The sequence below is a fragment of the Scyliorhinus canicula genome, chromosome 4, assembly GCF_902713615.1.
Source record: "Scyliorhinus canicula chromosome 4, sScyCan1.1, whole genome shotgun sequence".
Classification (NCBI taxonomy): domain Eukaryota; kingdom Metazoa; phylum Chordata; class Chondrichthyes; order Carcharhiniformes; family Scyliorhinidae; genus Scyliorhinus; species Scyliorhinus canicula.
Window position 1 is genome coordinate 127219198 of NC_052149.1, and position 144179 is coordinate 127363376.

Genomic DNA, 144179 nt, shown 5'->3' on the forward strand with positions numbered 1-144179 from the left:
GCGCATGCAAACGGCAGCGGCCTGCAGCAGTCGCGCATGCAACATGGCACCGGCCCCACGTGGACCCGGCCTGCCAAATATTGCTCAACCTTTGGCCAGGCTTGCGACACCTGGACAGTGTCCCCAGCCGCTGCCAAAGTGCCCCCTGCCGCGGATCGTCTCTCCTACGACTGTAGCGGCCCTGGATTGAGTCCGCAACCACAGAGACCCACGCCGTCGGGAACCCGGCCAGTCGGGGTCGGAGCATTCGGGGGCGGGCCTCAGGTAACGTCGATACGCCACGCGGCGTACTCCTAGAGTGCACCGCTTTGGAGGGGGCAGGACATCGCGAAAACGGAGCCACTCCCAATTTCGGCGCAAACGGGGATTTTCCGGCCAATCGCTAAACGCGATTTTGATGTCGGAGACCGGAGAATCCCGCCCCAGATTCCCCCGACACGAATTCCAATACCATGCTCCAGTCCCTCGCTGGTAGCGAAATCCTCTTCACAAAAGTCACGCGGGCGTGAATTGTGCAAGTATTTACCGGCGGGGCCTGGGCGCCATGGCTGCTGAGGGGGAACGAGAAGGTGAGGAAATTTTTAAAAACTCTCCAAAATTGTCAGGCTTGTTGAGGGGGGTGTCTGCCAGGGCCCGGGGGGGGGGGGGGGGGGGGGGGGGGGGGGGAGTAGCGGGAGTGACTTGGTGACAGGTCCATGCACTCGGAGTGTCCCCTCGAGATCAGGGTGGCCAAGCTCAGACCCCCATTGCTGCAGTCAGTGTTTTAAACACACCCCTTTGCTGCTACTTACAGGCCCCTGACTTCACTCTGCTGACTGCTCATTGTGTTCTGTAAATGTTCACAGAGCCTCTGGTCATCTGGGAACCCACCCAGGCCGTCCCTCTGGAAACCCTCAGACCCCAGCTGGCCCATCAACAGGGTGGACGTGGCCAAGCTCACTCAGGGGCCCACCAGGTGCTGTCACTCCTCAGTGAACTCACCAGAAGCCCAGCCCCACTGCAGGGGAAGCAGGGGAATAGCAGAACTCACCCCAGACAAAGGACACATGCACTGTGGCCTTTAACACCCTCCCTGGCACAGTGCCCCTCTCAGGGCAGGGGCCTCACCAGCCCACCCCTCAGGACCACCAGCTGTCTCCAAGCCCTGCCTGCCCACCGTGCCCCTGCTCCCATCCATCCTGCCCCCGGTCAGGTTGCCACCACCTGTGTGTCACACCCAGGACCCACATCACACTGCAGCTACACTCCCAGCAGACGCACACTTCCCTCACTCACCCCCATCTGTAGGGCCTTCCCACACACAAATCTCCAGTGTGGACGCGATTGGTGGCACATGGTGACCTCCACCACTGCACAACCAGGTGCCACCCTGCTGGCAGGATAACACGCGACCCAGCCAGTGAGGGGAAACAGAACCAGTACCCCTGTTGACAGTGACAGGTGGTGAAGACAGAGGATCCCCACATCACAGGCCCAGTGCCACTCACTGATGGGGACAGGGCTGCAGTAAGGACAGCATCATATTTGGTGAGGGATGGGAGTGGGGTTGGGGGGGGGGGGGGGGGGGGGGGGGGGGGGGGGAGACGTGTTGAGGCTGGTGCTGCAGTATATCTAAGGGCTAGCATGTAACCTGTTGCCATTGGATGGGTGAGGGGATGCTCATCTTGCTAACATGTCTTCCCTTTCCCCCCCTGCGGAGAATGAAGTTCGGAGTATAGACAACAGCAATGCTGACTATCTACCTGGCCACAGCTGGCACTGCAGGTGCACAGAGACTGGGGGAATAGTGCCTGCTCGAGGAGGACCCGGCACAAGTGGAGCCTGCCCAAGGGGCCAGATGGTGAGGCTCAAGTGTCGGCTGTTCAACAGGCTGAGCAGCAGGTGTGAAGGAGGCGCTGATTCAGGGCACGTGTATATCATTGGCGCCTGTCCTTCGAGGAGCTGCTGGACCCCTTGTGCCACCACAGACTTCGGCTAACCAGTGAGATGATGGGCCACCTGGGCCAGATGGTGGTACACCTGGCACCCTGGGGTTTTGGAGGAGGGCACCTGCTTCTGGTGGCCGTCATAAAGCTCTGGATTTTTCCAGGGCATGAGCGGGAACTTGTGCAAACATCCATACACAGGTGTTTCTGCAATGTAATGGATGCCCTATGTGCCCGGGTATCAGGTTATTGTGGTAGCCACCACTGTTGTATATATTAGGTGATTTGTGGTAAGGCCCTGTGCTACAGATACGGGGGTAGTTTCCTGCCTGCTGGCTCCGCCCAGTAGGCGGAGGATAAATATGTGTGCTCCCTGTACAGCAGCCATTTCGCCAGCTGCTGTAGGAGGCCACACATCTTAGTATAATAAAGCCTCGATTACATTCAACTCTTGTCTTTATGTAATTGATCGTGCATCAATTTATTATACTAAAGTTTTCAGAAGATGGACCTCCGCATCAAACGGGATTGCCTGCAGCTGTATCCGCAAGCAGACAATGCCGAAAAGGACTTTGAACATTGGCTAGCCTGTTTTGAAGCTTACATCGGGTCTGTGCCAGACCCAATTCCGGAAGCTCAGAAGATTCAGATCCTCCACACGCGGCTGAGCTCAAACGTCTTTCCGCTTATCCAGGATCCGCCGACCAACGAAGACGCCATGGTGCTACTGAAAGAAAGCTACGCTCAGCGGACGAACATGCTTTACGCCAGACACATTCTCTCCACGTGTAGTCAACTCCCTGGTGAGTCAGTAGAAGATTTCTGGCGTGCTCTAATTCCCCTAGTCAGAGACTGTGACTGTCAGGCCGTCACGGCCACGGGACACTCGAACTTACTGATGAGAGACGCTTTTGTTAGGGGGATAGGGTCAGATTACATCCGGCAGCACGTCTTAGAAGGGGCCACACTCGACCTCGCGGCTATCAAAAAGCTTGCGCTCTCGCTGAAAGTCGCCTCGTGCAACATCCAGGCCTACACCCCCGGCCGCGCAGCCCACCCCTCCTACGCATCGTGGACTCCGCAGACGGCCACCCCATCGGGGACCCCACTCAGCCAACCCCATGCCTGTGCCTCGCGCCCACCAACCAACCCCGGGGCCCCAAATGTTACTTCTGTGGGCAGCCAAAACATCCCCGACAATGCAGCCCGGCCCTGAGCACCCTTTGCAAGGCCTGCGGCAAGAAGGGGCACTTCGCAGCGGTGTGCCAGGCTCGCTCAGTCGCCACTATTGTTCCGACCTCCCCCACATATGGCCAGTGGGGGCCGCCATCTTCCCCTCCTCGGACCACGTGCGGCCCGTGGCACCGCCATCGTACCAGGACCCATGTCCCCCGGCATCCCATCATCAGCCACCATCGACGATCAGCCACGTCTCGCCTCGGTCACGATTGACCAGTCTTGCCCACGCAACCTAGCAACTGTCTCCACCAACGTGAAAATCGATGGGCACGCGATCCCGTGCCTGCTGGACTCCGGGAGCACCGAGAGCTTGATCCATCTCGATACAGTAAGGCACTGCTACCTCGCGGTACACCCCGCTAACCAGAGAATCTCCCTGACCTCCGGATCCCACTCCGTGGCGATCGGGGGTACTGCATGATGCTTGTTCAATGACTACAGAAGCGAGATTGGATGGCAATTGAAGGCTTTATTGGACTAGATGTTTCCCCCAGCAGCGCAGGTACAGAATGCAGCAGCTGGGGAGACACAGGCTCTTATACTCCACCTTACTGGGGTGAACCAGCAGGCAAGCTTCACCAATGATATTGCTGCCTCAGGTACCTCCCACACCAATGGCCTTACAGCATCAACCTGGGAACCTGGGTACTGTCATACCCCTAATACCAACTACCACATTCACCCCCTGTTAAAAAAAGAGTCCGGCGGGGGGGGGGGGGGGGGGGGGGGGGGTGGTTCGCGTTATACAGTGGTAGAGGTTGAGGTTATGGTGGTACCCGTTATACAGTGGTACAGTGTTTTGCCTTGTTACATGTCACAACTATTTACAGTATTTATTTACATGTACATCTCAAAATGAAGCAATTAGTCGATTGGGGGCCCTGGTCGTCCTCTGTGACCGTCGCAGTTTCAGCGGTGATGCAGGTGCCAGCTCGGGCATCCGTGGCTCCGGGAGCGTGGCTTTGGCTTCTTCGGTAGCTTCATCACCCCTGGGTGGGACCAGTGGGAGAACCGATCCACCTGGGAGCGGCTGTGGGGTGCGCCAGAATGAGGGAGGGTGGGTAGGTCGGGGGGGGGGGGGGGGGTGTGGGTGGGCATCCAGCAGTCGGCAGGTCCCGTAGGGAGACCCTATCCTGCCGGCCGTCGGGGTACGCCACGTAGGCGTACTGAGGGTTAGCGTGAAGGAGGTGGACCCTCCTGGCCAATGGGTCCGACTTGTGTGCCCGCACATGTTTGCGGAGCAGAATGGGTCCAGGAGCTGCCAGCCAGGTTGGGAGCGAGGTCCCGGAGGAGGACTTCCTAGGGAAGACAAGGAGACGTTCGTGAGGTGTTTGGTTGGTTGTGGTACACAGCAGTGATCGGATGGAGTGGAGTGCATCGGGAAGGACCTCCTGCCAGCAGGAGAATGGGAGATTCCTGGACCATAGGGCCAGGGGGACAGTCTTCCAGGCCGTTCCATTCTCCCTCTCTACCTGTCCATTTCCCCAGGGGTTAGAACTGGCCTTCCTGCTCGAGGCAATGCCCTTGCTGAGCAGGAATTAACGCAGTTCATCACTCATGAAGGAGGACCCCCTATCGCTATGAATGTAGGCAGGGAATCCGAACAGGGAGAAAATGCTTTGGAAGGCTTTATGACGGTGGCTGCGGTCATGTCGGGGCAGGGGATGGCAAATGGGAACCGGGAGTACTCGTCAATCACATTCAGGAAGTACGTGCTGCGGTCGGTGGAGGGGAGGGGCCCTTTGAAGTCCATACTGAGGAGTTCAAAGGAACCTTTCAAAGCCATGGATTGGATTAGTGGACGGGCCTTGTCCGCATAATTGGGGACCCACTGGGCGTAATATGAAAAAAATCCCAGGCAGCGTTTCAGGGCCTTGGAGCAGTGGGGGAGGGGAAACTCCATGAGGGGGCGCATGCGTTCGGGGTCTGGGCCTGTAACTCCATCATGCATTATGTAGCCGAGGATGGCTGGACGGTCTGTGCGGAACACACATTTGTCCTTGTTGTCGGTGAGATTAAGGATTTTTACGGTATGGAGGAATTTGCGGAGGTTGGTTTCGTGGTCCTGCTGGTCGTGGCCGCAGATGGTGACATTATTGAGATACAGAAACGTGGCCCGCAAACCGTACCGGTCAACCATTCAGTCCATCTCCCGTTGGAAGACCGAGACTCCGTTTGTGACACCGAAGGGAAACCTTAGAAAGTGGTAGAGCCGCCCATCTGCTTCGAATGCAGTGTATTTACGGTCGCTAGGGCAGATGGGGAGCTGATGGTAGGCGGGCTTGAGGTAAACCGTGGAAAAGACCTTGTATTGTGCAATCTGATTGACCAGATCAGATATGCGGGGGAGAGGGTATGCGTTGAGCTGCGTATACCTGTTGATGGTCTGACTATAATTGATGACCATCCTGTGCTTCTCCCCGGTCTTTCCAACCACTACTTGAGCTCTCCAGGGGCTGTTGCTGGCCTCGATAATACCTTCCTTCAGTAACCGCTGGACATCCAACCTAATGAAGGTCCGGTCCTGGGCACTGTACCGTCTGCTCCTGGTGGCGACGGGTTTGCAATCCGAGGTGAGGTTCGCAAAAAGGGATGGCGGCTCGACCTTGAGGGTCGCGAGGCTGCAGACAGTGAGGGGGGAGGGGCGGCCGAATTTAAAGGTTAAGCTCTGGAGGTTGCATTGGAAGTCTAACCCTAGGAGCGTGGCAGCGCAGAGGTGAGGGAGGACGTAGAGTCGGAAATTTTTAATTCTCTTCCCTGGACTGTGAGGTTAGCTACGCAGAACACTTTGATCTCTACAGAGTGAGAGCCGGAGGCCAGGGAAATTCTTTGGTTAACTGGGTGTATGGGAAGAGAACAGCGCCATACCGTGTTGGGGTGTATGAAGCTCTCTGTGCTCCTGGAGTCAATCAGGCAGGATGTTTTGCGCCCGTTGATGAGCACGGTCGTCGTCACGGTCAAGAGCGTTCGGGGCCAAGACTGGTCCAGGGTCGCTGACGCGAGTCCTGGTAAAAGTTGAAGATTTTCCTCGGAGGGTGTGTGGTCATCCGAGTTGATCCGGGTTGCACATGGCTGGGGGTGGGCAAGGTGGCGGTGCCCACGCATCGCATATGGTCCCTGGGGAACAAGATTGCGGCACCTGGGGCCCGCACGTGGCTCGGGAAAGCGAAGATGGCGGCGCCCGCTGCCCGCACGTGGCCCATGGATAGAGTTGTGGTGGCGGCCGTGGTTCGCCCCCGGAGACAGCAGCGACCGCCCGGGCCTGGAATACAACCATGAAATGGCCCTTTATGCCGCACCCTTTGCAGGTGGAGGAGCGGGTCGGGCAGATCTGCCGGGGGTGCTTAGCCTGCCCGCAAAACTAACAGCGGGGCACCCCGGGGTTGCGTGGTAGCCATGCGGCACAAGCTTGTGGGGGGATGGGGGATGCATCGGAGTCGGCCGCGGGGGGTTCCACTCTGCCCAAGGGGCTGCCGTGCAGTCGGTGACATTCGCACAGGCGTTTCGGGCAGCCATATCCAGGGAGCTAGCAAGGGCCTGTGCCTACTTGAGGCCTAGTGTCTCTTTCTCCAGCAACCACTGATGGATTTGGGAGGACAGCATACCTACAACGAATGCGTCCCGGATTAAAAGTTCTGTGTGGTCGCTGGCTGAAACTTGCGGACAGTCACAGTTCCTACCTAACACCACGAGCGCACGGTAGAATTCACCCAGCGATTCCCTGGGGATTTGCCGCCTCGTCGCTAGCAGATGTCGGGCGTAGACCTGGTTTACTGGGCGAATATAGTGTCCTTTCAACAGGGCCATCGCGGCCTTGAAATTGTCCGCATCCTCGGTGAGGGTGTAGATCTCTGGGCTCACCATCGAGTGAAGAACTTGCATCTTCTGGTCCTCCGTGGGTGTAGTTGTGGCCATTCTGCGGTACCCGTTGAAGCACGCCAGCCAGTGTTTGAAGGTTGCCGCTGAGTTTGCCGCGTGGGGGTTGAGTTGCAGACACTCCGGCTTGATTCGGAGCTCCATTCTTTAAAATCTAGTCCAATAAATTGATGCTTGACCAATGACTCCAGAAGTGAGATTGGACGACAATTGAAGGCTTTATTGGACTAGATGTTTCCCCAGCAGCGCAGGTACAGAATGCAGCTGCTGGGGAGACACAGGCTATTATACTCTGCCTTACTGGCGGAACCAGCAGACAGGCTTCACCAATGATCTTGCTGTCTCAGGTACCTCCCACACCAATGGTCTTACAGCATCAATCTGGGTACCGTAATACCTCTAATACTGACTACCACACTACATACCACTCTCACTGTCCAGGGCGTAGAATTCAGCGGCTCCCGCCTCTACGTCCTCCCTAATCTCTGCGCTGCCCTGCTACTCGGCCTGGACTTCCAGTGTAACCTCCAGAGCCTAACATTGAAATTCGGCGGGCCCCTACCACCCCTTACTGTGTGCGGCCTTGCGCCCTCAAGGTCGACCCACCTTCCCTATTTGCAAACTTAACCCCAGATTGCAAACCCGGCGCCACCAGGAGCAGACGGTACAGCACCCAGGACAGGACCTTCAACAGGTCTGAAATCCAGCGGCTGCTTCGGGAAGGCATCATTGAGGCCAGCAACAGCCCCTGGAGGGCCCAAGTGGTAGTTGTAAAAACCTGGGAGAAACATAGAATGGTCGTGGACTACAGCCAGACCATCAATCGGTACACGCAACTCGACGCTCCCACGCATATCTGATATGGTCAATCAGATTGCTCAGTACTGGGTCTTCTCAACTGTAGACCATAAATCCACCTACCACCAGCTCCCCATCCGTAAGGCGGACCGCCCACACACTGCCTTCAAGGCAGACGGCCGCCTTTATCACTTTGTTAGGGTTCCCTTTGGCGTCACCAACGGGGTCTCGGTTTTCCAACGGGAAACGGACCGAATGGTTGACCGGTACGGGCTGAGGGCCAGTTTTCCATACCTAGACAATGTCACTATCTGCGGCCACGATCAGCAGGACCATGATGCCAACCTTGCCAAATTTCTCCACACCGCCACTCTCCTCAACCTAACTTATAACAAAGAGAAGTGCGTGTTCAGCACGACTCGCTTAGCCATCCTCGGCTATGTGGTCCAGAACGGAGTTCTAGGGCCTGATCCCGACCGCATGCGCCCCCTCATGGAACTCCCCCTCCCCGACTGCCCCAAGGCCCTCAAACGTTGCCTGGGGTTCTTTTCTTACTACGCCCAGTAGGTCCCCAATTATGCAGACAAGGCCTGCCCACTCATCCAATCCACTCTTTTTCCCAGAACGGCCGAGGCTCACCAGGCCTTCAACCGGATTAAGGATGACATCGCCAAGGCCGCGATGCATGCAGTCAACGAGACGTTACCATTTCAAGTCGAGAGCGATGCATCAGACGTCGCTCTAGCCGCCACTCTCAACCAGGCAGGCAGGCCCGTGGCATTCTTTTCACGAACCCTTCATGCCTCTGAAATTCAGCATTCTTCCGTCGAAAAAGAGGCCCAAGCCATCGTTGAAGCTGTCGGCATTGGAGGCATTACCTGGCCGGCAGGAGATTCACTCTGCTCAGTGACCAACGGTCAGTAGCCTTCATGTTCAACAACACACAGCGGGGCAAGATCAAAATTGATAAAATCTTGAGGTGGAGGATCGAGCTGTTCACCCACAACTACGAGATTTTGTATCGCCCCGGTAAGCTCAACGAGCCCCCCGACACCCTATCCCGAGGTACATGTGCCAGCGCACACGTGGACCGACTCTGGACTCTACACGACAACCTTTGTCACCCGGGAGTCACACATTTGTACCACTTCATCAAGGCCCGCAACCTGCCCTCCTCTGTCGACCCGTTGGTTGAGAGGGTACAGGTACTCCACGCCAACCCACAGTACGCCTGTGTAGCGTACCCCGATGGCCGCCAAGATACTGTCTCCCTCAGGGACCTGGCACCAGCTGATTCCACACACACACACACCCCTCCGTTCCGGCGCCATCCTCCCCTCACCCGGCGCACCCAGCTGCAACCCCTGCCCACGCCCGAGGATGACGAGGATTTCGGCATGCTCCCGGAGTCACCAAGGACCAGACCGACACCGGAATCGCTGCCACCACTGCGGCGCTCCCAACGGCAGATCAAGGCTCCGGACCGACTGAACCTGTAACTTGTTCAGGATTCGTAAATCACCATATATATATATTCTGTATAATTCTCCTCCACCCCGCTGGACTCAATTTTTTTCCCTGTACGTTAAAACTTCTACTTGTATATAGTTCTCCACCACCTCCCCCGGACTCAATTTTAACAGGGGGTAGTCACCACTGTTGTATATATTAGGTGATTTGTGGTAAGGCCCTGTACTACAGGTACAGGGGTAGTACCCTGCCTGCTGGCTCCGCCCAGTAGGCAGAGTATAAATATGGGTGCTCTCCGTACAGCAGCCATTTCGCCAGCTGCTGTAGGAGGCCACACATCTTAGAGTAATAAAGCCTCGATTGCATCCAACTCTCATCTTTGTGTAATTGATCGTGCATCAGTTATATAACCTCTAACCTGGACTACACTACCAGGATGCCCGGACGTGGGATTTGTTGCCTCCTCTGACATTCCCCAGGTCCAGGAGGTGAGCTATGGCACACATGTCCCCAACAAACACCAGGGGGTGCCCTTCATCAATAGGCAGGGGCTCTACTCCCCGAATGTGCAGTTGGCCCCAAACCGACACCGAGGCCTGTTATAACAATGCCGATGCATCCACCAGGAGCCTCATTGAGCGGTGGATCAGCATTCTGAAGATGTGCTTCCGATGCCTGGATCGGTCAGGTTAGTCCCAGGAGGGTCTCTAACATCGTGCTGGCCGCCTGCTGTGTCCTGCACAACATCACGCAGCAGAGGGCGGACATGCTGGAGGAGGAGGAAGGATGCCAACCTCATCTGATGAGGAGGGCGAGGAGGGTGTCCAGGAAACACCAGGCATGGAGCCCGGGTTGGGGGGCAGGCCACCCAAAGTGTGATCCAGGGTCACCGCACACGGGACAACCTCATCACCGCCAGATTTGTCACTAAGAGGCCCTGCCACCAGGATCTGTGTCACCCTGTCTCACCTCTCCATCCCCCCCCCCACACCCCTTCAAAATGGAACCCCCATTCCAATCACCGCTCACACCTTCCCCGTCACTCAGCCCCTCCCTCCAGCTTCCCCATCCCTGCTCCCTTCACTCCACCATCCCCGTCCCTCAGCCCCTCCCTCCATCTTCCCCGTCCCTCCTCTCTTCACCCCACCTTCCCCGTTCTCCTCCCTTCACCCCACCTTCCCCATCCCTCCTCCCCTCACTCCACCTTCCCCGTCCCTCCTCTCTTCACTCCACCTTCCCCTTCCCTCCACCTTCCCCATCCCTCCTCTCTTCACTCCACCTTCCCCGTCCCTCCCCCTTCACTCCACCTTCCCCATCCCTCCTCCCCTCACTCCACCTTCCCCTTAGTAACAAGTATACCACTTTGGATACTGTTGGGGGGGGACTTACCAGGGGTAAGCCATGGGGTGAAGGTCTCTGGCCCAGAGTCTGTCCCTGTTGCTCAGAAGGGAAGGGGGGAAAGGAGTAGAACATTAGTCATTGGAGACTCCATAGTTAGGGGGATAGATAGAAGATTCTGTGGGAACGAGAGAGATTCGCGGTTGGTGTGTTGCCTCCCAGGTGCCAGGTTCCGTGATGTTTCGGATCGTGTTTTCGGGATCCTTAAGGGGGAGGGGGAGCAGCCCCAAGTCGTGGTCCACATAGGCACCAACGACATAGGTCAGAAAAGGGATGGGGATATAAGGCAGATAGTCAGGGAGCTAGGGTGGAATCTTAGAGCTGGAACAAACAGAGTTATTATCTCTGAGTTGTTACCTGTGCCACGTGCTAGCAAGTCGAGGAATAGGGAGAGAGCAGTTCAACACGTGGCTACAGGGATGGTGCAGGAGGGAGGGATTCAGATACCTGGATAATTGGGGCTCATTCTGGGGTAGGTGGGATCCCTACAAATGGGATGGTCTACACCTGAACCAGAGGGGTACCAATATCCTGGGGGGGAGATTTGCTAATGCTCTTCAGGAGGGTTTAAACTAATTCAGCAGGGTGATGGGAACCTGAATTGTAACTCCAGTGTACAGGAGGTTGAGAGTAGTAGGTCATGAGTAAAGTTTCAAGGTCGCAGGAGTGTACCGGCAGGCAGGAAGGTGGTTTGAAGTGTGTCTTCGTCAATGCCAGGAGCATCCGGAATAAGGTGGGTGAACTTGCAGCATGGGTTGGTACCTGGGACTTCGATGTTGTGGCCATTTCGGAGACATGGATAGAGCAGGGACAGGAATGGTTGTTGCAGGTGCCGGGGTTTAGATGTTTCAATAAGCTCAGGGAAGGTAGTAAAAGAGAGGGAGGGGTGGCATTGTTAGTCAAGGACAGTATTACGGTGGCAGACAGGACGTTTGATGAGGACTCGTCTACTGAGGTAGTATCAGCTGAGGTTAGACATAGGAAAGGAGAGGTCACCCTGTTGGGAGGTTTCTATAGGCCTCTGAAAAGTTCTACAGATGTTGAAGAAAGGATTGTAAAGATTATTCTGGATAGGAACGAATGTAACAGGGTAGTTGTTATGGGGGACTTTAACTTTCCAAATATTGACTGGAAATACTATAGTTTGAGTACTTTAGATGGGTCCGTTTTTGTGCAGTGTGTGCAGGAGGGTTTTCTGACACAGTATGTAGATCGACCAAAAAGAGGCGAGGCCACATTGGATTTGGTACTGGGTAATGAACCAGGCCAGGTGTTAGATTTGGAGGTAGGTGAGCACTTTGGTGATAGTGACCACAATTCAGTTATGTTTAAATTTGTGATGCAAAGGGTTAGGTATATACCACAGGGCAAGTGTTATAGCTGGGGGAAAGGCAATTATGATGCGATTAGGCAAGATTTAGGATGCACAGGATGGGGAAGGAAACTGCAGGGGATGGGCACAATGGAAATGTGGAGCATGTTCAAGGAACAGCTACTGCGTGTCCTTGATAAGTATGTACCTGTCAGGCAGGGAGGACATCATCGAGCGAAGGAACCGTGGTTTATTAAAGTAGTTGAATCACTTGTCAAGAATAAGAAGGAGGCTTATGAAAAGGTGAGACGTGATGGTTCAGTTAGGGCGCTTGAGAGTTACAAGTTAGCCAGGAAGGACCTAAAGAGAGAGCTAAGAAGAGCCAGGAGAGGACATGAGAAGTCTTTGGCAGGTAGGATCAAGGAAAACCCTAAAGCTTTCTATAGATATGTCAGGAATAAAAGAATGACTGGGGTAAGAGTAGGGCCAGTCAAGGACAGTAGTGGGAAGTTGTACGTGGAGTCCGAGGAGAAAGGAGAGGTGCTAAATGAATATTTTTTGTCAGTATTCACACAGGAAAAAGATAATATTGTTGCGGCGAATACTCAGATACAGGCTACTAGACTAGACAGGATTGAGGAATTCTGGAAAGTGTGAAAATAGATAAGTCCCCTGGGCCAGATGGGATTTATCTTAGGATTCTCTGGGAAGCTAGGGCGGAGATTGCTGAGCCTTTGGCTTTGATCTTTATGTCGTCATTGTCTACAGGAATAGTGCCAGAAGACTGGAGGATAGCAAATGTTGTCCCCTTGTTCAAGAAGGGGAGTAGAGACAACCCCGGTAACTATAGACCAATGAGTCTTACTTCTGTTGCGGGCAAAGTCTTGCAAAGGATTATAAGAGATAGGATTTATAATATTCTAGAAAGGAATAATTTGATTAGGGATAGTCAACACGGTTTTGCGAAGGGTAGGTCGTGCCTCACAAACCTTATTGAGTTCCTTGAGAAGGTGACCAAACAGGTGGACGAGGGTAAAGCAGTTGATGTGGTGTATATGGATTTCAGTAAAGCGTTTGCTAAGGTTCCCCCATGGTAGGCTATTGCAGAAAATACGGAGGCATGGGTTTGAGGGTGATTTAGCGGTTTGGATCAGAAATTGGCTCGCTGTAAGAAGACAGAGGGTGGTGGTTGATGGGGAATGTTCAGACTGGAATCCAGTTACTAGTGGTGTACCACAAGGATCTGTTTTGGGGCCTCTGCTGTTTGTCATTTTTATAAATGACCTGAAGGAGAGCTTAGAAAGATGGGTGAGTAAATTGGCAGATGACACTAAAGTCGGTGGAGTTGTGGACAGTGCGGAAGGATGTTACAAGTTACAGAGGGACATAGATAAGCTGCAGAGCTGGGCTGAGAAGTGGAAAATGGAGTTTAATGCAGAAAAGTGTGAGCTGATTCATCTTGGAAGGAGTAACAGGAATACAGAGTACTGGGCTAATGATAAGATTCTTGGTAGTGTGGATGAGCAGAGAGATCTCGGTGTCCATGTATATGGATCCCTGAAAGTTGCCACCCAGGTTGATAGGGTTGTTAAGAAGGCATACGGTTTGTTAGCTTTTATTGGTAGAGGGATTGAGTTTCGGAGCCATGAGGTCATGTTGCAGCTGTACAAAACTCTGCTGCGGCTGCATAATGTGCAGTTCTGGTCGCCGCATTATAGGATGTGGAAGCATTGGAAAGGGTGCAGAGGAGATTTACCAGGATGTTGCCTGGTATGGAGGGAGGATCTCATGAGGAAAGGCTGAAGGACTTGAGGCTGTTTTCGTCAGAGAGAAGGTTAAGAGGTGACTTAATTGAGGCATACAAGATGATCAGAGGATTAGATAGGGTGGACAGTGAGAGCCTTTTTCCTTGGATGGTGATGGCTAGCACGAGGGGGCATAGCTTTAAATTGAGGGGAGATAGATATAGGACAGATGTCAGAGGTAGGTTCTTTACTCAGAGAGTAGTAAGGGCGTGGAATGCCCTGCCTGCAACAGTAGTGGACTCGCCAACACTAAGGGCATTTAAACGATCATTGGATAAACATATGGATGATAAGGGAATAGTGTAGATGGGCTTTATATTGGTTTACTGATCGGCGCAACATTGAGGGCCGAAGGGCCTGTATTGCGCTGTAATGTTCTATTCTATTCTATTCTAATTGGAAGAAGCACTGGGGGTGGAAAAGGGACAAATTGTATTCTGGGTGGTGACCTTCAATGTCCATCATGAACAGTATCTCATTGCTCTTATGTGTTGGGCACTGTGGACTTGTGAAGCAGACATATGCCACCAACACTGAAGAAGGTTCAACACTATTTTATTAACTGTTATAAAATAATAGACATACTATAACTGTGGGTTTAAACAATGCTAGTTTAACTAGAGACCTGTGCCTGTCCGAACCAGTTGAATCTCTCAGCACGTGGTGAGAGTCCGTACTGTAACTGATGAGCTCTTGTGCTTCTGAGAGGCAGCATCCAGAATGAGCGGGAAAAGTGATGCCATCTGCCTTTATAGTGCATGTGTTCTAACTGGTGATTGGCTGCAGTGTTTGTGCATGTTGATTGGTCCAAGTGTATGTCCATCAGTGTGTGTGTCTGCACCATGATATGCTGGTGTATATTATGACATCCCCCCCTTTTTAAAAAAAATTGATGTGAATGTGTGACAATAAATAGTGTGGATGTGTGAAGAATGTTCCTCACTACATGTGAGGTGCAAAGACATATGGACAAATCTATGTACAGGAAAACAAAACTATATACAAGGGAAGGTGCCTGGTGCAGATAATTAGTGTGCAACAAATTGAACAAGAACAGTGCTCTATACAAGCCACTAGAAAATTAGTTAACAGGGAAGGAAACATCTCAGAGAGTCCATAAATTTGCAAAGTTCATAAATTCAATCTCTGAGGTGGGCAACGAACTCTGGTTGACCGCCTCAAGGGTAGGTCGATAGCCGCCAGGTCAGGAGCTGGGCGGGCTGCAGCACAGTCAGGGGGAGGCAGAGTGACCGGAAGCTCTGCACAGTCCATGGCAGGGTCAGCGGAGGGGCTGGGTGGGCTGCAGCACAGTCAGGGGGAGGCAGAGTGACCGGAAGCTCTGCACAGTCCATGGCAGGGTCAGCAGAGGGAGGCAGAGTGACCGGAAGCTCTGCACAGTCCATGGCAGGGTCAGCAGAGGAGCTGGGTGGGCTACAGCACAGTCAGGGGGAGGCAGAGTGACCGGAAGCTCTGCACAGTCCATGGCAGGGTCAGCAGAGGGGCTGGGTGGGCTGCAACACAGTCAGGGGGAGGCAGAGTGACCGGAAGCTCTGCACAGTCCATGGCAGGGTCAGCAGGGGGAGGCAGAGTGACCGGAAGCTCTGCACAGTCCATGGCAGGGTCAGCAGAGGAGCTGGGTGGGCAGCAACACAGTCAGGAGGCAGAGTGACCGGAAGCTCTGCACAGTCCATGGCAGGGTCAGCAGAGGGGCTGGGTGGGCAGCAACACAGTCAGGGGGAGGCAGAGTGACCGGAAGCTCTGCACAGTCCATGGCAGGGTCAGCAGAGGAGCTGGGTGGGCAGCAACACAGTCAGGAGGCAGAGTGACCGGAAGCTCTGCACAGTCCATGGCAGGGTCAGCAGAGGGGCTGGGTGGGCTGCAACACAGTCAGGGGGAGGCAGAGTGACCGGAAGCTCTGCACAGTCCATGGCAGGGTCAGCAGAGGGGCTGGGTGGGCTGCAACACAGTCAGGGGGAGGCAGAGTGACCGGAAGCTCTGCACAGTCCATGGCAGGGTCAGCAGAGGGGCTGGGTGGGCTGCAACACAGTCAGGGGGAGGCAGAGTGACCGGAAGCTCTGCACAGTCCATGGCAGGGTCAACAGAGGGGCTGGGTGGGCTGCAACACAGTCAGGGGGAGGCAGAGTGATCGGAAGCGCTGCACAGTCCATGGCAGGGTCAGCAGGGGGAGGCAGAGTGACCGGAAGCTCTGCACAGTCCATGGCAGGGTCAGCAGATGAGCTGTTCGGAGGATCCCGTGACGACTGTGGAACAAGGCGAAGGGCACGCCGATTGCAGCGCCGAATGGACCCGTCTGGTAACCGAACCAGGAAGGAATGGGGGGCCACCTGCCTAAGGACAACAGCAGGTGCAGACCAGCCACCATCCGGTAGATGGATGCGAACCGTCATTCAGCTGGATGTCGGGGAGATCAGCAGCACTTGAGTCGTGTGTCACCTTTTGCTATGCCTGAGATGCCTGTATCTTGTGGAGCACGGGAACATGATCAAGATTCGGGGTGTGAATCGACGGCACCGTCGTCCTGAGGGTGCGGTTCATCAGCAACTCTGCAGGTGACAGCCCAGTGGAGAGCGGGGCGGAGCGATAGGCCAACAAAGCTAGATAGAAGTCAGATCCGCATCGGCAGCCTTGCAGAGTAGCCTCTTGACTATGTGAACCCCCTTTTCTGCTTTGCCATTGGACTGAGGGTACAGGGGACTGAATGTGACGTGTGCGAAGTTGTACTGCCGGGCAAAGCTGGCCCATTCCTGGCTGGTGAAGCAGGTGCCATTGTCCGACATCACTGTGAGCGGGATGCCATGCCGGGCAAATGTTTCTTTGCAAGCCCGAATGACAGTAGAAGAAGTGAGGTCGTGCAACCTGATGACCTCCGGGTAGTTAGAGAAGGAATCAATGATTAACACATAGTCCCTGCTCAATGCGTGGAACAGGTCAATGCCCACCTTGGTCCAGGGCGATGTGACCAACTCATGGGGCATCAGGGTCTCCCGTGGTTGGGCGGGTTGAAACCGCTGGCAGCTGGGGCAGTTGAGTACCGCATTGGCGATGTCATCGTTAATGCCCGGCCAATAGGCAGCTTCCCTGGCCCTGCGGTGACATTTTTCAACACCTAGATGGCCTTCGTGCAGCTGCTGTAGGACCAGCTGGTGAATGCTGTGCGGGATCATGATGCGGTCTAGCTTCAGGAGAACCCCATCAACGACTGCCAGATCGTCACAAACATTGTAAAACTGTGGGCATTGGCCCTTGAGCCACCCGTCCGTCATTAGGGGCATGACACGCTGTAGTAGGGGATCAGCCGCTGTGTCACAGCGAATTTGTACCAGGCATTCAACCGATGCTGGCTAGTGGGAAGCTGCGAACTGAACTTGAGCATCGACCTGGCAAATGGACCCTTCGTGATCGCTTGGAGTGGTGACCGGTGCTATGTCTTTTCGTCCGACGTCATTTCGTCCAACGACACTTCGTCCACGTCTTTTGGTCCAACGTCTTTTTGTCCACCCGTCTTTTGGTCCAACGTCACTTCGTCCAATTATCCAATTACAAATAGTTTTATTTAGTTTTTCAATGTTACTGCTCAAGGATCCTCTCCACCTATTTCGCATCTTGAGGTTGAGTTCTGCATTTGTGCTGCTTGATCTCCAGACATTATTAAAATCGCTTATTGTCACGAGTAGGCTTCAATGAAGTTACTGTGAAAAGCCCCTAGTCGCCACATTCCGCTGCCTGTCCGAGGAGGCTGGTACGGGAATCGAACCGTGCTGCTGGCCTGCTTGGTCTGCTTTAAAAGCCAGCGATTTAGCCTGGTGAGCTAAACCAGCCCTCTCCAGACATTATTAAGATAAGCTGCAGGATATTCACCCATGTATGCTCCAGCGTGATGAGAGCCATTGTATCTGATGGAATATTTGATCATTTCAGACCTGTAATGTCAGAACCCACTGCCAACCAGAGGTTTTAATCACTCGACGAAAATCGAGTTTAAACCTGCTTCTTTCAGAACTGCACTCATTGTCTAAATCCAATTAGACTCCCACTTATATCTGTGTCTGTCGGAATTGTAGAATATCAAATCATCTTGTCCTCTCCCCATTATTCTCTCTCGGGTACAGTTCTGGAAATCTAACTTTTAGGGAATTTCGGGAATTTACAATTTACATCAATTTTAAGTAATTTCGGGAATTTTAAGTAATTAGTCAACTTTTAGATTTTTTAACTGCATTTTTAGATTTTTTAACTTTTTAACTGCATTTTTCAACTTGCATTTTACTTGCATTTTATCAATTACTTGCATTTTAGCAATTAAATTCACTTGCTGTATTGTACTTGCATTTTATCAATTAAATGGTTTTATACGGAGTTAATTTGTTTCGGATAATTGGACGAAGTGACGTTGGACCAAAAGACGGGCGGACAAAAGGACGTTGGACCAAAAGACGTGGACGAAGTGTCGTTGGACGAAGTGACGTCGGACGAAAAGACGCGACACGGTGGTGACCGACCTAGAGAGGCCATCGGCAATGACAAGGTCTTTGCCAGGGGTATAAACAAGTTGGAAATCATACCTCCGGAGCTTGAGCAGGATGCGCTGGAGGCGAGGCGTCATATCATTCAAGGCCTTTTGTATTATGTTGATGAGCGGACGATGGTCGGTCTCGACAGTAAACTGAGGAAGTCCATAAACATAGTCGTGGAACCTCACGACACCGGTCAGAAGGCTGAGGCACTCCTTCTCTATTTGCGCGTAGCGCTGTTCCGTGGGGGTCATTGCCCACGACACATACGCAACAGGGACCCATGACGAGGCCTCATCATGCTGAAGAAGCACGGCTCCAATGCCAGACTGACTGGCCTCCGTATAGATTTTCGTTTCCTTGGTTGGATTGAAAAAAGCCAGCACTGGGGCTGTGGATAGCTGTGTTCCCTCCACTCGAGCTCGTGGGCAGGGAGCCACTGGAAGTCCGTTGTCTTTCGAACCAGGTTCCTGAGAGCCGTGGTATGCGAGGCGAGATTGGGAATAAACTTTCGTAGGAAGTTTACCATGCCCAGGAACCGGAGGACCGCTTTCTTGTCCTCGGGCGTTTTCATGGATGTGATGGCAGCAATCTTGTCCTAATCCAGCCGCACACCCAAATGGGAAATATGATCACCCAGGAATTTAATGTCCGATTGGCCGAAAGAGCATTTGGCCCTATTGAGGCGGAGGCCATGTTCGTGAATGCGCTTGAAGACGCACATGAAGGTGGCTGATGTGCTCCTGCGGGATAGTGGACCAGATTATTATGTCGTCGACGTAGACACGGACGCCTTCGATTCCCTCCATCATCTGTTCCATTATTCTGTGGAATACTTTGGACACCGAGATGATGCCAAATGGCATTCGGTTGTAGCAGTATCTGCCAAAGGGCGTATTGAATGTACACAGCTTTCTGCTCGATTCATCCAGCTGGATTTGCCAGAAGCCTTTTGAGGCATTGAGTTTTGTGACGATTTTGGCAAGGGCCATTTCACACGTGAGTTCCTCACGCTTGGGAATCGGGTAGTGCTCCCTCATGATATTCCGATGAAGATCCTTAGGATCTATGCAAATTCTCAGCTCACCGGACGGTTTCTTCACACAGACCATGGAACTCACCCAGTTGGTCGGTTCCGTGACTCTGGAGGTGACCCCTTGGTCCTGGAGGTGCTGGAGGTCCTGGAGCTGTTGCTTGAGGCGGTCCTTAAGGGGCGCTGGGACCCTGCGAGGTGCGTGTACCACAGGCGTTGGGCTTGAGTAGAATCTTGTATGTATACGGGAACGTGCCCATGCCCTCGAAGATGTTGAGGTAGTGTTGGATGATGGTGTCGAGTTGTGCCCTGAAGTCGGTGTCAGGAGAGGCAGACGCGTCGCTGGGAGAGAGAGAGTGAACCCTCTGCACCAACTTCAGCAGCTTATATGCCTGCGCACCAAGCAAGGAGGCTTTCGAGGCGGCAACGATCTCAAAGGATAGTACAGCTGTGTGAGCACAGTGCGTCACCTCGAGTTGGCAGGAGCCACTGGCAGCGACGGCATTTCCGTTATAATCAAGCAGTTGGCATGCAGAAGGCAGGGTGGCAGGCTGGACACGGAGGCTGCGAAGGTCAGACGACGCAATGAGATTAGCGGAGGCGCCAGTGTCCAGGCGGAACCTCACTGGGGACCGATTGACCGTAAGGGTGGCACACCACTCATCACCTGGATCAATTGTATTGGAATGGGTTTGGTGCTGCGCTTTGGAGACATCCTGTACTTGGTTATGATGCCGACTTGGAAAGGGGCTTGCAGGTCATCGCTGTCAAAGTTGGCAGACAGGTCTGGGACAGGCTCATTCAGTGTGGGCTGAATGGCCCGGACATCCCTGCGGGTCTGGCTGGATCTCCTGAAACTAGCAGGCTGAGTCGACCTGCATAAAGCAGCATAGTGGCCAAGTTTGCCACACTGCAGACTGCGTCGGGTCTTCACGGGACATTGTCGCTTTAAGTGGGCGGAGCCATAGTTGACGCACGCCATTGCGTCGGCGCGTTCGTTACGCCACAGCGCATGCGTGGTACGATCCAGCGTGGTGCTTGCCTGCCCAGTACGTTCCTCGATGTCACCACGTTTGTTGCGTCCCAGCGCGGGAGCCCGCGAAAAGCGCGCAAAATGGCCGCCTTCGTCCAGACTTAGGCCCTGGAGAGACTTAATAACCTGGACCCGTTCTGCCTCATGGGGAGTTTGCCGTGCCGTTTCAGCAGCCTGGATGCGGGAATATCGCGTGGAGGCGTACTCATGGAACACGCAGGTCTCTATGTCAGTGGACAGGGTGAGCTGCTTGACTTTAAGAAGCTGCTGGCGAAGGGGCTCCGACTGCACACCAAAAACTATCTGGCCACGTATCATGGAGTCAGAGGTGGACCCGTAGTTGCAGGACTGCGCAAGGACACGGAGGTGGGTGATAAACGACTGGAAAGGTTTGTCCTTACCCTGTAAGCGCTGCTGAAATATATATCGCTCGAAGCTCTCGTTTACCTCGACCTCGCAGTGGCTGTCGAACTTTAGGAGGACCGTCTTGAACTTCGATTTATCCTCCCCGTCAGCGAAGGTGAGCGAGTTAAAGATGTGGAGGGCATGGTCCCCAGCTGTGGAGAGGAAGAGAGCAATCGTCCGTGCATCCGAGGCAGCTTCCAGGTCCATGGCCTCGAGGTACAGCTGGAAGCGCTGTTTAAAAATCTTACTGTTGGAGGCCAGGTTGCCGGCAATGCGGAGGGGCGGCGGCAGGCGAACGCTGTCCATATTGCAGGATGGCTGAAGACTGGTGGAAGGCTGATCACTGGAAGGTAGGTCTCAGAAGTACTAACATCCCTCAACTACTGGTACCATGAAGTGTTGGGCACTGTGGACTTATGAAGCAGACATATGCCACCAGCACTGAAGAAGAGTCAACACTATTTTATTAACTCTTATAAAATAGTAGACATACTATAACTGTGGGTTTACACAATGTTAGTTTAACTGGAGACCTGTGCCTGTCTGAACCAGTTGAATCTCTCAGCCCGTGGTGTGAGTCTGTACTAAACTTGAAGAGCTCTTGTGCTTCTGAAAGGCAGCATCCAGAATGAGCGGGAAAAGTGATGCCCTCTGCCTTTATAGTGTGTGTGTTCTAACTGGTGAATGGCTGCGGTGTTTGTGCATGTTGATTGGTCCCTGTGTATGTCCATCAGTGTGTGTGTCTGCACCATGATATACTGGTGTATATTATGACATGCTCCACCATTGACTGAGCTGGCCGTCTCCTAAAGGACATAACTGTTAGACTGGGTCGGCGACAGGTTCCGAGGGAACCAACAAGAGGGGAAAACATATTGAACCTCATCCTCATCAACCTGTCTTCCACAGCTGCATCTGTCCATGCCAGTATTGGTAGGAGTGATCACAACAAAGTCCTTTTGGAGACAAAGTCCCATCTTCACATTGAAGAAAATCTCCATTGTGCATGGCACTGCCACCATGATAAATGGAATAGACTTTGAATAGATCTAGCAGCTCAAGGCAGGGTATCCATGAGGCGCTTTGGGTCATCAGCAGCAACAGAATTTTATTCAACCACAATCCATAACCTCATGGCCTGGCATATCTCCCACTCTACCATTACCACCAAACCAGGGGATCAACCCTGCTTCAATGTAGAGTGCACGAGGGCATGTCAGGAACAACACCAGGCATAGCTATAAATGAATGAAATGAAAATGAAATAAAAATCGCTGATTGTCACAAGTAGGCTTCAAATGAAGTTACTGTGAAAAGCCCCTACTCACCACATTCTGGCGCCTGTTCAGGGAGGCCGGTACGGGAATTGAACCGTGCTGCTGGCCTGCCTTGGTCTGCTTTAAAAGCCAGCTATTTAGCCCAGTGTGCTAAACCAGCCCCCATGAGGGGCTGGATTCTCTGTTCCCCGATACCGATTTCATAATCGGCGATCGGGCAGACAATCCTTTTTACGACCGAATTGAGGGGGAGCCTATTTTTGGATTCTCTGCCTTGTCCAAAACGGCGTCATCGGGGAGTACGCCGCAAGCCGTTCGGAGGGGGTGGTTTGGCGAGGGCTGGGGGGACTGTTGGGGGGTGGTCCAGGCGTGGCGAGGTGGTGTCCGGGGGGGCACAATCTGGCAGGATGGGTCCTCACGCATGTTGTACGGCGTGACCGCTGTAGGTCAGCATTATGCGCATGCGCGGCCACGAACCCGGCAATTCTCCAGCAGTTTATTTCGTAAAGGCCGTGTGTTATACATGGTGCAGCTGCTAGCCCCTCACCAGTCAGAGGGTCGGTGCTAGGGCCTCGGCTAATTTTTCATCACAGAACTAAACACTTCCGACGGACATAGCCTCAAAATCAGAGTACCCGCCGAGGTGTCAACCTGGTGAAGCCACAGGACTACTTGAGTGTCAAACAGAATAAGCCGCAAGTGACAGACAGAATGAAACGATCCCACAACCAATGGATCAGATCTAAGCTCTGTAGTCCTGTCACATCCAACTGTGAATGGTTGTGGACAATGAAACAACTCACTGGAGGAGGAGGCTCCACAAATATCCCCATCCTCAATGATGGAGGAGCCCAGGTACATCTGTACAACAGACAAGGAGCCTGATTCTCCGATTCTCCGATCTCCCAGCTGTGTGTTCCTCAGCAGCGCGACTTTCACTGGACGCGGAATTCTCTTCTCCCGCCGCATGTCAATGGGATTTCCCATTGAAGCCACCCCACACCACCGGGAAACTCCTGGTCGGAGGTGCCCTGTCGGTGGGAAAAGTGAATTGCAAAGGCCGGAAAATTTCGGCCCAGGCTGAAGCTTTCGCAACAATCTACAGCCAGAAGTGCCGAGTGGATGGCCCATCTCGGTCTCCTGAGTTCCCCAGATGTCAGTCTTCACCCAATTGGATTCACTCCACGTGATATCAGGAAATGGTTGAAGACACTGGATACTGCAACGGCTATGGGCCCTGACAATATTCTGGGAAGAGTACTGAAGGCTTATGCTCCAGAACTTTCCCCTAGCCAAGCTGTTCCAGTACAGCGACAGCACTGGTAATGGGGAAAATTGCCCAGGTATGTCCTGTACACGAGAAACAAGACAAATCCTATTCAGCCATTTGCTGCCCCGTCCGTCTGCACTTGATCATCAGTAGTGATGGCAGGTCATTAACAGCGCAATCATGTGGCACTTACTCAGCAATAACCTGCTGTTTGATTCTCCGTTTCAGTCACTCAGATCCTGACCTCATTACAGCCTTGGATCAAACATGGACAAAAGAGAAGAACTCCAGGGGTGAGGTGAGAGTGGATGCCCTTGACATTGAGGTAGTATTTGAACAATGTGGCATCAAGGAACTTATGAAAACTGGAGTCAATGGGAATTGTGAGAAATCATTTTGCTCGTTGGAGTCAAAGGAAAATATTTCAGGTTTGGGCTGATAATGTAACACTCACATTCACGCCGCACAGGTACCAGGCAATGACCGGCTGCAACAAGAGAGAATCTAACCATCGCACCTTGACATCCACTGGCATTGCCATCACTGAATTCCCCCACTACCAACATCCTGGGGGTTACCATTGACCAGAAACTGAACTGGATCAGCCATATAAATACTTTGGCTACAAGAACAGGTTAGAGGCTGGGAATCCTGCGGTGAGTAACTCACCTCCTAACTCCCCAAAGCCTGTCCACCATCTACAAGGCACAAGTCAGGAGTGTGATAGAATGCTCTCCACTTCCCTGGATGAGCGCAGCTCCAACAACACTCAAGAAGCTCAACACCAGGAAAGGGGAGGCATGGAAGTGACGAATAAAGGCAGGGATGTATGGGTAGTCAGGGTTTAGGGCTGGGGGGAGTTGGGTATATTATTGTGGGGTTTTTTGCGTGTGTGTTGGATCTTTCTGTTGTTGTTCAAAATGTGAAAGTTTTGAAATTATAAATGTCTCAATAAAATATTTTCCAAAAAAAAAACTCAACACCATCCAGGACAAAGCAGCCACTTGATTAGCCACGACCACTACCATCCAGAAGGGCAAGGGCAGCAGATACCTGGGAACACCACCACCTGGAAGTTTCCCTCAAACTCATTCACCATCCTGACTTGGAAATATATCTGCCGTTCCTTCACTGCCACTGGGTCAAAGTCCTGGAACTCAATCTCTAACAGCACTGTGGGTGTCCTACACCTCAGAGACTACAGTGGTTCAAGAAGGCAGCTCATCCCCACCTTCTCAGGGGCAATTAGGGATGGGCAATAAATGATGCTCTGGCCAGCGAAACACAGATCCCAGAAATCGATACATTTTAAAAATCCAACCTCATCTACTTCCCTGTTCTCTGTGTGGAAATCGGACCCACTCAGCAGGATATTTGACTGCAGGAGCTATCACCATTTGTCCAATTCTGTCACCACCTGAAATCCCCACACAACCTGAATTTATCTTGGGCCTTAATGTATTGTTGGAAACCAGCTATTTCTGATAGGTAAAAGGATCATTGATTTAGCCATTTTGTTTTAAATACAACCCAGTTTAAAAAACATTTTAAAATTGTTTCTGTACTAAACCACACAGTTTAGTCAGTTTCATTACAATTTTTAAAAAAACACATAGCTTACAGAGAAATCTGCAAAGCATACAGGATTCATTTGGAACATTTGTAGTCTAATTAGAAGCAAATGCAACATTTCTACTGAAGGTCAAAATGAGCACCATAATTAACATGAATCTACCATTGTTCAAAATGTGAATAGTATAGCAGACAGCAAATACCAGACCTGGTTAAAAGTGTAAGTTTACATTCCAACACACAGAAGACACCTATAGATGCAACGTAGTCATACCAATGTTGCACATTGATGATTAACAACTAATCATCCAATCAAATGTATTGGGAATTCACCCAAACCAATCAGCATGTTACAAGGGTAGGAACAGATGGACTCAGATTGACAACATTTTCCTTAAAGATAGTGGTCCAGGCAGCCATTTTCCATTCTAGAATCACTCTATACTACTAGCTGTCTACTGTCTTCATTTCGTATTTTCATATTTCTACTCTAACTCTAAATCTGCGCAAGCTGTTTTGCTTTGAGCAAGAAACCATTACTGTATTTTGAAAGTTCAGATCGATTGTACGCTACTAAGTTTAATTATAAATCTTAAAGTCTTCTGCTGGCAGGGGCTTTATTGAGAATATTTGATTTGTAACCACAAGAAGATTTCAAACTCTGAATTATAATCAATACACACCCAATAAAGATTACATTTCACATCCGAGACATGTAGAGCAAATTTCTACTACGTTAGTGTATATGAGACTACACTTAACCGCAGGGTAGATTTCACCATGTATAAAACATCCTTGGATATATCACAGAGTGGTAGGGTTAGCGGAGTTAAATAGGTCGAGTTCTTCAGACCACATGAAACTTTAACAAAACATCTTTTAATGCTACATGCATGCGGGAGAACGAAACTCGGCAGCTTTAACTGCAGCTTGGTCCAAGTCGTTCTGCCCACACAAAGCTGTTTTACACATCTTATACTGTTTAGGTTGTACAGACTGATTCAAGGGAATACAAAGTGATTCAAAGTACTACAATACAACCGATTACTGATACCGGCAGTTTGATTAAGTTACAGTCATTCCTCTGATTAGATAATGCGGATACATTGACATACTCCACTTCTAATCGTTCGACGGACACATCTTGTCCATCTGCTTTGCAATACAAAGGAACGTCCTTTAGACAATCCAGTAATGAGGTGGTGAGCCCTATTTCCCTGATACCTGTATCTGGGTGGGTGCACAATGCCCTTTCCAGACATGCTGGAGCCAGGCTGAACGTTTTCGATTTGTAGGCTGGGAAATGTGTTACCTGAGATATGCCGGCGTGTCGTGTGCTAATTTGCGTTTGTCCACATTTTGAGTTTGTGAGATTGCCAGGTTAATCTTCTCCAGGCATTCCCTTCCAAGCTGTCCCATGTGTACCTCAGATTCTCCATTTTCCCCACTACAGGCAGTGAGAGGGATGGGGGAGGGAGTGGGGGGGATTTAGGAAGATTGATCGAAGGCTCAGGTGAAAGGATGGAGCTTGATGGAGTAGTGAGACTTGGAGAGGGGGAGGGGTGAAAGGTGAGAGTTCAGACAGCAGAGCCTAGGCATCTGAAGGCTCTGCTGTCAATGGTGGGATGCAGGAAGCAGCAATGGGCAGGAGACCAGAGTCAGAGGATGGAAGGATGAGGGAGGGAATGTGAACCTGCTGCAGGACGCAGAGCTAGGGAGGAGTGAGGTCATGGAGGGAATTGGAGGTCAGTGTGGTCAGGGGTTGTGGGTCAGTGGGGTCAGGGATAACAGATCAGTGGGACCTGGGTAACAAATCAGTGATATCAGGGGTAACAGGTCAATGAGGCCAGCATGGATGAAGGTAGCCAGTAGAGGACATTGGAATAATGGAATTAAGAGGCGGAACAAACTGGGAGAAGGGTTTCTGAGTGCAAGGGACCGATGTAGCGCTGAGACAGACAATTTTGTCGAGATGAAAGTAAGAGTCTTGATTAATAAGGGGATCAGGGGTTATGGGGAGAAGGCAGGAGAATGGGGATGAGAAACATATTAGATATGATTGAATGGCAGAGCAGACACGATGGGCCGAGTGGCCTAATTCTGCTCTCATGCCTTATGGTTTTACGGTCTTATGATTATGCTCTGTGTTGTGGCCGCAGTAGAGGTGCACACAGGGTGGGATTCTCTAACCACCCGCCGGGTCGGAGAATCGCCGGGGGGCGGCATGAATCTCGCCCCGGCCGGCTGCTGAATTCTCCGGCGCCTGGGTTTTGGCGGAGGTGGGAATCGCACCACACCCGTCAGGGGCCGTTGGCAGCGCCCCCCGCCCCCCCTCCCCGGCGATTCTCTAGCCCGCGATGGGCTGACTGGCCGTCTGTTTTCTGTCGGTCCCGCCGGCGTAAATCACAACAGGCCCTTACCGGCAGGACCTGGCTCCACGGGCGGCCTGCAGAGTCCTCGTGGGGGCGCGGGGGGTCTGGTCCCCGGGGGGTGCCCCAACCGTGGCCCCACCGATCCGCAGGCGGGCCTGTGCCGTGGAGGCACTCTTTCCCTCCGGAATGTCCGCTGTCAACCTCCACCTTGGCCGGTGCTGAGATGACGCCAGCACATGCTGGCACTCCCGCGCATGCGCCAACTCGCACTGGCCGGCGGAGGCCCTTCGGCACCGGTTGGCGTGTTGCCTAGCCCTTCCACGCCGGCTGGCGCGGTGCCAGACACTCTGCCACAGCCCTATTCCCTGAAGGTGCAGAGGATTCTGCACCTTCGGGGCGGCCCGACGCCGGAATGGTTCATGCCACTCCTATGCGCCGGAGTGGCCCGCCCCACCAGTTCGCGTAGAATCCCGCCTCTAGTTCTTTAAATAGTCGAATGATTTATTAACAAAAACGTGGAAAGATAACTAAGGAACAATAATACTTTTGATTTGATTTATTATTGTCACATGTATTAGTATACAGTGAAAAGAATTGTTTCTTGCATGCTGTACAGACAATGCATACCGTACATAGGGAAGGAAGGGGAGACGACAGAATGTAATGTTACAATTATAACGAGAGTAAAAGATAGAATTAGAGGGTCTGCTGGGCCCAGTTTGCAAGAATTTGCCTTGCTCTGGCGCCATCTTGCATTGAACAGCATTGAATACAGACAGAAACAAAACAAATGAAATCAGTGAATTCTCCTGGAGCTACTCTTAGTGTGACCTCCTCTTGTACGACTTACGACCAACTGCCTCTAACGTGAGGCACATGGTAGATCTCTATTGCCACCTGTTGTTTGGAGGTCATATCAATAACTATATATTGACAGACAACGATCTACAAGACTGTGCACAGGCATGTCACCATAGAGGCCTCCGTGACAGAGAGGATGTGGAGTTGAAGCTCAGCTCCTGAGGGCCCATTGGGACAGAGGCCCATGTTTACTGGTTCCTATTGGAGGGTCCAGTGGGAAGTGGGATGATATTTATTGGTCCCTATTGGAGCGTTCAATGGGAAGGAGGCCCATGTTTACTGGTCCCTATTGCAGAATCCAATGTGAAGAAGGCCCATGTCTGTTGGTCCCTACTGGAGGGTCCGTGGGACATGGACACCACGGTCGATGTGGAGGATGGTTCCTTTATGTTGTAAGTGTGTGGTTATCCACCTCTCATCCTAGTTAAACACTAGGACCCAGAGTCTGACCATGGAAGTGGAAGGAGAGGGAAAGGAATCTGAATGTGTTCTGAATGGACAGGATGTGTCAGTGGCTCAGTATCTGTCCCTCCAGCTCACACTGATGGGGTTGTCATGTGAGAGTACCTTTAAGAAATGGATGTTTAAGTAATGTACCTTTAAGAAATGAGGCAGCTCATATTACTGAAGGGATGTCAGAGTGTGGGTGGAGCTGGCTTTTTTAGCTCAGCCGTTTTGCAGTGTTTAGGTTTCAGTTTTGAGAGAGAGCAGCTGAAAAGTGTCTGGCTGTTTTGCTGTGAGCTGTTTGAAAGGAAAAGCCAGTTTTGAGGAAAAGCAGACTGTTAGATTTGGCAAAAACATTGCAGTTAACATTACCTGACAAAATGCAAAAAGATGAGGTAATTATGGCGGTGGCTAAGCATTTAAAGTTGCCTGAGATAGAGTCTGACTCATTGGAAATAGAAAAAGTTCAGTTACAAATTAAACAAATGGAACATGAGAAAGAATTAAAGCGGCTTGAATACGAAAGAGAGGAAAAAGAAAGAGAGAGAGCGAGAGAGGAAATAGAAAAGGAGAGAAGAAAGGAGAAAAGAAAGAATAGCCAGAGCAGAACAAACATAAAAAGAAAGGGAGATACAGATCAGGGAAAAGGAAAAAGAGAGGGAGTTTGAACTTCAGAAAATGGCCATGAAACATGAAAGTCAATTAAAATTGGCTGACTAAAAGGGAAACATACAGTTGGGTGATAGTGATGAGGATAGTGAGAAAGAGCGTCATAGTCGAAAGCTTGGTGGGAATCTATTTAAATATGTCCAAGCATTGCCAAAGTTTGACAAGAAGGAAGTGGAAGCCTTTTTCATTTAATTTGAGAAGGTAGCTAAACAAATGAAATGGCCACAGGACATGTGGGTGTTACTGATTCAAACAAAGCTGGTAGGTAGAGCTTGTGAAGTGTTTGCATCATGACCGGAGGAGGTATCTGGAACGTATGAGGAGGTGAAGAAATCCATCTTAAGTGCATATGAGCTCGTGCCTGAACCTACAGACAAAGGTTGAGAAATTTAAGGAAATAATTTGGTCAAACATACATGGAGTTTGAAAGGCTCAAACAGAGTAATTTTGATAGGTGGATAAGTGCTTTGAAAATAGATCAAACGTATGAAGCCCTCAGAGAAATTATACTTTTGGAGGAGTTTAAAAATTCAATTCCTGATGTAGTGAGAACTCATGGGGAAGAACAGAGGGTTAAAACTGTGAGATTAGTGGCAGAAATTGCAGATGATTATGAATTAGTTCATAAATCAAAGATTGGTTTCTGACATCAGTTTCAGCCGGTGAGGGATAGAAACTGGGGACATGAGAAATACTCAAGTGGTAAAGGTAAAGGTGATCTGATGGGAGACAATAAAGAGAATGTACCTCAGATTAAAATAGAAATCCAGGAGGGTGGGAAAGAAATGAAAAGTTTCAAATGTTTTCACTGTAATAAACTAGGCCATGTAAAGGCACAGTGTTGGTGGTTGAAGAAAAGCACTGGAAAGGCTGATGTGGTAAACCAGGATAAGACAGTGGGATTTGTTGGAGTGGTAAATGAAAGCCCAAGGGAAGAGAAGGAGGTGCAAATGATTGTACAGCCTGTTTAAGAAGTAATTGTTAAGGACTTCCGGTTGCGGCTATGCGGAGCTAAGCCGCACGTTCGGCAGCTCCCGCTTTAAGAGGACTTGTGGGCTCTTTTAAGGGTCCCAAACAGCGCTGATTCGACGATTCCCGTTGGATTAAGGGGTCTGGAGCAAAACCCCCTGGGATTTATGGTGCGGACTCGAAGTGGGGCAAGGAGAAAAACGGCAGCAACTCCCCTGGAAAAGCGGGGGAAGGTGGACAAAATGGCGGCCGGTGGAGCCCCTGAGGAGTGGAGGCAGTGGGCTGAGGAGCAGCAGGCGGACCTTCTGCGCTATTTCACGGAGCTGAAAGGGGAGTTGTTGGAATCCCTGAAGGTGACGACTAGTAAGCTGCTGGAGACCCAGACAACCCAGGGTGCAGCGATAATTGAGTTGCAGCAGCAGGCCTCTGAGCGCAAGGAGGAGGTTTCGGCCCTCGTGGGGAAGGTGGAGATACACGAGGCGCTTCATAAAAAGTGGCAAGATCGGTTCGAGGAAACGGAGTTTCGGTCACGGAGGAAGAACCTGTGGATCCTGGGCCTCGAGGAGGGGCTGGAGGGGTCGGTCCTGCCGGCCTATGTGGCTGTGATGTTGAACTCGCTGGTGGGGGCAGGATCCTTCCATCTGCCCCTGGAGCTGGAGGGGGCCCACAGAGTACTGGCCAGGCGGCCCAAGGCGAATGAACCCCCGCGGGCGGTGCTGGTGCAGTTCCATCGGTTCAGTGACCGGGAATGTGTTCTCCGATGGGCCAAGAAGGTGACGAGCAGCAAGTGGGAGAATTCAGTAGTGCGTATCTACCAGGACTGGAGTGTGGAGGTGGCCAAGAGGAGAGCTGGGTTTAACCGGACGAAGGCGGTGCTCCATGGAAAGCAGGTGAAGTTCGGCATGTTGCCGCCTGCGCGCCTGTGGGTCACCTACAAGGACCGACATCACTACTTTGAGTCCCCGGAGGAAGCGTGGGCCTTTGTGCAGACTGAAAAGCTGGACTCGAACTAGAGATTGGGGGCTGTGGGAGTATTTCTGTATCATTGTTTATGCTGTAGCGGGTTATTCTGTTTGTTTTTGTTTTTTCTCTCGCTTTCGGACGATGTGGGTTATGGTTTTGTGTTCTAAGGGGGGTGCTGGGGTTTGTGGTTGACCTGTGTCTTTGTTTGTATGGAGTTGGTGGTTGGGTTGGGACTGCTGTTTGGGAGCTGCGTTGGTGGGGTGGGGCAGTGTGAAAGCGCGGACTTTTCTCTGGTTTCCCGCGCCTGCGGGACGAGTGGGTGGAGCTGGTGGCGAGGGGCGTGGTTATTAGACCGGGTTTCCCGCGCTGAAGCGGTGCCAAGGAGCTGATGCAGGGGAGGAGGGGGGACCTCATATCGGGAGGGGTCGGAGTTAGAGCGGAAGCTGCCGGGGTCAGCAGAAGTCAGCTGGCTCACGGGAGTACAGTGGAGGGAGAGTCACGGCTAGGAGGGGTCCTAGCCCGGTGGGGGGGGGGGGGGGGGGGGGGGGGGAGATACCGGGTTGCTGCTGGATTCGCCAGGGAGGAGTTGCTGCGGGTCAGGGGGGTCGGGGTGAGGTTCTATCGCCGTGGGAAACGGGCCAAATGGGTGCTGGCCAGGGGCGAGCAGTCGATGGGTTGTGGCTAGTCGACGGGGGAGGGGGGGCGGGGTGCCCCCTGATCCGGCTGATTACGTGGAACGTGAGGGGGTTGAATGGCCCGGGTGTTTTCAAATCTGATGGGACTGAAGGCGGACGTGGCCATGCTTCAGCAGACCCACCTGAAGGTGGCGGACCAGGTCCGTCTGAGGAAGGGGTGGGTGGGACAGGTTTTTCACTCAGGGCTCGACTTGAAGAACCGGGGAGTGGCGATCCTGGTGGGGAAGAGGGTGGCGTTTGAGGCGTCTGAGGTTGTGGCTGATAGTGGCGGCAGATATGTGATGGTGAGCGGTAAGCTGCAGGGGGAGAGGGTGGTGTTGGTTAATGTGTACGCCCCAAATTGGGATGATGCTGGTTTCATGAGGCGTATGTTGGGCCGTATTCCTGGCCTGGAGGTGGGGGGCTTGATCGTGGGGGGGGACTTCAATACGGTGCTGGATCCCCTACTGGATCGTTCTAGTTCAAGGACAGGCAGGAGGCCGGCGGCGGCCAAGGTGTTGAGGTGGTTTATGGACCAGATGGGAGGAGTGGATCCCTGGAGGTTCGGGAGGCCGAGGGCTCGGGAGTACTCTTTTTTCTCCCATGTGCACAGGGTTTATTCCCACATTGATTTCTTTGTTTTGAGTAGGAGACTGATCCCTAGGGTGGAGGAGGCCGAGTATTCGGCTATTGCAATTTCGGACCATGCTCCGCATTGGGTGGATCTGGAGATGGGGGCGGTGCGGGACCAGCGCCCGCTTTAGCGTCTGGACGTGGGGTTGTTGGCTGATGAGGAGGTGTGTAGGAGGGTTCGGGGATGTATCGAGAGGTACCTCTAGGTTAATGATACTGGGGAGGTCCAGGTGGGGATGGTGTGGGAGGCTCTGAAGGCAGTGATTAGGGGGGAGCTGATCTCCATCCGAACCCATAGGGAGAGGGGGGAGAGGAGGGAGAGGGAGAGACTGGTGGAGGAGCTGTTGAGTGTGGATAAGAGGTACGCGGAGGCCCCGGAGGAGGTATTGCTGGGGGAGCGGCGTAGCTTGCAGGCCAAGTTTGATTTATTGACCACCAGAAAGGCGGAGACACAGTGGAGGAAGGCGCAGGGAGCGGTCTATGAGTATGGAGAGAAGGCGAGCAGGATGCTGGCGCACCAGCTTCGTAAGCGGGACGCGGCTCAGGAGATTGGTGGAGTGAAGGATAGAGATGGGAATGTGGTGCGGCAGGGGGCAGAGGTCAATGAGGTCTTTAGGGACTTCTATAGGGAACTGTACCGGTCGGAGCCGCCGGCAGTGGGAGGGGGAGTTTTTTGGACAGGCTCCGATTTCCAAGGGTGCAGGAGGAGCAGGTGGAGGGACTGGGTGCGCCGATCGAGTTGGAGGAGCTGGTCAGCTGGATTGGCCACATGCAGTCGGGGAAGGCGCCAGGACCGGATGGGTTCCCGGTTGAATTTTATAAGAAATATGCGGACCTGCTGGGCCCCCAGTTGGTCAGGACCTTTAACGAGGCATGGGAGGGGGGTGTTCTGCCCCCGACGATGTCTCGGGCACTAATCTCCCTGATCCTGAAGCGTGATAAGGACCCCTTGCAGTGCGGATCATACAGGCCGATTTCACTGCTGAATGTAGGCGACAAGTTGCTGGCGAAGATCTTGGCCACTAGAATAGAGGACTGGGTGCCGGGGTGGTACATGAAGATCAGACGGGTTTTGTGAAGGGGAGGCAGCTGAACACTAACGTGCGAAGGCTGCTAAATGTGATAATGATGCCGGCAGCAGAAGGAGAGGCGGAGATTGTGGTGGCATTGGATGCGGAGAAGGCCTTTGACAGGGTTGAGTGGGGGTACTTGTGGGAGGTGTTGGAAAGTTTTGGGTTTGGGGTGGGGTTTATTAAATGGGTGAGGTTGCTGTACGAGGCCCCGATGGCGAGTGTAGCGACAAATGGGAGGAGGTCCGAGTACTTCACGCTCTACCGTGGGACGAGGCATGGGTTCCCCCTGTCCCCCTTGCTTTTTGCGTTGGCAATTGAGCCTCTTGCCATGGCTCTCAGGGAGTCGGGGAGGTGGAGGGGTTTGGTGCGAGGTGGGGAGGAGCACCGAGTGTCGCTGTATGCAGACGACTTGCTGTTGTATGTAGCAGACCCGGTGGGGGGAATGCCGGAGGTAGAACATAGAACAGTACAGCCCTTCAGCCCTCGATGTTGTGCCGAGCAATGATCACCCTAGTCAAACCCACGTATCCACCCTATACCCGTAACCCAACAACCCCCTCCTTAACATTACTTTTTAGGACACTACGGGCAATTTAGCATGGCCAATCCACCTAACCTGCACATCTTTGGACTGTGGGAGGAAACCGGAGCACCCGGAGGAAACCCACGCACACATGGGGAGGAGGTGCAGACTCCGCACAGACAGTGGCCCAGCCGGGAATCGAACCTGGGACCCTGGAGCTGTGAAGCATTTATGCTAACCACCATGCTACCGTGCTGCCCCCTGGTGATGGAGATTCTTGCTGAGTTCGGGAGTTTCTCGGGATATAAATTGAACCTGGGCAAGAGTGAGCTGTTTGTCGTACACCCGGGAGATCAGGAGGAGGGGATCGGCAGGCTCCCGCTAAAGAGGGCAGTGAGGAGTTTTAGGTACCTGGGGGTTCAGGTGGCTAGGAGCTGGGAGACTCTGCACAAGCTCAATTTTACTAGGTTGGTGAAGCAGATGGAGGAGGAATTTAAAAGGTGGGACATGCTGCCGTTTTCGTTGGCAGGTAGAGTACAGTCCATTAAAATGACGGTGCTCCCGAGGTTTTTGTTTTTGTTTCAGTGCCTCCCCATTTTTGTTCCGAGGGCCTTTTTTAGGAGGGTGAACAGCAGCATTCTGGGATTTGTTTGGGAGCACGGGACTCCGAGGGTAAGGAGGGTCTTTTTGGAGCGGGGCAGGGATAGAGGGGGGCTGGCGCTGCCCAACCTCTCTGGGTACTATTGGGCGGCTAAGTGGGTAATGGATGGGGAGGGGGCAGCATGGAAACGGATGGAGATGGCGTCCTGTGGAGGCATGAGCCTGAAGGCACTGGTAACGGCGCCGCTGCCGCTCCCTCCAACAAGGTACACTACGAGCCCGGTGGTGGCGGCTACCCTCAAAATTTGGGGGCAGTGGAGGCGACACAGTGGGGGGCTCGGTGGAGGCCCCGCTGCAGGGGAACCACCGGTTTGTCTCAGGGAACATGGATGGCGGGTTCCTGGGGTGGCACAGGGAGGGCATTAGGAAGTTGGGAGACCTGTTTATCGACGGGAGGTTCGCGAGCCTTGGTGAACTGGAGGAGAAGTTTGAGTTCCCCCCGGGGAATATGTTCAGGTACCTTCAGGTCAAGGCGTTTGCTCGGCGTCAGGTGGAGGGGTTCCCTTTGCTGCCCCCGCGGGGGGTAAGGGATAGGGTGCTTTCGGGGGTGTGGGTCGGGTTGGGAAGGTGTCTGACATCTACCAGGTAATGCAGGAGGTGGGGGAGGTGTCGGTAGAGGAGCTGAAGGCTAAGTGGGAGGTGGAACTGGGGGAGCAGATTGAGGAGGGAACATGGGCGGATGCCCTGGAGAGGGTGAACTCCTCCTCTTCATGTGCGAGGCTTAGTCTCATCCAGTTCAAGGTGCTACACTGGGCCCACATGTCCGGATCTAGGAGGAGTAGGTTCTTTGGGGGTGAAGACAGGTGCGCCAGGTGTTCGGGGAGTCCAGCGAACCATGCCCATATGTTCTGGGCATGCCCGGCACTGGAGGAGTTCTGGAAGGGGGTGGCGAGGACGGTGTCGAGGGTGGTGGGATCCAGGGTCAAGCCAGGCTGGGGACTCGCGATATTTGGGGTTGAGGTGGAGCCGGGAGTGCAGGAGGCGAAAGAGGCCGATGTTTTGGTCTTTGCGTCCCTAGTAGCCCGGCGGAGGATCTTGCTGCAGTGGAAAGATGCGAGACCTCCAAGCATGGAGACCCAGATTAAGGACATGGCGGGATTCATTCAGCTGGAGAGGGTCAAATTCGCCCTGAGGGGGTCGGTACAAGGGTTCTTTAGGAGGTGGCAGCCTTTCCTCGACTTTCTGGCTCAACGATAAGGTACCAGTCTGCAACAGCAGCAACCCGGGGGGGAGGGGGGTAAAGGGGGGGGGGGTTTGGGGGATAGTGTTTAAGTTAATTTGCTTATTGTTAATTTATTTTGTTGTTTATTGGGGTTGGGGGTCTGGGGGGGTTTGTTATATGCGTTGTTACGGGTGCCGGGGGGGTTTATTACTATTATTGTTATTGTTATTATTGTTTTGTTGATATATATTTTTCAAAAAATTCCAATAAAAATTATTTTTTTTAAAAGAAGTAATTGTTAAGAAGGTGCCAGATGTCTTTGAAGAATTTACTTGTGTGGGTAAAGTTTACTCATGTGTATCACGAGGAGCACGTAAAGAAGTCGCAATTTTAAGAGATACAGGGGATAGTCAATCTTTAATGGTAAGAGATGAGGAAATATGTAGTTTGGGAAGAATGTTGCCAGAAAAGGTGGAATTCAGGGTGAGAGGAGTAGCATTCCATTATATAAGGTAAGGTTGGAAAGCCCAGTGAAGAGTGGTGAAGTGGTAGTAGGAGTAATAGATAAACTTTCTTGTCCAGGAATACAGTTTATCTTGGGTAATGATATAGCTGGATCGCAGGTGGGAGTGATGCCTACTGTGTTTGATAAGCCAGTGGAAAATCAGACAACTGAAGGGTTGAAGGACGAATATCCTGGGATTTTTCCGGATTGTGGAGTAACCCGGTCGCAAAGTCACAGGTTAAAACAAGAGGAGAAATCAAAGAGTGAAGATGAAGTTGAAGTGCAATTATCAGAAATGATTTTTGATCAGATGGTTGAAAAAGTACAAGAGGTGGAGGATGTGGTGGATATTTTTAGTTCAGGAAAATTGGCGGAGTTACAACAGAAAGATGTAGAAATAAAACGGATATATCAGAAAGCGTATACAGAAGAGGAATCTGACAGTATACCAGAGTGTTATTACCGTAAAAGTGATGCCTTGATGAGAAAATGGAGACCTTTACATATGCAGGCGGATGAAAAGTGGGCAGAAGTTCATCAAGTAGTATTGCCGGTAGGGTATAGAAAGGAGGTGTTGCGAGTTGCACATGAGAAAACTCAAGCTAAAATCCAGAAACATTTTTATTGGCCTGGACTACATAAAGATGTAGTTACATTTTGTCAATCATGTCACACATGTCAAGTGATAGGGAAACCTCAAACAGTGATAAAACCAGCACCCTTAATACCCATTCCAGCATTTGAGGAACCTTTTACGAGGGTCCTAATTGATTGTGTAGGACCGCTTCCTAAAACAAAAAGTGGGAATCAATATCTTTTGACTATAATGGATGTGTCTACTAGGTTTCCAGAGGCCATTCCAGTACGTAATATTACAGTTAAAAGGATTGTGGAGGAGTTACTTCAATTCTTTACTAGATATGGACTACCCACAGAAATTCAATCGGGTCAAGAATCGAATTTTCCTTCAAAGATATTCAAAGAAGTTATGGATAGCTCAGGAATAAAACAATTTAAATCAACTGCGTATCATCCAGAATCGCAGGGAGCGTTAGAAAGGTGGCATCAGATATTGTCAAGATTATACAGAGGATTGGGATAAAGAAATTCCATTCGTATTGTTTGCAATTAGGGATGCACCTAATGAATCTACCAAATTTAGTCCTTTTGAACTAATTTTTGGTCATGAGGTAAGAGGACCACTTAAATTGATTAAGGAAAAATTGGTGGGTGAGAAATCGGAAATTACACTATTGGATTACATGTCAAATTTTAGGGAATGATTAAATAGAGCAGGTGAATTGGCTAGACAACATTTGAAAGTGGAACAAAATGTGATGAAACGTGTAGCGGACAAGAAATCCAAAGTTCATAGTTTTGTCAGTGGGGTTAAAGTTTTAGTGTTGTTCCCAGTGGTAGGTGAGCCTTTAAAAGCTAGGTTTCGTGGACCGTATCAGATTGAAAGGAAATTGAGGTGAATTATGTGGTACAAACACCAGATAGAAGGAAGACTCACCGAGTGTGCCATGTGAATATGCTTAAAAGGTACTTTGAAAGGGAAGGAGAGAAAAAGGAGGTTTTAATGATTCTAACTCAAAGTGACGAACCAAATCAAGATGACTGAATTTGACATACCTCAAATTAAATCGGAAAATGAGGATGTTCTTAAAAACTGGGATGAATTGTTAAGTTACCTTCCAGAGGAAAAACAAACTGACCTGAAAGAGTTATTGATATCACATGGGCAAGTTTGTAGAGATAAATTGGGAAGTACAAAATGGCTACACATGATGTAGATGTGAGAAATGCTGTTCTTATCAAACAACATCCGTATAGACTTAACCCTTTAAAATTGGCACAGGTTAACAGAGAGATTGAGAGTATGCTGAAAAATGGCATAATTGAAGTGGGTTGCAGCCAATGGAGCTCACCCATAGTGATGGTACCGAAACCAGACGGAGCCCAACAGTTACATTCCCGGCAGCCCTCCTGGTCCACCGCTACCCAAGCCATTCGGCCTGGGGTGTCGCCGATGTTTAACACACCGTCCCTCCATGGGCTGAATACAGGACCAGTGAGGGCCCCACCCACACGATGAAAGTTCTCCATCGTAAAGGAATCAGTGATCTGTAAGCAGAAGGTGTGGTCATTCTCACTCTCTAATCCTCCGGATCGCAATCTCATCCTGTCCATGGCCTTTCACTGAAGGGTTAAAGCTCTGTTAACTGATACTTGTACTGGATAAACTGTCAATTCTCTTTCAGTGCTCATTTGTATTTGATTGTTTTTCCTGTTTCAATGTATTTTGTAATTCCTGTTGCTGTGACGTTTGCCTCTTGTCCAGGTTGTTGTTGTAAATGAGAATTGGTTCACAATTGACCCTCCTGACTAAATAAAGGTCAATAAAATCAGTGAATAAATCCATCAGAAAGCTGCCCTGTGTAGGGCAGGTTTGGACTGTCTTGAAAGCCCCTTCAAGAGGTTTAACTGGCAGCACAGTGGCAGAATCATTACTGATGTGTTTCAGGGTATTACGGGGCAGATGATGTGATGCTGAGATTCAGCACAACATTCTCATGTTGTCATTAGAAGGGGACTATTGGAGCTCAGAACCAGATATCTCCGGGATCCGACCTGGTCCCCCACCCCCACTCACTCCCACTCCCAGGAACTGGATTTATATTCACCCCCCCCCCCCCCCCCCCCCCCCCCCCCCCCCCCTCCCCACCGATATGTTCCATTATTATCTTCCTGTGGTAAACTGATCAGAAATGTTATTGTGTTTCCTGTACCTCCTGTCAAAGGGGGGTCTCTACCTCTGGATCTTTGTTTATCTCCCGCTGTCTGGTTCCAATGTCACAGCTGAGGGCCAGATTATCAAACTCAGTTCTCTTAAAAAGTTTGTGTCCTTTTTCGCAAACTCCTTCTCTGGCCCTGAATCATTTCCTCAGACCCTTTTACACCTGGAATAGTTCCCAGCTTATCTCATTCAGTTTGTCTGGAGGGACTCACCGTACAATAAAGGGTTTCCCTGTGAGGAGAGGTGAGAATCCCTTTCAGAGTCTCACTGAGGTTCGAAGCTGCACTCTGGACGTGACAGGAATGAGCGACTCTGACAAGTATTGTGTTAAAACAACAATTTTATTGTATATTGAATAAGGATAATAATATGACAATTATCACTGATAATATATTTTAAATGAATTTATAAGAATGGTAATGTGTATGAAAATGAAGAAAGGTAACTTTATTGAAAGGAGAAGCACTTTGTATATTTCTGAGGAAAAGAAGACATATTTATTTAAATACAAACAATAACCCCAATTTGGTCTGTTCCACCGCAGCTCCCCCACAATTGGTGCCCCGTTACTGTCCCCTCAGTAAACACTGAGTCACTGAGTAACCCCAGTGGGTGGGCACTATGGTCAGTCAGTCCGTTTCTGACCCTTCCTCCTGATGTCCGTGGATGACTATTCCACCCCAGCACTGAGTCTCTGAAGCAATGTCTCTTTAAACTGGATTTCTGGCTCCATTCCAGTCTTGTGAAGCCTGCCACACAATCTTTCCCCAAACAAATCTCAGCTCTTCTCAGTTCCTCTCACAGGGAGCTCAAGGTGAAGCAGACTTTGTCATATTCAGCTTGTTTACGGAGCTCTTGATGGTGTTTTCCCATCTGTCATCAATCAGGTGTTATGTCCATCAATGAAACTTCATCTTCTGATGCTTCAGGTGACCACAGCAGATAAGATTACTCAGCGACTTGCTCTGTAATCCAAGGTCACAGAATGCCGGAGAACAACAATCCTAATCAACAAAAACAACTTATTTTAATATTCCAGTTTGAGAAACTGGAAAAACAAAAATTTTAGTCTGAACAAAACTGGGTGGCCAGTACAGAGAGAAAACAAGATTGAGAAAAACAGGGCACTGCTGATTATTATTGATTAATTAATCAAAGGACAATCATAGCTGATTGTCATTTCATTTCATTTCATTTCATAGCTGGGTTAAGATCAGTGTTTATCAAGTGAGAAAATAATGACCCCCATGTCTGCATGGTCCCACAGTCCAAAGAGATGCACATTGGGTGGTTTGGCCATGATCAATAGGTGGGATTTCAGGGATAGGGCAGGGGAATGGGCTGAGGTGGGTGTTCTTTCGGAGGGTCAGTGCAGACCCGATGGGCTGATTGGCCTCTTTCTGCAGTGTAGGGATTCTATAGATGGGAGCTGGCAGCATTTGAATTAGTGTCAACTGTTGTCAAACTTTTTAAAATAAAAAACTCCAGTTGTGACTTTGTCAGGAACCAAGACTCAAATCTTTGAATTTTGTAAGAATTGTAATTTATAAAATCAACATTGAAAAAACACTTCCTCATGTGTGTGAATCTGTTTTCAGATTTAAAGTCCCAGATGTTTATCAGCACATATTCTTTATCTGAGAAAACATCATCGTATTTCAAAGGTCTCTTGTTAAACAGTCTGATTGTTGTATCTTCGGCGTCCATTCAAACTGTGCTTTCTGGACAGAAATCTCAACTCCAACCTTATAACTTCAAACTTTGGTTTGTTTAATTATATTGTACTTTAATCCAACTCAGAATACACCTTGTGAGGCTTTGAACTCAGATTGCTGAAACTTCACAAACAAATGACAATTTAGAGAAGGAAACACATTGAGCTCACACACACAAACTCTTCATTACACACAGACACACAAATATAAAGATTTGTATATTTCCATTCTTATAACATTTATCTGAACAAATTAAAACTTTCAGCTAAACAAAACTTCAAGTAGCAGTGGGGGGGAAAGGAATCTTCGAGATTTTCACCGACAGGCACAATCTAAACGACCGAAACTCCCATTTCCTCAGCCCCTGTCTGTCACTGGTCATAAACCCCCCGAGGGGTAACCCTCTCTCGCTCTCTCTCTCTTTCTTTCTCTCTCCAGTACACAAGCTTACATCAACCTACATTTTCCTGTCATTGTTGATGTTACGTTTAGAGTCCGAATGCAGTCATTGCTTTCTTTCTAGGAGATGGAGCACTCTGTGTTTCACATCTCTCACTGCACCTGACACTAGGAAACGGTCAATACCGTTTTACTGCACCGTGTCTCTCTCTGCACCTGACACTAGGAAATGGTCAGTATGTTTTACTGCACCAGGTCTCTCACTACACCTGGCACGAGGAAACGGACAATACCTTTTTACTGCACATGTCTTTCACTACACCTGACACTAGGAAATGGTCAATATGTTTTACTGCACCAGGTCTCTCACTACACCTGGCACGAGGAAACGGACAATACCATTTTACTGCACGGGGTCTGTCACTACACCTCACACTAGGAAACGGTCAATACCGTTTTACTGCACCGGGTCAGTCACTACACCTGACACTAGGAAACGGTCAATACCGTTTTACTGCACCGGGTCTCTCACTATACCTGACACTAGGAAACGGTCAATACCGTTTTACTGCACCGGGTCAGTCACTACACCTGACACTAGGAAACGGTCAATACCGTTTTACTGCACCGGGTCAGTCACTACATCTGTCACTAGGAAACGGTCAATACTGTTTTACTGCACCAGGTCTCTCACTACACCTGACACTAGGAAACGGTCAATACCGTTTTACTGTACCGGGTCAGTCACTACACCTGTCACTAGGAAACGGTCAATACCATTTTACTGCACCAGGTCTCTCACTACACCTGACACTAGGAAACGGTCAATACCGTTTTACTGCACCGGGTCTCTCACTGCACCTGACACTAGGAAACGGTCAATACCGTTTTACTGCACCGGGTCTCTCACTACACCTGACACTCGGAAACGGTCAACACCGTTTTACTGCATCGGGTCTCTCACTGCACCTGACACTAGGAAACGGTCAATACCGTTTTACTGCACCGGGTCTCTCACTACACCTGACACTCGGAAACGGTCAATACCGTTTTACTGCACCGGGTCTCTCACTGCACCTGACACTAGGAAACGGTCAATACCGTTTTACTGCACCAGGTCAGCCACTACACCTGACACTCGGAAACGGTCAACACCGTTTTACTGCATCGGGTCTCTCACTACACCTGACACTAGGAAACGGTCAATACCGTTTTACTGCACCGTGTCTCTCACTATACCTGACACTAGGAAACGGTCAATACCGTTTTACTGCACCATGTCTCTCACTACACCTGACACTAGGAAATGGTCAATAATGATTTATTGCACTGAGTCACTCAATCTGAAGCGGAATAAATGAAACAATTTTACAACGAATGACATTCATTAATAAGTTTAGAGAGCTCTTTCTTGACATGATTGAAATTGTTGCCAATATTATCGGCATGATGGAAACCTTGGCCAAGGATAGTTTCAGAGGTGACAATCCCAGCAATGATAACAGTAACAGCTTTCACAGATATTCATTGCTGAACAGGACATGGAGAGATAAGAAAACCTCAACTGATGAAATACAAAATCAGTTCATTTATCTCACGTCAAACCCATACTTGGGTCGAGCACGGTGACGCAGTGGTTAGCACTGCTGCCTACGGCACTGAGGGTCCAGGATCAATCCCGGCCCTGGGTCACTTTCCATGTGGAGTTTGCACATTCACCCCTTTTCTGCGTGTGTGTCACCCCACAACCCAAAGATCTGCAGGGTAGATGGATTGGCCACGCTAAATTGCCTTTTAATTGGAAAGAAATAATTGGGTACTCCAAATGTTTTTAAAAACCCATAATAGGTCCTTACATGTTGTAGCATTTCTCTAGACTGGTCTTAGCTCTGAGTCATGTGTCTATTCACAGCTGTATATGGTCTTTTCGATCTTTCGATACCAGTCCTGTTAACTAAACTTCCAGATTGGAACAGGCGACATGGCCAACATCTCACAGTTCACCATCTACAATGGAATCAAAGAAGTGACAGAAAAACTTCCAAGTTTCCAGAGAGGGAAACGTCATTGTCTTCCCTCTGAACAGATAGAAGCTGGCAGAGATCACACAGGGTTACCAGGATAGTGGGCATCCCCAAGGTGCAGGGTGCCATCGACTACACACATGGTGCTTTAACAGGAAAGTGGGCATCCCCATGGTGGAGTCTGCCATCGACTACACACACAGTGTGATGTCCCTGTGTACACGGAATGGATTGTGACGCATGATGTACCTGTGTACACAGACTGGATTGTGAAGAGTGTCTTCATTGGTAACGAGTCATTTTTTAAATTGTAAAAGTGTTATTTCGCTGATCGTCATGTGAAAAATTTTTTTTGCTTCTGTTGCAGCCTTGTACATTTTCATTATACTCCAGTCGGACACTCAGAGGGAGGGATGGAGCTCAGGGAGGTGTGTATCTGAGAGGAAGGTCGGACACTCAGAGGGAGGGATGGAGCTCAGGGAGGTGTGTATCTGAGAGGAAGGCCGGACACTCAGAGGGATGGAGCTCAGGGAGGTATGTATCTGAGAGGGAGGTCGGACACTCAGAGAGATGGATGGAGCTCAGGGAGGTGTGTATCTGAGAGGGAGGTCGGACACTCAGAGGGAGGGATGGAGCTCAGGGAGGTGTGTATCTGAGAGGACGGTCGGACACTCAGAGGGAGGGATGGAGCTCAGGGAGGTGTGTATCTGAGAGGAAGGTCGGACACTCAGAGGGAGGGATGGAGCTCAGGGAGGTGTGTATCTGAGAGGAAGGTCGGACACTCAGAGGGATGGAGCTCAGGGAGGTGTGTATCTGAGAGGAAAGTCAGACACTCAGAGGGAGGGATGGAGCTCAGGGAGGTGTGTATCTGAGAGGAAAGTCAGACACTCAGAGGGAGGGATGGAGCTCAGGGAGGTGTGTATCTGAGAGGGAGGTCGGACACTCAGAGGGAGGGATGGAGCTCAGGGAGGTGTGTATCTGAGAGGGAGGTCGGACACTCAGAGGGAGGGATGGAGCTCAGGGAGGTGTGTATCTGAGAGGAAGGTCAGACACTCAGAGGGAAGAATGGAGCTCAGGGAGGTGTGTATCTGAGAGGAAGTTCGGACACTTAGAGGGAAGGATGGAGCTCAGGGAGGTGTGTATCTGAGAGGAAGTTCGGACACTCAGAGGGAGGGATGGAGCTTAGGGAGTTGTGTATCTGAGAGGACGGTCGGACACTCAGAGGGAAGGATGGAGCTCAGGGGGGTGTGTATCTGAGAGGAAGGTCGGGCACTCAGAGGGAAGGATGGAGCTCAGGGAGGTGTGTATCTGAGAGGAAGGTCGGACACTCAGAGGGAGGGATGGAGCTCAGGGAGGTGTGTATCTGAGAGGAAGGTCGGACACTCAGAGGGAGGGATGGAGCTCAGGGAGGTGTGTATCTGAGAGGAAGGTCGGACACTCAGAGGGAGGAATGGAGCTCAGGGAGGTGTGTATCTGAGAGGAAGGTCGGACACTCAGAGGGAGGGAGCTCAGGGAGGTGTGTATCTGAGAGGAAGGTCGGACACTCAGAGGGAAGGTTGGAGCTCATGTACACAATGTCCATTGTCCATTACCCACTAATGACACTCCGCCTACATTCAACTCATTGTTTAAGCTCCAGCCCACCTCCTGTTCCTATCCATATGTTTCAGTCAAGGAGCCAGATAAGCCTACAGTACAGGAGGAGGCCATTCTGCCCCTCGGGTCTGTGCTAGCTGTTTAATAGAGTCATTCACAACTAACATCTTAGTTTAATGTCTGTTGTGCGGAAGTGACTGGAATCTGATTAGATACAAAATGAGTGAGAAATATGAAGTCAGACATGTTTAACTAATCTGGTTACATTTGTTAATGAGGTCACGAATGTGGTAGGTAAGGGAATGTATGTGGATGTTATTTGTATGGATTTCCAGAATACATTCCAAAAGATTCCACAGGAGTGGCTGTTAATAAAATTGGGCCGGGATTCTCCTAAATCCCGGCTAAGTGTTGCACCAGCGTCAAAACCGTCGCGAGCGACGCTGGCGTTAATGGGCCTCCAGGCCCAGTCATTCATCTCTTCCTCAGGGGTAGCACGCGGCGGAGCACTGTGTGCTGCTCTGGGGCTGAAAGCCAGCCCTACATGGCCGGTGTGGGCGCGTGCATGCACGACATGGCCGGCACGGGTCCACGCATGCACACCACGGCTGTCTCCGCGCCGGCCTCCGGGCAACATGGCGGAGCCCTACAGGGGCCCAGCGCGGAGGAAGAGCGCTCTGGAATGAGGCGCGCCCGTCAATCGATTGCCCCCGATCGCGGGCCTGGCCATCATGGAAGTCCCCCCGGAGTCGGCAACCCCCGCCCCCCACCAGGCCAGCCCCCGCAGCCAGAACGCCGATGTCACGCCGAGGAGGACCACATGTGCACTCGGCCCATCAAGCGTGGAGAATCCCTGCGGGGGCCGCTTTCAATGGCCCTCGACTGGCATAGCAGCGACCGGACCAGCGTCGGAGCGGCGTGGCGGGATTCGCACGCCCACCCTGCCGATTCTCCTGCCTGGCGCAGGCTCAGAGACTCCCGCCCATGTAATTTGAGGAAAGCTTTTGCCATGGATAAGGAATTAGTTAGGAGGTAGGAGACAGGGAGTGGGGATAATGTGTGTGACTCCAATCAGCAAGATGTGAATAGTGATGTCCCCAAGGATCTGAGCTGGAGCCTCAGCTTTTCACTGTATTTCTCAATGACTTGGATGAAGGAATAGAGAGACATATATCCAAGTTACTGACCGCACTAAGTTAGGCAGCTTGGAGGAGGTTACAGAGATAGGGAGGGTGGAGGACAGGGAGGGGTTTGAGAACAAGGATGAGAATTTAAAATCGAGGCATTGCTGGACCGGGAGTCAGTGTAGGTCAGTGAGCAGAGGGGGTGATGGGTAAACGGGATTTGGTGTGAGTTCAGATCCAGGCAGCAGAGTTTTGGATCAGCTGATGTTTACGGAGGGTGGTAGGTGTGAGGGCGGCCAGGACAGCATTGGAATAGTCACGTTTAGAGGGAACAAAGACATGGAGGAGATTCTCAGCAGCAGATGATGTGAGGCAGGACGGACTCGGGCGATGTTACCGAGGGAGAAATAGGCCGTCTTAGTGATGGAGTGGATGATGTGGTGGGAAGGTCATCTCAGGGTCATATAGGACACCATGGCTGTGAACTGTGTGGTTCAGAGTCAGACAGGCCCAGGGAGAAGGATGGAATCAGTGTCTGGGGAACAGAGATTGTGATGGGGACTGAAGACAATGGCAGATGGAGTTCAATGTGGGCCTGTGAAATCATCCACTTTGGACCAAAGAAAGAGAAATCAGAGTCATTTCTAAATGGTGGGAAGCTGGGAATTGTGGAGGAACAGAGAGATGAGGCCAATGTTGTAAAGAGTCTGGTTGAGCAGCAGACAGCTCAGGGAGAGGGATGGAGTTTGTATCGGGAGCTGAAGACGATGGCTCTGACCTTCCCAATGTGTTTCCCAGTGAGCCTGGCTCCTCAGTCCTGACTGCTCTGAGCTGCTGTTCTTTTCACTGATTGGACAGTTATTGTTAGAGATTCAGACCACAGCAGAAACCCCCAGTGTAAAAAATAACAGCAAAACTGTCAGATCGGAAGATTGAAACGTAACCAACAGAGGAAGTGAAAGAAGGGGCTCAGAGCAGCTGGATGTTTGTTACTGACACGGGAGAAAACTGTGAACTGTGTCCACTACCTCGAATCTTCCAGCACAGAAGGAGGCCATTCTGCCCATCGTGCTGTGACTTACCCAATTAGTCCCACTCCCCCTCTCTATCCCCATAACCCAGCCAATCTTTCCCTTTCAGGGATATCTCCAATTGCCTCTTGTAGACCTGGGTCCACAGCAAGAGACTGTCCCTAACCTGGCTCCAAATTGGCATCTCATTCATTCATTGGAAGACAAAATGGCTGGGCTGGGAAATGGAGCTCAGGGCTCCGAACATTCCCTCTCTCCTCCTGAGGGACACTTCATGCTGGGATACAGTTCCATGGAGCCCCACAGCACAATGTGGGGGAGGCCGTGGTGTAGTGGTAATGTCACTGGACTAGTAATCCAGAGGCCCAGGCTAATGCCCTGGTCACAGGTTCAAATCCCACCATGGCAGCTGGTGGAATTTAAATTCAATGAATAAATCTGGAATTAAAAGCTCGTCTCAGTAATGGTGACCATGAAACCATTGTCGATTGTCGTAAAAACCCATTTGGTTCACTGATGTCCTTCAGGGAAGGAAATCTGCCATCTTTACCTGGTCTGGCCTACATGTGTCAGACCCACAGCAATGTGGTTGACCCTGAAATGGCCACTCAGTTGTATCAAACCACTGCAAATCCTAAAGGGAATGAAGCCGGACAAGCCACCCGGCATCGACCTGGACCTCGGAAATAACAATGGCAAATCCAACACTATAGGCCTGCAAAGTCCTCCACACCCACAACTAGTCAGCAACAGCCTGACATAGTCACACTCACAAAATCATACCTTACAGATAATGTCCCAGACACCACCATCACCATCCTGTCTCACCGGCAGGACAGAGGTGGGGGCGCAGTGGTATACAGTCAGGAGGGAATCCTCAACATCGACTGTGGACCCCATGTAGTCTCATGGTGTCAGGTTAAACATGTGTTAAATATGTTTACCATAAACCGCATCTCCCTCAGTTTATTAGTCAGCACACCGCCATAATGAGCATGAATTGGAAAAAACGGTGAGGGAGGCAAGAGTGACAAGAGGGTGGGGAAATTCCATGTCCATCAACAGCAGAATCTCTGAACCTCCATTCCTGATGAGGCTGGTCGGGTCCTAAAGGACATAGCTGCTTGACTGGGACTATGGCAGGTGGTGAGAAAACTAACAAGACCTCATCCTCACCAACCTGCCTGCTGCAGATGCATCTGTCCAGGACAGTATCTGTATAAGTGACCACCGCATTGTCCTTGCGAAGCCAAAGACCCATCTCCACTTTGAGAATACCCTCTACCATGTTGTGTGGCACTACCACTGTGCTAAATGGGACAGACGACGAACAGATCTCACTACTCAAGACTGGGCATCCATGAGAAGCAGTGGGCCATCAGCAGCAGCAGAATTGCAATCAATCACAATCTATAACCTCATTTCCTGGCATATTTCCCACTCTCCATTATCACCAATCCAGGGTTCAATGGAGAATGTCGAAGGAACTGCCAGGAGCAACACCAGGAATACCTACAAATGAGGTGTCAACCTGGTGAAGTGACACCACAGGACTGCCTGTGTGCCAAACAGCATAAGCAGCAAGTAATAGGCAGATCTGAACTATTCCATTACCCGTGGATCAGACCTAAGTTCTGCTGTCCTGCCACATCCAGTAGTGAATGGTGGTGAACAATTAAACACCTCAATGGAGGAGGAGGCTCCACAAATATCTCCATTCAATGATGGAGAGGCCCAGCACATCAGTGCAACGGATTAGGCTGATGTATTCACAGAAATCCTCAGCCGCAAGTGCCGAATCCATCTTGGTCTCCTCCAGGGGTCCCCAGCATCACAGATGTCAGTTTTCAGCCAGATTGATTCACTCGACATGATATCAAGAAATGGCTGAAGGCACTGGATACTGCAAAGATTATGGGTCTTTACAATATTCCAGCAATAATACTGTTGACTTGCGCTCCAGAACTAATTGCACATCTAGCCAAGCTGTTCCAGAACAGCTACAACACTGGCATGTACCCGACAATGTGAAATGTTGCCCAGCTATATCCTGTACACAAAATGCAGGACAAATCCAACCCGGCCAATTACTGTCTCGTTAGTCTACCTGCAATCCTCAGTAATAATAATAATCTTTATTAGAGTCACAAGTAGGCTTACATTAACACTGCAATAAATTTACTGTGAAAATGTGATGGAAGGGATTGTCAACAGTGCCATCAAGCGGCAGTTACTCAGCAATGACCTGCTCACTGACGCTCAGTTAAGGATCTGCCAGGGTCACTCTGCTCCTGACCTCATTCCAGCCTTGGATCAAATATGGACAAAGGAGCTGTTGGTTGGAGTCATACCTGGCACGAAGGAAAATGTTTGTGATCCAACCATCATCAGCTGCTTCATCAATGACCTTCCTTCCATTATACGTTCAGAGAGGGGATGAATGATGTTTTTCAGGTTTGTCAGCTGTAACTAGTGGAGTGTTACAGGGATCAGTGCTGGGGGTGCAACTGTTCACAGTCTATATCAATGATTGGATGAAGGGAGTGAATGTAGCTCAGGTGACAATGACACACAAAAGGTGGGAAAGTAAGTTATCGAGAGGAGGGAGAGGGCGTGATTTAATGGAAAAAACCAGAGTCTCATTTTGGGTGCGAATAGCAGGTATTTCTGTGGAGCCGGCAGCGCCGAGGGCAACCCGGCTATTAAATGGGACTTTGTTTATTTGGGGACCTCCACATGCACCGCCGCCTCTGGACCCCCCAACGGCCCAACTTACTGATTAAGGGACTTTGAGCCCCCTTCACCCCACCTCATAAGGGCAGGGCTCTCCGGACCTGATCCCTGGCAAACTGGCACCTGGGCACCTTGGCCCTGCCAGCCTGGCCATGCCACTTGGGCACCCAGGTTAGCACTGCCAGGGTGAGAGGGTGGCATTGCTAGAGTGCCAGGCTGGTAGTGCCAAGGTGCCCAGGTGGCAGCAGGAGTGTCAGGGTACCACCATGCCCAGAGCAAGACCACTCGGAGGCCTCAATTCGCCTGGGAGAGCCCCAAGTTCCGTTACATCTGGTCCATGATTGTGGAAACCCGTGCTAAACGCCGCCATGGTGAACTCTCCCATGCACGGGCGTTCGATCCCGCAACTTGGTTAACTCTGCGCAGACATATTTAAGTGTTGCTAACTACTCACTTGAATATGCAAATCTGGATCCCGTCCAGGGACGTCTCGCGAAGTCTCGTTAGATCTCGGGAGGTGTCCCGGGCATTGTAAATCTCACGAAAGGCCTCTCATGAGATTTTCCTGGCATTTTCGTGTCACCCAGCCGTACAATCGCACCCAAGGAGTCTGCAAAAGGATAGAGACAGTGAGTGAGTGGGAAAACATTTGGAGTATAACGTGGGTAAATGTGAACGTGTCCACTTTCACAGGAAGAATAGAAAAGCAGTAAAATATTTAAATGGAGAGAGATTGAGGAACTGGCTGATACAGAGGGATCTGGGTGTCCTGGTACATGAATCACAAAACGTTAGTCTGCAGGTCCAGAAAGTGATCAGGAAGGGAAATGGAATGTTGGTGTTTATTACAAGAGGAACGGTTGCCCCCGATCATGGGCCTGGCCACCGTGGAGCCCCTGGAGTCGTCTCTCCCCCCCCCCCCCCCCCAACCTGGATGGCCCCCGCAGCTAGAAAGTCAAGGTCCCGCCAGGTAGGAGCATACGCAAACAACGGCAGTGGGGCTCGGCGGAACTCGGTGTGCACTCGGCCCGTCAAGCACGGACAATCGCTGGGGGCGGGGGGGCTTTCAATGGCCCCCAACTGGTGCCGCGGCGACCGCGCCGGCGCGATTGCCGCTGATTCTCCGGTCGGCGGCAATCGGCAGCCCGACGTCAGAGCGGTATTGCGCAATCCCCCCCCCCCCCCCCCCCCCCCACCTGCCGCCGATTCTCCGTCTCGGCGAAAGGATCGGAGAATTCCGGCCACGGTGTCTGGTGCTGGACACTCTCACCATTGCGACCATCTTTCTTGCATCTATCCTGTCTCGTCCTGTTAAGATTTTATAGATTTCTATGAGGTCCCGCCTCATACTTCTGAACTGCATTGAATATAATCCTATCTGACTCAATCTCTCCTCGTAAGCCTGTCCAGCCATCCCAGGAATCAGTCTGAGTAGTTTCCTTTATTCAGGACCCTCGTCTCAGAATCTAATACTTCACTCTCCATTTTGAGGAAAGATTCACTCGACTCATACCTGGGATGACGGGTTTATCTCAGGAAGAAAGTTTGGACAGGTTGGGCTGGTACCCACAGGAGCTTAGAAGAATAAGAGGTGGACCAGGATTCTCCAAAATCCCGGCCAAGTGTTGATGCCGGCGTAAACACCGGAGTGGTGTACGCCGGCATCAACGGGCCTCCTGGCCCAGCAATTCAGCAGTCTTCAGGCGGCCAGCACGGTGCTGGAGTGCTGCGCGCGACGGCCATCTCCATGACGGCACATGCGCACGGTTGCCGTCTTCGCGCCGACGCCGCGCAACATGCCGGAGACCTGCAGCGGATCCATGGGGAGGATCGCGGGCGCCCACCGATCGGAAGCGCCCGATCGTGGACCTGGACCCAAATGAGGCCTCCCCCTCCCTGCCCCCGGAGTCAGATCCCATCGTCCCTCCACCAGGACGTCCACCGCGGCTGCGGGTCCGAGCGGATTGGAACCACACCAGCGGGACTCGGAGGAACTCGGCCAGTGTTCGGCCGGTCGACCATGGAGAATCGCCGGGTAGGCCGCTTTCATCGGCCCCCCACCGGCAGCGTGGTGACCGCAAGGGCGCGATTGCTGCCGATTCTCCGGTTGCTGGAGAATCGCCTCCCGGCGTCGGAGCGGCGTGTCGGGAATTTCACGCGTCACCGCCGATTCTCCGACCCGGCGCGGGCTAAGAAAATCCCGGCTGGTGATCTCACTGAAACATAAGATCCTGAGGAGACTGAGAGAGTGGATACCAGGAGGCTGATGTCTCTTCTGGGGGTAAAGGAGAGGAGCAGAGTCCTCAAAGCTGGAGAATCAGAATCGTGGAATAACTACAGTGCAGAAGGAGGCCATTCAGCCCATTTAGTCTGCATAGGCCCTCTGAAACGGTATACTACGTAGGATCAGGGCCCTACCCTATCCTTTGAACCCAGAAATCCCACATTATCCTTTGGACACTAGGGGAAATTTAGCATGGCCAATCCACCTAACCTACACATCTTTGGACTGTGAGATGAAACCAAAGCACCCGGAGGAAACCCACGCAGACTTGGGGAGGACGTGCAGACTCCGCACAGACAGTTTCCAAAGACTGGAATTGAACCCGAGTCCCTGGAGCTATGAGAGCATGCCCCCAGATGAAAGTGAGGGAGAAAAATAGAGTAAGAAAGAAAGAGAGAGAGAGCAAACAATGAGAGTGAGACAGACAGAGAGACAGGGAAAGAGACAGAGACTGAGGGACTGAAACTGAGGGAGTGAGTGAGAAGAAGAGGAAGTGAAGGTGCTGACGTGGTGTCTCTGCCTCATACCATTTACATACTGAGGAACGGGCTGTCAGACTCTCACAGGCTGCAGCTTTATAAAGCAGAGCCCAGTGAAGGGAGAGTTTATCAGTAACCAGGCACAGGGACAGGAGCAGACACCATGATTTCAGCCATCCAGCTGATCTGGCCTCTGGCATTCTGCATCGCAGGTACAAATCTCTCTCCTTCCACCTTGAATATTTTCCTGCTCTCCATTTCAATCCAATTCTACTGACTTGTGATTGAAGGGAAAATGCTGAAAGCAGAGGAACAGTCAGTGTCTCCAACAATATCTCATTGTACAGGCTCTTTATGTGACAGTTCTTACTTCTCTATTATTACTGTTTCTCTTACTCCTCAGGTATCAGTGGAGACACCATCATGACCCAGTCTCCCCCGGTGCTGTCAGTGAGCCTGGGCCAGACCGCAACCCTCACCTGTACGGCCAGCCAATCCGCTACTACTGATGTTGAATGGTTCCAACAGCGAGACGGTCAAAAACCAGCTCTGCTGATCTATAATGCAGCGAGCCGATTCACAGGAATATCCGATCGATTCACCGGCAGAGAACTGTCCACTACACGATTCACCCTGACAATCAGCAATGTGCAGAATGAGGATGTCGCTGATTATTACTGTCAGCAAAGTAGGACCTTCCCCTACACAGTGATACAGAGCCTTACAAAAACCTCAATACATGCAGCACCACCTCCTGCACTGACACATCCCACAGTTTATATAATATATGATGGACATAAAGTCTCACCTGCTGTCCTGACACATTGCACAGTTTTATATCATATATAATAATGGACACACAATCGCTCCTCCTTTACTGACACATCCCACAGTTTTATATAATACATAATAAACAGAATAAAGGAAACTGAACAAATTATTCTCACTGTCCACTACACACTCCAGTCCCTGTCATGACCGCAGCTCACTGAAGGCCTCAGGTTTCCATCTTACTCTCCATGTCCACATATAGAACATAGAACATACAGTGCAGAAGGAGGACATTTGGCCCATCGAATCTGCACCAACTCATTTAATCCCTCACTTCCACCCTATCCCCGTCACCCAATAACCCTCCTAACCTTTTTGGTGACTAAGGGCAATTTATCATGGCCAATCGACTTAACCTGCATGTCTTTGGACTGTGGGAGGAAACCTGAGCACCCGGAGGAAACCCACATAGACACGGGGAGATCGTGCAGACTCCGCACAGACAGTGACCCAGCGGGGAATCGAACCTGGGACCCTGGTACTGTGAAGCCACAGTGCTATCCAGTTGTGCTTCCATGCTGCCCAAATGGAGAGCAGATGAAAGATTTATCATCTAAAATTAGCATACTCAACTTTCCCAACAAAACACAGACACATTGAGAGAAACAGAGAGTGAGAAACAGTAAGAGAGAAAGACAGTAGTGAGTGAGAGGTAGAGAGAGGGTGAGAGTGAGTGAGTGAAGCAGAGAGCAGAGGTTTTTGTACAGCCCCTGCACTGGAAGCTGTCAGTGTGGTTCACGTTCGGTAAAGGAACCAAGCTCAGACTGAGTAAGTAAACCCCAATCCTCCGTTATTAACCCTTTCAATACTGAAACTTTCTCAAACACAAATGCTGAATAGTTGAAGGTGTTAGTGGGGAGCTGTAGTGAATGAAATGGTTCATTGAAGAACACTGTGTAGAACAGGGTGCCCAGCTGTATTTCTTTAGTTCCATTCCCCCCTTTAAGCAGCAAGATATAAGTAAGCAGCTTTTACCCACCGTGTGGAGGAGATCTGGACGTTTGCAGACTGTGTTCACATTCCTGGACCATGGAGTGAAATCACTCACTAGACTCCTGTCAGTCTGCGTGTGACAGACACGGGCAGAGTTTGATGTGAGCTCTGGCTCCCTGTCACACTCTCTGATATAACTGATCACAGCAGCAGCAGCAGCACAGTGAGACACCGAGGTCCCACTTCCCCCAGCTTTAACTCTGCTCTCTCCACTCCCTGCTTATCTCTTAGCAAAGTTCTGATGACAAACAGGTCCAGCAGGGCTCACAATCCAGTGGCTTCAGTGTTCCAGGCTTTTGGGGAGACTCTCAGTTACTTTCTCTTTGGGTCGAGTTCAGTCTGATATTTATTCCTGATCCAATATTCCTGAAAATCCCTGGAGATATTTTTATTGTTTGATGTGATGTGTGATCTCTGGCTGGGCCAGCATTTATTGCCCATCCCTAATTGCCCTTGAACTGAGTGTCTTGCTCGGCCATTCCAGAGGACATTTCAGAATCAACACATTACTGAGGATCTGGAGTCACTTGTAGGCCGGACAAGGTCAGGATGGCAGGTTCCCACTTCAGACCCACACATCCCATAAATTAACTTTTAAAAGTGGCCCAAACTCCACTTTCCTGTCGGTCACAATAACCCTTGCCCCCCGTCAATCAGAAATCTGTCGAACTCAGCCTTGAATCTATTCAATGTCGCAGCATGCACTGCTCTCTGGGAAAGAGAATTCCAAAAACTAACGAAATTCCTCCTTACCTACGCCTTAAATGTGGATCCCTTATTTTTAAACTGTATCCACTAATTCAAGATTCCCCACGAGGGGAAACATTCTCTCAGCATCCACCCTGTCAAGCTCCCTTGGAATCTTATATATTTCAATAAGATCACCTCTCATTCTGCAATGAGTACAGACCCAACCAGCTCAACCTTTCCTCATCAGACATTCCATTCCTCAGTGGAATCAGCCCAGTGAACCTTCTCTGAACTGCTTCCAATGTCGGAATATCCGTCCATAAGTAAGGAGACCAACACTGTACCCAGTACTCACGGTGTAGTCTCCCCAATGTGCTGTATCGATGGAGCAAGACTTCCCTACTTTTATACACCATCCCGCTTGTAATAAAGGACAACATTCCATTGACCTTCCTCATCACTTGCTGTACCTGCAGGTTAACGTTCTGTGATTCATACACAAGGACACCCAGATCCCTCTGTACCACAGCTTTCTGCAGTCTCTCTCCATTTCAATAATATTCTGCTTTTTTATTCTCCCGAACAAAGTGGACAAGCTCACATTTCCCCACATTATACTCCACCTGTCAAATGTTCTCCCCACTCACTGAACCTATCAATATCCCTTTTCAGACTCTGTATCCTCCTCACAACTTGCTTTCCTAACTATCATTTTATCATCAGCAAATTTAGCTACAATACTCTCATTCCCTTCATCCAGCTCATTAATATAGATTGGAGAGTTAAACTCCCAAACAACAGCCATCTTCCTTTGTGCTGGGTATGACTCCAACCAGCGGAGAGTTTCCCTCTGATTCCCATTGACTCCAGTTTTGCTCGGGCTCCTTGATGCCAAACTTGGTCAAATGCTGCCTCGAGGTCAAAGGGCAGTTACTCTGGCCTCACCGCTGGAGTTCAGCTCTTTTGTCCATGTTTGAACCAAGGCTGTAATGAGGTCAGGAGATGAGTGACCCTGGCAGATCGCAAACTGAGCGTCAGTGAGCAGGTTACTGCTGAGTAAATGCGACTTGATAGCAGGGTCGTTAACAACACCAATCATTTTCCCGATGATTGAAAGTTGACTGACGGGCAGTAATTGTCCTGATTGGATTTGTCCAGATTTTTGTGGACAGGACACACCTAGGTAATTTTCCACATTGTTGGGTTGATGCCTTTTTTTGTAGCTAAACTTAAACAATTTCGCTAGGGGTACATCCTGAACACAAGACCATAAGAAATAGGGGCCAGAGTAAACCATTCGGCCCATCGAGCCTGCTGCACCATTCAATACGATCATGACTGATCTTGGTCTTCAACTCTATTTTCCTGCCATTCCCTGTATCCCTTAATTCCCTGAGAGACCAAAAATCTATTAATCCAAACTTGGAATATATTCAACAATGGAGCATCCAGAACCCTCGGGGTCGAGAACTCCAAAGATTCACAATCGTTTGAGTGAAGAAATTTCTCCTTCTCTCAATCCAAAATGATCGGCTCCTTACCCTGAGACTGTGACCCTGTGTTTCCGATTCCCCGACCTGCGGAGACAATCTCTCAGCGTCTACACAAGTCTGGAACACAAGTCTTCAGTACTACTGGGGGGATGATGTCAGGGCCCAGAGTATTCGCAGTATCCAGGGCCTTCAGTACTACTGGGGGGATGATGTCAGAGCCCAGAGCATTCGCAGTATCCAGGGCCTTCAGTACTACTGGGGGGATGATGTCAGAGCCCAGAGCATTCACAGTATCCTGGGCCTTCAGTACTACTGGGGGGATGATGTCAGGGCCCAGAGTATTCACAGTATCCAGGGCCTTCAGTACTACTGGGGGGATGATGTCAGGGCCCAGAGCATTCGCAGTATCCAGGGCCTTCAGTATTACTGGGGGGATGATGTCAGGGCCCGGAGCATTCACAGTATCCAGGGCCTTCAGTACTACTGGGGGGGATGATGTCAGGGTCCAGAGCATTCGCAGTATCCAGGGCCTTCAGTACTACTGGGGGGATGATGTCAGGGCCCAGAGCATTCGCAGTATCCAGGGCCTTCAGTACTACTGGGGGGATGATGTCAGGGCCCAGAGCTTTCGCAGTATCCAGGGCCTTCAGTACTACTGGGGGGATGATGTCAGGGCCCGGAGCTTTCGCAGTATCCAGGGCCTTCAGTACTACTGGGGGGATGATGTCAGGGCCCGGAGCTTTCGCAGTATCCAGGGCCTTCACTACTACTGGGGGAATGATGTCAGGGCCCGGAGCTTTCGCAGTATCCAGGGCCTTCAGTACTACTGGGGGGATGATGTCAGGGCCCGGAGCATTTGCAGTATCCAGGGTCTTCAGCGTTTCTTGATATCACGCGGAGTGAATCAAACTGGCTGAAGACTGACATCTGTGATGCTGGGATCTCAGGAGGAGACCGGGATGGATCATCCACTCGGCACTTCTGGTTGGGCTCCTCCATCATTGAGGATGGAGATATTTGTGGAGCCGCCTCCTCCAGTGAGTTATTTAATTGTCCATCAGCATTCACGTCTGGATATGTCAGGACTGCAGAGCTTCGATCTGATCCGTGGGTTGTGGGATCGTTTAGCTCTGTCTGTCACATGCTGCTTCTGCTGTTTGACACACAGTCCTGTGTTGTATCGGCACCAGGTTGACACCTCATTTTTCAGTCTGCCTGGTGCTGCTCCTGGCGTGTCCTCCTGCACTCTTCATTGAACTGAAACCAGCAGAAAATCCACACAGACAGACTCATGTGTGTCTGATTTGTTTGTGTGTTTATTAGACGTGACTGAGCAGATAGCAAGAGTTTCAGCAGCAACAAAGATGTTTCTCTAGTTCACCTCCCACTTTCCCCATCCACTTCCAAAATCCTTACGGGGAAAGGGCTCAGCTCCTGCCATTGACTGGCTAAATGTCCCCCCTCTAGACTCCAGGCCTCCCATAATCTGCTCTCCATCTCTCTCCTGAAGACACTCTCTCTGGCTGGGGAACAGCTCCACCCTCCCCAGGTAAATAAATAATCACTTATTGTCATAGGTAGGCTTCAATGAAGTTACTGTGAAAAGCCCCCAGCCGCCACATTCCTGCACCTGTTCGGGAAGGCAAGTACGGGAATTGAACCCGAGCTGCTGGTCTTGTTCTGCATTACAAGCCAGCTGTTTAGCCCACTGTACTAAATCAGCCCCTCAAGTAGCCTCATTCCTCCAAGTGTGAGGCAGGAGGGTGAACATGGCAGCCTATTGGAGCGTGAGGTGCCAGCCGTGCCTCAGTGGGTAGCACTCTGGCCTCTGAGTCACAACGTTGTGGCTTCAAATCCCACTCCAGAGATTTGAGCACATAATCCAGGCTGAGACTCCAGTGCAGTATTGAGGGAGGGCTGCACTGTCAGAGGTGCTGTCTTTCTGATTAAACAAACTGATGTCTGCCCTCTCAGGGGGTGTAAAAGATCCTATGGCTCTATTAGAGGGAGAGCAGGGGAGATCTCCCCGGTGTCCTGGTCAATATTTATCCCTCAGTCAACATTACCTGGTCATTATCACTCTGCTCTCTGTGATCTTGCTCTGCACAATTTGCTGTAAAACAGTTTGGGACATTCTGAGATTGGATCAGGTGCTATAGAAATGCAAATCTTTCTTTGAGATTGGAGATTCCTAATCCTGACCCTCACCCATTGACTGCACACTCTCAGCCTCCAGGGGTCATGGGGTCATTCAGAGCAGTGACGCTGACTGACCCCTGGACACTAAAACTAATTGTAGCCTCTCGCTTGACCTCAACCCAATGCTGGGTAGCAAGGATTGAAATTAAATCTAGAACTTTCTACACTGACAGCTGATGGAACCATCAAATCACCAGACACGTGTTTCATATGTGAATCTAGGCTTTAATCGACTTACTTCAGAGTCAGCCTGTTACCTGTCGATGAACTCGTAGTGAACTCAGGCTGACTCTGGACACGGGTATTTATACAGCTGCACTGGGGGAGGAGTTGTGGGCGGAGCCAAGGGTGGAGCCCAGTACAAGTTCCTGAGTGCTCCCAGCACTACTCCCCCTAATGGTAGGATAGCGTTACTGCGCTTACATAGTCAGTGTGAATTAACATATATACATCTATATTACATTCACCACATTCACCCCCTGCAAAAAAAATCAAGTCCGGCAGGGGTGGTGGTCTAGTCTATTAAGTCAGTCTGTCCGGCGGTCGAATTGTCCGCTGAGATCTGCGGAGCACCGGGGTTGCAGCCTCTTGCGGTGGCTGGATGGGTGTTGTGTGCTGGGGTACGATGGTGGACTCCAGGGAGGGTTGTATCCGAGCTTCATATGCTCCTGGTTCGACCGGGGACTGGGGGCGCTGGGGGCTGGCCGGCGCGGGGGCGCGGAACTGGTGGAGCGAGCCCGTGGGCTCGGAAGCGCCGGGGGCGGCAGCATGGGGTGTAGGGTGAGAGGTCCTTCTGTGGGGGTAGAGGGGGCGCTGGATCTGGCGGGTGCCAGATCCCGGAGGGATACCGTGTCCTGACAGCCGTCAGGGAACTCGACGAATGCGTACTGGGGGTTGGAGTGGAGCAGGCGCACCTTTTCAACAAGGGGGTCGGTTTTGTGCGCCCTGACGTGTTTCATCAGGAGTATGGGGCCCGGCGTCCTCAGCCATGACGGAAGTGAGACCCCCGTGTAGTGCCCCTGGAAAAAATGAAGAGCCTCTCGTGAGGGGTCTGGTTGGTCGCCGTGCACAAAAGGGACCTAATGGCGTGGAGCGCGTCTGGGAGGACTTCCTGCCACTGGGAGACTTGGAGCTTTCTAGACCGGAGGGTCAGTAGGACGGTCTTCCAGACCATCGCGTTCTCCCTCTCCACCTTCCCGTTCCCCCTGGGGTTGTAGCTGGTAGTCCTGCTCGAGGCAATGCCCTTTTCGAGCAGGTACTGACGCAGCTCGTCGCTTGTGAAGGACGAACCCCGGTCGCTGTGTACGTAGCTGGGGAAACCAAACAGGGTGAAGATGCTATGCAGGGCCCTAATGACTGTGTGGGAGGTCATGTCGGGGCGCGGGATAGCGAATGGGAAACGGGAGAACTCGTCTACGACGTTTAAGAAGTCAACGTTCTTGTTAGTTGAGGGGAGTGGCCCTTTGAAATCAATCGCGAGGCGTTCAAAGGGCCTAGAAGCCTTGACCAGGTGGGCCCTATCTGGTCTATAGAAGTGCAGTTTGCACTCCGCACAGATCGGGCAGTCCCTGGTGACCGCTTTTACCTCCTCATGGAGAAAGGCAGGTTTCGGGCCCTGATGTAGTGAGCGAGCCGGGTGGCCCCCGGGTGGCAGAGGTCATTGTGGATGACTTTTAATCTGTCGATCTGCGTGCTGGCGCATGTCCCGCGGGATAGGGCATCCGGAGGCTCGTTGAGCTTCCCGGGTCGATATTTGATATCATAATTGTAGGTGGAGAGTTCGATCCTCCACCTCAGAATTTTATCGTTTTTATTTTGCCCCTTTGCGAGTCGTCAAACATGAATGCAACCGATCTTTGGTCGGTGATGAGGATGAACCTCCTACCTGCGAGGTAGTGCCTCCAGTGACGGATAGCCTCCACAATGGCTTGTGCTTCTTTCTCGACTGAAGAGTGTCCGAGTTCTGAAGCGGAGATGGTACGGGAGAAAAATGCAACTGATCTCCCTGCCTGATTTAACGTGGCTGCAAGAGCTACCTCTGAGGCGTCGCTCTCTATCTGAAATGGGGTGGATTCATCCACCGCCCGCATGGCCGCTTTGGCGATGTCCTCCTTGATGCCGTCGAAGACCTGGCGTGCCTCAGGTGACATGGGAAATTGTGTGGTCCTAAAGAGTGGGTAGGCTTTGTCCGCATATTGAGGGACCCATGGGGCGTAGTAGGAAAAAAACAACGAGGGGGAGGGAGTTCTATGAGGGGGTGCATACGGTCCGGGTCGGGGCCCAGGACTCCGTTTTCCACGACATAGCCGAGGATGGCTAGTTTGGATGTGCGGAAAACGCATTTCTCCTTGTTGTACGTGAGGTTCAGTTTCTGTGCCGTCTGGAGAAAACGGTGGATGTTGGAGTCGTGGTCCTGCTGGTCATAGCCGCAGATGGTGACATTGTCCAAGAACGGAAACGTGGCCCGCAGCCCGTACTGGTCCACCATTCGGTCCATTGCTCGTTGGAACACCGAGACCTCATTAGTGACGTCGAAAGGGACCCGGAGGAAATGGAAGAGGCGGCCATCGGCCTCGAATGCCGTGTAGTGGCGGTCCTCTGGGCGGATTGGGAGCTGGTGGTATGCCGACTTCAGATCCACCGTGGAAAGGAGCCGGTACTGGGCGATCTGGTTTACCATGTCTGCAATCCTGGGGAGGGGATACGCGTCGAGGAGCGTAAATCTATTTATAGTCTGACTGTTGTCGACCACCATGCGGAATTTTTCCCCGGTCTTAACGACCACCACCTGAGCTCTCCAGGGACTATTGCTGGCCTCTATAACCCCCTCACTGAGTAGCCTTCGGACCTCTGCTCTGACAAATACCGTATCCTGCAGGCTATACCGCCTGCTACGAGTGGCTACGGGTTTACAGTCCTTAGTGAGATTGGCAAAGAGAGGAGGGGGGGGATTCGCAGCGCAGCGAAGCTCCAGATCGTGAGTGGGGGCAGGTGCCCTCCGAAGGTGAGGGTGAGGTTCTTGAGTTTGCATTGGAAGTCTAGGCCTAATAAGAGTAGTGCGCAGAGTTCGGGCAAAACATAGAGTTTGAATTTCAAGTAACTAGCGCCTCGGATTGTGAGTGTCGCGGCGGTGCGCCCCTGGATCTGGACCGAATGGGAGCCTGAAGCGAGCGCGACAGTTTGCTGCACGGGGAAAACGGGGAGCGAACAGCGTCTTACAAGGTCTGGATGTATGAAGCTCTCCGTGCTCCCGGAGTCGAAGAGGCATGGCGTTTTGTACCCGTTGATATTGACCTCTGCCATCGGGTTTCATAGATTCTTTGGTCGTGATTGGTCCAGGGTGACCGCACTGAGTTGCGGGTAGACGACGGCTCGATCAGCTGTGCTGGAGTGGCCCCGTGATGACTGCTCTCTGAGTTCATAGTCTAATTCGAATTCCTCCGCTGAGATGTCCGAGCGCGGAGATGCCGATTGGGCCCGTGGATCGCACATGGCGAGCGGCGAGGAAGATGGCATCCAAGATGGCGGCCCCCATGAGTCACACGTGGCGGGCGGCGAGGAAGATGGTGTCCAAGATGGCGGCCCCCATGAGTCGCATGTGGCCGGCCGCGTGGTGGAGGTTTTCCAAGATGGCCGCCCCCATGGATCGCACGTGGCTGGAGGGGGCGGAGTCGGGGCATAGGCCGCAGCGTTTCAGGCCCCGCGGGGCTGCGAGTGAGGGGAGCGATTACTGCGAGTCGCTGGGGAGTTGGAAGCTGGGGCCCTTTTTGCGAGGCACACTCTTGCGTAATGCCCTTTTCGCCCGCAGCTGCTGCAGGTCGTGTTGCGGGCCGGGCAGTGCTGCTGCGGGTGCTGGTTCTGGCTGCAGAAATGGCAGGCTGGAACAGCATAGTGGCTGGCTGGAGCAGCATAGTGGCTGGCTGGAGCAGCATAGTGGCTGGCTGGAGCAGCATAGTGGCAGGCTGGAGCAGCATAGTGGTTTGGCTGGAGCAGCATGGTGGCTGGGCGGCCGCGTAACACAGGCCTTAGGGGAGTTGCTGGTCGGGGGCCCATGATTGGGTCGCGGGGTCCGCGGGGAATGAGTTAAGGCTGCGGAAGGAGACCTCCATCGTGGTAGCAGCTTCCACAGTCATTTCTAAGTCCTGGGCCCCCTTTTCCAGCAGTCGTTGGCGCACATAGTTAGACCTGAGGCCCGCTACAAAAACATTGCGTACCGCCAATTCCCTGTGTTCAGCCGCGGTTACTGCTTGATAATTACAGTCATTGGACAAATTATTACGTTCTCTTAGGAATTCGGCGAGTGATTCCGTAGGCCGCTGACGGCGAGTCATGAACACATGGCGAGCGTAAACTTCATTAATGGGCCTTACAGACATTTTTTCGAGAACTGCTAGCGCTGCAGTATATGAACTGGCCGAGTTTAGTTGCGTAGAGATTCTGTGGCTCACCCTCGCGTGCAGTAGACTTAGCTTCTGATCGTCTGTAGTTTTGGCTGTGCTCGCTTCGGCCGGGTAGGCCTTGAAGCACCGGATCCAGTGGGAGAAGATTTCTTTAGCCCTGCATCCTGCAAGTTGAGTTCCAGGCGTCCAGGCTTGAGGGCCGATTCCATAATCGATCTTTACTGTTCTTAAGTCGATTAAATTGATGGAACCATCAATTCACCAGACACGTGTTTCCGATGTGAATCTAGGCTTTAATCGACTTACTTCAGAGCCAGCCTGTTACCTGTCGATGAACTCGTAGTGAACTCAGGCTGACTCTGGACACGGGTATTTATACAGCTGCACTAGAGGGAGGAGTCGTGGGCGGAGCCAAGGGTGGAGCCCAGTACAAGTTCCTGAGTGCTCCCAGCGCTACTCCCCGTAGTGGTAGGATAGCGCTTCTGCGCTTACAAAGACAGTGTGAATTAACATATATACATCTATATTACATTCACCACAACAGCCAATCAGAATCCTTTGTGAAATGTGTTGTTCCAAGTCTGCTCGAATGTTCTGGGATAAAGTTTTCCAGATCTGTGAGTGATCTGAGGTTTTTTAATGTTCAACCTGTTCCCCCAAACATACTGATCAATAGTACGAGCTTCCTGACTGGTTAACAGTCACTTAAAGGGACATTGCGTCTTTAAATGTTCTCAATATTAACCATTTCAGTGCTGAATTTGTAGTAACCTTCTTTACAAATGTTTAAGAAACATTTCAAAATGATTTAATCGGTTTACACCAAACGTTCCCTCTGACACTGAACCAATTTGAAATGTAAAAGCCGGAATTCTCTGGCCGTTCTGATCCCCGCCATTTGGGGTGATTTCCCCCTCATCAACACTCCTCGTTCCCTCCCCAACAAATTCAATGAAGTTAGTCAGACACGACATTCTCTTAACAAATCCATGTTGACTGTCATTGATCGAACTGTGTCTCTCTCAATGATGATTATAATTTCTCTCAGAATAATTTCCAATAATGTCCCCACCACTGAGGTTAGACTGACTGGTCTGTAATGACTCAGTCTGTCCCTTCCTCCCTTTTCAAACAATGGTACAACATTATCAGTCCTCCAGTCCTCCAACCCCACGCCTGTAGTCAGAGAGGATTGGAAAATAATGGTCAGAGGCTCCGCTATTTCTTCCTTGAGCAGCCGCGGATACATTTCACCCAGGCCTGGGGGTATCTCCCCTTTCAAAGATGTTAAACACATTAATATCTCAGCGGTGCCTTCTCCAAAATCTGGAGGGGCTGGTTTAGCACAGGGCTAAATCGCTGGCTTTGAAAGCAGACCAAGGCAAGCCAGCCGCATGGTTCAATTCCCGTACCAACCTCCCCGAACAGGTGCCGGAATGTGGCGACTAGGGGCTTCTCACTGTAACTTCATTAGAAGCCTACTTGTGACAATAAGCAATTTTCATTTAATTTCATTTCATAACTCCTTTCTCACTATCTTTATCACATCCAATATTTCACAATTCTCCTCCTCCTGAACTCCAATGTCTGCTTTGTCCCTCTCATTAGTGAAAACTGTTGTAAATTATTCATTAAGAACCATCTCCATGTCTTCCACCTCCACACACAAGTTACCTTTTGCTCTCTAATTGGTCTCGCTCATTCATTAGTTATCCTCTCACAATGTCCCTCACTATTGCTTTGTGTGAACACATTTGTTCTGAACTCTCTATATCTCCAGCTTGAATATCCTCCCACTGCTCTGACACTGTTTTACCATCAAGTCACTGTTTCCTGTCCATTTTGGCAAATCCTAGTTTAGTAAGATTGGTCTTTCGTTAATTTAAAACTTTTACTCTTGGTCTATCTTTACTCTTTTCCATAACTACTCTAAATCTAACTGAATTATGGTCACTATTACCCAAATACTCTCTCACTGATACACCTTCACCAGCCCAGATTCATGCCTTAAAACTGTCCAAAACTGCCCCTTTTCTTCTTGGGATTGTTTTGTGCTAGTTAGAAATGTTCCTCGGAATGGATTGTCAGAATTCAGGATCATCTATACATTGACATTGATTTGATCCCAGTTAATATTTGGGAAGTTGAAATCTTTTACAATGGCAGCGATTAAAATTCCTGCTTTTCACTTTCAGGCCGTGAGAATTCACAACCTACACTGACCCTGCTGCCCCCCTCCCTGGAGGAGGTCAAGACCAAGGGCACTGCCACCCTGGTGTGCCTTGCCAATCACTTCTATCCCGATGAGCTGGTGGTGGAGTGGAAGAAGGATGGTGCAGCCATTTCGGACGGGGTTCAGACCAGCAACTACCTGCGAGCTTCGGACAACACCTACAGTGTCAGCAGCCTGCTGACCCTCTCTGGCTCTGCCTGGGAGTCCAACGCCCGCTTCTCCTGTGCCCTCACCCACGTGAGCCTCTCCTCTGCCCTCAGCAAGAGCATCAGGAGATCAGAATGTGTGTAGAATGTTAGAGACAGTCCACAGAGGAGACACAACTTTAAATAGAACAGGGGTGAGCTGTGAGGACAAAGGTCATCGTCAGCACTGAATCGCAACTCTCTTCCTTCTCCGGACTGGGTCTGAGACACTTCTGAGGGTCAGGAGCTGAGACGTTATTCGGACAGTGTAGTGAGAGCTGTACTCCATATGTAACCTCGTGTTGTATCTGTCCTGTGAGTGTTTGATGGGACACTGCAGACTCGTGATGCCAAGTTAAACCTCTCTAAGATGCTGTAAACTGTCAGCTGTACAAAAATAATGTGACCCTCTGAAGTCCCTGCTTCAGGAAACCAGACCTTCTTCCTGCTCACCCTGCAGTTACAATTTAAGGTTTAGTCATTGTTTAAAGGGACAGGATTCTCCTGTTATTGAGAAAATCTCCACAAGTGTTTTAATAAACCTCCATTCTCCCTGTGAATTTATCCAGCTTCCTCTGGATGGGCTGTTTATCCAAGATTTTTTTTGACAATGTAAATCTGTAAAAGATAATAAAAAAGTATCTTCACTATGTGGATTTGGGTTTATTGTCACATGCACCAAGGTATAGTGAAAAGCATTGTTCTGCGTACAGTCCAGATAGATTGTTCCATTCATGAAAATACACAATGTAAATACATAGACATAAACATCGGGTGAAGCATACGGAGTGTAGGCTCAAAGAACAAAGAACAATGCAGCACAGGAACAGGCGCTTCATCCCTCCAAGCCTGTACCGCTCACAGGTCAGCCCTCAACGTCGTTCTAACGAAAACAGTCCGAGCCTGTTCAGCCTCTCCGCATAGCTAACACCCTCCAGACCAGGCACCATCCTGGTAAACCTCCTCTGCACCCTCCCCACAGCCCCCACATCTATCTGGTAGTGTGGCGACCAGAATTGTGCGCAATATTCCAAGTGCGGCCTCACCTAGGTTCTATACAGCTGTCGCATGACTTGCCGGTTTTCATACTCGATGCCCCGACCAATGAAGGCAAGCATTCTGTCTGCTTTCTTGACTACCTTGTCCACTTGTGTTGTCACTTTCAAAGATCTGTGGACTTGCAGGCCCAGACCTCTCTGACTTTCTATATTTCAAAGAGTTTTGCCATTTATGGTATTTCCCCCCTCTGTTAGACCTACCAAAATGCTGTACCTCACATTTGTCTGGATTAAATTCCATTTGCCATTTCTCTGCCCATGTCTCCAAGCGATCTTTGTCCGACTCAGTCTACTCAGTACAAAAGATGTCCCATGTGTGCTTTGGAAATGTCCCGCTTCCCCATCAGCTGATTGGCTGCATTTCAACAAGTGATTGTCATGATTGGCTGGTTGGCCTGTCAATCAATGACACATCAGCAGAAGGTTGGATTCAAAGACAATTATCAATCATTTTTAAATGATCAGATCTATCTGGAATCTCTGAGTTTTCGACGAACAGCGGCAGCCGTGTGCACCATCTACAAGATGCACTGCAGTAACTCACCAAGGTTCCTCAGACAACTTCCAAAGCCACAAACACTACCATCTAGAAGGAAAAATGCCGCAAATCCTGAGGAACACCGCCACCTGGAGGTTCCCCTCCAAGTCACTCTCCACCCTGACTTGGAAATATATAACCTGTCGCTGGGGCAACATCCTGGCACCCTCTCCCTTACAGCACAGTGGGTGTACCTACACCTCAAGTACTGCAATGGTTCATGAAGGCATCTCACCACCACCTTCTGAAGGACAACCAGGGGTGGGCGATAAATGCTGGCCTAGCCAGCGACGTCCACATTCCGTAAATTAATTTTTTTAAATAAACTTTTTTGCATCACTCCCCACCCACATCCCCCTTCCACACCCCAACCCGACCCCCTTCTGTATCCATCCCTGCAAAAACCTATTCCCCAATTCACTACCAACGGCACTTTCAAAATCCCAACTATCTGTCTCTGGCCCTCCGATCACCACAACATTTCTGCAGCGACTGATTTACCCAACCTCACCCTCACCTCCACCTTTGATATCCTTGTTCCCAATAAAACCATTCCTCTCTCTCACCCTGACCGTTCCCCCTGCTACGGCCTCATCTCCACTCACTTCATCCAAGTGACGCAGACTTGAAAGGATCTGGTGGAGAACTGGTTTATACATCCACTGTCAGATCCGGCTGGACCACTTCAAACATTCCCGGCTCCTACTCCCATCTGCTAAAACTGCTCACTATTCCAGGATCATCCTGGAATGTAAAGATAATCCTGGCTTCTTTTCTCCACTGCAGACCATCTTCTTAAACCCCTCTCCCCGTCCCCTCCACCCTCACCTCCAACAACAAGTGGGAGGGGCTCATTGACGTCTTTGTCACTAAGATTGAGACGATCCAATCAGCTGCCTCTGCCACATCCCTCCCTTCCACTAGGCCGTCTGGACAAACTTCCTCTAATTCTCCCCCCTGCCCGGGCCCTGAACTCACATCTTTCTCTAGTTTCTCTCCTAGCTCCCCTCACGGGCCACGTGGCACTAGTGCAATTCCAATGCACGCCAGTGTGTGATTCAATGAGGTCGGGATTGGCAGTCGAGACCCTGACAGGCTACAGCCGCATACAGGCACTCTACCTTCCACACACTCTCATCCCAGCCAAGACGATGGCACCTCGGAGAGCTGCCCCTTGGGTCACGGATGCAGAGCTGGAAGTATTGCTGGATGCCGTGGAGGAGAGGCGCCTTGTTCCCCGGGATGGGAAGGAGGCTGCTACCCGCCTACATCAACCAGGTCTGGCAGAGATGGCAGATGCCGTGAGCCCCATGGGCCCCACCGCGAGGACCAGACAGCAGTACAGAAAGAAGCTGCAGGACTTCCTATTGGTGACAAGGGTAAGTCACCAGCTGCGTGCCCCTATCACCACCCCCACCCCACAATCCCCACACACATTAACCCCCCCTACCCCCTCCTTCATGCGGTACCCACCAGGCGGATTGGTAGGCAGTGCTGGGTGAGGATGGGCAACGTCCCAGGTCAGCCAGGGTTAGGCACCAGCTCCATGCCCCTGGCACCATCCCTGTGTCACACTCTCCAGCACTCATGCCCTCCTCCTCGAGAGCAACTGAATCCCACCCGCCAGCAGTCCACACGCACCCCACCCTCCACCATATGCCAACACCCATACAGTCCACCATGACCGGGCATCCTGCACACACAGGCCACCAGCTGCAGAGCACCTGTGCTGCCCGTGTCCAAGTGTTTCACGCTGTGTATTATCTGTTTCCACAGGAAACGGCCCACAACTGCTGGGAGCAGAAAACCAGAAGGTCCCGCCGCACTTGTAGCCGCTCACTGTCGGGGAGCAGAGGGCAATGGACCTGGTTGGCGGGGTGGCAGGGCGGGCAGTCACCAAGGCACAGGAGGCATTGCACCAGCAAGTGAACCCCCAATGCATCGCAATATCCCAATGGCCCGAGAGTCACTCCTCCCCCACGCCACGCCTACCCGTGATACAGAAGAGGTCGAATGTCTTGTGAAGAGGAAGAAGGATTATGTAAGCATTAGGGCACTTGAGGGACACAAGATAGCTTGGAAGGAGCTCCAGAAAGGGCTTAGGAGAGCTAGGAGGGGGCATGAGAAGTCCTTGGCGGGTAGGATCAAGAAAAACCCCAAGGCTTTTTACACTTATGTGAGGAATAAAAGAATGACCAAGATGAAGTTAGGGCCAGTCAAGGACAGGAGTGGGAACGTGTGCATGGAGTCTGAAGATATAGGAGAGGCCCTAAATCTCATCCCTCGCCTCCCAAAGAATCCTAGGATATATCCCATCAGGCCCAGGGGACTTATCTATCCTGGAGTAGTAGTGGAAGGGAGTTTCTCAAAATGGAGAACTGTGACCAGTGGTGTTCCACAGGGATCCATGGTGGGAACCACTGTTGCTTGTGATATACATAAATGATCTGGAAGAAGGTATAGATGGTCTGATTAGCAAGTTTCAGATGACACTAAGACTGGTGGAGTAGCAGATAGTGAAGGGGACTGTCTCAGAATACAGCAGAATATAGATAGATTGGAGAGTTGGGCGGAGAAATGGCAGATGGAGTTCAATCTGGGCAAATGCGAGGTGATGCATTTTGGAAGATCCAATTCAAGAGCGAACTATACGGTAAATGAAAAAGCCCAAGGGAAAATTGATGTACAGAGAGATCGGGGTGTTCAGGTCCATTGTACCCTGAAGGTGGCTGCGCAGGTTGATAGAGTGGTCAAGAAGGCATACAGCATGCTTTCCTTCATTGGACGGGGTATTGAGTACAAGAGTTGGCAGGTCATGTTACAGTTGTATAAGATTTTGGTTGGGCCACATTTGGAATACTGCGTGCAGTTCTGGTTGCCACATTACCAAAAGGATGTGGATGCTTTGGAGAAGGTGCAGAGGAGGTTCGCCAGGATGTTACCTAGTAACAAGAGAGGTTGAGTAGATTAGGATTATTTTCATTAGAAAGACGGAGGTTGAGGGGGCACCTCATTGAGGTCTACAAAATCATGAGAGGTATGGACATGGTGGATAGCAAGAAGATTTTTCCCCAGAGTGGGGGACTCAATTAATAGGGGTCACGAGTTCAAGGTGAGAGGGGAAAAGTTTAAGGGAGATATGCATGGAAAGTTCTTAACGCAGAGGGTGGTGGGTGCCTGGAACGCATTGCCGGCGGAGGTGGTAGAGGCGGGCACGATAGCGTCATTTAAGATGTATCTAGACAGATACATGAATGTGCAGAGAGCAGAGGGATACAGATCCTTAGAAAATAGGCGACAGTTTTAGATGGAGGATCGGGATCGGCGCAGGCTTGGAGGGCCGAAGGGCCTGTTCCTATGCTATAATTTTTCTTTTTTCTCTTTGTTCTAAATCAATACTTTTCTTCAGTGTTCACAAAGGAGAGGGGCCATGTTGTTGAGGAGGATAGTGCAATTCAGGCTGGTAGGCTGGAGGAAGTAGATATTTGGAAGGAAGATGTGTCAGAAATTCTGAGAAGCCTGAGGATAGATAAGTCCCCTGGGCCTGATGGATATATCCTAGGATTCTTTGCGAGGTGAGGGATGAGACTGCACAGCCTTTGGCTTTGATCTTTATGTCCTCACTGTCTACAGGAATAGCGCCAGAGGACTGGAAAGTGGCGAATGTTGTTCCTCTGTTCAAGAAAGGGAATAGGTATAACCCTGGGAATTATAGGCCAGTTAGTCTCAGTTCAGTCATAGGTAAATTATTGGAAAGCGTCCTGAGGGATAGGATTTATGATCATTTGGAAAGATACATCTTAATCCTGGGTAGTCAGCACGGATTTGTGAGGGGTAAGTTTTGCCTCACAAGTTTGATTGTATTCTTTGAGGAGGTAACTAAGTACATAGATGAAGATAGAACAGTTGATGTCGTATACATGGATTTTAGTAAGGCCTTTGATCAGGTGCCCCATGGTTGGCTCATGCAGAAAGTAAGGAGGCATGACATAGAAGGACATTTGGCCGATTGGATCAGTAACTGGCTATCATATTGAAGACAGAGGGTGGTGGGAGATGGTAAATTTTCATCCTGGAGCCCAGTCACCAGCGGTATACCTCAGGGATCAGTGCTGGGTCCTCTGTAATTTATGATTTTTATCAATTACTTGGATAATGGGGTTGAAGGTTGGGTTAGTAAATTTGCTGATGACACCAAGATTGGTGGAGTAGTGGATAATGTGGAGGGCTGTTGTAGGCTGCAATGAGACATTGATAGGATGCAGAACTGGGCTGAGAAGTGGCAGATGGAGTTTAACCCTGATAAGTGTGAGCTGATTCATTTTGGTTGGCCAAATTTGAATGCGGATTACAGGGTTAAGGGCAGGGTTCTGAAGAATGTGGAGGAGCAGAGCGATCTCAGAGTTCATGTCCACAGATCTCTGAAAGTTGCCACCCAAGTGGATAGAACCAGGAAGAAAGCCCACAGTGTGTTAGCATTTATTAACAGGGGGATTGAGTTTAAGAGCCGTGATGTTATGCTGCAACTGGACAAGACATTGGTTAGACCACAATGTGTGCAGTTCTGGTCACCTCATTATAGGAAGGATGTGGAAGCATTGGAAAGGGTGCAAAGGAGATTCACCAGGATGCTGCCTGGATTGGAGGGTAGGTCTTATGAAGAAAGGTTGAGGGAGCTAGGGCTTTTCTCATTGGAGCAACGGAGGATAAGAGGTGACTTAATTGAGGTGTATAAGATGATGAGAGGGATAGATAGAGTGGATGTTCAGCGACTTTTTCCTCGGGTGGATGTAGCTGTTAAGGGGGCATAACTATAAGGTTCACGGTGGAAGATATAGGAGGGATGTCAGAAGTAGGTTCTTTACTCAGAGAGTGGTTGAGGCGTGGAACACACTCCCAGCTATGGTAGTGGAGTCGGACACTTTAGGAACTTTCAAGCGGTTATTGGATAGGCATATGAGTGCCCGAAAATGATTGGGAGTCGGTTGATTTGGTCTTAGTTTCAGACTAGTTCGGAACAACATCGTGGGCTGAAGGCCTGTACTGTGCTGTACAGTTCTATATCCTATGTTCACCTTTCTTGGGTCTTGCAGGGTCACCGCTGACGAAGTGGGACCTTCGAGAGTCCCTCGCAACATCCCCTCCCCTACCTCCCCAACCCCCTCCCCCTCCCCCCCCCAACTCCCCCCAACCCCCTCCCCCACCCCCCCCCACACTCCCCCCACTCTCCCCCCCCCCCCCCCCCCCCCCCGTCGCATCCCTGCAACACCCTGGAGCACATGTTCAGGGACAATACCGACCTCTCGTCACTACTGTCACCAGCACCCTCCACCATCCCAGAGACACTCACCCACCTCACTTTAGTGAAGAGGCTCCTGGAACACTACCTGGGGTGCACGACAATCTGCGGTGCATCAGGTGGAGGTAAGAACCCCCGAGTGGGCGGACAGTCGGAAGGCAGCCCGACCCCAGGGACTAGCTGCCGTCCAGATGGGTTTTGGGCTTCTAGAACGGCCGGTCATCAATGTTGGAGATGCAGGCACAGTTCTGGGGACTACATGAGAGGATGTCCCCTTAACCCCCTGCCCCTCCGACACACCCCAACCACACCCCCGCCTCCCCTGTGAGTCTCTGGGCCCATGTGATGGAAAGGCCAGCAAGCATGCAGGGATCACCCGGGCGGACAGTGGGATATGACACTGGGGCGGGAGTCAAACTCTCTCAAACAATGCGAAGCATCAGAGCTCCTCGCACTGCAGGGTCGTCATGGACCAAACCCGCTGATGCTGCTGACCCAGGGTCAACAACCTGAGGTGCAGCGGGTAGAGGTGTTGGGGTGGGGGATAGGGGAGCGCAGGGAGGGGGTGGATGGGGTGGTACATGGGGGGGGGGGGCAGGGACGGTTGATCTGCTGGTGGCCAGACCGCCTTGTCGGCGAACCTGGAGGCGATCAGATTGTCCTGTGTGCAGCAGCCCTGGTGCACTTGCCAAACATACCCGGGCCCCATGTCCTGCCCATCTTCCTCGTGAATGGAGGCCTGGAATTAATCCTCCTCCTCCAGCACGTGGCCCCTCTGCTGCCGGATGTTGTGGAGGATGCAGCATCACAATGCAGGAGTCCCATCTGGGGCTTCACTGGTGGGTCCCACCAGAGCTGTCCAGGCACCTGATCCATAACATGAGGCCAGCGATGTACCGTGTGATCACGCCCCTGGTGGCTGCATCAGCGTCTTCCGGGTCTGGGGCTTCCGGATAGGCATCATCAGGCACGATCGCAATGGATTACTCCTGTCACCCAAGAACCAACCCCTCACCTGAGGGAGCACCTCAAAGGTGTAGGGCACCGTGGAGTACACCAGGACGAATACATTGTGTATGCTGCCCAGGCATCGGGTGCAGAAGTTGTTATGGGCCAGCACCTAGAAACTGCAAAGTGTATTATGAAGTTCACCTGACCTACAACCTTGATGTTGAATTTGGCTCGGATGAGCACCAAATCCTTCACTGCAGATGTGATTTATCAGACTTCCTAGACACTTTAATCAAAACAAAGTTTATTCTAAGAATGTAGTTAACATACATATATGTAAACACATCAAGAATTTTTATCAATTACAAATATAAAGACACCACAATGCTACAGTAATTTATATATAACACTTAATGAGTTCCCCCTTAGCTGTTCCAATTCAGTAACAAATCCAATTAAACCAAAACCCCTTTTCAAGGGTGTGGCACACTGTATTCTCACTCGAATTAGACTGGTCCCGTTCCTGAAATTCTGATCCAGGTCCAACCAGCAGAATCAAACTCCTTCTGGAAAGCAACTATATCTGTAAAGTTACCGAGGCAGTTAGGCACACCCAATGTGCTTTCACTGGAACAGCTTTTAAAATTAAAACAGAGAAGAACACTTCTTTCTCCTTCTGCAATCCAAAGCAGTCAAACTGAAACTGAAACCCCCTCTCCCCTCACAGCCACAGCCCAATGTACTACAAGTCACATGATAAGAGACTAAACCTTTTTTAAAGTGACACTCACATGACACCTCCCCTCAAGAAAAAAAAACCATCACCTTCAAAGATGGTTTCATTTTTCACCTTTTCACTTGTCCATTCCTAACACTTGACAATAAACATACATACATTTTAAAATATTTACGCTGGCAAACATTTACAATAATACAGTCCATTTTAGTTCTTTGTCTTCCATCATTGAACCTGCTTCTCTTCATCACATTTGTGACAAAGTATCGGCTACAAGTCACATGATAAGAGACTGAACCTTTCTTAAAGGGACACTCACATGACAAAATGCATAATGTACATGCGATGGTCGCACACCACGTTCTTACAGTGGACCCACTTCCTTTTAACTTCTTTTTAAATTAAGGGTAAATTTAGTGTGGTCCACCCGTCCTATTAATGATGGCCAATCCCACATGATCCGGTGCCCATAGGGGAACATGTGTCCTGTCTATCACCCCTGGAGCTGGGGCATCCCGCTGATGGCGACGAAACCCGCTGCACCCTGGTGGGCTCAGTCCAGACTGAAGTTGACATAGTGTGCCACCTGGGTATACAGAGCCTCCGTGAAGGATGCAGCTGTGAACGGACGTCTGTGAGATCCCAGACAGGTCCCCACTCAGCACCTGGAAGGACCCCGTTAAAAAAAGGTTCAGGGCGACCTTCACCTTGACGGCAACTGGGAACATGTGTCCTCACCCATACCCAGGTGTGCCCATCATCTGGCAGATGTGCCCAATGATCTCCCTGGTCAGCCGGAGTCTTCAGCAACACACCTGGTCAGGCAGGTCTTCGAATGGCAGGCGCTGCCGGTACACATGAGGCCTTATGCAATGCCTCCTTTTCACCTCCTTCTCGGTCTTTTGGGCAACCAGATCTCCATCCTCACCAGCTGGCTCCTGCTCCTCTGTGGCAGGCTCCTGTTCTGCAGGGTCTCGTCCCCCCTCCCCAAACTGCTCCTGCTCATGCAGCCTCATTGCATCCGTGAGGACAACTGCGTCAAGGCAGATGCCAAACATTCTGGCTGAACTACAAGATCCATTGCCTGCACGGTGTAAAGGGCAACCATGTTAGCATTGTGCGTACTCCAAGTGCTCATCCAGGACCAACGGGCTATACGGTGACCCTTGTAGCCACCTGGGGTGGCCACTTCCCGATTCCAAAATGGAGGCCCGCAAAGAATACAGGGAAATTGGCCAGCCACAGGAAAACAAGCAGGTGCAAGGTTTCCTGTGTATTAAGACTTGCAGAACCCAGACAGAACCGAAACCAGTAGCCATCTTCATACTAATGAGAAATCCCTTGGAACAATTAGAAACATTGAAGCAATCGGGACCAAGACAGACTCCCTGGCGCCAGTGGGAGCCAGGACAAAGGAAGGCCAATGGACACTTAGGGCCCGACCAACGATCAGGGAACAGCTCCAGTATTGGGGAAATCGATAGAACCGATTGGGACATGGCCCAATTAATTGGGACCAGGTCCGGGGTCCGCCCACAAAGGGCGCAAAACTCCTGGGGACTATACAGTAGAGTCCCCATGTTCAGTTCGCTCTCTTGGCTCTTGGCTCTCAGCGAGGAGAGACCTGCCAACAGCTCTTGGCAGCTCTCGAAGAACTCTTGACCGTGACTCTCAACTCGGAGAGACTTGCCTAGCAGCTGCACCAACCAAGTAAGTCTCCAGTCAACGCACGCTACGAGATAGACGCTCCTAGCTACTAGTCCATACCAGCATGAAGCCTGCAGATTCAGAACCGGACAAGGGCCATTGTTCCACTGACGTGGTGGGCCATTCCAAAGCTAAGTAGAGGCCTTTAGTGTTAGTGATAGTTTAGTAAGTAGAGTTTTATGCATGAGTAGTGATTGACTGTGTGTACAATAAATGTATTTTGGTTTGAAACTTACTAACTGGTGTATTGAGTTATTGATCAGCACTTGGCTTTGAACCTCGTGGTGGTATCAGAAAGATACCTGGCGACTCTAGAGCAAAGGTTATTAAAACAGAGCAATTAAGTAAAAGCATAGCATTTATTGGCGACCTCTGACAGGACTCGACTTAGAAGTAGCCCCCCCCCACTCCGAGAGAACCCAAAATTTGAATTAGAATCCAATTGGGAAAAAAAATAACCACAAGTGTTCAAGCAGTTCTGATCAATCCTCCAGAATTCGGAAGTGTGTTAATGCATGCGTACTAACAGGGATATAAGTTAAACCTGATAGATTTTGTCCCGAAAAACTGTCGGGAGTTTATTTTCCGGAAATTAGCGAAAGCCGTACCCGTGTTTGCTGCACTGCCTTATTACCCCTTATTCCAAATTTAAAGAGAACTCAGATAGGAACAATGGCAATGAAGGCAATGGAACGCCTTATGAACCCGCAGGAATTCGTGGTCGCAGCGACCAGCAGAGTAGGACAGTGTCCCATTTGGGAAGAAGAGATCAGAAAGTACCTCAAAGGGAAGGGATGGCCCCTTTGGAGTGAATTTTGTGCAAATGAGGAAACAGGTCCCGGGAGTAGAGGACATACTTGGTGGGAGAACCTGACAGAGATTCACAAGAAGAGCTTGGGAAAAGCTCGCAAGCCGATGACAATCGTGTCCTGTCTGGCACAATTGCGAGGCACAGAGGAGGTCGTTCGGACGCTCCGTAAAGAGATAGAGGAGAGGAATAGGATGAGTAAAGTCGATGTAAGTGAGATAGAGAAGGAGAATATAGAATTAAAAGGGAGGTTGGCAGCAAAGGACAGAGAGGTGGATGATGCCAAGAGGGCACACCAGTCTTGTCTGGCACACTTAAGCAGCTTCCAGACCCAATACGACAAGGTCTACCAGAACACACACCATGCAGTCCTGGTAAGAGAAGAAATGGAACAGCAGGTAGAGGCACTGCAGAAGCAGTGCAGTGATTTAAAAGCAGCATTAGGAGCACTCCATGCTTCCACCACGGAACAGAGGCAGAGCTCGGTAGATCATGCAAAGTGCCGGAAGAAGATTGCAGAACTGCAGTCTCTGCTTTCAGTCCAGAATGGATTCCAAAGCACATTTGGATCCCAATTAAATGAGGAAAATGGCCCCGATTGGCAAGAGTTGGATGAAACAGCGCATAGGTATGTACATGGGACATGTGCACAAGAGAAGCCCCAGAAGAGAAGAGCACCCCAACCCCCCACAGAGCAGATAGATCACACCCCCATGAATCCAGTAATCACCCACCACAGAGCCGCAGCAGAAGGAGACACAGAGTTCCTTTACACAACCCCCTTAACCGTGACCCATTTACGGGACGCGTGCAAGAAAATCACACCCTTCCTCCCCACTTCAGACCCCCACCAATTCTTTGCTAAGGTTAAGCAGCAGGCGACCATGTACGGCCTGGATGAGCGAGAGCAAGTGAAGCTCACAGTTTTGAGCCTAGACCCTTCCGCTGTAGCAACCCTTCCCGACCCACAGAATGTAGGAGGCGGCACCCTAGCAGAAATGCACATGGCCATCCTAGATGCGATCGGTTATAATAGAGGAGACCCAGTAGAAGGTCTGAATAAGTGCAGGCAGAAGAAAACAGAGCACCCCGCAGCGTTCGCTGGACGCTTGTGGATCCATTTCACGGCAGTATTTGGAGACTTAGCCCGTGCCCATTTGTCCCCAGAAAACATGGCCAAATGGACTCGAATCCTGACGTCTCATGCCACAGAGGCAGGACAGAGAGCTTGTGCGAATTATGACCCCTCAGATGAGGCCCACAACGAAAAATGGGTTTTAAAAAGGTTGTCCCGCACTTGGGAGCAATCCGTACACAATAAACCAGCATTTAGGAATCCCGATGAAGAGCAGGCAGAGGCAGATATACATGCAGTAAAGATGCACCAAAACCCCGCATAGGTGAATGAAGGTAGGAACAGCCCACCCCAGAAATCGCAAGAATGTTATAACTGTTGTCAATTAGGACACCATGCACGAGAGTGCAATGCCCCACAGAAAGCGCAGAGAGCCCAACAGACAGGCACTCTAAATAGGAATAGGACAAAGCCTATTCATAGTGTGAGCGCCCGTTCAGACCAGGAAGACATGAACGGCACAGACTGACGGTGTTCGGGCTCCCCAACTTGGGTCTGCGACACCCTTTGGGATAGGTCCGACCGACCGGTCTTTGCAGCAAAAGTACGGGGTCAGGCCGTTGAATTTCTTTGGGACACAGGAGGGTCCTGCACCACACTTAATTCCTCCACCATGTTTCAAAAAGACACGTGGCCCACTACAGACACCATCACCCTCAGCGGCTTGACAGGCCACTCACAGCAGGGACACATCACAGCCCCTGTATCCATTCAGATTGGCAATATTACAACCAAACACCCCTTAGTTTTAGTCGATCTGCCCCACACAGCAGAACACATTTTGGGAATGGATTTCATGAGCTCCCACAACCTTTCATTCGATCCAGTAAACAAATGTGTCTGGAAAATGGCAAAATCAGCAAAAGCCCCCGCCACGCTCACAGTGAGATTATGCTAATAGGATCAGCGCAGTCGGCGAATACTGGTTTGACCCGAGCACAATTAGCACAGACAAGCAGGTTAGGGCAGTTCTGCAGAAAAACAGAGCAGCATTTGCACATCATAAACATGACTGTGGCAGGATGGCTGGCTCTGTTCAGATTACAGGACCTGACCCCAGACCCCAGAAGCAATACGGATTTCCCCAAGAGGCAGAGGGAGAAATCTCAAAAGTGATTAATAGCTTATTAGAACAGGGCGTACTAAGATCAGTAGCCTCCACTAATAATGCCCCGATTTGGCCAGTGAGAAAACCCGATGGATCATGGAGACTGACCATCGATTACTGGGAACTTAACAAAGTTACCCCAGCAGCAGCCCCCACTGTAGCCACAAGTCCCGAGACCATGCCCCAGCAGGGACTCCATTCACGATATTTTACAGTTCTGGACATCAGTAACGGATTCTGGTCCCTTCCATTGGCTAAAGTGTGCCAGTATAAATTTGCCTTCACTTTTAAAGGTCAGCAATATACGTGGACATGCCTTCCACAAGGATTCCACAACTCCCCCTCCATTTTCCACCGACAGCTGGCAAATGTTTTATCTAAATCTTCTCGCCCAGAATGTCTGGTCCAGTACGTAGACGACCTGTTACTGCAGACAGACACAAAGGCAGAACACACCTCACTTCTGTCAGAACTCCTAGGGCTCCGACAGCAGATTGGATGTAAATTTAACCCCACAAAGACCCAAATTCTGGTAGACAAGGTGATATATTTGGGAACAATTATCACGCATGGTAAACGCGAGATTGAGCACAAAAGGATTGACTCGATTGTCAAATTGCCCCTTTCCCAGAATGTATCAGCCCTCTGGTCGTTTTTAGGACTGGTTGGCTACTGCCGAAACCACATCGACAGTTTCGCCACTAAAGCAGCGCCCCTATCAGACCTTCTCAAGAAAAAGGCACCTTGGGAATGGCTTCCGCAGCATACAGATGCCGTGGACGCTTTAAAATGCGCACTCATCGCAGTCCCCGCACTACAGGTTCCAGACCAACTTTTCCCCTACGCTATAGAGGTAGCTAGCACAGACCGCACCCTTTCGGCCGTGCTCCTCCAGGAACGGCACGAACAGTTAAGACCCGTGGCAAAAGCCTCAAGAGTTTTAGACCCTGTGGAGCAAGGATTTTCTGCCTGTGAGAGGCACCTGCTCCCAGTTTTCTGGGCAGTTCAGTATTTTTCATACATAACCGGACTCAACCCCATCACAATCCTCACGGAACACACCCCCACACAACTTTTATTAGACAGACGACTTAAGGACGGCAGTCAGCCAGATCCGAGCAGCCTGATGGACCCTTCTTTTGCAGGGACGGGACATCACTGTTAAAAGGACTAAAACCCACACTTTCCTAGCCGACAACCTACAGTACCCAGGCACCCCTCATGAATCTGAAATTATCTCACTACACCACAACACAGGCCCCTTCATCGCAAAAACACCTCCCAAGAAGATAGGAAGTTCACCCCAGAGCCCCCAGCACACAGACACGTGCGCACCCCTGAGAATATATGTGGACAGTTCTTCCACTGTATTAGATGGGCAACGCATAACAGGATGCGGAATTTATGTAGAGGACGTGCAGGGATGTGCCCTAGAAGAAATCACATTGAATCTACCAGGACACTTAGGCTCGCAGGCTGCAGAACTGGCAGCCATTGCTTATATAGTAGATCACCCCGATTCGTTCCCCAGCCCAGCAGACATATACTCGGACAGCCTCTATGTCTGCAACAGCCTAACAGAATTCCTACCCCTGTGGGAAGCAAGAGGATTTGTTTCCGCAGATGGGAAACCCCTCCCATCAGCCCCATTACTCCGCCATATTTTAGAACAAGCAAAGGACAGGACATATGGCATCATAAAAGTTCGTAGTCACTACCGTTCTTCCCCACCTGGAAATGTGAAAGCTGATGCACTGGCTAAAGCATGCTCCAGGCATGGTTATTTTTGGACCCCCCCCCCCCCCCCCCCCTCCCCCCCGAAAGCGCCCCAGTACATGCAGTTCAGGTCTCACAGACCAATATCCAAGATTTAGCGCAGGCCCAGAAACAAGACGAAAAACTCAGGGAGATTTTAACGGGTAACTTCCCAGCACCGTACGACAAATTTAGGAATTCTCTGACCACACATGACGGTGTGATCCTGAAAGACACTCTTTATGTAGTTCCTGAGCAGGACAGGAATCAACTCATTTGTTTGTTCCATGACAGTCATGGACACCAGGGAATTGAGCCCACTGTAGCCCACCTCAGGCAGCTCTGTTGGTGGCCGAATTTAAAAGCAGACATCATCCATCACGTTGAGAATTGCCTGATCTGTGCCCAGAACAATCCAGACAGATATGCGAAAAAAGCTCAACTTAGCCACATTAATGGCCCTTGGACTAACCTCCAGATTGACTTTATAGGACCCTTACCCCTTTGCAGAAATGGTTACAAATATGTGTTGGTGGTTATCGACACATTTACAAAATGGGTAGAGGCATTCCCATCGAGGACAAATACGGCGAAGACCACAGCTAAAATTCTGACCCACCACATCTTTACGAAATGGGGACTCCCCAGCAGCATTGAATCCAACCAAGGCTCCCATTTTACAGGACGCGTTATGAAAAACGTCCTTACAATATTTGGCATTACTCAAAAATTTCACATCGCATACCACCCCCAGTCAAGTGGTATTGTCGAAAGGATGAATCGGACCCTAAAAGCCACCCTCAGAAAAATGGTTCAACAGAACAACAGCACTTGGGACTCAGTCCTCCCATTTGCTCTCATGTTTTTACGGATCACTGTTTCCACATCCACAGGATACACCCCCCACGCTCTCATGACCGGACGCCCCATGAAAAGCACAGAGTATTTATTAGGACTGGACTTGACCAGCCCCGAAGTGACGGCCCTCACCCACGAGAACGCTGTGCGACAGCTTGTAGAGAATGTTAAAATGGCTCAGCTAGCAGCCGCAGTAAAACTAGGCACCAGAAGCAACAGAGCAAGGCTTGTTTCGACAAGACAGTGCATGGGACTGATTTTGAAGTCGGACAGCAGGTTATGCTCTCCCTGTACAACCCCAGCACATTCCTGTCACCCAAGTACTCAGGTCCGTACTCCATTGCGGACAAAGTAAGCCCCTCTGTCTATAAAATAAAGTACCCCAACGGAAAGACTGCGTGGTTTCATATTAACCAGCTCAAGGCTTATGGCTCGCAGTCCAACCACGCACACCACGTCATGCTCGCCGCAGCAGGTGACCACGCCCCGCCCACAGGAGACGCATTCCTACCCTTCCCCAGCCTGACCACCTCATCCACGGACTCGACCTCGACTCCGCCCCTGACTCTCGACTCCGCCCCTACACGCCCACAAGCAGCAGCAGCAGCGACAGCGACAGTGACACAGACGATAGCCACAGCACACCTCGCTACCGTCCCCCTGCAACAGGCCCCGCTCCCAGCGACTCTGACCACGAATCCAAGGGATTTCCTGATCACATTCCTTAATGCCCCACACTCTGAACCACCGCCCTACGATAAACGACCCCGACTCCGTTAGCACCGAACTCAACACATGTATTTGACACCGTGACAATTTGTTCAGGCTCATTCGAAACGATGAGCTGAACCCCAACTCGCACCACGCAGCTTTGACGACCCTTATCCACACAAGAGTATGGCATCTGGGAGAAGATGATGACATTGCATCTGACTCCCAAAACGATAATCCCTTTGCGACCCTGTTCGCAACAGAAAACTGAGGTGTCCAGATGATGTTTAAAAAGGAACCGCTTAAGAGAGAAACGGTGTCCTTTCTGATGGAACCTGCACGATACTCGTTGCATGTTTGTTTGTTTGTGTTCGTCAAATGTTCTTTGTTTGGATTTAAACAGCTTCTACGGCCCCACGCTGAATTTGTCCGCAGATACCTATGAGAACTTACCGGCACGCTTATCAGCTGAAACCGCTGAGAGCTTGCCAGAACGCATTTCATAATTACTCTTCCGATTCAACGGCATGCTTATCAGCCGAAACCACTGAGAACTTGCCAGAACGCATTTCATAATTACTCTTCCGATTCAACGGCATGCTTATCAGCCGAAACCACTGAGAACTTGCCAGAACGCATTTCATAATTACTCTTCCGATTCAACGGCACGCTTATCAGCTGAAACCGCTGAGAACTTGCCAGAACGCATTTCATAATTACTCTTCCGATTCGATGGCCAGCTTATCAGCCGAAACCACTGAGAACTTGCCAGCACCCTGTTCGTAACTGCTCTTCCGATTCGACGGTAGATGCATTACTGCAACCCCAAATGATGACTACATTCTTGCCCGTTCATGCCAGTTACTCAGGCAGTGGAGAAACGGCACTGATCCCCGCCTGCCTGAGGACTCTCCCCTCTGGTCAGCTAAGCTCGGGTAGAGCACAACCCAACCTACCCGGGGATTCCATCCAACTCTTACCCGTCACGGCCCATACGCAACTAATTTTGGCACTTTTCTTTCGAAATTTTTTTTGGTTTGTTTTAAGGTAACCCTTCGGTTGCTTCCCCCCATGCTAGTTACATCCTCAAACATTGGGATGGTAAATTGCACAGGCTGCGAGACGGCTCGCACTGTTTCAGTATTTTTCAAGTGTGTCTTGTCCAGAAATTAGTTTTTTTTTAAATGAGGGAGTCACAGATGGTGACCAATTATAAAGGGAAATTGGCACTAAAGGACAGACAAACTAACATGCGAGATATTAAGCACGATAATAACAGATGTTATGCTTGTATCCACAGAATTCCAGAAGCTCCAGGACAAGAAAAGAAGAGAAAAGAGAAGAGAAGAGAAGAGAAGAGAAGAGAAGAGAAGAGAAGAGAAGAGAAGAGAAGAGAAGAGAAGAGAAGAGAAGAGAAGAGAAAAGAAGAGAAGAGAAGGTGAGGACGACCTCCATCTTTCTTTCTTGGACACTATGTATTTGGTTGCGGGCGAACGCGAACCCCCTCACCCCCACCCCCCTAGGCCATTAATGATTCACTCCCCCATAGTACACAGAGCCCAGTGAAAAGTAACAGTACCCCAACATGGTGTGATAAGTTTATCACATGGTCTTCCCTTTCGTATGTTGTCGAAGCACTTTTAGCGTTGGCAATACTCTGCAGCATCGTGCAGACTATCCGCATGAGGAAATGGCGAAGGAGAGCCTACCGCTTTTGCACCCCGGTATACAGGATAAGATCCCCTATCTTTGGTTTCCACCAGGCCCCCCAACCCCTCGACCTTGAATAAAGAACATTTGGTTTGTTTGTGTGTCTTCATTTGTAAATAAAGAAATGTGTTCGCTTGTGACCAAAAGATTGTAAAACTCTGTGTTTGACTGCCAAACTAGAGGAAAATTTGAATGATGCTATTTGTACAGTTAGGAAGTTAGTATGTTTGAATGATTTAAGTGAGAGTAGTTTATTGAGGATAGTTAGAGGTTCCAGTTTTTTTGTTTTGTAATGCATGTCCCTTTATGACATAGCGCCCCTTGGAATTGTTAGTTAAAAATGTTATTGCATAGTTATGGTCAGTGTAGAGGCCAAGGAGGAGTGCTCACTGGGACAGGGAATGAAGACACCGCAGTAATGTGACCCTTCACGCTTCGCGTTGAGGATCACAAGGAGGGAGTGTAGCCACCTAAGGTGGCCACTTCCCGATTCCAAAATGGAGGCCCACAAAGAATGCAGGGAAAATTGGCCAGCTACAGGAAAACAAGTAGGTGCAAGGTTTCCTGTATATTAAGACTTGCAGAACCCAGACAGAACCGAAACCAGTAGCCATCTTCATACTAATGAGCAATCCCTTGGAACAATTAGAAACATTGAAGCGATCGGGACCAAGACAGACTCCCCGGCGCCAGCGGGAGCCAGGACAAAGGAAGGCCAATGGACACTTAGGGCCCGCCCAACGATCAGGGAACAGCTCCAGTATTGGGGAAATCGATAGAACCGATTGGGACATGGTCCAATTAATTGGGACCAAGTCCGGGGTCCGCCCAAAAGGGCGCGAAACCCCTGGGGACTATACAGTAGAGTCCCCAAGTTCAGTTCGCTCTCTTGGCTCTTGGCTCTCAGCGAGGAGAGACCTGCCAACAGCTCTTGGCAGCTCTCGAAGAACTCTTGACCGTGACTCTCAACAAGGAGAGACCTGCCTAGCAGCTGCACCAACCAAGTAAGTCTCCAGTCAACGCACGCTACGAGATAGATGCTCCTAGCTACTATTCCATACCAGCTTGAAGCCTGCAGATTCAGAACTGGACAAAGGCCATTGTTCCTCTGACCTGGTGGGCCATTCCAAAGCTAAGTATAGGCCTTTAGTGTTAGTGATAGTTTAGTAAGTAGAGTTTTATGCATGAGTAGTGATTGAATGTCATGAGTAGTGATTGACTGTGTGTACAATAAATGTGTTTTGATTTGAAACTTACTAACTGGTGTATTGAGTTATTGATCAGCACTTGGCTTTGAACCTTGTGGTGGTATCAGAAAGATACCTGGTGACTCTAGAGCAAAGGTTATTAAAACAGAGCAATTAAGTAAAAGCATAATGAGCAACACCCTGGCCTGCACTGCCGCCCCTTCCCCAGCATGTCACCCTTCCTCTTTCCACTCCCACCCCACCCGCAGCTGCTCCCACTGTCACCCTGCCTTTCACACTGCGCCGCTGGCCTGACGGTGCCTGACACAAGGGGGGCTTATGGCCCTGTCACTCGTCCCTGCCACCAAGTGTGCCAGTGGCTGGCACTAACCATGCCAGCGATACTGTCCTCAGCCTTTGTCTTGCGCCATTCTGTGGGGTCTAATGAGAGTGTCCTCCTTGGGTTGACCCTGTCCTCCCCCACCAGCAGGGTTGCACCTGCTTATAGGGTGGACAGGGAGGTGGGGGACTCCATGCTTCATCAACTGGCTCCTTGCTTGCTGCATGTGTGCGGGCAGGTCCAACAGATGGGGCTGAGCGAGGGGGGTGGGAAGTTGGGACCATAGCTGCATTCAACAGTGGGTCCTCTTTGTGATGGATGTGTTCTGCCGGCCTGCCCGATGGATGGGAGGAGGGGCTCATTGGATGGGCGGGGCTTGGTGCGGCATCCGCCCTGAGGGGGCAGTGTGTCTGGGTGCTTGGCAAAGACAGCTCTTCGGGGTGCGATCAGCTCGTCCCCTGCTCCTCCTGTGCCAGAGGAGTCGGGGCATCGCAGGAGGACGGAGACTACCGGGTTTTGCCCGTTTATGATATGTTAACGAGTGCTACTATACGTTTTGCATGCCCACACCGGCATGGGGCGTGGGACATATTCATGCTGCCATCGTGGCACCGGAGCCATGGTTCTCCATTGGGCGCCCGGCGCCGACAAGTTTTCGGCTGACGCCTGATTCTCCGCCTGATCGCGATTCATGATGCAGCATCGCTGGGTGGTGAATCTAGCCCATGATGCCATCCAAAACTCTGCTGTCCCAGCCTGAACTCCCACCAAGTCCCGTTCCCCTATCACCCCCTGTGCTCACTGACCCACACTGACTCCTGGTCAAGCAATGTCTTGGTTTTAAAATTCTCATCCTTGTTTTCCAATCCCTCCATGTCCCCGCCCCTCCCTATCTCTGGAATCTCCTCCAGCCCCACAACCCTCCGAGATATCTGCGCTCCTCTAATTCTGGCCTCTTGTACATTCCTGATCAGAATCGCCCCACCATTGGTGGCCGTGCCTTCAGCTGCCTGGGCCCCAAACTCTGGGATTCCCTCCCTAAACCTCTCCGTCTCATATTCCTCCTTTCACACTCTCCTTATTGTCCACCTGTTTGTCCAATCTTTGTTTTGTCTGAGCGATTGGCTCAGATCCTCCAATCTGCGGCTGGTGATGCCCTGGAGATACCCGGTAAGATACTCTGAGGGACCCCTTGGATCTCCCTAAGCAGTGACTATACGCGAATTCCCCGATAGGCATTTCCGCTGCATCTGTAACCGTCTGAAACACTGAGTGAAACCCGGAGACTTCAGCGGTCGGAATCTCCGTTCCTGAGACTAAGTGTTGACACCGGGACAGGTTTCGTGGAGTTCCAGGACTGCAATATTGGCTCCTCACAAGGCCCGATTCAGAGACAGCTAACAGGCTAGCACCGGCGCCATGTGGAACACAATTGATTCTAATAAGAAATGGTGCTGGATTCAGCAGGTTCCGATTGACCCTCAGGAAGCTGACGAGCTGCAGTTGCATCGACACACTTCACTCCCCACACACACCATCACAGACAACAAGATGGCAGCAAGCAGAGCAGCAGCGCGATTCACTGATGCCGATCTTGAGACCCTCCTGGGCGCCGTGGAGGAGAGTCGGGCCCTCCTGTACCCCGGCCCCGGAAGGGGGCTGCCAGCTGCCGGTGTTCACCATGCCTGGGCGTACGTGGCAGAGGCAGTCAGCGTCACCAGAAACACCGCCCAAACTGGCCAGAAGAGCCATAAAATCTGCATGATCTCCTCAGTGCGGCCAGAGCCAGTAGGCAGCACTATGCCCCTGGTACCTACCCCTATCCCACACACCTGTAACCCCTCGCATACCAGGGCGGCCGAACCCCCAAACTGCACAACATGTCGGCACTTATACCAGCCGCCATAGTCGGGTGCCCTGGCCACTGAAGTGAGGCCCCGCTGAGTTGCGGTTCCCCGTGACACGTGCGTCAACCCCCCCCCAACCACCTTCACACACACACCCTCACCCCCACACCACCCTCACACCAACCTCACCCCCACACCACCCTCACACCAACCTCACCCTCACCCCCACACCACCCTCACACCAACCTCACCCCCACACCACCCTCACACCACCCTCATCCCACACCCTCACTCCCACACCACCCTCACACCAACCTCACCCCCACACCACCCTCACACCACCCTCACCCCCACACCACCCTCACACCAACCTCACCCCCACACCACCCTCACACCACCCTCACCCCACACCCTCACCCCCACACCACCCTCACACTAACCTCACCCCCACACCACCCTCACACCACCCTCACACCAACCTCACCCCCACACCACCCTCACACCACCCTCACCCCCACACCACCCTCACACCACCCTCACACCACCCTCACACCAACCTCACACCCACACCACCCTCACACCACCCTCACACCAACCTCACCCCCACACCACCCTCACACCACCCTCATCCCACATCCTCACCCCCACAACACCCGCACTCCACACCACCCTCACACCAACCTCACCCTCACCCCCACACCACCCTCACACCAACCTCACCCTCACCCCACACCACCCTCACACCAACCTCACACCCACACCACCCTCACACCACCCTCACCCCACATCCTCACCCCCACAACACCCGCACTCCACACCACCCTCACACCAACCTCACCCTCACCCCCACACCACCCTCACACCAACCTCACCCTCACCCCCACACCACCCTCACCCCCACACCACCCTCACACCAACCTCACCCTCACCCCCACACCACCCCCTCCCCCACACCACCCTCACACCAACCTCATCCTCACCCCCACACCACCCTCACCCCACATCCTCACCCTCACACCACCCTCACCCCACATCCTCACCCCCACACCACCCTCACACCAACCTCACCTCCACACCACCCTCACACCACCCTCACCCCCACACCACCCTCACACCACCCTCACACCAACCTAACCCTCACCCCCACACCACCCCCACCCCCACACCACCCTCCCACCAACCTCACCCTCACCCCCACACCACCCTCACCCCCACACTGTTGAATTTCTTTGGGACACAGGAGGGTCCCGCACCACACTTAATTCCTCCACCATGTTTCAAAAAGACACGTGGCCCACTACAGGCACCATCACCCTCAGCGGCTTGACAGGCCACTCACAGCAGGGACACATCACAGCCCCTGTATCCATTCAGATTGGCAATATTACAACCAAACATCCCATAGTTTTAGTTGATCTACCCCACACAGCAGAACACATTTTGGGAATTGATTTCATGAGCTCCCACAACCTTTCATTCGATCCAGTAAACAAAGTGTCTGGAAAATGGCAAAATCAGCAAAAGCCCCCGCCACGCTCACAGTGAGATTATGCTAATAGGATCAGCGCAGTCGGCGAATACTGGTTTGACCCGAGTACAATTAGCACAGACAAGCAGGTTAGGGCAGTTCTGCAGAAAAACAGAGCAGCATTTGCACATCATAAACATAACTGTGGCAGGATGGCTGGCTCGGTTCAGATTACAGGACCTGACCCCAGACCCCAGAAGCAATACAGATTTCCCCAAGAGGCAGAGGGAGAAATCTCAAAAGTGATTAATAGCTTATTAGAACAGGGCGTACTAAGATCAGTAACCTCCAATAATAATGCCCCGATTTGGCCAGTGAGAAAACCAGATGGATCATGGCGACTGACCATCGATTACCAGGAACTTAACAAAGTCACCTCAGCAGCAGCCCCCACTGTAGCCACAAGTCCCGAGACCATGCTCCAGCAGGGACTCCATTTACGATATTTTACAGTTCTGGACATCAGTAACGGATTCTGGTCCCTTCCATTGGCTAAAGTGTGCCAGTATAAATTTGCCTTCACTTTTAAAGGTCAGCAATATACGTGGACATGCCTTCCACAAGGATTCCACAACTCCCCCTCCATTTTCCACAGGCAGCTGGCAAATGGTTTATCTAAATTTTCTCGCCCAGAATGTCTGGTCCAGTACGTAGATGACCTGTTACTGCAGACAGACACAAAGGCAGAGCACACCTCACTTCTGTCAGAACTCCTAGGGCTCTGACAGCAGATTGGATGTATATTTAACCCCACAAAGACCCAAATTCTGGAAGACAAGGTGATATATTTGGGAACAATTATCACGCATGGTAAACGCGAGATTGAGCACAAAAGGATTGACTCGATTGTCAAATTGCCCCTTCCCCAAAATGTATCAGCCCTCTGGTCGTTTTTAGGACTGGTTGGCTACTGCTGAAACCACATCGACGGTTTCGCCACTAAAGCAGCGCCCCTATCCGACCTTCTCAAGAAAAAGGCACCTTGGGAATGGCTTCCGCAGCATACGGATGCCGTGGACACTTTAAAATGCGCACTCATCGCAGCCCCCGCACTACAGGTTCCAGACCAACTTTTCCCCTACGCTATAGAGGTAGCTAGCACAGACCGCACCCTTTCGGCCGTGCTCCTCCAGGAACGGCACGAACAGTTAAGACCCGTGGCAAAAGCCTCAAGAGTTTTAGACCCTGTGGAGCAAGGATTTTCTGCCTGTGAAAGGCACCTGCTCCCAGTTTTCTGGGCAGTTCAGTATTTTTCATACATAACCGGACTCAACCCCATCACAATCCTCACGGAACACACCCCCACACAACTTTTATTAGACAGACGACTTAAGGACGGCACAGTCAGCCAGATCCGAGCAGCCTGATGGACCCTTCTTTTGCAGGGACGGGACATCACTGTTAAAAGGACTAAAACCCACACTTTCCTAGCCGACAACCTACAGTACCCAGGCACCCCTCATGAATCTGAAATTATCTCACCACACCACAACACAGGCCCCTTCATCGCAAAAACACCTCCCAAGAAGATAGGAAGTTCACCCCAGAGCCCCCAGCACACAGACACGTGCGCACCCCTGAGAATATATGTGAACGGCTCTTCCACAGTTTTAGGTGGAAAACGCATAACAGGATGCGGAATTTATGTAGAGGACGTGCAGGGACGTGCCCTAGAAGAAATCACATTAAATCTCCAAGGACACTTAGGCTCACAGGCAGCAGAACTGGCAGCCATTGCTTATATAGTAGATCACCCCGATTCGTTCCCCAGCCCAGCAGACATATACTCGGACAGCCTCTATGTCTGTAACAGCCTAACAGAATTCCTACCCCTGTGGGAAGCAAGAGGATTTGTTTCCGCGGACGGAAAACCCCTACCATCAGCCCCATTACTCGCCATATTTTGAAACAAGCAAAGGACAGGACATATGGTATCATAAAAGTTCGTAGTCACCACCGTTGTTCCCCACTTGGAAATGTGAAAGCTGACGCACTGGCTAAAGCAGGCTCCAGGCATGGTTATTTTTGGAACCCCCCCCCCCCCCCGAAAGCGCCCCAGTACACGCAGTTCAGGTCTCACAGTCCAATATCCAAGATTTAGTGCAGGCCCAGAAACAAGACGAAAAACTCAGGGAGATTTTAACGGGTAACTTTTTTTAAAAAATTTAGATTACCCAATTATTTTTTCTATTAAGGGGCAATTTAGCGTGGCCAATCCACCTACTCTGCACATCTTTGGGTTGTGGGGGCGAAACCCACGCAGACACGGGGAGAATGTGCAAACTCCACACGGACAGTGACCCAGAGCCGGGATCGAACCTGGGACCTCAGCGCCGTGAGGCGGTTGTGCTAACCACTAGGCCACCGTGCTGCCCTCTGAAAGACACTCTTTATGTAGTTCCTGAGCAGGACAGGAATCAACTCATTTGTTTCTTCCATGACAGTCATGCACACCAGGGAATTGAACCCACTATAGCCCACCTCAGGCAGCTCTGTTGGTGGCCGAATTTAAAAGCAGACATCATCCATCACGTTGAGAATTGCCTGATGTGTGCCCAAAACAATCCGGACAGATATGCGAAAAAAGCTCAATTTAGCCACACTAATGCCCCCTGGACTAAACTCCAGATTGACTTTATAGAACCCTTACATCCTTGCAGAAATGGTTACAAATATGAGTTGGTGGTTATCGACTCATTTACAAAATGGGTAGAGGCATTCCCATCGAGGACTAATACGGCGAAGACCACAGCTAAAATTCTGACCCACCACATCTTTACGAGATGGAGACTCCCCCGCAGCATTGAATCCGACCAAGGCTCCCATTTTACGGGACGCATTATGAAAAATGGCCTGGCAATATTTGGCATTACTCAAAAATTTCACATCGCAGACCACCCCCAGTCAAGTGGTATTGTGGAAAAAATGAATCGGACCCTAAAAGCCACCCGCAGAAAAATGGTTCAACACCACTTGGGACTCAGTCCTCCCATTTGCTCTCATGTTTTTACGGAACACTGTTTCCACATCCACAGGTTACACCCCCCACACTCTCATGACCGGACGCCCCATGAAAGGCACAGAATATTTATTTGGACTGGACTTGACCAGCCCCGAAGTGATGGCCCTCACCCACGAGAACGCTGTGCGACAGCTTGTAGAGAATGTTAAAATGGCTCAGCTAGCAGCCGCAGTAAAACTAGGCACCAGAAAGATACAGAGCAAGGCTTGACACAGTTGCGGTTCCCCGTGACACGTGCGTCAACCCCCCCCAACCACGTTCACACACACCCTCACCCCCACTCCACCCTCACACCAACCTCACCCTCACCCCCACACCACCCTCACACCACCCTCACCCCACATCCTCACCACCACAACACCCGCACTCCACACCACCCTCACACCAACCTCACCCTCACCCCCACACCACCCTCACACCAACCTCACCCTCACCCCCACACCACCCTCACACCACCCTCACCCCACACCCTCACCCCCACACCACCCTCATACCAGCCTCACCCCCACACCACCCTCACACCACCCTCACCCCACATCATCACCCCCACACCACCCTCACACCACCCTCATCCCACATCCTCACCCCCACAACACCCGCAATCCACACCACCCTCACGTCATCCCCACACCACCCTAACCCCCATAGCCTCACCCCCACAACACCCTCACCACACACCACCCACACACTAGCCCAATGCCCCCTGCCCCCCAGCCTGCGGTCTAATAATGCATCTTGTCTTGTGTCTTTCAGGAACTGTTGGTGACAGGGCAGGGCCCCCTTTGTGTCCCCTACCCCCAGCCACAGGCAGAGCTCTACCATGAGCCGAGCAACGACGATGACACCCAGACAGAGGGGACCCATATGCCCGAAACCCAGGACACAGATTTCCTGTCACAGCTGTCTCCAACACCCCCCCCCCCCCCCCCCCCCCCACACTGTCCCAAAGACTATCACCTCGGTCAGGCACATTAGTGAAGAGGCTCCTGGGATAATACCTGGTGCTCACCACACACATGCTCCGGTACATCAGGTGGAGGTAGGAGGTAGGAGTCTTTGCCAAGGGGTCGGCTGGTCAGAGAGCGGGCCGACCCCAGGAACTAGCTCGAAAGGGAAAATGCTGGAAAATCTCAGCAAGCCTGGCAGCATCTGTAGGGAGAGAAAAGAGCTAACGTTTCGAGTCCGATGACTCTTTGTCAAAGCTAACAGACAGAGAGAGTGGGAAATATTTATACTGTGGAGTAGGAATGAAAGATGAGTCATAGCCACAGAAACCCAGGGAAACTGGGTACTAATGGCCACAGATACCAAGGGGAAAGAGTGCTAATGGCAGTCCCCAGAGAGGACAAAAGATGTGAAAGGTTAAACAGCAGGGAAACTAACATCAGAGGGTAAACTGTAGGTGTGGGGGGAGGGGAAGGGGGAAGCAAAGAGGAGAAAGGTGCAGGAAAGGTGCAGGAAAGAAAGAAATGGTAAAAGACAGTTAAAATGAAATGAAAACAAATGGGTTGAGGTGGGGCTGATCATCTGAAGTTGTTGAATTCAATGTTCAGGCCGGAAGGCTGTAGCGTGCCTAACCGGAAGGTGAGATGTTGTTCCTCCAGTTTGCGTTGAGCTTCACTGGAACATTGCAGCAGGCCAAGGACAGACATGTGGGCATGGACCAGGGTCTTTTATTAAAATGGCAAGCAACAGGAAGGTCAGGATCCTGAATGCGAACAGACCGCATTCAGGTGAAACGCTGCTTAACCTGGAATGAGTGTATTGGGCCTGGAATGTTAAGCATGGAAGAGGTAAAGGGGCAGGTGTTACACCTTCTGTGATTGCATGGGAATGTGCCATGGGTGATGGGGGAGGTACTAGGTATGGTGGAGGAGTGGACTAGATTGCCTCGGAGGGAACGGTCTCTGCAAAATGCTGACAGACGGAGTGAAGGGAAAACGTGTTTAGAACATAGAACATAGAACAGTACAGCACAGAACAGGCCCTCGACGTTGTGCCGAGCAATGATCACCCTACTCAAACCCACGTATCCACCCTATACCCGTAACCCAACAACCCCCCACCCACCACCTTACTTTTTAGGACACTACGGGCAATTTATCATGGCCAATCCACCTAACCCACACATCTTTGGACTGTGGGAGGAAACCGGAGCACCCAGAGGAAACCCACGCACACACGGGGAGGACGTGCAGACTCCGCACAGACAGTGACCCAGCCGGGAACCGAACCTGGGACCCTGGAGCTGTGAAGCATTTATGCTAACCACCATGCTACCGTGGTGGCATCACGCTGGAGTTGGCGAAAATGGCGGAGGATTATGCTTTGCCTACGGAGGCTGGTGGGATGAAATGTGAGAACGAGGGGGACTCTATCCTTGTTCTGGGAGGGAGTGGAGGGGGTGAGGGTAGTGGCACGGGAGATGGACCGCACACTGTTGAGGGCCCTGTCCACAACTGTAGGTGGGGAATCACGGTCGAGGAAGAAGGAACACATTTTCGAAGCACCATTTTGGAAAGTGGCATCATCGGAACAAATGCGACGGAGGCGAAGGAGCTGAGAGAAAGGTATGGAGTCCTTACAGGGTGTAGGGTGTGAAGAGCTGTCGTCAAGATAGCTGTGGGAGTCAGTGGGGCTTGTAGTGGATATTAGTGGATAGTCTATTGCCGGAAATGGAGACAGAAAGATCAAGGAAGGGAAATGTCTGAGATTGTCCAGGTGAAAGTGATGGAGGGGTGGAAACTGGAAGCAAAATTGATTAATTTTTCCAGGTCCGGACGAGAGCATGACGCGGCACCAAAATAGTCATTGATGTACCGGTAAAGGAGTTGTGGCAGGGGGCCCGGATAAGCCTGGAACAAGGAATGTTCCACATACCCCATAAAAAGGCAAGCGTAGCTAGGACCCATGCGGGTACCCATTGCTACACCTTTGATTTGGAGAAAGTGAGATGAGTTAAAGGGGAAGTTGTTGAGAGATAGAACGAGTTCAGCCAGGCGGAGGAGAGTGGTTGTGGATGGGAATTGTCCGGGTCTCTTTTCGAGAAAGAAGCAAAGAGCTCTCAGGACACCCTGGTGTGGGATGGAGGTGTAGAGTGATTGAACATCCATGGTGAATAGAATGCAGTTAGGGCCCACGAACTGGAAGCTGTCAAGATGACGCAGAGCATCAGAGGAATCCCGGATGTAGGTGGGGTGGGAATGGACCAGAGGAGTGAGGATGGAGTCGAGATAAGAGGAAGTAAGTTTGGTGGGGCAGGAACATGCTGACACAATGGGCCTGCTGTGACAGTCCGTTTTGTGGATTTTGGGAAGTAGGTAAAAGCGGGCTGTCTGGGGTTGGGAGGCTATGAGGTTGGAAGCCGTAGGGGGAAGGCATCCGGAGGAAATGAGGTCACTAACGGTGTTGGAGATAATGGTTTGATGTTCAGTGGTCTGTTCATGGTCCAGGGGGAGGTGGGAGGAAGCATCTGAGAGAGGCAGAGATCAATACGCCAAACGACAACAGGTAGGTTTGTCGGCAGGTTTGATGACAAAGTCGGGGTTAGACCTGATGGAGTGAAGAGTGGAAAGTTTGGAAGGAGAGAGGTTGGAATAGGTGAGGGGGGCAGAAAAATTGAGACGGCCAATGACCCGTCGACAGTTCTCAATGAAAAGATCGAGGGCAGGTAATTGTCTCGGCGGGGGGGGTCCACTTGGAGGCAGAGTGTTGGAGGCACATGAAAGGATCAGTGGAACGGGGGGAGGGGTTTTGCTCAAAGTAGTGGGCACAGAGACAAAGGTGACGAAAGGAGAGTTCAACACCATGTCGAGACCGGAATTCATTGAGGTGGGGACGTAAGGGTACAAAGCTGAGTCCTTTGCTGAGAACAGCACGCTCAGCCTCAGAGAGGGGAAGGTCAGAGGGTATGGTGGACACGTGGGAAGGGCTGGGATTGGGAGAAATAGGGTACGAGGGATTGGGACTGGTGGAGGACCTGGGATGGGCAGCGGTGTTGATACTGGGAGAAATGGGGTACGAGGGATTGGGACTGGTGGAGGGTCTGGGATTGGCAGCGGTGTTGATACTGGGAGAAATGGAGTACGAGGGATTGGGACTGGTGGAGAGTCTGGGATGGGCAGTGGTGTTGATACTGGGAGAAATGGGGTACGAGGGATTGGGACTGGTGGAGAGTCTGGGATGGGCAGTGGTGTTGATACTGGGAGAAATGGAGTACGAGGGATTGGGACTGGTGGAGGGCCTAGGCTGGGCAGTGGTGTTGATCAGTTGTTGAAGTTTGCGTTCCTTACCATCTGTAAGAAACAGGGAAAGATTCTTGTTCAGGCGTCGAGTGATGCGGAGGATGAAATGAAACTGGGGACAGGGACAGCTTTGAGAGAGAGTAAGACGGTGCTATTGGAGAGAGATGTCGAGTGTCTTCAGGTGGCGCCGCATGGCACTGAGTGTGGCTTTCAGGATGCGGTGAGAGCAGCAGTTGGAAGAATGTTGTATATCCTGGAGGTACCTGTAATCCTGGAGGTTACATGCAGGGTGGAATTTAAGTTGAAATCCCCGTGGAGTAAGTCGGAGACGAAGACAATCACTGAGGAAGGAAATATGGCTGTGAAAGCGAGTCTTGGTAAATACCTTGTCCAACACTAAGAGAGAAATGGAAAGCAGTGAAGTAGGATAGTGAGGGAGGGACTTACGGAAACCCTGTCGCAGAGAAGAGCAGTACTTCTTCAGGGTCGGCATTCCTGGAAGTCAGGAACTAGCTGCCGTCCAGACGCAATTTGGGCTTCTGGAACTGATGGAACCATCAATTCACGAGACACATGTTTTAAGATATGAACAGCAGGGTAGCATGGGCAGCAGGGTAGCATGGTGGTTAGCATAAATGCTTCACAGCTCCAGGGTCCCAGGTTAGATTCCCAGCTGGGTCACTGTCTGTGTGGAGTCTGCACGTCCTCCCCCTGTGTGCGTGGGTTTCCTCCGGGTGCTCCGGTTTCCTCCCACAGTCCAAAGATGTGCGGGGTTAGGTGGATTGGCCATGCTAAAGTGCCCGTAGTGTCCTAATAAATGTAAGGTTAAGGGGGGGGGTGGTTGTTGGGTTACGGGTATAGGGTGGATATGTGGGTTTGAGTAGGGTGATCATGGCTCGGCACAACATTGAGGGCCGAAGGGCCTGTTCTGTGCTGTGCTGCTCTATGTTCTAACAGTGGTTTTAATCTACTTACTACAGAGCCAGCCTGCTACCCGTTGAACTCTCGATGAACTGCAGGCTGGCCCTGGACACGGTTATTTATACAGCAGTCAAGGGGGAGGAGTCGTGAGCGGAGCCAAGGGTGGAGCCCTGTACAAACTCCTGAGCATTCCCAGAGCTACTCCCCCTAGTGGTCGGATAATGCTACTGCGCTTAAAATAGTATTGGTAAATACAGTGTGAATTACTACATTACATTCACCACAGGAACAGACTGTCCCATCGACCATACAGATGCGGTCACAGAGCCAAGGACTAAATGAGGGGCTGTCAGCAACCATCCAGCACCGGGTGGAGAAGTCCAACCAACTGCAGGAGCAAGAGGTGGTGCTGACCATGCGTGCCACCCAGGCCGACATAACACGGGTGGCACTCGCATGGGATCTGTATATCTGACGGTATATAAGGAGTTAATATCTGTTTTATAGTGCCAGGTGGCAGCACCAGATCCATATATGAAAATGAAAAATGAAAATCGCTTATTGTCACGAATAGGCTTCAAATGAAGTTACTGTGAAAAGCCCCTAGTCGCCACATTCCAGCGCCTGTTCAGGGAGGCTGTTACGGGAATTGAACCGTGCTGCTGGCTTGCCCTGGTCTGCTTTCAAAGCCAGCGATTTAGCCCAGTGAGCTAAACAAACTACACTCAGTGGATAGTCCCAGCTGGTATTCATAGACCGCTTTAACCTGTCCCTACTCCACTCCGAGGTCCCCACCTGCTTCAAGAAGACCACCATCATACCGGTACCAAAGAAGAACCAGGCAATGTGCCTCAATGACTATCGTCCGGTGGCCCTGACTTCAGTCATAATGAAGTGCTTCGAGAGGTTGGTCATGAAGCGCATCACCTCCATACTCCCAGAACGCCTTGATCCACTGCAATTCGCATACCGTTGCAACCGCTCCACATCAGACGCCATTTCCCTGGCCCTACACTCATCCCTAGAGCATCTCGACAACAAGAACTCCTACATCAGGCTCCTATTTATTGACTACAGCTCCGCCTTCGACACCATAATCCCAGCCAAGCTCATATCAAAGCTCCAAAACCTAGGACTTGGCTCTCCACTCTCAAACTGGATCCTCGATTTTCTGACCAACAAACCACAATCAGTAAGAATGAACAACGACTTCCGGTTGCGGCTATGCCTGGGTAGGCCGCACATTCGGCAGCTCCCGCCGTGAACGGAATTTTGGGCCCTTTTTGGAGCCCCAGCGGCACTTGGTTGATGATTCCCGGTGTGGGAAGACACCAGTAAGGTTTCCCCAGCGCTGTATGGAGTGGACCAGGAGCAGCGTGGTCAAAAAAGGGGCATTAGAGAAGAGAGGATAACGGGCGCGAGAAAGCAAGATGGCAGCGGGCGGAGATCAGGCAGCGTGGGCTCAGTGAATGTGGTGAATCACAGTAGCGTAATTCACACTGTATTACACATGTTGTACTATGTCTCTGTAAGCTCGGCACACGAGCAGTTACGCTGCTCTCCCACTAGGGGGAGGTGCACTGGGAGTGTACGGGAGTTTGTACTCGACTCCACCCACGGCTCCTCCCCCTAACCGGATGTATAAAGGTTGATGCTGAGAGCCTGCCTGCCAGTTCATCTGGAGTTCATCTTGTCACAGGCAGGCTCTGTTGTAAGACGATTAAAACCACTGTTCACTTCTAACCACGTGTCGCGTGAATTGATGGTCTCGTCAATTTAATCGTCTTAAGAAGCAGTAAGGAATGACCATGGAATCAGCCCTCAAGCCTAATCGACTGGAACTCGACCCGCAGGATGCAGAGGCGAAAGAAATCTTTTTGCATTGGCTCCGATGTTTTAAGGCCTACCTGGCTGAAGCAAGCACCCCAGAAACGATGGAGGAGCAGAAACTCAGCCTACTGCATGCAAGGGTGAGCCAACGTATATCTACTCAGCTAAACTGTACCGGCTCATATACAGAGGCCCTGGCATTACTCGATAGAATGTACGTGAGGCCTATCAATGAGGTCTACGTGCGCCACGTTTTTACTACTCGCCGCCAGCGCCCTACAGAATCGCTAGAAGAATTCCTCAGAGACTTAAAAGCCTTATCCCGGGACTGTGATTATCAGGCTGTAACTGCTGCAGAACATAGAGAACTTGCTGTCCGCGATGTCTTTGTTGCAGGCCTTAGATCGAATTACGTGCGGCAGCGACTGCTGGAGAAGGGGGCCCTGAATTTAGAAGACACTGTTGAACTCGCTATAACTATGGAGGTCTCATTCCGTAGCCTCACCTCGTTTCCTGCCGACTGCGCGACCCCGTCATGGGCCCCCGACCAGCGACTCCCCCAGGCCTTCACTGCGCGGCCACCCAGCCACCATGCTGCCCCAGCCTGCCACTTTTGTGGCCAGTCCCAGCACCCACGGCAGCACTGCCCGGCCCGCAACGCGACCTGTAGCAACTGCGGGCGAAAAGGCCACTACGCCAGAGTGTGCCTGGCAAGGAAGGCCCCATCCCCTAAACCTCCAGCGGCACAAAGTAATCGCTCTCCGCAGTCGCAGGCCCGCAGGCCCCGGAACGCAGCGGTCTATGCCCCGACTCCGCCCCCACCCGCCACGTGCGATCCATGGGGGCCGCCATCTTGGACGCCATCTTCCTCGCCGCCCGCCACGTGCGATCCACGGGGGTGGCCATCTTGGGCCCCATCCTCTCCACTATCAGAAAACTCGATTGAAGACTGCGACCTCAGCGGGCACTCATTGCGGGGCCATCCCAGCGCAGCCGACCGAGCCGCCAACTACCCGCAACTCAATGCAGTCACACTGGGCCAATCGCCCTAAAACATCTCCACAACTCTATGACGACGGTCCAAATCAACAGGTACAGTACACCGTGCCTTTTCGACTCCGGGAGCACTGAGAGCTTCGTACACCCAGATCTGGTAAGACGCTGTTCGCTCCCCGTTTTCCCTGCACGGCAAACTATCTCCGTCGCTTCGGGTTCCCGCTCTGTCCATATCCAAGGGGGCACCGTCGCAACTCTAACAACCCAAGGCGCTAGCTACTCTAAATTCCAACTCTACATCCTGCCTGAACTCTGCGCCCCACTCTTATTGGGACTCGACTTTCAATACAATCTCAAGAGTCTCACCCTCAGCTTCGGCGGACCCCTACCCCTTCTCACTATCTGCAGCCTAGCCACGCTGCGAATCTCCCCCCCCTCCTCTCTTTGCCAACCTCATCGGACTGTAAACCCATAGCCACTCGCAGCAGGCGGTACAGCCTACAGGACAGGGTGTTCATTCGATCCGAGGTTCGGAGGCTTTTACGTGAGGGGATCATGGAGGCCAGTAACAGTCCCTGGAGAGCTCAGGTGGTGGTCGTCAAGACCGGGGAAAAATTCCGCATGGTCATAGACTATAGTCAGACTATTAATCGGTTTACGCTCCTCGACGCGTACCCCCTCCCCAGGATTGCAGACATGGTGAATCAGATCGCCCAGTATCGGATTTTTTCCACGGTGGATCTGAAGTCTGCATACCACCAGCTCCCAATCCGCCCCGAGGACAACCATTTCACGGCGTTTGAGGCCGATGGCCGCCTCTTCCATTTCCTCCGGGTCCCCTTTGGCGTCACGAATGGGGTTTTGGTGTTCCAACGAACAATGGACCGAATGGTGGACCAGTACGGGCTGCGGGCCACGTTTCCGTACTTGGATAACGTCACCATCGGCGACTATGACCAGCAGGACCACGATGCCAACCTCAACCGATTTCTCCAGACAGCCCAGAAGCTTAACCTCACGTACAACAAGGAGAAATGCGTTTTCCGCACAACCAGACCAGCCATCCTCGGCTATGTCGTGGAAAACGGAGTCCTGGGTCCCTCTCCCTCATTGTCCCAGGGCCCTCAAACGGTGCTTGGGATTCTTTTCGTATTACGCCCAGTGGGTCCCTCAGTATGCGGACAAAGCCCGCCCACTCTTTAAGGCCACACTTTTTCCCCTGTCAGCTGAGGCTCGCCAGGCCTTCAACTGCATCAAGGAGGACATCGCCAAGGCTGCCATGCGGGCGGTGGATGAATCCGTCCCTTTCCAGGTTGAGAGCGATGCCTCAGAGGTCGCTCTTGCAGCCACACTAAATCAGGCAGGGAGACCAGTCGCATTTTTCTCCCGAACCCTCTCCGCTTCGGAACTTGACACTCCTCGGTCGAAAAGGAAGCACAAGCCATTGTGGAGGCTATTCATCACTGGAGGCACTACCTCGCAGGTAGAAGGTTCACCCGCATCACCGACCAAAGATCGGTTGCCTTCATGTTTGACAACTCGCAAAGGGGCAAAATTAAAAATGACAAAATTCTGAGGTGGAGGATCAAACTCTCCAGCTACAAATACGATATTATGTATCGACCGGGGAAGCTCAACGAGCCCCCAGATGCCCTGTCCCACGGGACGTGAGCCAGCGCACAGAGCGACCGCTTAAAAGCCATCCACAATGACCTCTGCCACCTGGGGGTCACTCGGCTCGCCCACTACATTAAAGCCCGAAATCTGCCTTTCTCCACCGAGGAGGTAAATGCCGTCACCAGGGATTGCCCGAACTGTGCGGATTGCAAACCGCATTTCTACAGACCAGACAGGGCCCACCTGGTCAAGGCTTCTAGGCCTTTTGAACGCCTCGCTATCGATTTCAAAGGGCCACTCCCCTCGACTAACAGGAATGTGTACTTCCTGAACGTCGTAGACGAGTTCTCCCATTTTCCCTTTGCTATTCCGTGCCCCGATATGACCTCCCACACAGTCATTAGGGCCCTGCATAGTATCTTCACCCTGTTTGGTTTCCCCAGCTATGTACACAACGACCGGGGTTCGTCCTTTATGAGCGACGAGCTGCGTCAGTACCTGCTCGGCAAGGGTATCGCCTCGAGCAGGACTACCAGCTATAACCCCGGGGGAACGGGCAGGTGGAGAGGGAGAATGTGACGGTCTGGAAGACCGTCCTACTGACCCTCCGGTCCAGGAATCTCCCGATCTCCCATTGGCAAGAAGTCCTCCCCGACCCGCTCCACGCTATTAGGTCTTATGTACCGCTACCAACCAGACCCTTCACGAGCGGCTCTTTATTTTTTCCAGGGGCACTACCCAGGCAGGAATGTTCCCTTCCAGTCGGGGAACACTTCAGCAGTCAAGGGCATTCAGCCTCTGATCTCCAGGTAAGCGTTCTCCAAGGCGGTCTTCAGGACACGCGACAACGCAGAATTGCCGAGCAAAAATTTATAGCTAAGTTCCGCATGCATGAGTGCGGCCTCAACAGGGATCTTAGATTCATGTCGCATTAGATCCACCCCCCACCATCTGGCCTGGACTTGCAAAATCCCACCAACTGTTCTGGCTTGAGACAATTCACATCTCTTTAATCTGTGATTATCCCTCTCCCTGGGTCTGCAATGATTTGATTACCTGCAAATGCCTGCATTCCAAGCATTGTCCAGCATCTCTGACTTTGTCTATATAAATGTTTCTGGATCATACCTCGCCATTCACCTGAAGAAGGAGCAGTGCTCCGAAACCTAGTGATTGAAACAAACCTGTTGGACTTTAACCTGGTGTTGTAAGACTTCTTACTGTGCTCACCCCAGTCCAACGCCGGCATCTCCACATCTTCTTATCATGAGTGACTAGTGAGCAGTGTTCGAGATATAGCTTAATTGGCACGTGTAGTTAAATATTATTTATACTTATTCTTCGTTACTTAATCATCAGTTATATTTGTAGAAGAATGAACAAACTCATAGATATTTATATTTGTTATTTAATAAATGTTATTTGCTTAATTTAAAGACTGATAGTTTTATTGAACTACAACCATCAGATCATTCTGGAGATAAGCAAAAGAGTAACGACATATGACTAAAACATAATATAACAGAGGCATTGGGGGCGAGGGTTATGGCGATGGATCAGCGTGCCCAAGGACTGAGGTAATCTATGCAGGCAGTGGCCAAGGCCCAGGACAGAACTACCCTCCACAGGCAGCCGTATGCCAGAGCCACCTGGGCATTGCAGCGGCGGTCCTTAGCATGGCCCAGTCACAGCGGGCCATGACTGAGAGCATTGGCAGCATTGCCCAGGCGCTGCCTATTGTGGCACAGAGGGAGGTGGTCCAGTCCCAGCGGTAGATGGTGCACTTACTGGCTGATGTGGCACAGGCCCAAAAGATGGTGGCAGCGGGCCTCCATCCTGGCAGTGCCAGGTGATGGGGGAGCCTCAGGGGTTAGCTCCCCTGCAGCAACGTCCCATGGGGTAGCCAAGGGGCCACCAGGTAACCAAAGGAGGAGGAGGTAATGGGGCCCCATGCTGATGACTCCTGTAGGGGTGGTACCGGAACACTGCAGCACCACGGACTCCCCCTCTCCTGTCACTGGTGCATCTGGTGGTCAGAGGACAGAACAGGGCGACATCCATCCAGTCCCGGTCGCACCAAAAGACAGCCGCCAACCGCGACCCAGGTCACAAGGAGAGGATCACAGTGGGCCGCCCATTCCTGCTGTACCATCAGGTATCCACCTAGACGTAACATTAGGGCTTGTAAGGCCAGAAAGTTGGACACCAGGCAAGTTGGCACAGGTACAGGGCACAGTTTAGTTATAGGGGCGAGGGCACAAATCTGTATCACAGTTCAGCCAGTGGTCACCGCTCCGGTGTCTCACCCCATTCTCTTCCCCACCCCCCGCCCCCACCCCACCTTCGGCACCCCTGGGGTTCCATGGGACCCCATGTGACGGAATGGCCAGCTCGCAGGCAGAGATCACCCAGGTAGACGGTGGAAAGTGCTATCATGGGCAGGAGTCAGTTGTCAAATGATGCGGTGCACCAGATCTCATCGCAGAGCGGGTTGTCATCAGCCTGGATCCCATAGATAGACCCACTGTTACTGCCCACCTAGGGCCCGCACCCCTATGGTGCAGTCTGTAGGTATCACGGAGTAGGTTGCAGGTGGAGGGTTGATCGTCCAAGGTGGTGGTGGGTGGGGGGGGGGATTCGATGCCCATGCCCAAAGCTAGTCTCCCCTCGGTCGGTGAACCTGGAGACAATCAGAGCATCCCGTGCGCATTGGCTCGGGTGCACACGTCATGTGGCCTCCCCTGCCTGCCATGGCCTGCACATCCCTACTCTCCCCCGCATCCTTCTCCAGCACATCGCCCCTCTGCTGCGCAATGTCGTGGTGGACAGAGCAGGCCGCCATGATGCAGGCGACCCTCTCAGCATCATAGTGGAGGGACCCTCCAGATGGTCCAAGCAGCTGAGCCACATCTTCAGGAGGCCGATACACCACTCAATCACGGACCTGGTCTGTCATGTGAGAATACCTTTAAGAAATATGTGTTTATAAATGGGTGTGTATATAAATACCAGTAGTGAGAGTACCTTTAAGAAATGGGTGTTTACTACTGCAGAGGGGTGCAGCTGGGCTGTCTGTCAGCTTTTTACTTTCATTTTAGGCTGTTTGCTACAGGGTGTGTTTTAGTTTTGTTTTCAGTGTTGGAGCTGAAGCCAGACCAAGCAGGGGTACTGCTGTTCTCTCTGCCATCAAAAGACTATCTCTTGATCATTTGGTGAATTCAGAATTATAAATGTTTTCAGTAGTGACTTTAACCTGATGTGCTTCTGATAAAGGTTTTGTTTTTAAGTCGTATGGATGTTAAAAAGGAAAGCTTAAAGGTTTACTTTGTGTTGTAGTCTTTGGGGGTTGTATTTGAATTAATGGTTGCTAAGATGTTCACTGTATGTTTTAAAAAGGTTAACTTGAGTTCATAGAATAAACATTGTTTTGCTTTAAAAAATACTTTTCCATTTCTGCTGTACCACACCTGTAGAGTGGGCCGTGTGCTCCCCATACCACAATCTATTAAACGTTGTGGGTCAGGTGAACTCCACGATACACTTTGGGGTTCTCTAAACCCTGGCCCATAACAGGTCGCAGCATAAGCGTCGTTGTAATGGGTCTCTGCATCGGTCTGTGGCCTCTAGATTGGCATCATCAGCCATGACCGCAGCAGATAATCCCTTTCACCCATGAGCCAACCCCTTAGCCAGGGGTGTGCCTCGAAGAGGCCGGGGATCGTCGAGTGTGCCAAGATGAAGGTGTTGTGCACTCTGCCTGGGTATCGGCATACCTATCTGTCACACTACAGGGGTGTGGGTTCTGCGTTGACAGTAATAGTGGGTCAGGTCCCTGGGATGGAGGATGATGACAACCCGCTCTGCGATGAGCTCTGGTGCTCTGCATCGTTTGGCAATGTCTGATTACTGCCCATGGTAGCATTTACCCCTACCCTCCGGGGTAGGGCCGGGTCCCTGAGATCACAATCTCGCTCGACGTGCAGAAGGCATTTGGCCGGGTAGAGTGGGACGATAGGCGGGATTTTCCGTTGCCTGACACCAAAATTGTAATCGCCGATTGGGTGGAAAATCCCTTCCGCTGCCCAAATCGGGGGCGGTGCCTATGTGAAGGTGGTTTCCGAGTCTCTGCCCGGCGTGGGGGCCGGAGGTTTCACCCGGCACCACTGCCAGTCCTTCACGGGAATCGGTGAGGGTTCAGCGCCGATTTTGGCATTGTAAAATGCCCAGAAATTCTCCATTTCAGCAGCAGTTAGCCACTAAAATGGAGAATCCAGCCCTATCTGTTTGCAGTTTTAGAAAAATTTGGATTTGGGCAGGGCTTTGTAGCATGGGTGTGGCTGTTATTTACAGCCCCATTTACCATTGTTTGTACTGACAAAGTGACCTCCGAACTATGTTGTCTTTACCAGGGTGCCAGATAGAGATGTCCATTGTCACCTTTGCTGCTTGCATTCGCAATACAGCCACTAACCACAGCCCTGAGGTTCTCGAATACATGGGGAGGAATAGTTAGAGGTGGGGTGGAAGGCTTCCGGTGGCTGTGATGGATCAGTAAGCCACACATTTGGAAGCTCCCGTTTTAAAGAGATTTTTCGGCTCTTTTGAGAGCCCAAAACGGAAATTTTTCGACGTCTCCCGGTGGGGGAAGGTGTGCTGAATGACTTTCCCTGCAGTCCATGACTCTAACTCGGAGTGGAAAGGTGGAAAAAACAGCAGCAGCTCCTCAGAAAAAACGGGGGAAGGGATCCAAGATGGCCACTGACAAAGCTCCAGAGGGGTGGAGACTCTGGGCCCAGAAACAACAAACTGATCTCCTGCGCTGCTTTAAAGAATTCAAGGATGAAGTACTGAGCTCTCTGCAGGAAACAAACAGAAGGCTGTCAGAGATTCAGTCCACCCAGGGTGCTGCCATCAAGAAGTTGCAGACGCAGGCCATTGAACGAGAGGAGGAGGCCGTGGTCCTCGTGAGTAAGGTGGAGGGGCACGAAGCACTCCACAAGAAGTGGCAGGAACGCTTTGAGGAGCTGGATCACCGCATGAGGCGGAAAAACCTGCGGATCTTGGGCCTTGCAGAGGGGCTGGAGGGATCGGACCTGACAGCCTATGTGGCTGTAATGCTGAATTCGCTAGTGGGGGCCGGATCTCTCCATCTGCCCTTGGAGCTGGAGAGAGCGCACAGGGTGCTGGCCAGGAGGCCCAAGGAAGATGAACCCCTGCGTGCGGTGCTGGTGAGGTTCCACCGGTTCAGTGATCGGGAGTGCGTGCTGCGCTGGGCCAAGAAGGTGAAGAGCAGCAATTGGGAGAATGGGGTAGTGCGGATCTACCAGGACTGGAGTGCGGAGGTGGCTAAGCGGCGGTCCGGATTTAATCGGACGAAAGAGGTGCTTTATAGAAAAAAGATAAAGTTCGGAATGTTGCCGCCCGCGCGCCTGTGGGTAACTTATTCGGACCGGCATTATTATTTTGATTCCCCGGAGGAGGCGTGGGCCTTCGTGCGGACGGAGAAACTGGACTTGAACTAGGGGTTGGGGGTTGTGAGGTCGGCTGTAAGATATTAGTGCTGGATTCTGCTGTTGCTGTGTTCTCTTTTTCTTCTGTTGTTTTCTTCTTGTTTTAGTACTTTTGCAATTTTGATATGGTTATTTACGGAGGGGTTGTTCTGCTATGTTTTTGTTTTTGTGCTGTGGGACATTGTCTGGGCTGTGTATCTTGAGGGGAGGGTCGGGGGGGTATGTTGTATTCTATGCCGGAGTGGGGGTATGGAGTGGGGCTGATATTTGGGAGCTGCGTCAGAAGGGTGTGGTGGGGCAGTGCGAAAGCGCGGGCTTTCCTCTGGTTTCCCGTGCTGCGGGGCTGGGGGGTGGAGATGGTGACGGGGGAGGCGGGGCCTTAACTGGTTCTTCCCCGCGCTGGAGCGGTGCCAGGAGGAGGGATAGATTGGGGGATGATCCCACTTCGGGAGGGGTCGGGCTATTGGCAGGAGTTTCCGGGGTCAGCAGAAGTTAGCTGACCCACGGAAGTACAATGGAGGACGGTTCGCGGCTGGGAGGGTTCCTAGCCTGGGGGGGAAGGGAGGGGGGGAAAGGGGAATACCGGGTTGCTGCTGGTAGGGTCAAGAAGGAGCTGGTGGGGGCTGGGGGGACAGAGGTGAGGGGTTGTCGCTATGGGGACGGGGTCGAGCAGGGGGTGCTGGCCTGGGGCGGGCAGTCGACGGGCTATGGCTTGTCGACGGGGGAGGGGGGCGGGACGCCCTCTGATCCGGTTGGTCACCTGGAATGTGAGAGGGTTGAATGGGCTGGTGAAGCGGTCGAGGGTACTGGCTCACCTGAAGGGGCTAAAGGCGGATGTGGCAATGCTTCAGGAGGCCCACCTGAGGGTGGCGGACCAGGTCCGCCTGAGGAAGGGATGGGTGGGGCAGGTTTTCCACTCGGGGTTGGATGTGAGGAACCGGGGAGTGGCGATTCTGGTGGGGAAAAATGTGTCGTTTGAGGCATCGGAGGTGGTGGCGGATAAGGGGGGTAGGTATGTGATGGTTAGGGGCAGGCTACAAGGAGAGAAGGTGGTACTAGCTAGTGTGTATGCCCCAAATTGGGACGATGCGGGCTTTATGAGGCGTATGTTGGGACGGATCCCGGATCTGGAGGCGGGAGGTCTGATCATAGGGGGGGACTTTACTATGGTGTTGGATCCTTCACTGGATCGGTCCAGCTCTAGGACGGGTAGGAGGCCGGCGGCGGCCAAGGTACTGAGAGGGTTTATGGATCAGATGGGTGGAGTGGATCCATGGAGGTTTGTGAGGCCGAGGGCACGCGAGTACTCTTTCTTCTCCCACGTACATAGGGTCTACTCTCGGATAGATTTCTTCGTGGTGAGTAGGGGACTGATTCCGAGAGTGGAGGAGGCCGAGTATTCGGCCATTGCAATCTCCGACCACGCTCCGCATTGGATAGAGTTGGAGATGGGAGAGGTGCGAGACCAACGTCCGTTGTGGCGGTTGGATGTGGGGTTGTTGGCGGAGGAGGAGGTGTGTAGGAGGGTCCGGGCAAGTATTGAGGGGTACCTTGAGGTGAATGATACGGGGGAGGTTCAGGTGGGGATGGTCTGGGAAGCCCTGAAGGCAGTAATTCGTGGGGAGCTGATATCCATCCGGGCACACAGGGAGAGGAGCGAGAGGAGTGAGAGGGATAGCTGGTGGGAAAGATGCTGGAGGTGGACAGGAGGTATGCAGAGGCACCAGAGGAGGGACTGTTGGGGGAGAGGCGCAGCCTGCAGGCTAAATTTGATTTGCTGACCACTAGAAAGGCGGAGGCACAGTGGAGGAAGGCACAAGGGGCAGTGTACGAACATGGTGAAAAGGCGAGTAGGATGCTGGCTCATCAGCTGCGTAAGCGGTGTGTTGTTTCTCGTGTCTTAATAAAGCTCGTAATCTCAAATGTGGAGAAGATGCTTTATTGTAAGTTCGTTCACTCTTCAGAGCTGTTTCCTAAGGTTACCTTCAGTGTTCCTAGCTGGCGTGTGGGTGTATGTCTGTGTCTGTGTCCTGCTCCAAGTTCTGCCCTCAGTGAAGTGTGTCCTCACTTCCTGTCCCCGTCTATTTATGTGGCTCTCCCGTGCCCCCTCTAGTGTTTGCTCAGTTGTATTGCATCTAGTTAACTTGTGATCACCACATCCCCCTTTTTCTCTTTACATATTTTCTGTACATCGTTAAAGAAAATTGTACATCCTGTCCCGGTGTATTTATAGCTCTCCCTCTGGTGGTTGCTCAGTTGTTTTTGTGTCTAGTAAATCTACGATTACCACATCCCCCTTTTTCTCTTTACATATTTGCTGTACATCGTTAAAGAAAATTATAGAAAACAGTTACTTATGATATGCGTATCTATGCAGGTGATGGTGCTATTGCATATTGTACAAAGCCAATGTAGTTATATGTCCAATCTTAATAAAAACATTTATGAGTCCAAACTTGATGAATTTGTTCAGAGCTTTTTTTTTTCTTTTTGTTGTTGATGACGTGGTGATATTGATATTGCAAGTCCGCTATGAATGTTGTTGGTGTTCCTTATTATTTTAAGTACCCACTGCATCATCCCGAGGTGTTTGCATGGTCACCTCACTGATGTTGACTGGCATGGACTTTTTTTTTTTTTTTTTTGTGCTTGTGGTGTTGATTTATTGTCTCATCCGCCTTGGATGCTGGTGTGCTTGCTCGTTCTGGAGCAGACGTGAGTTTGTGCGATTCGTTGTCATCCCATGACATGTTTGTAGTCTTGTCATCGTTTTGCAGTGAGCTGTGGCATTGTCCTTCATGTGCCGAGTAGTACCATTGTGTACAAGTCGTTGTTTCATTGCTGTTGTTTCTGTCGTTCCTGTTTTTGTTGTTTTCGTTGCCGTACTTGTTGCTGTTTTTGTCGTTTCTGTCTTTGGTGTTGGCACTGTCGTTGTTCCTGACTTTGTTGTTTTCGTTGCCGTTCGTGTTGCTGTTTTTGTCGTTTCTGTCTTTGGTGTTGTCGCTATCTTTGTTCCTGACTTTGTTGTTTTCGTTGCCGTTCTTGTTGTCTCTGTCTCTGTCGTTGTCGCTATCTTTGTGCCTGACTTTATTGTTTGTCTTGTCGCGCTTCATGTTGCTTTTGTTCTTTCTGTTGTCGTTCTCGTTTCTGCTGTGCTTCTTGCTATTGTTGTTGGTCTTGTCGCGCTTCATGTTGCTTTTGTTCTTGCTGTTGTTTGTCCCGTTTCTGCTGTGCTTCTTTTGACTGTTGTTTTTCTTGTTATACTCTATTCGTGTCCCGAGTGGATAATTTGAGTCATTGAGCATTTCGTCTCGAGAGTGGTGCGAATGATCTGATGTTGCATCGGTGCAGGTGACATCAATCATTTGTGGAGAATTGGATTCCTCATCTTTGCTTTCTTGGTGCTCCTCTTCCGGAGTCAAATTCTTCTCGATTCCATTTGACGCGGTGTCTCTGGATTCTTGGCGCTCCTCTTCTGGAGTCAAAACCTCCATGATTAGAATTGACGTGGTGTCTGTGGACTTCTGGCGCTCCTCTTCTGGAGTCCAGATCTGCATGATTTCAGTTGACGTGGTGTCTCCGGACTCTTGGCGCTCCTGTTCTGGAGTCCAAATCTGCATGATTTCACTTGACGTGGTCTCTCTAGACTCTTGGTGCTCCGCTTCTGGAGTTGAAATCTTCATGATTTCTGTTGATGTTGTCTCACTGGACTCCAGGTGCTCCTCTTCTGGAGTCAAAATCTGCATGGTTTCTTTCGGCTTGGTCTCTCTGGACTCCAGGTGCTCCTCTTCTGGAGTCAGAATCTGCATGGTTTCTTTCGGCGTTGTCTGTCTGGACTCCAGGTGCTCCTCTTCTGGAGTCAAAATCTGCATGTTTTCTTTCGGCATCGTCTCTCTGGACTGTTGGGTGGCCCGACTCTGTGCTTCTGTACAGACAAGCTGAGAACTGTCAGTCTCGCTGTGATCCTGTACGTCGAGTGCGATCACCTTATTACTGTTTTCGCTCTGTGCTTCTGTACAGACAAGCTGAGAACTGTCAGTCTCGCTGTGATCCTGTACGTCGAGTGTGATCACCTTGTCACTGTCTTCGCATGCAGTGGGTAGAGGTGCATTGTCTTCTTCTTGTTCATGTGAGCTTGTTAGACTTTCATAGTCTGCTTGTGGTTGCTCAGATATGGCAGGTTGACCTTCATGGTCTTGCGCATGCATGGTGTCAGCGGTTAGATGTACGTTGTCTTCTTCTTGTTCCTGTGAGCTTGGTAGACTTTCATAGTCTGCTTGCGGTTGCTCAGATACAGCGGGTTTACCTTCATGGTCTTGTTCATGCATGGTGTTCGCCAGGGAGTGTTTGCTTGCATCCCTTTTGGAGTCTTTCATCACTCGCACTGTGGAGCCTGTCATCGCTCGCTCTGTGGAGTCTTCCTGTGCTCTCTGTGTGGCGTCGTCTTCGTCTAGGGTATTGCTGTCATCCAATGTATAGACGAGCTGCCATGGCATCATGGTGTTGGATTCATCTACCATGAGTAGAGTCGTGTTGAGCTTTGCAACGGTGTCGCTGATGCTGTGATCAGCATGTCCAAATAACTCCTCCATCTCTGAGTAGTATTCTTTGATACCCATTTCATCTTCATTGGCTTCTTCTACCACGAGTTGATTCGTGTTGAACTTTGCGACCGTGTCGCTGATGCTGTGATTAGCATATCCGACTGACTCAGCTGTGTCTGAGTAGTATTCTTCGAAAACCAAATCATCCTGGTTGGATTCTTCTACCACGAGTTGATTCGTGTTGAACTTTGCGGCCGTGTCGCTGATGCTGTGATAAGCATATCCGACTGACTCAGCCATGTCTGAGTAGTGTTCTTTGAAAACCAAATCATCTTGGTTGGATTCATCTACCACGAGTTGGTTCGTGTTGTGCTTTGCGACCGTGTCGCTGATGCTGTGATAAGCATATCCGACTGACTCAGCCATGTCTGAGTAGTGTTCTTTGAAAAACAAATCATCTTTTGTTGTTTCGGAATTCTTTTTGTTCTCTTCACTTTGGGTGGTGCAGACTGCTTTTTTCAGGGTGTTGTGCAAGTTGTTTTTAACTGTTGGTTTAAGTTCAGGCGTTTTTCTGTGTTCTGAGGCAATAAAATTTGTGTTTACCACTTTAAGTGTCTTGTTTGCAATTTTCGGGCATTTCCCTTTTAAGTGGGTGTGGTCGGGATGCTCAGACGTCATGACGTCACGTGCAGGAATGCATTGCGCATGCGCATATCGGCCTTCCTCCTTCACTGTGCGGTTTTGTTTCCATTGCGCATGCGCGGCGTGCGCATGCGCATTACGATCCGCGACCAAAACTTTTTTTGACTGCGCATGCGCGGCTTGCGCATGCGCATAACGATCGGCAACGCGATATTTTTTTAACTGCGCATGCGCGGCTTCCGGTTCCGGCGCATGCGCAGACGCAATTTGTAGTTCTTTGCTTACCGGAGACTGCAAAATGTGCTCCGACGCCATTTTTTCGCGGATTTCAGCGATTTTTCTGTCCCATCTGGACTGGATTTCTAAAAGTTGTAAGTTACCTTCTCTTCCCGATTTGGACTGGGTTTCAGCATTTTGGCTTTGTGAGAAATTCTTGTTATTTCTTCTTTTTGATCTGTACTTTTCATTCGCGATTTCTTGTTCTTTTCGTGATTTTTTAAAGTTTTGCATCACTCAGTCTCTCTGCAGTTTGGACTCTGAGTATGTCTTGCTGTTCAAATTTCTCACAGTACTCTTCAAATTTGTTTAGTAACGTTTGTAAGCTGTTTCTGTCTTCATCTTTTGAGTATTTAAATCCATTATACACTTTCCTATTTACAGGCCCTGCGGTGAGAATTGCTATTTTAATGTTGTCGGAGGCGTCTTGTACCTCATTAGCTACGAGATCCAAATCAAACATTTGTTTAAACCTTTTCCAGACACCTCTTACATTGCCAGTCAGGTCTAGCTGCTCTGGGTATCCATACCACATCCTCGAATTAGCGATGTCTTCCCAAGTCAAATGTCCAGTAGGAGATTTCCATGCCATTTTGAGCTTTCTGTGTCTGCCACTGAGTTGTCCTGTAGTAAGCGTCTGAAGCCACTCCTGGGTACCATGTGTTGTTTCTCGTGTCTTAATAAAGCTCGTAGTCTCAAATGTGGAGAAGATGCTTTATTGTAAGTTCGTTCACTCTTCAGAGCTGTTTCCTAAGGTTACCTTCAGTGTTCCTAGCTGGCGTGTGGGTGTATGTCTGTGTCTGTGTCCTGCTCCAAGTTCTGCCCTCAGTGAAGTGTGTCCTCACTTCCTGTCCCCGTCTATTTATATGGCTCTCCCGTGCCCCCTCTAGTGTTTGCTCAGTTGTATTGCATCTAGTTAACTTGTGATCACCACAAGCGGGATGCGGCTAAGGAGATTGCTGGAGTGAGAGATAAGAGTGGGAATGTGGTGTGGAAGGGGGTAGAGGTGAATGAGGTCTTCAAGGATTTTTACGGGGAACTGTACCGGTCGGAGCCAACGGGGGAGAGGAGGGGAATGGAGAGGTTCCTGGACGGGCTTTCTTTCCCGAAGGTGCAGGAGGAGAAGGTGGAGGGGTTGGGTGCGCCGATTGAGCTGGAGGAGCTAGTTAAGGGGATCGGGCAGATGCAGTCAGGGAAGGCACCGGGGCCGGATGGGTTCCCGGTGGAATTTTATAAAAAGTTTGTGGATCTAGTGGGCCCCTTGCTGGTGCGAACACTCAATGAAGCGTGGGAGGGGGGGACTTTGCCCCCGACGATGTCACTGGCGCTGATCTCGTTAATTTTAAAGAAGGACAAGGACCCCCAGCAGTGTGGTTCATACAGGCCCATATCTCTCCTCAACGTGGACGCTAAGGTGCTGGCAAAAATCCTGGCCACCAGGATAGAGGACTGTGTGCCAGGGGTTGTGCACGAGGACCAGACAGGTTTTGTGAAGGGAAGGCAGCTGAACACGAATGTGCGGAGATTGCTGAATGTCATTATGATGCCGGCGATTGAGGGGGAGGCAGAGATAGTGGTGGCACTGGATGCGGAGAAGGCCTTCGATAGAGTGGAGTGGGGGTACCTATGGGAGGTGTTGGGGAGGTTTGCATTTGGTGAAGGGTTTATTAGATGGGTGAGGCTGCTATATGAGGCCCCGATGGCGTGCGTGGCCACGAATAGGAGGAGGTCGGAGTACTTCCGGCTTTACCGAGGGACCAGGCAGGGTTGCCCCCTGTCCCCCTTGTTGTTTGCACTGGCAATCGAGCCGCTGGCGATGGCATTGAGAGATTCAGAGAGGTGGAGAGGCTTGGTGCGAGGTGGAGAGGAACATAGGGTGTCGTTGTATGCCGACGACCTGTTACTGTATGTGGCGGACCCGGTGGGAGGGATGCCGGGAGTGATGGAGTTACTAGCCGAGTTTGGGACCTTCTCAGGTTATAAATTAAACTTAGGCAAGAGCGAGGTGTTTGTGGTGCACCCTGGAGACCAAGAGGAAGGAATTGGTAGGCTCCCGCTTAGGCGGGCAGGGGAGAGCTTTAGGTACCTGGGGGTGCAAGTGGCCAGGGACTGGGGGACTCTCCACAAGCATAACTTTACCAGGCTGGTAGATCAGATGGAGGAGGAGTTCAGGAGGTGGGACATGCTGCCATTGTCGTTGGCGGGGAGGGTGCAGTCCGTCAAAATGACAGTGCTTCCGAGGTTCTTGTTCCTTTTTCAGTGCCTGCCCATATTTATCCCCAGGGCCTTCTTTAGGAGAGTGACTAGCAGTATTCTGAGTTTTGTGTGGGCACATGGGACTCCGAGAGTGAGGAGGGTGTTCCTGGAGCGAGGAAGGGATGGAGGTGGGCTGGCACTGCCCAACCTTCTGGGGTACTATTGGGCAGCCAATGTGTCAATGGTGCGTAAATGGGTGATGGAGGGGGGAGGGGCGGCGTGGAAAAGAATGGAGATGGCGTCATGTAGAGGTACGAGCCTGGGTGCCATGGTAACGGCACCGTTGCCGCTCTCCCCTAAGAGGTTTACCACGAGCCCGGTGGTGGCAGCGACCCTAAGAATCTGGGAACAATGGAGACGGCATCGGGGGGAAACAGGGGGCTCGATGGAGGCTCCACTGGGTGGCAACCATCGGTTCATCCCGGGGAACACGGATGGGGGATTCAGGGGGTGGCAAAGGGCGGGCATCAGCAAATTGAGGGACCTGTTTATTGGCGGGAGGTTTGCGGGCCTGGGGGAACTGGAAGATAAATTTGGCCTTCCCCAGGGGAACATGTTCAGATACCTGCAGGTAAAGGCGTTTGCTAGGCGACAGGTAGAGGGATTCCCTTTGCTGCCCTCGCAGGGGACGATGGACAGAGTGCTTTCGGGGGTGTGGGTAGGAGAGGGGAAGGTGTCTGACATCTATAAGGTAATGCAGGAGGTGGAGGAGTCGTCAGTGGAGGAGCTGAAGGCTAAATGGGAGGAGGAACTCGGGGAGCAGATAGAGGACGGGACTTGGGCGGATGCCTTGGAGAGAGTCAACTCTTCCTCCTCATGTGCGAGGCTTAGTCTCATCCAATTTAAGGTGCTGCACCGGGCCCACATGTCCGGGACTAGGATGAGTAGGTTCTTCGGGGGTGCGGACAGGTGCACCAGATGTTCGGGGAGTCCTGCGAACCACGCCCATATGTTCTGGGCATGCCCAGCACTGGAAGAATTCTGGAAGGGGGTGGCGGGGACGGTGTCGAGGGTGGTTGGATCCAGGGTCAAACCAGGGTGGGGACTCGCGATTTTTGGAGTTGCGGTAGAGCCGGGAGTGCAGGAGGCGAAAGAGGCCGGTGTCCTGGCCTTTGCGTCCCTAGTAGCCCGTCGAAGGATTCTGTTACAATGGAAGGATGCAAGGCCCCCAAGTGTGGAGACCTGGATCAGTGACATGGCGGGATTTATAAAATTGGAAAAGGTCAAATTTGACCTGAGAGGATCAATACAAGGGTTCTATAAACGATGGCAGCCTTTTCTGGACTTCCTGGCTCAGAGATACGTAACTGGGTCAATAGCAGCAGCAACCCGGGGGGGGGGGGGGGGGGGGGGGGGTGCATTATTGTAGTGTTTATTCTGTAACTTTATAGTGTGTTAATTTGCGTTGTTGTTAAAATGCTGGGTTGTTCATGGGGATGGGGCGAATGTATATGATTGTTAATATTATTGTTATTTTCGGTATTTTACTAAGGTGCGTCAATGTTGTATAAAATAAAAATTTCTCAATAAAAATTATTTAAAAAAAAAAAAGAGGTGGGGTGGAACACAGGGTCTCACTGTCGGCCGACGACTTACTATTATATGTGAGGGATCCGGAGGTGTTCACGGGAAACATTACGGGGATCTTGCAGCGTTTTGGGGCCTTCTCTGGTTACAAGATAAATATAGGAAAGAGTGAATACTTTGTGGTTGTGTTGCCGAGGCAGCGAGGGGGCTTAGGGGAGTGCCGTTCCGGCTAACTGGAAGTCATTTTCGGTATTTGGGTGTCCAGATAGCAAGGGACTGGGGAAACTCTGGAGGTTGAATCATACAAATCTGGTAGCAAAGGTCAAAGTGCACTTGCAAAAATGGGGCGGTCTCCCATTAAGATGAACATCTTGCCGAGATTTTCATTCTTCTTCCAGTGTCTTCTGATATTCTTACCCAAAGCTTTTTTCAGAGAGATTGACCATCTGGTGACTGGGTTTATTTGGGGGGTAAGAGTCCAAGAATCAGGAGGACGTTGCTCCAGAGGGAGAGGCAATTTGGAGGCTTGGCCTTGCCAAACTTTCAATTTTACTATTGCGCAGCTAATGCTGAAAAGGTGCAAGAGTGGTTTAGAGATTCAGGTGAGCTTTGGCTTCGGGTGGAAGCAGAGTCTGTGAGGGGAGCAAGCCAAGCGGCGCTGATATCAGCTCCGTTACCACGGTTACCAAACCAACACTTGTCTAATTTGGTAGTAGTTCTCATGTTAAAAATTTGGAGGCAACTCCGCCATCATTTTAGCTTGAGGGTCACCTCGAGACTGACCCCTATCTGTGTGAATCAGTTATTCAAACCCGCTGGTCGGATGTGAAATTTAGGGAATGGAAGGATAAAGATTTAGTGAAAGTGGTCGACCAAGCTACCAGCGCCTCAACATGGCTGGGTGACTTGATGGAGTTTTCACACCTCGAGAAGGTTACATTTACCGTGAGCAGGTCAGTGGAAAGGTTTTGCCGCAGATTGTGGCAGCTTATATTGTAGTTTAAAGAGCTGGTCACTGTTAGCTGTTAGGAGGGGTGGGGGCAGGATGGGTGGGGGGGGAACCTAGAAGCTAAGTCTTACTGTTGTAAGGGAATGGGGGGGTTGGGCGAGGGTACTCTTAATGTTTAATTGTTAAGCAGCAGATAAACCGAGAGAAGGAGGTGGGTCTCATGGACAAGATGAGCTCAGAGAGGGCATGAGGGGAGATAGGAGAGAAACTAGAGAAAGATGTGAGTTCAGGGCCCGGGCAGGGGGGAAAATTAAAGGAAGTTTGTCCAGACGGGCTAGTGGAAGGGAGGGACGTGGCCGAGGCAGCTGATTGGATCGTCTCAATCTTAGTGACAAAGACGTCCATGAGCCCCTCCAACTTGTTGTTGGAGGTGAGGGTGGAGGGGACAGGGGAGAGGGGTTTAAGAAGATGGTCTGCAGTGGAGAAAAGAAGCTGGGATTATCTTTACATTCCAGGGTGATCCTGGAATAGTGAGCAGTTTTAGCAGATGGGAGTAGGAGCCGGGAATGTTTGAAGTGGTCCAGCCGGATCTGACAGTGGATGGATAAACCAGTTCTCCACCACATCCTTTCAAGTCTATGTGCCTTGGATTAAGTGAGTGGATATGAGGCCGTAGCAGGGGGGACGGTCAGGGTGAGAGAGAGGAATGGTTTTATTGGGAACAAGGATATAAAAGGTGGAGGTGAGGGTGAGGTTGGGTAAATCAGTCGCTGCAGAAATGTTGTGGTGATCGGAGGGCCAGAGACAGATAGTTGGGATTTTGAAAGTGCCGTTGGAAGTGAATTGGGGAATAGGTTTTTCCAGGGATGGATACAGAAGGGGGTAGGGTTGGGGTGTGGAAGGGGGATGTGGGTGGGGAGTGATACAAGGAAGTGATCAGAGATGGTCTTATCTGTGATTGAAACTATGGGAGTAGTGAGACCACGTGAGATGGTCAGGTCAAGGGGGAGGTGGGGAATATGGGTTGGAGAATTGTGATTGTGATGATTTAATCCCAGCAACTTTCAGTCTCTTTTCTGTTTTGAATCTTGTAAACTCGGAGATTCCAGATAAAACTGATCATTTTAAAATGATTGATAATTGTCTTTCAATCCAACCTTCTGCTGATGTGTCATTGATTGACAGGCCAACCAGCCAATCATGACAATCACTTGCTGAAATGCAGCCAATCAGCTGATGGAGAGGAGGGACATTTCCAAAGCACACATGAGACACAGACTGAATATTCTTAATGTTTATTACCTTTTACAGATTTACATTGTCAGAGAAAAGACTTGAATAAACAGCCCAGCCAGAGGAAGCTGGAGAAATTCACAGGGAGAATGGAGGTTTATTAAAACACTTGTGGAGATTTTCTCAATAACAGGAGAATCCTGTCCCTTTAAACAGTGACTAAACCTTAAATTGTAACTGCAGGTTGAGCAGGAAGGAGGCCTGGTTTTCTGAAGCAGAAACTTCAGAGGGTCACATTATTTTTGTACAGCTGACAATCTTCAGCATCTTAGAGAGGTTTTACTTGGCATCACGAGTCTACACTGTCCCATCAAACACTCCCAGAACAGGTACAGCACGGGGTTAGATACAGAGCAAAGCTCCCTCCACACTGTCCCCATCAAACACTCCCAGGACAGGTACAGCATGGGGTGAGATACAGCTTAAAGCTCTCTCTACACTGTCCCATTAAACACTCCAATCGCAGGTATAGCATGGGGTTAGATACAGAGTGAAGCTACACTATCCTGAAAGTGTCTTAACCTCTGACCCTCAGAAGTGTCTCAGACCCAGTCCCGAGAAGGAAGAGAGTTGTAAGTCAGTGCTGACAATGACCTTTGCCCTCCCAGCTCACCCCTGTTCTATTTAAAGTTGTTTCTCCTCTGTGGACTGTCTCTAACACTCTACGCACATTCTGATCTCCTGATGCTCTTGCTGAGGGCAGAGGAGAGGCTCACGTGGGTGAGGGCACAGGAGAAGCGGGCGTTGGATTCCCAGGCAGAGCCAGAGAGGGTCAGCAGGCTGCTGACACTGTAGGTGTTGTCCGAAGCTCGCAGGTAGTTGCTGGTCTGAACCCCGTCCGAAATGGCTGCACCATCCTTCTTCCACTCCACCACCAGCTCATCGGGATAGAAGTGATTGGCAAGGCACACCAGGGTGGCAGTGCCCTTGGTCTTGAACTCCTCCAAGGAGGGGGGCAGCAGGGTCAGTGTGGGTTGTGAATTCTCACGGCCTGAAAGCGAAGAGAAGGAATTTTAATCGCTGCCATTATAATGGATTTGTACTTCCCGAATATTAACTGGGAGCAAATCAGCGTCGGGGTATAGATGATCCAGAATTCTGACAATCCATTCCGGGGAACTTTTCTAACCAGTATAAAACAATCCCAACAAGAGATGAAGCAGATTTGGACAGTTTTAGGGCTTGAATCTGGCCAGATGGAAGGGTTATCAGTGGAAGAGTATTTGGGTAATAGTGATCATAATTCCGTTAGATTTGGAGAAGTTATGGAAAAGGGTAAAGATAGACCAAGAGTAAAAGTTTTAAATTGGAGAAAGGTCACTTTTACAAAACTGGGATTTGCAAAAAGAACAGGAAACAGCGACTTGATGGTAAAACAGTGACAGTGCAATGGGAGGATATTCAACTGGAGATAGGGAGAGTTCAGAAGAAATATGATCATGCAAAGCAATAGGGTGGACATTGCAAGAGTCTGACTGTGATATAATTGAACAGATTAATTACAGATTAAGTGGTACAGTAGTTAGCACTGCTGCTTCCCAACGCCAGGGTCCCGGGTGTGATTACGGCCTTGGATGATTGTCTGTGTGAATTTTACATGTTCTCCCCATGTCTGCATGGGTTTCCTCCTGGTTCTCTGGTTCCCTCCCACAGTCCAAAGATCTGCAGGTTAGGTGCATTGGCTATGGTCAATGCGGGTTTACAGGGAAAGGGCTGGGAGTGGGCCTAGTTACAATGCTCTTTCAGAGGGTTGGTGCAGACTCAACCGATCAGGTGGCCTTCTTCTGCGCTGCAGGGATTCAATGGATTCTATGGATTGCATTGAGAGGGAGGAGGTGTTTGTGGTTTTATTGTGGTTAAAAGTGGAAAACTCACGAGGCCCACATGAGATGTATCCAACGCTGCTTCTCGAGGCAAGAGAGGAGATGGCAGAGGCTCTGATATTAATTTTCAAATTCTCTCTGACCACAGGAGAGATGCCAGAGGACCAGAGGACAGATAATGTGGTTCCATTATTCAAGAATGGAAGTGGGGAAAACTAGGTAGTTATAGGCCAGTGAGTCTAACAACAGTGGTAGGGAGATTGGTGGAAAAGATTCGGAGGAACAGAATTAATCTCCACTTGGAGAGGCAAGGATCAATCAAGGATGGTCAACATAGTTTTGTCAAGGGGAGGTCATGTCTAAATTTCACTGAGTTTTTCAAGGAAGTGACAAGGGCTGCATAGATGAGAACAGTGCAGTTGATATAGTTCACGTAGCTAATAAAGCTTTTGACAAGGACCGGAATGGGAGACTGATCAAGAAGGAAGAGCCCATGGGATTCAGGGTAATTTGGCAAATTGGATAAAATTGGCTTTGTGACAGGAGGCAGAGGGTAATGGTTGAAGGTTGTTTTGTGACTGGAAGCCTGTGTCCAGTGGTGTTCTGCAGGGATCGGTGCTGGAACCCTTGCCCTTTGTAGTGTACATTAATGACCTTGATAGGGGCTGGTTTAGCTCACTTGGCTAAATCGCTGGCATTTAAAGCAGACCAAGCAGGCCAGCAGCACGGTTCGATTCCCGTACCAGCCTCCCCGGACAGGCGCCGGAATATGGTGACTAGGGGCTTTTCACAGTAACTTCATTGAAGCCTACTCGTGACAATAAGCGATTTTCATTTTCATTTTTCATTGACGTGAATGTGAGGGGTCTGATCAGTAAGTTTGCAGATGACACAAATCTTTGTGGTGAGGTAAATAGTGAGGCGGAAAACTTTAGATTGCTGGATGATATAGATGGGCTGGTAAAAAAGGCAGAACCGTGGCAAGTTCAACCCTTAGATGTGTGAGATGATGCATTTTTGGAGGTCGAACAAGACAAGAGAATACACAATGAACGTTAGGATGCTAGGAAGTGCAGAGGATCAGAGGAACCTTGGGCTTCATGCTCATAGATCTTCAGCATCTTACAGAAGTTTTACTTGGCATAACGAGTCTGCACTGTTCCATCAAACACTCCCAGGACAGGTACAGCACGACAAGACAGGTAAATAAGTAGGTTCAGAAGGAATATGGGACACTCGCCTTTATTAGCCGAGTATAGAATATAATTGTAGGGAGGTTGTGATGGAGTTGTATAAGCTGTACAGCATGTTCGTCCACAGCTAGAGTACTGTGTGCAGTTCTGGTCACCACACTATAGGAAGGATATGATTGCATTAGAAAGGGTGCAGAGGAGATTCACCAGGACGTTGCCAGGGCTGGAGAGTCCCTTTAAGAGACTGCTAACCAGTCAAGAAACTCGAACTATAGATCAGTCTGTCTGGGGGAACAGGTTGAACATTAACAAACCTCAGATCACACACAGATGGGGAGAACTTTATCCCAGAACATTGGAGCAGACTTGGAGTTATGCACTTCGCAAAGGATTCTGATTGGCTGTCAGTTCAGATTTAATTTCAAACTCTGCCGCCCAGCACCAGGATCAAGCCAAGGGTGAGGCTACAATTAGTCTCCCTGTCTGGGGTCAGACAGGGTCACTGCTCCGAATGACCCCATGACCCCTGGAGGGTGAGAGTGTGCGGATAATGGGCGAGGATTGGATCAGGAATCTCCAACCCCCAAGAAAGACTTGGATTCGTACAGCACCTATCACCACCTTAGAATGTCCCAAAGTGTTTTACAGCCAATTGTGCAGAGCAAGATCCCAGAGAGCAGAGTGACAATGACCAGATCATCAGATATTTAGTGATGTTGACTGAGGGATAAATATTGACCAGGACACCGAGGAGATCGCCCCTGCTCTCCCTCTAATAGAGCCATGGGATCTTTTACACCCCCTGAGAGGGCAGACATCAGTTTGTTTCATCTGAAAGACAGCACCTCTGACAGTGAAGCACTCCCTCAATACTGCACTGGAGTCTTAGCCTGGATTATGTGCTCAAATCTCTGGAGTGGGATTTGAAGCCACAATGTTGTGGCTCAGAGGCGAGAGTGTTACCCACTGAGGCACGGCTGACACCTCACGCTCCAATAGGCTGCCATGCTCACCCTCCTGCCTCACACTTGGAGGAATGAGGCCACTTGGGGAGGGTGGAGCTGTTCCCCAGCCAGAGAAGAGGGGGGACATTTAGCCAGTCAATGGCAGGAGCTGAGCCCTTTCCCCGTAAAGATTTTGGAAGTGGATGGGGAAAGTGGGAGGTGAACTAAAGAAACATCTTTGTTGCTGCTGAAACTCCTGCTATCTGCTCAGTCACGTCTAATAAAAACACAGACAAATCAGAGACACATGAGTCTGTTTGTGTGGATTTTCTGCTGGTTTCAGTTCAATGAAGAGTGCAGGAGGACACGCCAGGAGCAGCACCAGGCAGACTGAAAAATGAGGTGTCAACCTGGTGCCGATACAACACAGGACTGTGTGTCAAACAGCAGAAGCAGCATGTGACAGACAGAGCTAAACGATCCCACAACCCACGGATCAGATCGAAGCCCTGCAGTCCTGACTTATCCAGACGTGAATGCTGGTGGACAATTAAACAACTCACTGGAGGAGGAGGCTCCACAAATATCTCCATCCTCAATGATGGAGGAGCCCAACCAGAAGTGCCGAATGGATGACCCATCCCGGCCTCCTCCTGAGATCCCAGCATCACAGATGTCAGTCTTCAGCCAGTTTGATTCACTCCGCGTGAAATCAAGAAACGCTGAAGGACCTGGATACTGTGAATGCTCCGGGCCCTGACATCATCCCCCCAGTAGTACTGAAGGCCCTGGATACTGTGAATGCTCCGGGCCCTGACATCATCCCCCCAGTAGTACTGAAGGCCCTGGATACTGTGAATGCTCCGGGCCCTGACATCATCCCCCCAGTAGTACTGAAGGCCCTGGATACTGTGAATGCTCCGGGCCCTGACATCATCCCCCCAGTAGTACTGAAGGCCCTGGATACTGCGAATGCTCCGGGCCCTGACATCATCCCCCCAGTAGTACTGAAGACCCTGGATACTGTGAATGCTCTGGCCCTGACACACTGGGCCCTGACATCATCCCCCCAGTAGTACTGAAGGCCCTGGATACTGTGAATGCTCTGGCCCTGACACACTGGGCCCTGACATCATCCCCCCAGTAGTACTGAAGGCCCTGGATACTGTGAATGCTCCGGGCCCTGACATCATCCCCCCAGTAGTACTGAAGGCCCTGGATACTGCGAATGCTCTGGGCCCTGACATCATCCCCCCAGTAGTTCTGAAGGCCCTGGATACTGCGAATGCTCTGGGCCCTGACATCATCCCCCCAGTAGTACTGAAGGCCCTGGATACTGCGAATGCTCTGGGCCCTGACATCATCCCCCCGTAGTACTGAAGGCCCTGGATACTGCAAATGCTCCGGGCCCTGACATCATCCCCCCAGTAGTACTGAAGGCCCTGGATACTGTGAATGCTTTGGGCCCTGACATCATCCCCCCAGTAGTACTGAAGGCCCTGGATACTGTGAATGCTCCGGGTCCTGACATCATCCCCCCAGTAGTACTGAAGGCCCTGGATACTGCGAATGCTCCGGGCCCTGACATCATGAAATTAACTGAAATGAAAATCGCTTATTGTCACGAGTAGGCTTCAATGAAGTTACTGTGAAAAGCCCCTAGTTGCCACATTCCGGCACCTATCCGGGGAGGCTGGTACAGGAATCGAACCGTGCTGCTGGCCTGCTTGGTCTGCTTTAAAAGCCAGCGATTTAGCTGAGTGAGCTAAACCCAGCCCCTGTCCCAGTAGTGCTGAAGGCCCTGGATACTGCAAATGCTCTGGGCCCTGACATCATCCCCCCAGTAGTACTGAAGGCCCTGGATACTGCGAATGCTCTGGGCCCTGACATCATCCCCCCAGCAGTACTGAAGGCCCTGGATACTGCGAATGCTCTGGGCCCTGACATCATCCCCCCAGTAGTACTGAAGGCTTGTGTTCCAGACTTGTGTAGACACTGAGAGATTGTCTCTGCTGGTCGGGGAATCGGAAACACAGGGTCACAGTCTCAGGATAAGGAGCCGATCATTTAGGGCTGAGATGAAGAGAAATTTCTTCACTCCAAGTGTTGTGAATCTTAGGATTCCCGACGCCAGAGGGTTCTGGGTGTTCCACCGTTGAATATATTTCAGGTTGGGATTGACAGATGTTTGGTCTCTCAGGGAATTAAGGGATACGGGGAGTGGGCGGTAAATGGAATTGAAGTTCAAGATCAGTCATGATGGTACAGAATGGTGCAGCGGGGATGATGGGCTGAATGGTCTGCTCCTGCTCCTATTTCTTGTGGTCTTGTGTTCCAGAACATACCCCTAGCCAAATTGTTCAAGTTTAGCTGCAAAACTGGCATCGACCCAACAATGTGGAAAGTTACCCAGGTATGTGCTGTCCATAAAAATCTGGACAAATCCAGTCCCATCAGTCAACACTCAACCATTGTCAAATAGATAGTTGTTATCGACAGTGTTATCAAGTAGCACTTCCTTAGCAATAACCTGCTCACTGACGCTCAGTTAAGGATCTGCCAGGGTCTCTCAGCTCCTGACCTCATTACAGCCTTGGTTCAAACATGGACAAAAGAGCTGAACTCCAGTGGTGAGGCCAGAGTGACTGCCCTTTGACCTCGAGGCAGCATTTGACCAAGTTTGGTATCAAGGAGCACGAGCAAAACTGGAGTCAATGGGAATCAGGGGGGAAACTCTCCGCTGGTTGGAGTCATACCCAGCACAAAGGAAGATGGCTGTTGTTTGGGGGTTTAACTCACCAATCTATATTAATGAGCTGGATGAAGGCAATGAGAGTATTGTAGCTACATTTGCTGATGATAAAATGATAGGTAGGAAAGCAAGTTGTGAGGAGGATACAGAGTCTGAAAAGGGATATTGATAGGTTCAGTGAGTGGGGAGAACATTTGACAGATGGGAGTATAATGTGGGGAAATGTGAGCTTGTCCACTTTGTTAGGAAGAATAGAAAAGCAGAATATTATTGACATGGAGAGAGACTGCAGAAAGCTGTGGTACAGAGGGATCTGGGTGTCCTTGTGTATGAATCACAGAAAGTTAACCTGCAGGTACAGCGAGTGATGAGGAAGGTCAATGGAATGTTGTCCTTTATTACAAGGGGGATGGAGTATAAAAGTAGGGAAGCCTTGCTCCATCGATACAGCACATTGGGGAGACTACACTGTGAGTACTGGGGACAGTGTTGGTCTCCTTACTTAAGGACGGATGTTCCGACATTGGAAGCAGTTCAGAGAAGGTTCACTGGGCTGATTCCACTGAGGAATGGAATGTCTGATGAGGAAAGGTTGAGCTGGTTGGGTCTGTACTCATTGCAGAATGAGAGGTGATCTTATTGAAACATATAAGATTCCGAGGGAGCTTGACAGGGTGGATGCTGAGAGAATGTTTCCGCTTGTGGGGAATCTAGAATTAGTGGATGCAGTTTAAAAATAAGGGACTGGATTCTCCGATTCTGGGGCTATGTCCCCACGCTGGTGTGGGAACGGTGGTGGTTGATGCCAGGGAAACGGCCACCGATTCCCCATTTTGCTGGGGGCTAGCTAGAGGCAATGTCGAGCACCTGGCTCTCGTTGCTAATACGTCCTGGAGAATAGCTGGGTCCGTGGCCGCGCATGCGTACAGCGACGGCGTCCAGTGGCCGCGCAATGTTACATGGCATCAGCCACTCGCGGACCCAGCCCACAAAATAGTTCCCCCCTTCGGCCGGATTGCGTGCCCCGGACCAGCCCCACACAGTGCCCCCAGCCCCTAATAATGTTCCCCCCCACACCTGCGGATCGGCGCTCCTCCTGTGGCGGCAGTGGACTGAGTCCGCAGCCACCACGCCGAGTTCCCAACGGGTGAGACCACGAGAGACCCACGCCGTCAGGAACTCGGCCGGCCGGGGGCGGAGCACTGGGGGATGGGCCTCACGCAATGTCCAGAGGCCATTGATACGTGGCGAGACATACTCCAAGAGTACGCCACTTTGGAGGGCGCGGAGCATCGCGAAAGTGGCGCCGCACCCAATTTTGTCGGAAACTGGGACTCTGTGGCCGGTCGGCGAACGCGATTTCGGCGACTGGAGAATCCAGCCCAAGGGATCTCCATTTAAGGTGGAGATGAGGAGGAATTTCTTCTCTCTTTCCCAGGGAGCAGTGCATGCTGGGACATTGAATATATTCCAGGCTGAGTTAGACAGATTTTTGATTGACGGAGGGGTCAAGGGTTATGGGGACCGGCAGGAAAGTGGAGTTTGGGCCATTTTTAAAAGTTAATTTATGGGATGTGTGGGTCTGAAGTGGGAATCTGCCATCCTGACCTTGTCCGGCCTACAAGTGACTCCAGATCCTCAGTAATGTGTTGACTCTGAAATGTCCTCTGGAATGGCCGAGCAAGACACTCAGTTCAAGGGCAATTAGGGATGGGCAATAAATACTGGCCCAGCCAGAGATCACACATCACATCAAACAATAAAAATATCTCCAGGGATTTTCAGGAATATTGGATCAGGAATAAATATCAGACTGAACTCGACCCAAAGAGAAAGTAACTGAGAGTCTCCCCAAAAGCCTGGAACACTGAAGCCACTGGATTGTGAGCCCTGCTGGACCTGTTTGTCATCAGAACTTTGCTAAGAGATAAGCAGGGAGTGGAGAGAGCAGAGTTAAAGCTGGGGGAAGTGGGACCTCGGTGTCTCACTGTGTTGCTGCTGCTGCTGTGATCAGTTATATCAGAGAGTGTGACAGGGAGCCAGAGCTCACATCAAACTCTGCCCGTGTCTGTCACACGCAGACTGACAGGAGTCTAGTGAGTGATTTCACTCCATGGTCCAGGAATGTGAACACAGTCTGCAAACGTCCAGATCTCCTCCACACGGTGGGTAAAAGCTGCTTACTTATATCTTGTTGCTTAAAGGGGGGAATGGAACTAAAGAAATACAGCTGGGCACCCTGTTCTACACAGTGTTCTTCAATGAACCATTTCATTCACTGCAGCTCCTCACTAACACCTTCAACTATTCAGCATTTGTGTTTGAGAAAGTTTCAGTATTGAAAGGGTTAATAACGGAGGATTGGGGTTTACTTACTCAGTCTGAGCTTGGTTCCTTTACCGAACGTAAGCCACACTGACAGCTTCCAGTGCAGGGGCTGTACAAAAACCTCTGCTCTCTGCTTCACTCACTCACTCTCACCCTCTCTCTGTCTCTCACTGTGTCTCTCACTCACTACTGTCTTTCTCTCTCACTCTTTCGCTCGCTCTGTTTCTCTCACTGTCTCTGTGTTTTTTTGGGAGAGTTGAAATTTTAATTTTAGATGATAAATCTTTCAGCTGCGCTTCATATGTGGACATGGAGAGGCCTTCAGTGAGCTGTGGACACCACAGGGACTGGAGTGTGTAGTGGACGATGAGAATCATTTGTTTCCTTTCTTGTATTTATTATATATCATATAAAACTGTGGGATGTGTCAGTACGGGAGGTGGGACTGAGTGCTCATTATTGCATATTATATAAAACTGTGGGATTTGTCAGTCCAGAAGGTGGAAATGTGTGTCCATTATTTAATATTATATAAAACTGTGGGATCATAGAATTCCTACCGTGTCAAAGGAGGCCTTAAAGCCCATCAAGTCTGTGCCAACCCTCTGTAGGAGCATTCTACCTGGGCCCACTCCACCATCTGATCCCCATCACCCCACAGCCCCACATAACCTGCATATCTTTGGACATGACGGTGCAATGTTAGCATGGCCAATTCATCTAATTACACATCCTTGTACTGTGGGAGGCTATGGGAGCACCCAAAAGAAACCCACGCAATCACGATGAGAAAATGCAAACTCCACTGTCATCCAAGGCCGGAATTGAACCCAGGTCCCGGGCCCTGTGAGGCAGCAGTATTAACCATTATGCCGCCGTGTCACCCGTATGTCTCAGTCCAGGAGGTGGGACTGTGTCCATAATTATATATTATATAAAACTGTGGGATGTGTCAGTGCAGGAGGTGGGGCTGTGTGTATTGAGGTTTTTGTAAGGCTCTGTATCACTGTGTAGGGGGTAGCTGCTATACTGCTGACAGTAATAATCAGCGACATCCTCATTCTGCACATTGCTGATTGTCAGGGTGAATTGTGTTCCAGATCCACTGCCGGTGAATCGGTCGGATATTCCTGTGAATCGAGTTGCTGAATTGTAGATCAGCAGAGCCGGTTTCTGACCTTCTCGCTGTTGATACCAAGCAACATGACTGCTGACAGATTGACTGGCCGTACAGGTGAGGGTCACAGTCTGGCCCAGGCTCAATGACAGCACCGGGGGATACTGGGTCAAGATGATGTCTCCACTGATACCTGAGGGGTAATAGAGAAACAGAGTGAAGTAAGAACTGTCACAGAAAGAGCCTGTACAATGAGATATTGTTGGAGACACTGACTGTTCCTCTGCTTTCAGCATTTTCCCTTCAATCACAAGTCAGTAGAATTGGATTGAAATGGAGAGCAGGAAAATATTCAAGGTGGAAGGAGAGAGATTTGTACCTGCGATGCAGAATGCCAGAGGCCAGATCAGCTGGATGGCTGAAATCATGGTGTCTGCTCCTGTCCCTGTGCCTGGTTACTGATAAACTCTCCCTTCACTGGGCTCTGCTTTATAAAGCTGCAGCCTGTGAGAGTCTGACTGCCCGTTCCTCAGTATGTAAATGGTATGAGGCAGAGACACCACGTCAGCACCTTCACTTCCTCTTCTCTCTCTCTCACTCCCTCAGTTTCAGTCCCTCGGTTTCTGCCTCTCCCCCCTCACGCTCTGTCTCTCCCCCCTCACTCCTTTCTCTTTTCTCAATCTCTCTCTCTGTTCCCCTCTTTCTCCCTGACTCTCTCTGTAGCTTTTTTTCCCATGCCCACTTGTCTCCCTCTGTCCTAGAAGAAGAGGGATCGACGTCCTGGTATCCACTCTCTCAGTCCCCTCAGCATCTTATGTTTCACTGAGATCACTTCTCATTCTTCCAAACTCCAGTCGGTTCGGGCCCCCTGTCCAAACATTCTTCCGAAGATAAACCCGTCATCCCAGGAATGAATCGAGTGAATCTTCTCTGAACTGTTTCGAACACAATTATATATTTTTCAAATAAGGAGACTGAATCTGTACACATTATTCCAGATGTGGTCTCACCAGGATCCTGTACAGCTGCAGTAAAACTTCCCTGTTTTTATTTTCCGTTCCTCTTGTAGTAAACACCAACATTCCATTTCCCTTCCTGATCACTTGCTGGACCTGCAGACTAACGTTTTGTGATTCATGTACCAGGACACCCAGATCCCTCTGTAGCAGCCAGTTCCTCAACCTCTCTCCATTTAAATACTTTACTGCTTTTCTATTCTTCCTGTCAAAGTGGACAAGTTCACATTTACCCACGTTATACTCCCTGGGCTGGATTCTCTGTTCCTGAGACTAAGTGTTGACAACGGGGCAGGATTTGTAGACTTACACGACGGCAAATCTGGCGGCGCACCTGGACCGATTCAATGACCATTAAGGGGCTACAAATGGGTGCCACGTGGAACACAACAATTGCCATGGGATATGGAGCCGGATTTGCCAGGTCCAGGATTAACACTCAGGAGGCTGACAAGCTGCAGCTGCACAGACACTCTTCACTCCCCACACACACCATCCCAGACACCAAGATAGCAGCAAGATGCACAGCCCCAAGATTCACCGACGCAGAACTGGAGACCCTGTTGGACGCCGTGGAAGAGAGACAGGCGACCCTGTACCCTGGGGGGGAAGTAGGCTGCCATCCGCCGACATTCGCCGAGCCTGGATACAGGTGGCAGAGGTGGTCAGCGCCGTGGGCAACACTGTCTGGATCAGCCAGTAGTGCAGAAAAAAATGGCACAATTTCCTCAGGGCGGCAACGGTGAGAAGGCAGCACTGTGCCCCAGCACCAACCCCGTCCCACACACCCATAATGCCTCCCCCCCCCACCACCACCAGAGCAGCCGTACCCCACCCTGCACCACATGCCGCCACCAATACAGCCTGCCATGGCTGGGTGCCCTGGCCACTGAAGCCACCAGCTACCCACTCCCTGAGCTGCATGTGTCTGACTGTCTAACACTGTGCATTCTTGGGACAACACAGTGGTTAGCACTGCTGCCGCGTGGCGTTGAGGTTCCAGGTTTGATCCCGGCCCTGGGCCACTGTCTGTGTGGAGTTTGCATATTCTCCCAGTGTCTGCGTGGGCTTCGCCGCCACAACCCAAAGATGTACAGGGTAGGTGGATTGGCCACGCTAAATTGACCCTTAATTGGAAAAAAATAATTGGGTACTCTAAATTAATTTTTTTTTAAACACCGTGCATTCTCTGTTTCCAGCCACCCCCCCGCCCCCCCCCCCCCCCCCCCCCCCCCCCCCCCCCCGCCCTAGAGAATGCCAGTCACAATCGGCGGGCGTGGGAGAAGACTGAGGGGGTAACACCGGATCTGTGGACCCTCACTAGAGCAGGGCAGAGGGCACTAGACGTAGTATGTGTGCCCGAAGAAAAGGCAGCCACCGGGGCAGAGGTTGGCATTGGGCGAGGAAATGAGACCCCGCTGAGTTGTGTTTCCCCATGGCACACTGTGTCACACCCGCACCCCCCACCATCATCCCCATACCCATCACCACCACCACCAACCCACCTCCACACCACCCCCACACGCCCGCTCCACCACCACCACCACCACCACCTCTATACCCTCTCCCTCCCTCCCAGTACATCCCCCTCGCCCACACACCCACACCACCGCCACTCCTCCCCGGCCCACAATGTAATCATGTGTCTTGTATTGTGATCTGCAGGAGCTGCTGTTGATGTCGCAGGCCATTCTCGTGTCCCCCTCACCCTGACCCAAACCATAGCTGGAACTCTCGGTGTCGACCAGCGCCGTGGACGACACCGACACGGGTGGGTACCCTCTACCCGAGACCCAGGAAACCCTGGAGCACGAGTCTGGGGTTGATACTGATTTCCCATCACAGCAGTCTCCAACACCCTCCACCATCCAGAGACACTCACCTCGGCTGGGCAATTGAGTGAGGAAGCTTCTGGACCACTCTCTGGTGCGCACCACACACATTCTCCGGTGCAGCAGGAAGAGGTCTGAACTCCCAAAGCAGCGGACGGTCTCAGGGTGGGCTATCCCCAGGGACTAGCTGCCATCGAGATGGGTTTCAGGCTTCTGGAACGGACAGTCCCATCGATCGTGGAGATGCAGTCGCAGAGCCAAGGACTACCTGCAGGTGTAACTGGAGGAGTCCAAATGCATGCAGGAGCAGGAGGTGGTGCCGACCATTCGTGCCACCCAGGCGAACACCACATGGACAACAGCCTTGGGGGTGAAGGTTTCGGCCATGAGTCAGGATGTATAAGGATTGGGGCAATCTGTGCAGGCGGTGGCCAAGGCTCTGGATAGGACTGCCCTCTCAGAGACAGCCATTGCCTGACCACTTGGACATTGTTCCTGAGCGTGACCCAGTCACAGCAGGCCATGGCTGAGAGCGCCGGGGACATTCCCCGGGCGCGGCCAGATACAGAGGGAGATAGCCCAGTCCCAGAGGGAGATGGCGCAGTCACTGCGTGATATGACACAGACCCAGAAGGTGGTGGCACTGTCGCAGCGTGATGTGGCACAGTCCCAGACAGAGGCGGTCCACTCCCTGTGCTCCATGGCCGTGAGTATCAAGACCGTGGTAGAGACGGCAGCGGGCCTCCAGGACTGACACCACCAGGTGGTAGGGCAGCCCATGAGTAGCCCAGAGGCCACCAGGCACCCTGAGGGAGGAGGAGGTGATGGGGCCCCTGCCGATGACTCCCACAGTGGAGGTGCCAGAACACCGCAGCACCTTGGACTCCCCCCGTCCTGTTCCTGGTGCATAACATGGGCAGTGGCCAACAGGCAGAACAGGGCGGCACCATGTCATCTGGGACTCCTGAGCAGCAGCCGGGCCCATCCAGGCCCGGTCGCCCCAGAAGACACCCGCCAAAGGTCTTAGGGTGGGAAAGGCAACAGGCCGGCTCTACCCCTGATGTACCGCCTGGGATCCACCAGACAGAGCATTAGGGCTCGTAAGGCCAGAATAGTAGAGGCCAGTTAAGTTGGCATGGGTGCAGGGCACAATGTAGAGAAAGGCACTAGAGCACCAACCAGTATATAATTGTTCATATTAAACACCTGTGCATAATGTTACCTACCTAGGTGCTCTGTCAGTAGAATGTGAGGGGTGGGCTGGTCTGGGCTAGCTGCGGAGGGTGCGTGGGTGGCAGGGAGGGGGTGGTGACGGGCGGACGTCGGGCGGCACCACTGCCACCGCAGAGATTCGGTGGGACCGTGTGATGTAATGCTCAACTCACATTCAGAGATCATCCAGGTGGACGGTAGAAAGTGCCAACGTGGGCAGGAATCAGACATTGTCAAACGATGCGGAGATCCAGAGCTCATCGCAGAGCTGGTTGTCATCATTCTCTATCCCATGGGTCAGACCCGCTGTTACTGCCAATCCAGGGCCCATAACCTGTCGGGTGGTAAGGTCGGAATCACGGAGGGGGTTTCAAGCAGGGTGGTGGTTGATGGGGGTAGGGTTTGGTGTGGAGGTTGGTTGCGGTGTCCGTGCCCCGGGCCAGTCCCCCTCCCAGTCAGTGAACCAGGAGACATTGGCCTGGGAGCCCATGTGCTGCCTCCCGTGCCTGCCAAGGCCCCATGTCCTGCCCATCCTCGCCCTCCCCTGCAAGCTCCTTGTTGAACGAGGCCTGGTGTTCCTCCTCCTCCAGCATGTCTCCCCTCTGCTGCACGATGTTGTGGAGGACACAGCAGATTTCCACAATGTGGGCGACCCTCCCAGCACTATACTGGAGGGCCTCTCCAGAGTGATCCAGGTACCTGAAATATATCTTCAGGTTGCCGAAACACCGCTCGATCGTGCCCCTGGTCGCAGCATGGGTGTCGTTGTAGCGGGCTTCTCGGTTGGTCTGTGACCTCCAGATAGGCGTTATCAGCCACAAACTCAGTGGATAACCCCTGTTGCCCAGGAGCCAACCCCTCACCTGGGTGGACGTGTCGAGGCTGGGAACTGTCAAGTGTGCCAGGATGAAGGCGTTGTGCACTCTGCCCGGGTATCGGGGGCAGACGTGTATGATGCACAGCTGATGGTCACACACCTGCTGCATGTTCATCGTGTGAAACCTCTTTCAGTTTGTGAAGAGTGAATGTCCTGTCATCTGCAGAATGCATCCCATCGATCACCCCCTGGACCCGGTGCATCCTGGCGATGGTGGCGAAGCCAGCTGCCCGGGTATCATGGTGGGCTCGGTCCATATTGAAATGGACGTGTTGTGCCGACTGGGCGTATAAGACCTCCGTGACAGCACGGATGTGCCTGGGCACTGAGCTCTGTCAGACCCCTGACAGGTTCCCATCAGTGCCTGAAAGGACCCCGTGACTTAGACATTCAGGGCGACTTGAAGGCCACTGGAAGCGGGTACCCTCCTGCGGTGCCAGGTGCACCATGATCTGGCAGATATGTTGCACTGTCGCCCTGCTCAGCCGGAGTCTGGCAGGTCCTCGAATGACAGGCGCTGCCGGTACACATGATGCCTCATTTGACACCACCTTTGCACCTCCTCCTCTTCAGCCATCTCCAGCTCATACAGCATTCCCCAGAGTTGTGGTGAATAGCAGGAAGGTCACCATTGCTGGTTGTATTCCAATATCCATTATCTGCAGGGGGGGTGGAAGGCTGACACGTTAGCATGGTGTGTACCCCTGTGCCTAACCAGGTAAATGGTGGCCCCTGGAAGTTGGCACTGTGGGCCCCCACATGTTCCCCCATCCCTGCAATCTCGCCCCATTGGTTCCCAGCATTGTGCAGGCATCTGGCCCTGGCGCCCGTCCCTGTTGCCATGGGTACCATTGGTTGGTGCTGCCGAATCCAGCAGTGCACTCCGCGGCACCCCTGTAGGGGCTACATTGGACATTACCCTCAGGTGGGCTACATGGCGCTCCGCTGGCAGGTGGCGGCCGGGTGGGTGGGTGCGGTATGACGGAGGGTGGGGTACGGGGGTGGGGCTGGAATGCGGGGTTGGTGGGTTGGGGGCACCCAAAACGGCCAATGGCACCCTGTAGAACCACGGGCATGGCAATGGCGGTCCATGCCAAGTGCTAGTCCGTGCTAGTCCCGTGTGGGGTCACCCCGGCCTCACGGCCTGTCCCTCATCCCCCGGCGCTCCACCACCCTAGCCAGCGCGGCCAGTGTTCGGACGAGCAGCCCACAATTGCGCTTCTGCATGTCCTACCTCTTCTCTCTCTCCCTGATCAGCCACTGCCCCTGTTTCCCGATTTCTAAAAGTACAAGTGAACCTCACCGTCAAATTCCCCCTGTGGAGGCGGAGAAACGCGGAGGCCCCAGAGATTCCGGGTCAGGCCCACTAATGATATGCAACTGGCGTTTACTGTTCATACGGAGCGGAAGGCATTGACGGCGCTGCGAAGGCGATGGAGAATCGCGATTTGGCATGAAACCAGCATCCACCACGATCTCATGGTCAAAATCGATTCTCCGCCCAATCGCATTTCCCGACTTCGGCGTCGACCGACGGACAATCCCACCCCAAATGTTTTCCCATTCACTCATGCTCTCTTTACCTTTACAGATTTTCTACCTACTCTTGATAACTTACTTTCCCACCTATCTTAGTGTCATTGGCACATCAGCTACATTCGCTTCCTTCAACAATCATTGATGTAGATTGTGAATAGTTGTGGCCCCAGCAATGATCTGTAGTTGCAGCTTGCCAACCCATAACAAAGCATTTATCCCAACTCCCTGGTCCGTGCTAGTCAAAAATTGCATTATCCGGACACCATGAGATTGTATCTTGTGTAGTTAACATTTGATGTGGTACTTTATCAAATATCTTTTGGAATTCTGTGTTCTTTACACCTACAGGTTCCCCTTTATCCACCTTCGGACATCCTCAAAGATGGACAATCACACATTTAAAACATAAAGAAACTGCTTCACATCAACCATGGTGTCCATGTCCTACTGGGCCCTCCAATAGGGACCAGTAAACATGGGCCTCCTTCCCACTGGACCCTCCAATAGGGACCAGTAAACATGGGGCTCCTTCCCACTGAACCCTCCAATAGGGACCAGTAAACATGGGCCTACAGCCCACTGGACTTTCCAACTGGTCTGAAATGAAGGGAGTCCAGATCCTGTGTCACATCAAGTCTCATTCCAATACTGACCTGTTAACCCTGACCTCACTGACATGTTACCCCTGACCTCACTGACCTCCAGCTACCTCCATGGCCTCGCTCCTCCCTATCTCTGTGTCCTGCTGCAGACTCCATTCCCTCCCTCAGCCATTCATCTTCTGACTCTGGTCTCCTGCCCATCGCTGCTTCCTTCATTCCACCATTTACAACAAAACCTTCAGACGCCACAACCCTGCTGTCAGAACTCACACCCTTAATGCCTCTCCATCTCCAGGTCTCTCTCTCCTCCATCATTTTCCATCTTTTCACCCAAGCCTTATATCAATCTTCCTAAAGTCCGACAAACCCTCCCTTTAACTGCTGCTCTGTGAAACATCCTGGGATGTTGGGTGTGGACAGAGTGGGGACAACATTGGACAGATTGGTGATGGTTCCTGCAGTCAACTATACTTTTGATAGGATCCAGGATTCAACAGGCCGAATGGGGAAATTATCTTTGGTTGTGGGGGCCCAAACCACGGGATAAATGTGGCCAGGATCGAACACGGGCCCTCAGCGCCATAGGCAGCAGTGCTAACCACTGCACCACCGTGCCTCCCAGAAAGGGGAAGTGGTGGCAGGAATTATTTGTCGATGGAATGTGGACATCGTTGGTCATGCCACCATTTATTGCCCATCCCGAAATGCCCTTCAAACGTTGTGGGTGAACGGCTGGTTGTTGAAGGTGGTGGATAAGGTCCCCATCCAGGTTGTGTGGGGATTTTGGGTGAGGAATGATTTGGACAAGATGGTGATGGTTCCTGCAGTCAAAGATCCTGTAGACAGAGTCCAGACTTCAACATACAGAATGGAGAAGGAGGTAAAATTAGATTTTTTTTAATGTATTTATTTATCTAATGTGGGCATCGCTGGCTGGGTCTACATTTATTACCTATCCCTTATTGGACTTGAGAAAGTGGTGGTGAGCTGCCTTCTTGAACCGCTACAGTCCATGTGGTGTAGGTACACCCACAGTGCTGTTAGGGAGCGAATTCCAGGATCTGGCCCCACCAGCATTGAAGAAACAACGATATATTTCCAAGTCAGGATGGAGAGTGACTTGGAGAGGAACCTCCAGCTGGTGGAGTTTCCAAGACGGCCTTGTCTTTCTCGGGGGTAGTGGTTGTGGGTTTGGAAGGTGCTGTTGAAGGAACCTTGGTGAGTTCCTGCAGTGCATCTTTTGGATGGTACCCACGACTGCTACTGTTCATCAGTGGTGGAGGGAGTGAATGTTTGCGAATGGGGTGCCAAACAAGCGACTGCTTTGTCCTGGATGGTGTTGAGCTGTGGGAGCTGCACTCATCCAAGTAAAAGGAAAGTATTCCCGACACTTCTGGCGCGGGATTCTCCCCTACCCGGCGGGACGGGGGGTCCCGGCGTAGGGGAGTGGCGCCAACCACTCCAGGGTCGGGCCTCCCCAAAGGTGCAGAATTCTCCGCACCTTTGGGGGCTAGCCCCGCGCTGGAGCGGTTAGCACCACGCCGACTGGCGCAAAAACCGGCACCAGCGGCCTTTCAGGCCCGCTGCCCGGCAGTGGGGCTAGCCGTAAGGCTTTCGCCGGTTTGCGCATGCGCCGGCGGTGACGTCAGCGGGCAGCTGCCGCTGACGTCACCACCGGCGCATGCGCGCTGTGGGTTTCTCTTCCGCTTCCGCCATGGCGGAGGCCGTGGCGGCGGCACAGGAGAAAGAGTGCCCCCAGGGCACTGGCCTGCCTACCGATCGGTGGGCCCCGATCGAGGGCCTGGCCACCGTGGGGGCACCCCCCGAAATCCGATCACCCCACGCCCCCACCCCCTCCAGGACCCCGGGGGCCCGCTCACGCCGCCGATCCCGCCGCCACCAGAGGTGGTTCAAACCTTGGCGGCGGAAGAGGCCTCTCAGCGGCGGGACGTCGGCCCATCGCGTGCCGGAGAATCGCCCCAGGGGCCTCACTGATCGGAGTGACGAGATTCCCGCCCCCGCCAATTCCCGGGTGGCGGAGAATCTCTGCCACGGCGGGGACAGGATTTCCGGCGGCCCCAGGCGATTCTCCAACCCTGCTGGGGGTCGGAGAATTTCGCCCCTGACTTGTAGATGGTGGACAGGCTTTGGGGGAATCGGGAGGTGAGTTATTCAGCTGCAGAAGTCCTAGTCTCTGAGGTGCTCTTGTAGCCAAAGTATTAATATGGCTAGTCCAGTTCAGATTCAGGTCAATAGTAACCCCCCAGGATGGTGATTGTGGGGGATTCAGCAATCATAATGCCATTGAATGTCAAGGGTCGATGGTTAGATCCTCCCTTATAGGAGATGGTCATTGTCTGGTAGTTGCGTAACGCGGATGTTATTTGCCACTTGTCAGCCCAAGCCTGGATATTGTCCAGGTCTTGCTGCATTTAGACATGGTTCAGCATTTGAGGGGTTGTGAATGGTGCTGCACATTGTGCAGTCATCCGCAAACATCCCCACTTCTGACCATATGCTGGTCATTGATGAAGCAGCTGAAGATGGTTGGGCCTAGGACACTACCCTGAGGAACTCCTCCAACGATGTCCAGGAGCTGAGATGATTGACCCCAAACCTCAAACCACAACAACCATCTTCTTTTGTGCCAGTGGAGATTTTGCTCATAATTCTTGTTGACTCCAGTTTTGCTGGGGATCCTTGATGCCGCACTCATTCAAATGCTGCCTTGATGTCAAGGGAAGTCACTCTCACCTCACCTCTTTTGTCATGCTTGAACCAAGGCTGTAATGAGATCAGGAGCTGAGTGACCCTGGCAGAGCCCAAACAGAGTGTTAGTCTAATGACCTCCAATTAGCATTATTGGTTGACCAATTGGAGTATGAGCTCCCTCAATGATAGCTCATTGAGGGGGTCCATATAAGCACCTGTGTAGGCTTTGTGAATAGTCTTAAGTTGACTGGAATGCTAGCAGCACTGTTTGGAGCTGCTCCTGTATCTAGTTATTGGCAATAAATATTGGTGTGGTGACGGGACTCCTGCCTCCTGTGGATTATTACAGTGGCAACGAGGTAAACAAAGAACTTTGCGGAGACTAGCTGCCTTACTATTTCAAAAATGCCATTTTTTGGGAGGTTAGATGCATTTGACCTGACTATTGAGGACTGGTCCCAGTATGTGGAGAGAATGTGTTGCTTCTTCCGGGCCAATGATATAATTACGGATGAAAGGAGATGGGTTAACCTGCTGTCGGCATGCGGACCCTCAGCTTTCGCCATTATACGTAGTCTAACTTATCCCGATGCACCGGACACAAATTCTTTCCAAAAATTAATGGAATTGGTGAAAGAGCACTACAACCCAAAACCACCCCTCATTTTGCGTAGGTACAGATTCTACACAGCGAAGCGGGAAGACAGGGAGTCAGTCACAAATTTCTTGACCCACCTGAGAAGGCTGGCGGAAAAATGTGAGTTCGGCCCGACGCTAAATGAAATGCTTCGGGACCGGTTAGTGTGTGGCATAAACGACCTCACAATACAGAAGCGGCAGTTGGCAGAAACGGAGCTAGACTGCAGGCAGGCGTTACAGCTCGCACTGTCCCTAGAAAAGGCAGCAAGTGGGGCGCAGGAACTACAGGGCACGCCAATGGAGGTAGATACCTGTGAGAGGGACTACCACAACGGGTCCAGCTACCAGATAGCCGCTCTCAGGAAAAGCCTGAGGAATAGAGGGCCAAAGGAAAACCTCAGAACTGCCCCCAAGTCTGCTAGGACTAACTGGAGACAGCGGGAAGTACCGGCTGAGGCTCCCCCAACAGAGAAGGACCATTTTTGGCACCAGACAGAGTGGGGTAACAACAACAGAAACCCTAGAAGGAGGTGGCAAAAGAGGAATAGCAGGTGGGGACGCAGGGAAGTACACAACCTAGACGCCCCATCCTCCTCCGAAGGGGAACAATTATATAATATTGCGATGAAGAAAGCAGAACCAATTAAGATTACCCCACGGGTGAACGTCGGCCGACAATAATGGAAATAGACACGGGGGCGGCCGTATCAGTAATGGGAGTGGCAGTATTTTTAAAAAATCAAAGATGGACTCCAGCCACTAACCCTAAGAAAAACATTGACGAAACTTAAAACCTACACGGGGGAACCCCTGGAAGTTCTAGGCACGACTCATGTACCCGTGGAATATGAGAAACAATTGCTCAGATTACCGTTGATGATAGTAGAGGGCTCCGGACCGAGCTTAATTGGACGGAACTGGCTGAAAGATCTAAAATTAGATTGGATGAAAATTTTCCAGAGTGGAAGCGGGCAGTTGAGTGGAGTACTCCAAAAATACCCGGAGGTCTTCCAAGAAGGTTTGGGGGAAATCATAGGCGCCAAAGCAACTTTGCACGTGGACCCAGAAGCCCTTCCAAAATTTTGTAAGGCCAGGGCGGTACCTTTTGCATTAAGGAAGAAAGTAAATGACGAAATAGAAAGGTTACGGCGCGACGGCATTATCAGACCAGTACAGTTCTCGGAATGGGCAGCACCGGTGGTACCAATTTTAAAGCCAGACGGCTCAATACGTCTCTGTGGAAATTTCAAACAGACAGTAAACAAATACGCACTGCTGGACAAATACCCGATCCCAAAAATAGACGACCTATATGCCACATTGGCAGGTGGGCTTTTGTTCACGAAACTGGACATGAGCCACGCCTACCTGCAGTTAAAACTGGACAAGGACTCCCAGAAGTTCGCTACGATCAACACCCTGAAGGGCCTTTTTCGTTATACTAGGCTACCTTTTGGAGTGTCATCAGCCTGCGCTATATTCCAGCGTACGATGGAAAATATTTTGTAGGGACTACCGCAGGTGGCGATTTATTTGGACGATGTCTTAATCACGGGTAGGACAAACAGGGAACACTTAAGGAATCTGGAGGAAGTGCTCAGGCGTTTTGCAAAGGCAGGCGTACGGCTTAAAAGAGAAAAATGTGTTTTTCTGTGACGTACCTGGGATATAAAGTAGACGAGTCGGGCTTACATCCATTAGAAGACAGAGTAAGGGCAATAAAAGAAGCCCCAGCTCCCACCACGGTCCAGGAGCTACGATCATTTCTAGGGTTGGTAACCTATTATGGAAAATTTATTGAAAATAGGGCGATCATCCTAGAACCCCTCCACCAGCTACCAAAAAAGGGGCAAGAATGGAAATGGTCCACCCGCCAAAACCGAGCATTTAGGGACATTAAGGAACAGCTGTCATCCGAAAATGTCCTAGAGCATTATGACCCAAGGAAGGAGTTGGTGGTCACTTGTGATGCATCCCCTTACGGAGTAGGAGCCGTCTTATCCCATAGAGGAAGGAATGGGGAAGAACGGCCAATAGCCTATGCTTCAAGGACCTTGGCGATGGCTGAGAGGAAGTACGCCCAAATCGAGAAGGAAGGACTGGTGGTGATATTTGCAGTAAAAAATTTCACCAGTATCTGTACGGGCGGAAATTCACCATAGTGACGGACCATAAGCCGTTATTAGGGTTATTAAAAGAAGACAAGTCAATACCCCCGATTGCATCAGCGAGAATCCAACGCTGGGCGTTGCTACTGGCGGCGTATAGATACATTCTGGAGCACAGACTGGGAACGCGAGTAGCAAATGCAGATGCTTTGAGCAGACTTCTCCTCCCGGACACCCCGCCGCTAATACCGAAAGTAGAGGAGATAGTAATAACTCTAAATTTTTTGGACACTCTGCCAGTAGACGCACACCATATTCGGTTGTGGACGCAAAAAGACCCAGTTTTAGCCAAGATGAAGCATTTACTGCTAACAGGGGAACTGGAAAGATCAGTGGAGCCCCAGATGCACCCATACTAGAGCAGAAGGGACCAAATAACCGCTGAAAACGGTATCCTATTATGGGGAGCCCGGGTAATCGTCCCAGCTCAGGGCCGTCAGGCAATCTTAACCGAGTTACATCACGGACACCCAGGGGTTTCTAAAATGACGATGCTAGCTCGAAGCTACGTTTGGTGGCCAGGATTGGACACAGACATAGCAGTATTGGTACGTCGGTGCCAGGAGTGCCAACAGGGGCAAAGTGTGCCACCAGCTGCGCCATTGCACCCGTGGGAATGGCCAGGCAGGCCATGGGCCCGCCTGCATATTGACCACTCCGGCCCTTTCATGGGCTCAATGTTTTTGGTGATAGTGGATGCCCACTCCAAATGGTTGGACGTCCACCGGGTAAACACGGCAAGCACAGCATCGACAATCGAAAAGCTCAGGGCCTCGTTTGCAACACATGGACTGCCGGAGGTATTAGTGTCGGACAACGGAACGGCATTCACAAGTGGGGAATTTGGAAAATTCCGAAAAGGAAACGGAGTCCGCCATATCAAGATGGCCCCTTACCATTCAGCATCCAACGGCCTGGCAGAGAGATCGGTCCAGACACGAAAAGCGGGACTCAAGAAGCAGCCGGCAGCGTCAATAGTCACAAAGCTCTCCCACTGGCTGTTTGATTACAGGACCACACCGCATTCCACAACGGCATACCGCCAGCTGAACTCTCAATGGGAAGACGGCTGCGAAAGAGGCTGAGTCTCCTTTTCTCAAATTTAAGGGGGAAAGTGGAGAAACAACAGGGGGCCCAACGTAGGGGGCATGATAATAGTCGGCAGCAGAGACATTTCCAGGTGGGGCACCGGTTTGGGTCAAGAATTATGGGAATGGACCAACGTGGATCAAAGGCACGGTAGAGTCCCAAACAGGGCCCATATCCTATGAAGTTTCGATAGGAGGTAAGGTGCTGAAGAAACACCTAGACCAATTAAGGGCAGCGGAACCACACCTGGAGGGAGGCGAAGCAGGACCGCCTCAAGCTGGGATAGCCCAGACGGAAAAGATACCCACACCCCAGCCCCGAGCAATTTCTCCAGACCCCGTCATCCAGTCGTCAGTCGAAGATGGACACGTTCGACGAGGCCGCCGCGACACCTCTCCCCGAGGAGGAGGAAAAACAACTTCCAAGGAGGTCGTCAAGAAAAAGACGGGCACCTATAAGGTACACCGCGCCCACGTCGGAGAACGACCCAGTGGACGACACAGAGGTGACAGACCCGGACATGAGGAGCAGGAAGAAGCTCAGAGGAATGCCAGCTGGCAGGAATTCCTCGGACCTTGGTGGGGGGGGAGGGGTGTAATGACCTCCAATTAGCATTATTGGTTGGCCAATTGGAGTATGAGCTCCCTCAATGATAGCTCATTGAGGGGGCCCATATAAGCCCCTGTGTCGGCTTTGTGAGCATGGAATGCAGGCAACACTGTTTGGAGCTGCTCTTGTATCTTTTTACATAGAATTTACAGTGCAGAAGGAGGCCATTTGGCCCATCGAGTCTGCACCGGCTCTTGGAAAGAGTATCTTACCCAAGGTCAACACCTCCACCCTATCCCCATAACCCAGTAACCCCACCCAACACTAAGGGCAATTTTGGACACTAAGGGCAATTTAGCATGGCCAATCCACCTAACCTGCATATTTTTGGACTGTGGGAGGAAACCGGAGCACCCGGAGGAAACCCACGCACACACGGGGAGGATGTGCAGACTCCGCACAGACAGTGACCCAAGCCGGAATCGAACCTGGGACCCTGGAGCTGTGAAGCGATTGTGCTATCCACAATGCTACCGTGCTGCTAGTGTTTGCTAACTAGTTATTGGCAATAAATATTGGTGTGGTGATGGGACTCCTGCCTCCTGTGGCTGGTTAGTGCGCTAGTTATTGCTGAGTAAGTGCCGCTTGATAGCATTGTTTATGACCCCTTCTATCTCTACACTGATGATCGAGAGTAGACTGATGGGGCGTAATTGGTCCGATATTAGTGTACATTTTCCACATTGCCAGGAAGATGCCAGTGTTGTCGCTGTACTGGAATAGCTAGGCTAGGGGTGCGCCAATGTTCTCGAGCTCAGGTCTTCAGTACTATTGCTGGGATGTTTCCAGGACACATGTTTGTGTTGTCTATTGCCTTTAGCTGCTTCTTGACATCACGTGAAGTGAATCAAATTGGCAGTCGACTGACATCTGTGATGATGGGGACTGGGTTTGCCGTTGTTGTTTCCGGGGTCTATGTCGATGTCGGGTGGTCTGTTTGGTTTCATTCCTTTTAGGATTTTCAGCGATTTGATACAACTGAGTGGCCATTTCAGAGTCAACCACATTGCTGTGGGTCTGGAGTCACATGTAGGCCAGACCAGACAAGGTCGGCAGATTCCTTTCCCTAAAGGAACATTAGTGAACCAGATGGGGTTTACGGCAATCGACAATGGTCGTCATTATTAATGAGACGAGCTCTTAATTCCAGATTTATTTATTG

The 144179-nt window shown here is 51.2% G+C and overlaps 1 long non-coding RNA gene and 2 gene segments (V, D, J or C); 1 reads left to right on the forward strand and 2 right to left on the reverse strand.

Moving 5' to 3' along the window:
• Positions 1-39575: 39575 nt before the first annotated feature.
• Positions 39576-54812, reverse strand: LOC119964988. The gene is made up of 3 exons (XR_005460413.1): positions 54449-54812; positions 50330-50485; positions 39576-40257 (listed from the first exon to the last, which is right to left on the reverse strand). It is a non-coding gene; the product is annotated as an uncharacterized LOC119964988 (long non-coding RNA).
• LOC119964987 lies at positions 52692-66312 on the forward strand. The segment is given in 4 exon segments: positions 52692-52850; positions 53042-53339; positions 54203-54237; positions 65440-66312. Coding segments are annotated over 4 exon segments (711 nt in total).
• A 52239-nt stretch (positions 66313-118551) lies between these two features.
• Positions 118552-129318, reverse strand: LOC119964989. The segment is given in 4 exon segments: positions 118552-119556; positions 127654-127687; positions 128620-128915; positions 129102-129318. Coding segments are annotated over 4 exon segments (708 nt in total).
• Positions 129319-144179: the final 14861 nt, after the last annotated feature.